Below are 140,987 nucleotides of genomic sequence, written 5' to 3'. Positions count from 1 at the left end.
CCCCACCGCCCCAGCAGGGGCCTTTCCCACACGCGGCCGCCAGCTGGGGAAGATGGATGGGCCGTCCCCGGCCAGGGCCTAGGAACAGAGGGCTCATGTCACAGGAGGCTTCACATCCTCGGCTGGAAAGGGCCATAAAACGTTCCGGAGCCAGACACGGGATTCAGGCCATTTTTCCAAGTCATGGGAGATTGGTTGTGTGTTGGAGATTTTTTTTTTTTTTTTTTTTTTTTTAGAAAGAAAAGAAGAAAGAGAGAGAAGGAGGGAAGACTTTCCGTAGCACTGTCCCCAACTCCAGCTGTCTGTCCCGGGCTTGGCCAGGAGACACCAGCCAGCTCCGGAGGTAGCTTCCTGCTCAGGCTTCGTCAGCGACCTGCCCTCTGCCCCCACCGGCCCGTGGAGCTGGGGCCGGGCTGCAGCTCTCCCCTTCCTCGCTCTGCCAAAGGATGGATGGGCCATAGAACTTTAAGACCAGGCCCTTCCAGTTCTCCTTCCTACCAGCCCAGGGTTATCGCAAGCAGAGGCGGGGTTCCCCTGGAGTTCCTGAACAGCCTAGTCAAGAGCAGAGAAATGGGACAGAGTGGGCTTCTGCCCTGACACCCCCCACCCCTGTGTGCAATGTAGTGGGGCACTCGATTCAATATTAAATAAATGCAGGACCTCTCTCTGGGACTCACTCTTCCCTGCTGAGACATGGGTATGAATGTTCTTTTGATCATGGAGACAGGACTGAAGTGTGCTGACTAGGTGCCAGACACAGGCCTGCTGAGTGTTTACCTAGGGATCTGCAGTGGCTCACACCCCCCCCCCCCGCCCCCCCGCCGCAGGACCACAGATGGGCTGTGAAAGGATTAACAGTTTGCCCTAGGGTCACCCAGCAAGACAGCCGGAGCTGGGATTTCAACCCGAGCATCTGGAGCTATATATGCTGAGCCTCATCCCAGGGCCTCAAGCAAATGCTAAGGGCTCTGAATGAAGGTTGGAACCTCTGACACAGCAGGAGGGACATCACCCCAGGTCCCGCTTCCAGGACAGAATGTCCAGGCTCCTGCCAAACCCTGGGCCAGAGGCAGAGATCACCTCCTGCCCTCCTCCTCCAGTTCCCCGCATCCCCTCGCCCCTGATCGCCCCCTGTGCCCCAGGCCCCCTCCCTCCTTCCCCCATTCCTGGACTTGTGCTCACTGCTCAGAAGTCAGGGGCTCTGGGACCACTCCCCCACCTGTGTCAGACCGTAGCTTTTCGGGGACAGAGGCTGATTATTGCTTTCTTGAGCCCCCCTAGCCCCAAGCAGAGGGCCTGCCACTGATTCAGTCGTTCGGCCACCATTTATTTGAGGACCTACTATGTGCCAGCCACTGGGTAGGCCCTGGAGATAGGACAGTGTCTCCTTACACACAGCCCCTGCCCCCCTGGAGCTGACCTTCCAGTGGGAGGGACCGGCACAGATAGAGTCGCGGGGGATCAGGGCACAGAGTGCCAGAAAAGCAGGCAGCTGGCCACAAAGAGGGAATCAGGGGACCTCGGGCGATGCGGTGGTTGGAGGGGAGGGTCGTCTCTCTCATGCTTAAACTGAGACCCGAAGCATCAGGAGGGGCCAGCCTGGGAAATGAGGGAAATGTAGCCCACCGTCCTCTACTTACAGATAGGGAAACTGAGGCCCAGAGAGCTCACACAGCCAGTTAGCCGCCGAGTTGGGACGAGGCGCCAGACGGCTCGACACTTGCCCAGGGCTTGGGCGCTCGTCCTGCCCAGGAGCCCAAGGAGGGGACAGGGGAGGCGTCTCCAAGGTGGAGGCACAGCCTGGGGAAGGGGGCAGGGGGAGGTGACGGGGCTCTGGAACTGCGGAGGCGTGGGGGCTGCGCTCCACCTGCCGGGCACAGAGCCCCTCCCCGTGCCGGCCCCAGCCTCCCCAAGGCCCGCCAGCCCACCGCACTGACTGGGCTTCAGAAAACTGATTTTCTAACAGCCATCCATCAGCCCGGCACATCCAGTGGTTGCTGTGACACCCGGGTCCCCAGGGCCTCGGCCACCTGAGGAAACCGCTCCTGGAGCTGCCCCCTCCTCAAAATGACCTCTGTCATTCCAGGAGCTAGTAACTGGAGACCAGAAAAGCACCTCCCTTGCCACACTCCCCCCACCCCCAGCACCCCTGAGAGGGCCTTTCAGGGTCGCCTGGCTCACCCCTCCCCCCAAGATGCTTCTCTGGCCTGACAACCACAGGTCTGCTTGAATGCCGCTCAACAACGGGGCGCTCAGCCCCTGCCGGCGCAGTGCTGGTGATGACAACAGGCTCCACTGAGACTATGAGGCAGATCGGTATCATCCTTCTTGTTCTGGAGACGACAACATTGGGCTCTAAGGTGACCTGGCCCAGTTTCCGCCCAAGGACTGGCTCACCCCAAAGCTGGGGGTGTCAGTCCTGCTGTGTGGTGTCAACAAACCCCTTCGCCCACCAGAGTTTCTCCCGCCAGCCATGGCTGTCCCGACGACACGTGGCAGCTTCCCATTGAACCCAAGTCTGTTCTCCTCGGTGCCGACAGCAATCCAGGCCCCAGGACAGAGAGGAGGAAGGGAGAGGGGAGGAGAGGTCATTCCTAGGGTCGGCAGCAGAGAACTAGAGCTCCAGCCTGATTCTACAGCCATTTGCTGAGTGACCGGGGTCATGGAAACACCTGTCTGGGCCTCAGTTTCCCTGTCTGTAAAATGAAAGTACCAATTCCTAGGAGAGGTAAGAGTCTCTTATTATGGGTAAACTATTTCCAGTGCGGAGGACCCAGTGATAAAGACAAAGGGAGCCAAGGCCAAGAATCACATTTCACCCATGTTGAAGGCAATAGGATGACCCTTAGGAAGGTAAGAGAGGAGTCGAGCCCAGAGAGGGGATGCAACCCGCCTTGAGGTCACACAGCCACAATAGGTAGACCTTGAGGCAGAGCCTACATTTCCCAAGTGTTGGGCCAGAACCCTACTCTGATCCACAGGCCTTCCTGAAGGTCCCTGTGAGCAGTCAAGACCCCAGAACATCTATCCTCCCCGCCATAAGTTCTTCCATCACCCCTGAGGGGCTCAGTTTGGCAGAGGCTTGTAGGACAGATGAGCTGGGCCCACAGCTGGTAGGAACAGGGTCACAAAGAGTTAAGGCTCTGCTGGGTCTGCCTTGATCCTCCTAAGCAGGCAGGAGGAATGGGGGCTTGGGTTTCATGCCACCCCCCACCCCTGGCCTGGCTATAAAATACGATCGTGTCTCACTGCTGATTGATGGTCTGGGGAGAAACTTGGGGAGGTGGGCTGGAGCAAGATCAGATTTTCAAGGGCTCAGCCACTGATATTCTATCCGAGGCCTTCTGGAACCCACCACGGGCCCATCTCCACGGACCCTGTGAGCCCCAGAGGAGGCTGGGTAGTGGAAAGGCCAGACAGATTACCACAAACCAGAGGGTTCCTGGGCCTGGCACCTGCCCTGAGAATTGCCCTCGGGCTCCCCTCCAGTACCCCTGGGAGCCTTGGCCTGGGCAGCTGCTTGTCCGTTCATTCATTCATTTCCCAACTACCTACTAGGTGCCGCAGAAGTGAACAGAACAAGACACAGTCCCGGGCCCCATGGAGCTTTCAATCCAGCAGGCCCATGAAAGAATGAGTCTAGAATTTCGTTCCCACCCATGGTGTCCAGGACTGAGGACCAGGTCAAGGGTTAAGTGCTGCCTGGGGCTTGGGCTCTCCCTCCAGGCTGACCTGGGCTTGAACCCCAGCTCTGCCACGTAGGACCGACCCTTCCATGCCTCATCTGCACAGTAGGCCTGAGAACGGTGTCTACCGTGTGGAGGTCCAGTGTGGAACAAAAGAGGTCATGAGCATAGAGCTCTCAACACGGGGCCTGGCATTGAGGAAGCAGGTAATTAATCTGAGTTATGATCTCAGATCCTGGAAGAGGGCCTGGCATTCTGTGTGAATGAATGAAGCGGGTGTGCTAGCCTTCCTTAGGTGTTTTCCACATGACAGTTCATCTGACTCCCATCTGTGATGGTGTGATGTGGGGAAACTGAGGCTCAGGCAGCAGCATTCCTGTCCTCCTGCGAGCCTCCACTGGAGACTTACCACTCTCATCATCACCCCTCCCGGCCTCATAAAGAGGGTCAGCGAGGGTCGGTAGCCCCAGGGCCTTTGCTGGAGGTGCAGCTCAAGGAGAAACAGTCTCCACAGACCAGTGCGGTCCCTCTTTTTGCCCCCAGTCAGCCATCGATATGCAGAATCCAGCCTGGGGACACCCTGGGAGCTGGCCCAGCTCAGCAGAGAGCCCTGGTCAGGTCAGCCTCCGAAGAACCAAGCCGGGAAAGAGCTCTTTAGACACAAACCAAACCCCACCAAAGACCCCTCAGGGCCCACCACTGCTCTCTGAAGCTCCCCAGGGCCGTGGTGGGTGCCAGCTCCCATGGGAGCCCCGCCCAGACCCCCACTGACCAGAGCCCAGGCTACGCCCCTTGGGCGTCCATCACTCTCAGGTTCTGCCCCCAGTGTTGGTCATGTGACTGCATGGGCCCTTAATGTGCCGGCTTGAGCGCCTGGCTACCCAGATTCAAATCCCACCATCATCTAACAGCCACGTGTCCCTTCTCCAAGCCTCAGTTTCCCCCTCTGTTAACTGGGGTAACAGTGGTAGGAGAGTGCAGACTGTTGATTTCCTGTCTATCCTTGGCACATGGTAGGTGCTCAGTTAGCATATGAGCGATGGTGATTTCCAGGGCCCAGGATGATCCCACAAACGGACTCTGAAGGGAGAAGAGCCCCCAGCTGGCAGCTGGCCCTCAGCCCTGCCCCAATCTCCCCGCTTCTCAGCACACCCAATCCCCTGGCCCCGGGGACCCTAATCCACCCCAGAGTGACATGTGGCAAGTGCCTCAACCCAGCGCCCGCCTGGCACAAGGGGCTGGAGATCCCACGGGCCAGGAGAAACCCAAGCCCTGAGGCCCAGAGGAATGTCAACAGCAGATTAGACCTCATGCTATTCCCAGGATCAGAGTTCTCTCCCACCTTCTGCTCCAGACCCCACCCCCAAAGCCAGGACTGGTGTTTTTTGGGTGTGTTTTTTTTTTTAAGATTTTATTTATTTATTTGACAGAGAGAGACACAGTGAGAGAGGGAACACAAGCAGGGGGAGTGGGAGAGGGAGAAGCAGGCTTCCTGCTGAGCAGGGAGCCCGATATGGGGCTCGATTCCAGGACCCTGGGATCATGACCTGAGCCGAAGGCAGGTGCTTAACAACTGACCCACCCAGGCGCTCAGAAAGCCAGGACTGTTGAGAGAACCCATTCCCTCCCATCATAGAGGCTCAGAGAGGGCGAGGGGCTGGCCCAGGGTCACACAGCAGCCTTGTCCTGAACCAAGGCCAGATCCCTGGCTGTCCACGCCCCGGCCTCGCTGTTTCCGGAGACTTGTGCTGCCTGTGAGCTTGACCAGGTCAACAAAGCTTTTCTCCTTCATTCACCTGTCGGTTAACACTCACTACCTCAAACACCCTGGACTGACCCATCCCCCCCTCCCCACTCCCTGCCCCCACGCTCCCACCCCAACCCCAGAAGGTCCTCCCAAATCTCTTCAGCCTGGGGCTCCACAGAGGGTTTGCAAACTGGCAGGCTTGGGGCCCACGGGCGTTTTATTTGGAGAGGAGGGAGATTCTCACACCATAGCTGCGGAAGATTTCACATTAAAATCCATATTTCTAGCCCCTCTTGAAAACAATGTTAAGGCTGCATCCTTTCCCACAGTCCCCTTACAGAATCAGCCTGGCCTCCTTGGGCAATTCAGTTTGCAAACCCTTAAGGTGGGGTTTCTCCTGGGGTAGGGAAGGGTTTGGGGGAACATGGAAATGAATCTTTACCGAGTGTTCATGCTGTGCTGGCCCTGTTCTGGGTGCATCACAGACATTAAGACTTCAGTCCTCTTCATGATGGGAATTCCTGTGACCCGACTGATGAAGAACCCACACTCAGCCGGACATCTGGCTTACGAAGGTCACAGTCCAGAATACAGAATTGGAGCTCAAACCCAGGTCCAGCAACCCCCAAAACCCAGAGCCCCTGACACGTTGCATTCAAAGCAGACGGGCCACTGCTTCCCGGCCCTGTAAACTCAAGTCTCAAAATGCAAAGCCCTCCAACTCACACCATTTTCTTGTGGGACCTCTTTTCCTCCCCACTCCCCCCAAGCCCCTCAGAGAGGCTCCCTCCCCACCGCAGCACATAGTCCTCCGGATCCACGGGCTAGAAATTTTCTGGAGTTCGACTTCAACCCCACACTTCCCTTTGTCGCCCCACACTGCCATCATGATGTTAAAACAAACAACGAGGGGCTGGCCCAGGCTACCCTCCTTCCTCGTCTCCCTCTCTCCTCCTTCACACTGCCCTGCATGCCCCAGGAAAACCAAGCCACTTTCTGATCCCATGACCAGCCCTCCTCCCTGCCTCTCTGTCTCCCTGCCTCACTGGACCCATGCCAGGAAGTCACCCTCCCTGGAGCCAAACCTTAACCTACTTCTAGACTCAGTTCAGTTATGTCCTCCCCCAGATGAGGCACACTTGACCTCCCACTCATAGGCATAGAGTTCAGAGTCAGGCAGACCTGGGTTTGAATCCAGCTCTGCCACTTACCGGCTGGGTGGGCATGTCTGGGCGGGTCACTCTCCTCTGCACACCCTACCTTCCCCATCTGTAGCCTGGAGGCCAAGATCCCCGCAGTGCTGGGACTGGGTGAAGATTTATCCCATCCTCCACCAAACAGCTCCGATCCCCTGAGGATTCAATGTACGAATGTCTGCAAAACACCTACCACACCGTAGGTGCTCAATCATGCTACCTTGCCTGCATTTTTCTACCTCTCTTATCAGGCTCTACATTTCCAGCCCCTGGGAGGCAGGATCTTACTTTTGTTCACTTTTTTTTTTTTAACTTCTGGGCCCAGAGGGTCACCTGGCACATCACAAGGAGTCCAAGATTTGAACATTAAATGAAGAAGCTTGAGTTCCAGTGTGCTAGGGTTTGGGCCCCGAGTGTCCTTCACCCTCTGGCAGGGGCAGTGACACAGCGAGGGGGGTCCCAGTCCGGGAGTCAGTGTCAGACAGCAGGTGGGCAGATCAGGAAGAAACCTACTCCATTTGAGCTCACAACAACCTTGGTCATGGAGTCAGTCGGTTAACACTTACATAGTGAGCACCTACTCTGTGCTGGCTTTGTCCTAGGAAGTGGGGTCACAGCAGTGAACAGAACAGATGAAGTCCCCGCTCTCGGAACATCTACACCTTAGCGGGGAGAGACAGATCACAAACTCAGGAACAAAAGAAATAAGCAAGATGATTTCGGACGCTGGAAAGTGCTAGGGAGAAAGTCAAGCCCAGTGATGCAGCTGCCGACCAGCGTTAGCCAGAGTGGTGAGCGAAAGTCAGTGGAACAGACAAGAAGACAGCCGTGTGTGGATGTGGGGCAAAGCACACCAAGCAGGAGCAGGAAGAGCATGTGCAAAGGCCCTGGGGTGGGGAACAAGGCCCGTGGGTGCGAGCAAGAGGAAGGAAGAGCTTTGTGTCTGGAGCAACAAGACAGTGCCGAGAGTGAGGGGAGAACCATGGGAGATGAGATCAGGGCCGGGCCGTGGCGGGGCCTTCGGGCTGTCTGGGAAACCTGGAGCCTCTTCTAGGAAGGAGAGCTTCAGCAGCATCACCGCTCTCGGCATGACTAAGTAAGTCGCTTCAGCTCTCTGAGCCTCAGTGTCCACGTCTGTGGAATGGGAGCCCGCACATCTACTCACGCGCAGTGTGGTGAGGACCAGATGACGTAAAGGATACAGACGGCTCGGGAAGCTGTAAAATACTGTAAACCATAAAATCAAAAGCTGCAACATACTAGCGGTGCCATTGTGACTGTACTTCGGGGGAAGCTCCCAGCTGTGGGTGGGCACAGGGCCCCGTGCGGGGGCACCCACTGCCCAGGGGAACTCCTGCCGTGAGACAGGACAGAGGGACGGACGGGGCACAGCTCGGGCCGCCCACTCCCGCTGGGCCACTGACTCCTGTGTGAGCACGAGCCGGTGACTGCCCCCTCCAGGCCTCAGTTTCCCCTTCTGTAAAGCAAGGGGACTGGGCTAGCTGACCCCCGATGGCCCTTCCAGCTGTGACCCTGTTAAAGACCTCGGGAGTCGAGTCTCCCGGCGCCTCCCTGGGCGGGCCAGCTGGCCACACCTGGGAAGGGCTCCCGGGGCGGGCCCCCCCGCACAGGCCTGTTTCACCCCCAGCCTCCCTCTCCCACCTCCTGGCTCTGGCCCTGCCAGGGTTAATCAGCCGGCAGCCTCCCCCCTCCCCCCGCCTTTCAGGAGAAACAGAGAAGGGGGGTCCATGTTCTCGGGGCCTCCTTCCACCCTGCCCCCCAGCACACCCAGCACAGCTGTCTCCCGCATCCCCGCCCCAGGATTCCCAGGCCCCCTGGGGGCCCAGGAGGAAGTGGATCGCATTCTTGAGGGCCTGTGTCAGGCTCTTGGCTTCCCACTCCCCTCCCAGACCCCCCACCCCGACCGGTTCCCCAGACCCCCTCCTGCGTGTCCCCCTGCCACGGCAGCTTAGTGGGCATGGGGCCAGCCAGGGCTGGGCACAATCCCTGAGCCTCAGTTTCCTCCCCTGCAAAATGGGGACAACCGCTCCCTCAAGGGGGACATTCAAGAGGCAAGTCCGTAGATAGGAAGTGCAGGGTCCATAATAATAACCACCCATACCACGGGCAGCCCTGTCCTCGGGGCGAGGTGCAAAACTACTTAATCCTCCCGAGAACCCTGAGGTAGCATTTTCTCCGTTGTAGAGACAAGGAAACCAAAGCACAGAGAGGTTGAGTGGATAGCCTGAGGTCACACAGCTAGCACAGGGGATTCAAAGCTGGGATTCAAACCCAGGCCTTTCTGGCCCCGAAGTCCACAGGCTTAATTACCCCTAAAGTGTCTGCTGGGTAAGGGTTAGTTCTGTTTGTCCGTAATTCTCTAGCCCTCAGCTGCTCTCCACCCATTTAGTTTATTCAGCGTGAGGAGCCCTGGGTAAGGCAGGAGTCACACCCCGGCTCTCCCTTGTGCTCCTGGAGCCGCTGTTCTGCCTCGCCTCGCTGTGTGGCGCTGGGCAAGGCACTGCCCTCTCTGGTCGCGACTCACATCTTGGACCCTAACATCAGAAGGGGAGGTGCTGGGGTGGAGGGCCAGGCAGATGTGCTTTTCTGGGCTCCTGTGCATGCAGACAGCTCGGCTCCCAGAGACATGGGCAGAGCAGGGAAAGAGGCTGGCAATCCAAGACACATCACAGACACATTTTAAACATGCAGATAGAACGAAGGGGAGGATGCTCAGACAGTCCGGAGCAATTATTCCTCACAAACTGACCCAACCCTGCCGTGACACGTGCCAGGCCGACACCCCCAAGGGTGCCTTCTGAAAGCTCACCCTCTGCTTTGTCACTCGAGGGTCCAAATGTACTCAGTGTGCCCATCTGTGCAATGGGAGCTGAGAGCCTTGGAGGCACGGGGAGCCCAGGGCCTATTTCGAGGGAAAGCATGTGCCCAGGGTCACCCAGGGGGCCGGGCCATGTGGCCGAGCCAGGACCAGAGCCAGGGCTCCAGATTGGAGGCCGGCATTCCTCATGTGGCACCGGGTACCTCATGGGGACACAGGGCACTGTCACGCTTCACACCTGGCCACGGCTCCAGTCTCTCTGATGCTCTCTCTCTTCCTCCCTCTCCAGCACCTCTGCTCCCTGCCTCTCACCCTCCCTGGGCCTTCGAGCACATATCTGTGCTCACACCTGTCCTGGAATGCCCAGCCCCGAACCACCTCCCCCTGGAGGGCCGCCCTGATCCTCCAACCCCTGCGTCCCCTCTGACGCAACACATCCACCTGACATCCGGTCACCTGCCACCTTGTTTTCTACCGTGTGTGTGTGTGCATGTGTGTGTATGTGTGAAATTGCTATTTTATCGATGATTCCTGAAGATGAAAAGTTATATCCCTTTTTGCACAAACATTTGCTGGCACAAAACATATGTTGGTTGTTTAACTGACAGATTGAATCGGTAGATTATACTTCCCACCCCCTCACCCGGGCCAAGGACTGTGCCAGGAGCTTTCCACACAGCCTCTCGTTTACTCCTCCCAGCGACCCGGCCCTGCCCTGCGGAGCGAGTACTCGTATCTGCTGTACCCATTTTACAGATAAGTAAACTGAGACACTGAAGGGTTTCTTTCTTTTTTTTTGCTTTTTGTTTGTTTATTCATTTGTTTTGTTTTGTAGAGTCCACATAGGAGTAAAATCATACTTGTCTTTCTCAGTCTGACTTACCTCACTTAGCACACTGCCCGCTAGGTCCGTCCATATTGTCAAGAATGGCACGATCTCACCCTTTTTATGGCTGCGTCATATTCCATCGTATATGTATATATAGCACATCTTCCTCACCCACTTGTCTGCTGATGGACACTGAGCTTGCTTCCCTGAAGGGTTTTTTGAATCCTTAAAGTGATGGAGTCAGGAGAGAACCCCAGGCTTGTCTGACTCAAGTCCATTTTCTGAAATGCTTTACCCCATCACCCCAAAACCACAGCAAAACTATCATCACTTTGCATCATTATTCTTCAGAGCCCGCTCAGAGATGCTAGCCCAAGACAGAGGAGTGAGCCTGGGTGCTGGCCTCGGCTGGCCTCAGGAGCCCGGCCCTGCCTGCCACCACGGCCACTCCTTCCTGTCCCCAGGTAGCCACCTTGAACAAAGGGTGCCCGGGAAGGAAATTTTCCTGGCCAAAAGGTCAGGCCTTTGTTTGAATGATGGCATTCAATAAGCATTCATTCAATTCAATCTGCATTTATTGAGCACCACTGGGTGAGCCAAAGGGACACAGAAGTAAACAAAAGAGGAACAGGGCCTACCCAAATGGAATGCGGGGGACAGACTTCAAATCAATCATTCCAGGAGGGACAGAGCAACAAAGAGAGGAGCTGGTTGTAAAATGGGAGTGGAATAGAATAACCTAACTTAGTCTGGGAAATCCAAGGGAACTTCCTGGAGGAAGTAACAGTTAAGCTGAGACCTGAATGGCAAGTGGGAGTGAGCTTAGGCAAAAAAGAGAGTATGTTGGGGCTACCGGGCAGGAGTTCCGGTGGAGGACACAGGATGTGCAAAGGCCCTGAGGTGGGAAAGCACCTCCTCTTCGAAGAACCAAAGGGAGCGTAAGGTGACGATGCAAGTGGACACAGGGGAAGGTGGGAGCTACCTGAAATTGCGGAAGTCCTACCAGCCTCGTGGAGAGTGGAGGACAGATGGTGGTGGGGACAGGGGGCGGTTATCTCTGGCACTGGGAAAGAGAGTGCCCAGTCCAAGAAGAGAGGGGCTGGGCAAGCCAGGGTGAGGCCCAGAGGAAGCAGCCAGAAGGGCTGATGGGGCAGAGGAACCGTTATGGATGGTGCTTGGCGGATTATGCAGGGAGAATCAATTGCACAGGCTGGTGCCCGCCTGGCACAGGGACACAAACACCGAAATGTCAGGCCCGTGATCTGAGAGCATCCCCCAGCAGCCGGCGAGGGAGTGCACGGCCCCACGGGTGCAGGCAAAGATGGGGAAATGAAAAGAAACCCCAACACCCCCTCATAGAAACGGGGCATCCCAGATGGTGCTGGCGTGGAAGGGCCAGGAGGATGTGCTTTCCTGAGCTCTTGTGCACGCAGATAGCTCAGCTCCCGGAGACTCGGGCAGGGAGAGAAGGAGCCTGGGCCAGAGATGCAACATGCATCTGCAGATACATTTTCAACACGCAAATCAGGAGCAGGGAAGAAAGAGGAGAAACTGCCAGTCGCCAACTCCCTGGGGCACGCTGGAGGGTGAGGGAGGCAGATGGAGGGAAAGCCCGAGGGGCCTGGCCGCACCCCTGCCCCCCGGAAGCCACCTCTCTGCTGAGCTGGCATGGTGCCTGCCTCCCAGAGACAGAAGCCTGAAAGCACATTTTCTGAGCACCTACTCTGCGCTGTGAACTTGCCCAGGTCCCATTTGAATTTCTGGCTATCCCTTCCCAAAGCGGGTGTGATCTGCAGGGGGAGACGCTGCGGCTGGGAGAGAGGAGCGGCCCACGCAGGCCATCTGGGTGATGAAGGAATCACCACCACAGCAACAGCGAATGCTTCCGAGCCCCGATGCCGGGCCTGGCACCATCAGGAGCTCTCTCCAGGAGCCAGCACATTGAATCCTCACACTGATGCTCCGGGAGGCATCACCGTCCCCACTGCACAGACAGGGAAACTGAGGCTGGCGGGGCAGTAACTTGGCCAAAGCCGCCCTGCCAACAAGAGACGAGCCGAGGGTGGAACTCCATGTGGGTAGAGGGTCTACACCTGCAGCCCTCAGCCTCTGGATCCACAGCGGCCAAGGAAACACGCCAGGCCTAGGAAAACTGGCTCTGGAAAAGAGCTGGAAGTCCCAGGACACACGGCCCCGCGCGGAAGGAAGAGACCAGGGGGAAGGCTCGCCCAGGATCCGGAGCTCTCAGCACAGCTGCCGCATCTCCTGCGTGCAAGGCCCGGCGGCTTTCGCGGGCCCCCCCCTTCTGGGGAGCTCTCCTCCTAGGCTTGGGTGTCAGAGTTCTGCCTGCTTAGACCTTCCCGTGGCTTCCCCCGAGACCTGCAGCTAAAATCCCCAGAGCTTGGTGCACCTGGGAGGCCCTGCCCCATCCGCGGCTGCCGCCTGCCCCCCAGCCCTCCCGGGGTACTTGCTGCTTCCTCTGCCCCGGCCTCAGCCCCTGGCCGCCCCCTGAGCCACCCGCCCTGACCCCGCCACTGCCACAGTCCCAGCATTCGGTCTCACGTGTCTCGTGCGTGCTCTCTCTTTTCTCTTCATCGTCTCTCCTGCGTACCGCCATGTGGGCTCAGGCATGCGGGGAGCGCCTGTGTCCGGCTCCCTGCTGTGGCTCCAGCATCTAGAACCGTGCCTGGCACGTAGCAGGTGCTCAATAAACGTCTGTTGAAGAACGGGGATGGGCAGTGCCCCACCAGTTTCCTGCGTGAGGTCAGGGCTCAGCACACAGGGAAACTGAGGCTCCCGGAGGCTGCCCCACGGTGGAGGGCAGAGGCTCGGAGGCAGTCTTGCCACAGAGCTGGGATCCTTCTGCTGCCCCGCATGCCCCCTTTCCACGCCAAGTGGCACGGGCTCCTCTCCCTCATCCCCCTGTGCCCTGACACCTGCCCTTCTCACCCACCCCTGCCTCAGGCCGGATGCTCAGCAGCCCCACAGACTGCCGGCTGGGCCAGCTTGAGGTGGAGGTGATTTTGTGACAAAGTTCAGTGCCGGACCTTTGTTCAAGACCCAGCTCCATCACTTCCTCGCCATCTGCTTCCTGGGAAGTACCTCTGCCCCCCTGACCCTCATTCTCCTCATCTGGAAGAGGCGGAGTTTAGGAGGCTGTCAGGTGAGAGCAGGAGTCCAGGGCCTGACACATCCCCTTAACTCATAAGCACGATGCCGCCTCTGCCACCACTTTCATCCCTCCCAGGTCTGGGCCGGGGTCTTGGGGCACCGGGTCCGCCTGCCTCAGCCCCACTCTCCTAACAAGAGGCTCATTTGTCTTCCCAGCCTGTCTGTCCGCACCCTCTCCATTGCTCAGACGCCGTGTTATTCCTTCTGGGCTGCTCGTCCCTCAGCCCAGCCTGGGGCTCGTGATCCGCACACTAGCACACGTGCACACAGGTGCGTGCATGGACAGCCGTGGACGCACACGTCCACACACACAGCTGCAGAGCTGTGCCCGGGGGACGCAGCGCTGGAGTGCTCCCACACACACAACACCCACTCACACGCGTGCACACGCAGACACACCTGTGCGCCCACGCCCGCCCGCCCCACCTCTCGCAGGTGCACGCACACACGGACCACAGACGTGAGCATCTGCACACGCGTGCTTATCCACAGGAACGCACATGACCACCGCCCTCCTTGGAGGCCTCCTCTCCCTCACACACCCCCAGCCTGGCAGACCCGCACACACGTCGGTTTCGGGGAAGCGCACGCGTGATCTGTGAACACAGTCCGAGGGGCATTCGGCACCACGCAGATAGTGGTGAACAGCCGTGTGCGCTCCATGTGTCCCTGAAGGCGCGTGTCTGCACGTGTCTGCACAGCCATGCTCCCCGCTCAGCAGTGTCCCACCAGGGCCTTTCCCCAGCGCAGGTGATGGGCCACAGAGGGTGTGCCCAGAGTCTGGGCTCGGGCTCTGAGGAGAGGGGACCCCAAGCCCTGCCAAGCCGGACGACCAGTCCACCTGGAGCCAGGAGCCCCAGAGACCAGCCGCTGCAAGCCCTCCCCTTGCCCAGGACTGGGGTCAACAGCACCATCTGCTGTCGGCTTCTGGAACTGTCCTTCAAAGGGCCTCTGCCTGGCCCTCAGCTGACCTGCGCCAGGGTCACAATCCTGAGAACAAGCTGGGTTTGAGGGAACACCCTGGTACCAAGGTCTAGAATAAGGCTCGTCATCAGAACCTTCTGGAAGGTTCGTACCCAAGCTGGGCACCACTCCCCTTTTATGAATGGAGAAACTGAGGCCCCAAGTCAGGGAGTGATGAGATCACTGGTTGTCCCGGGAAGAAGGGCATGGCAATTTCACAAAGGCAATGCTTTCTCAAATTCTCAGACTCCTCTGGGGGAGCCACGTGGTGGCGCTGGCAGGCTGGGGTGAGGCAGCGGGGGACACGCTGGGCTCTGCCCTCACCGGGAAGGCCCACAGTGGCCTCACCCAAATGGGTGCACACACAGTTAATCCCCATGAAAGGAAGAGCAGAGGTGGGGGGGCCCAGCAGGAAACCGCGCAAGGATGAGGGATGTGCGGAGGGCCTGGCCACAGTCCCATGGCACGGGACCCTGGCCCAATGCAGGAGGTAACTTGGTCCCCCGCTCTGCAGATGGGGAGCCTGAGGTCCAGGGGGTGGAGTGGTTCCCAAGGTCACAGGAGCCGATGGCTGGCTGGGAATTGGTCCAGGTCCTCTGACTCCCAGCCCAGAGCTCTTGCCTTCTACATGGCTGGCCCCTTCCTTCCCTGGGGCTCAGAATCACCCATTCCGGGGGCGGGGGGCTCTTTCCGCATCCCTGGTGGCCATGGCTGAGTGAGGCCCTGGAAGGGTCTGGCCGGCCTCCCTCCTAGACCAGAGGGCTCTGATGAGCTTCACGGTGCAGGGGCCCAGAGACTCGGCGGCCTCGAGCAGGTTCCTAAGCCCAGCCCTAGGCCAACCCACATCCCTGTCCCTGGTGGCCTCCTATGAAGGGGTCGATGTCACAGGCTCTCAGGGGCTGAGGGATTCCGGATATCAGTGGTCAGATCACGGTAGCTGTTTGTTGGGGGTGTGGGGCCGTGTCCCTGCACGTGTACCCTTCTATCCCACTTAGGGACCAGGAAAGCAAGCCGTGGGGAGCTGCAGTAGTCTCCCGCCCGTCCAGCACCCCTAGTGGCTGCACCAGGACTCAGAGCTGGGACTCTCGCCCCGAGCCCAAGCCCCCCTCTCCCCGGCCCCCTGTGCCAGACACAGGCCAGGACAGCGCTTGCGTCTTTGAATCCATTCAGCAGGACCGGCACCCCACTGCGACACGGGTACGCAAACACACAGAAGTTCATTAACAAGTATTTATTAAGCACCTGCTGAGGATACAGCAGAGAATTAAACCAACAAAACGACCTTCTACTGGGAGACAGACAAACAAGATGAATCAGCGAAAGACACACCCCGCCAGATGGTGATACAGGTCATGGAGCCAAGCACAGCATGGAGGCAGGATCGGGAGCGTGTGTATGGGCTGCAGGTGTGACCCTACATAGGAGGAGGCTCAGGGGGGTGTAACTGAGGAGGGATTGTTGGAGCAGGGACCCAAAGGAGGTGAAGGAACCAGCCAGGTGGACACGCCTTCCAGGCTGAGGAACTAGCATGTGCAAAGGCCCTGAGGTGGGGAACCATGTGAGGTTAACGTGCTCGAGAAACAGCAAGGAGACCCGTGTGGCTGGAGCAGAGCGAGCAGAGGGGAGAGCAGAAGGGAATGAGTGCAGAGGGTAACAGGGGGATCAGGTAGAGCCTTGTGAGCCCCCATCAGGACTCTGGCTTCCACTCTGATGGAATGGGGAACCATTCTGAGCAGGGCAAGTGGCAAGCCCTAACTTAAGTCTCAAAGGGCACTTTGCTGTTTTGTGCTTAACAGACTATAGAGGGAGCACAGACAGAAGCTGGGAGACCAGTGAGGGGCTGCCCAGAAATCCGGGGGAGAGATGAGGGTGGGTCAGGCTGGAAGAGGTCATATTTGTGATCTCTTCTGAAGGTAGGCACGCACATGCACGCACACACACACTCATAAGGGAAGCCACGAGTGGACCCACCCACAGCTGTAAAGGGACCAGCTACACCAAACCACTCGCTTTGTCTCACGTGGTCCTCAGGTGATCAAACTGCACCAGGGCAGAGGCCCAGCCAAGCAAGCTGACGGCAAGCCCCAGCAGGGTTACCAAGGGAGCCCAGTGCAGACTCCCTGCGTAACTGTTGCCCCAGAGGCAGTCCTGTGCCATTTAAACCTTCAGCTCTTGCCCCATCCCCTCATTACCTAAGTGGGGAAACTGAGGCACAGAACAGCAAAGGGATTTGCCAGTCATTCAGGGAGTCAGATCCAAGACACGGTCTCCTGGCTCCCCACCCAGTGCTCTCTCTCTCTTGTGCTGCAAGCCCAAGGCCTGCCCCGAGGACTGTGGTGACAGAGGTCAGGGGTTTGGTCAGGCCTGCCCACCCTTTTCCACAGAAGGAGGTTGAAGTGGTGGCTGGGAAGGAACAGCTTTGTCCACCAGACTTCATCCCCACTCTACTCCATCCACTGTCTGCTCCGCCCCAGCCAGAATCTGGATGGATCTTCTAATGACCCAGATCTGACAAAGAGCAAAGTCTACACCCTGCTGGTATAAGCAAAGACAAAAGAAGTGACCTTGGCCTTTGGCCCCTAAATCAGAGGCTTAATGAAGGCATTCAGCCAGAAAGAAAAGGATCAGCATTAACACGCTCTTCACCATCACCACCACCACCACTACCACTGCCACCATCACCAACATCACCAGGACAATCACTGACATCGCCAATACAGCTAACCCATCACCATCACCCACCACCATCATCAACACGACCAGCCCATCACCATCACCACCAACACCAATACAACCACCACCACCACCACCAACATCACCAACACAACCAGTCCATCACCATCACCACCACCAACACCAATACAATCACCACCAACATCACCAACACAACCAGCCCATCACCATCACCACCACCAACACCAATACAATCACCACCAACATCACCAACACAACCAGCCCATCACCATCACCACCACCAACACAACCAACCCATCACCATCACCATCACCAACACCAATACAATCACCACCACCAGCAACATCACCAACACAACCAGCCCATCACCATCACCGACACCAACACCAACACCAATATAATCACCACCACCAGCAACATCACCAACACAACCAACCCATCACCATCACCATCACCAACACCAATACAATCACCACCACCAACAACATCACCAACACAACCAGCCCATCACCATCACCAACACCAATACAATCATCACCACCATCACCAATATCACCAGGACAATCACTGACATCACCAATACAGCTAACCCATCACCATCACCACCACTGTTACTACCAATAGCACGACCATAACATAAACACTGCCACCACTGTCATTACTGCCACCATCACCGCCACCCCCAGCATAAACACCATCATGATAGTCATCTTCATCATCATCACCATCCACACCTTGTCACCCTTTCCACCATCCTGAGTGGACCTGAGTTGGGTTGCACCATGGAGCTGAGGGAGCGCCCTGCAGCTGACACCGAACCCAGAAATCTAGCTGGAGAGAACAAGGGGGCTGAGTCCCAGGCCCTCCCCGCCATGGAAGGCCAGGTGGCCTGGTTCGTGCAGAGGGAAGTGGAGCTGGGAGGATCGGACAGCCTAGTGCAGGAACTAGAGAGTAGAAGCAGCAGAGAGGACCTCTCCAGTGCAGGGGTTAGGATGACCACAAGGAGGAGGGACTAAGAGTCTGAACAGCTAGAACACAGGTGACAGTGTTTCAAATGGAGAGAGGAGAGCAGCCCCCCAGGAGCCCGCTCATAAGGCAAGAGCTCAGAGTGAGGGGCTCCTCAGTTGGGGTTCAGCAGGCAGGTAAGCCTACCCCAGGGGAGCGAATACCAACCTTGAACCATCATGGCTTCCCACTCCTGTCACAGCCATGGCCAGCACCATCACAACAAACAGCCTCGTGACAGCACGACACATCCCATTATCTGGCCATGAAGCCAGCCTCCCGAAGCTGGTTGCTGCTGCCCGTCTGTGGCCCCTCTCCCTTCTTCCCTTGATGGCACACTCCCTCATGCACTTGATGGATGCCCTTGCGGGTTCTTCTCCCGGGAAGCAGAGCCCGAGATGGACATTAGTGGGCAGGTTTATTGGGGAAAGGAGTGGGGTTGAGCCCAGAGAGAGACCCGGCTGCAATGCTGGCTCAACGAAGGTCTCGGCAGACCCCACGAGGACCTCTTCACAGCTGTCTTGCACTGTACCTAAGAGCCTTGGCCTCGACGTTCCTTGGTATTCCAGCAGCACCCAGTCCCTTTCACTTAGACCTGGATCCATCACCAAACAGGGACCCAGGACGCCCTCGAGCCTCAGTTCTCTCATCCGTAAGGTGGGGATAAGAACCCCCCAGTGGGTGGCTATAAGATTAAACGGGATGATGTGTGTGAGATGCTAGACACAGCCCTGGCTCACAGGAAACACTCATAAATGGCACCCACCATCACTGTCGTGGTTCTTCTTTCTCTTCCTAAAACACCTGTGTCGACCAACATGGGAAAGCTGTGCCTCAGCGCCTCCCTGGGCCTTGGAAATGTGCCTGGTGAGGTGGGGGGCCCGAAGTCCCACAGCTAGAGCCTGCGCCTTCATGTCGAGTGACCCCCAGCAGGTCCCACAGGGAGCAAGGACCAAGGTCCCCCACACACACACACCCAGCATCTCTTTGACTCCTGGATGTCCCAGCCATGGCCACCACCATCAGGAAGCCGCCCACCCGAAAGCTCCTCCCTCCTCCTCAACGTCGGAGCTCGTGTAGGGAACGCCGGGCCCCCCTCGTCCGTGCGGGGGGCAGAGGCAAAGCCGCATCTGCCCGGTGCTTCAAAGCTCTTTGACACTTGTTAATGTCTTCCCGCTTCCGTGCAAGAGGGTCTGGTTCGCATTAGCACCCCAGGCCCCGAGGTGGTCGGACGCAGGGCTTGGGCTCCGTCCAGAAAGTGTCAGACTCCGCTGGGGCTCCTCGGACTACTTATCTAACATGGAACATCGAATGGTTTGATCTGCCAATTAGGCTCCCCCGGAGCTGCTAACTGGAAGCAGATGAGCCTATACGTTATTGTATGGAAACCCTGCATGGCCCTCTCCAGAAGCCCTCCTCCGCCCGCCCACCCTGCACACACCCCCGGATGGCAGCAGGTCTGGGGGCCTCTTCGGGGGGCCTGGGGTGGGACACCTGACAGGGAGGGTCGGCCCCACTTCCGATTCCCAGAGTTGGAGGACACTGCTGTTGCCGGGATGAGAATCCACCCACGTGGCCCCCAATTCCCAGAACGTCTACAAGCTGCCGCCGCCGGTTCCCTCCATCCCAGGGCAGGTCAGCACTAGCCACGGGGAGGTGTGAACGAAGGGGTCCCTCGGCTGGCCCAAGCCCACCCACAGACCACTTCTCCAGCCGCTCCCACCCGCCCCAGGATCCCTCCCGGGCCCACCTGTCACCAAGGATGGTGCCCCAACTCCGTGGCACCACGGGTCCAGGCCACCATCCTCGCTCAGCGGGACCTGGTAGCTGACACCCAGGGGGCCTCCCGCCTCCTCTCGCAGACCCACGTTGCCTGTCTCCTCCCTTCAAAAGCTCTTCAAGCGTCTCTCTTAGGACAAAGTCCAAGTTGCTGACAATGCTGGTAGCTAACACCTGACACTTGCTCTGTACCAGGCATCCTGTAAGCATTCTCGTGGGGCAGCTCATGTGCGCCCCTGGGCGGTGGGCGCTGTGGCCATCACCCCAGTCTATAGAGGCGGGGAGGGGTGTCCGTGAACCCCAGAGTCACGCAGCCAGAAGTCACTCCCTCCGTCCTCTGTCTCTTCTCTCTCTGCCCCATCTGTCTTCCTCCCTCCCTCCCTCTCTCTGTCTCTCTTTCCCTCTATATCCCTCTGCCCCTTCCCCTGTCTCCCTTCATCTCCCTCCTTGTGGTGTCCTGAGTCCTCCGCTAGGACACGAGCTGCCTGGGCACAGGGGCCGTGCTCTGTATCCTCCATGTGCTGCGAGGGCCTGACCCTAGCAGTGCTCACGAACCACTGGTTGAGTAAATGAATTAATGAGTGAGAGAGAATGAATGCACCAGTGAATGCCCCTTCCAACAGCCTTCCCTTGCTCGCGGACCTGAACCACTCACCCTGACCATTACCTCCCTCCCCTCCCGACCTGCGCCTGGTTCTCCTGGCTTCCGTCCCCGTGATCTGTTATAGTTCTGGCCCGTTCATTGACTCATTCACTCAACCAGCATTTGCAGAGAGACTTCTCTGTGCCAGGCACTTTTCTAGGTGCTCGGGATGCATCGGTGAACAAAACAGACGAAACTCCCTGCCCTCAAGGAGCTTACAGTCTACTGGGGGAGAAAAACAACACATAAGCCAAGGAAGTAAAACGTATAGTGTGTTAGTGGTAAGCGTTAAGGGAAAAGGCTAAGCAGGAGGAGAAAATAAATGAAGGAACCAGCCACGTGACAATCTGAGGAGGAACATTTCATGAAGAAGGAGCAGCCAGTGCAAAGGCCCTGGGGCATACACATGGCACGTCTGGGGATGGTGAGGAGGCCAACGTGGCTGCAGAGGTGTAGAGGGAGGGGTGTCCACAGCAAGGTGGGAGAGGTGGCGGGGAGCCCCGTGGGTCTGATGCCAGCACAAGGACCATGGCTCTTCATCTAAGAGAGATAGGGAGCCCCGCTGGGCAGAGGAGGTATAGGAAGTGACCTAGGTTGTACAAGGAACAGCCTGAACATTGTGGGGACCAGGGCAGAAGCAGGGAGAGCAGCTAGGAGGCTGTTGCTGGAACTGAGGCTTACCCCAGGGCTGGGATCTCTTCTGAAGGTAGACCCAACCGTGTTGCTGACAGATAGGATGCAGGATGAGCGAGAGGAGTCAGGCGAGACTGAAGTTTTTGGTCTGAGTGGTGGAGGGGCTATCATGTCCGCTACAGACCTGTCCTTGCCTGGGAGGCCCAGCTCCAGCTTTCTGCCTTCCCTGTCACCCTCTCCCTTCTCCCTGCAGCCCAGCCACCAGGGAAGAGCACACTTGGCCTGGCCCAGCCCCCAGGCCCCAGACCGCAGCCAGCTGCCACCAGCTCCCACCAGCTCCCACCAGCTCCCACCAGCTCGGTGCCCTGCAAAAGGCCCCGGCGTTTCCCTGCCCAACCAACAAGCCCCCAGCGCCTCAAGCAGCAAGTGCTTCGGTGGGGACATGACAGCTGAGACAAAGGCCACACAAAGAACAGCCTGTCCCTTGACTCAGGTGGTCCCAAACCAGAAAGGTACGTCAGCAGGACCAGCAGGAGTTGAACTCAAGCAGCTCAGGGAGTACCAAGGATTTCCTCTGCCCCAAGGCAGGGAAGCCTTCCTTGGGGAGGAAGCATTTAAACTGGGCCTTAAGGGATCAAGGTTAAGGCCAGCAGGGAGAAGAGAGAAGGGAGAGCTTGAGCATAAGTATGAAGCCAGGCAAGTGTTTGGGGAAGAGCCAGGAGCCCCCCGGAGCCACTGGGAGGTGAGGCTGGAGAGGCGAGTGGGAGCCAGATTTCAAAGCACCTGACTGGTACAGGAAGGAGGCCGGGCGGTGTCATGTAGGCACTGGGGAACCACGGAAGGGGTCCGAGCTGGGGAAGCTTGTGACCGGGACAGGGCTAAGGGGACATCACTCAGCTGGACTGGTGTGGGAAGGATGTCAGGGGCCCAGGAGAGGGAGGCTCGAGAGATGCTCTAAGAGAGATGTTTACAGGTCAGCGGGTGCCCAAAGGAGAGGACTAGGACGGCGCTCAAAATCGGGTCCGAAGAGCAACTGATGACCTTTAGACCAAAAAGAGATGATCTGAAAACACAATACCATACCCCCCAATTCTCCAAATCCCAGCTCCCTGACTTATAAGCTGGGTGACCCTGGGCAAATTAATCAGCCTCTCTGAGCTTCAGTTTCCTCTTCAGCAGGATAAAGATGTGTTGGGTTCCCAGGGGCAGAGCACACAACTCCAACTACCGTAAGCAGTAAAGCACATGAACGGACTCAAGAAGATTTCAGAGGGGGCGCTGCCTTCAAGCTGGATCCGTCAGCTCAAAAGGTTCCAAGGACCCCGTTTTTCCATCCTCCCACTTTATCTTCTGCAAAGTCCAGCTTCCCTCTACGGCTGACTTGCCCTGTGGTCCCACAGGAGTTGCCGAGTCTCAGCCTTACTAGTTCCTACAGAAAGAATCCCTGTCCCAGGAAACGTCCTGAGAGTCCCTCTGATTAGACCAACCCTCGGCCTGGGTCACCTGCTCCGCCCCCTGGAGCCAGGACAGAGTCAGCTTCCCCAGAACAACATAGATCTCTCCTGGGAGAACAGGGGCTGCCAGGTAGGGTGGGAGAGAAGAGGATGCTGGCAGGCATCAGCACGTGGCCACGGATGGTCACGGGTACCCATCGGGCAGGGGCGTCGTGGGGATTACAGCTCGCAGGTGTGAGGCACCTGTCAGAGGGTCAGCCCCCCTCGAGAGGCAATTATACTTGTTGCCACTACGTACAAAAGACCATCATGAGAAAGAGGAATGAGATTGAATCTGTGGTCCCCAAAAGATGAAACTAAGGTCCGTAAATAGAAATCCCAAAGAGTCAGGTTTGATTCAATCTAAGAAAAATTTCACTGGCGTCCTCCGTGAGTCTCCCGTCACTGGAGGGGAACAAGAAGGATGAGGCTCTCAGCTTGGGGCAGCTATAGAGGGAGGTGTGGAGTAGATGCCTCTGAGGTCGGTGGGATTCCAGGATTCTCTCTCTGATGGCGGTCCGGGAGGCAGAACCAGGAAAAGGAGGTCATTATCTTTTAAAAAAAAATTTAAGCCAAGGCGTCAGAAGCATGCAAGAAAAGAGAATTAAGAGCTTAAAACTCCCTGAGCCTGCCAATCTGGTCCCGAGGGCGAGGGGGACGGGGCACAGACACATTCAGGAACAGACGGCAGAGCTGCTCGCTGGAAGCTCAGGGCTGGGGTGAGGTCTCCCCCTGGGACCCAAGAGCAGAGGATGGAGGAGGGATGAGCACACACAGCAGTCCATCCTTGGGGTCTTCCCCCACGGTCTCCCGCCGTCGGGCCAGGCCAGGGCTCAGGACTGTGGGAAGAGGACAGAGGCGAGGGACAGCCAGGAACAGCCCCTCGGGGGACCCAGGACTGGACAAGCCAGCATGCGTACGGACGCTGGCGGTGGGCACCAGGAGGACAAGCTCAGACCCCCGGTCGGGGTCCCCCACATCTAGCCCCAGCTAGCCTTCCAAGCCCGGTTCTCACACCGGCCACCCTCAGCCCCGTGCTCCTACTCAGGCTGCCCGGGCCTCCTGGCACCCCACCTTGGCCCCTGCTGTCCCCACCCGCTATCCCCACACTCAGACTCCCTGCCTTCCAGGCACTTCTCTGCCCTTCATTGCTCTTTCCAGATGCCAGCTTCCCCCAGGGTCTTCCCCAGGCACCGCATCCTCCAGCCGTCTCCCTAAAATCTGAGGCCCCCCAGCACACCACAGCACCTGCTGGAGACACTGCGTCCCCCCCCTCACTGCGATCACGGTTCCCCCCACACCAGCTCCCCAGGCAGGATGTCTGGGTCCTACTCCACAGAGGGTCGTGGCTCCGGGGACGGGCTGGGAGGGGCTGGGGAAGGCTCATGACCTCTGGGAGGGCCCTTCTTTCCCCATCTGTAAAACAAGGACCCTAACAGTATGGGACTGATGGAGTTTGGTGAGGAAATAGTGAATGATGTAGCAAAGCCCACAGGGAGAGTAATTCATGTTCGCTGTTGTTCTCGTCGATGGTGAGCACAAGGGTTTGTTTTCTATTTCTCGATGCCGCTCAGGATCCGGCACCAAAGGCCACGAGACAAGCACAGAATTAACGATGCTGTGGCTCAAGGGAGCGGACGGGGGGGGGGGGGCAGAGTGACTTAGCTGCTCTGTCAATATTTGTGCAGCACCTGCTCTGGGTCAGCTCAGGCAAGAGAAACAGGGACTGTCCCCGCCGTGATGAAGAAGCAGCCCCCAAACGTGAAGGCAGTTCTCCCAAACTCCAGGTGATTCAAACCAAGATCCCACCACCCACCTCCTTGAAGCGTGAGAGGGGTAAGTTCAGGACAAGAAGGAGATAGTCCTGCCCTCCCTCCCTGCTGCAAACGAGCTTCGGGAAGTTGCTCCTGCCAGGGATGGTGTGGGGCCAATCTAGAAACCGTTCCCAGGGGGGTTCTGAGACAGTCACAAGGTCACCCCAGTAACTGGGTCTTCAGGGAGCCTGAGCCTCTGACACTCCTGCCCCCACCTTCCACTGGCCGCCCGGAGCCGGTCACTCAGCCTCTCTGGGCAGCAGTTCAGAGGCCTCAGCGCTGAAATTCTGGCTCTCCGTGGAGCTCTGAGAGGCCAGGTGTGACCCCCGGACAGAAGGGTGGGGGCCCCTCCTGCCATCGAGGGTGATGGGCATAGGCACAGCCTCACCCAGAACAGCCCCTTCTCTGAGCTTCCGCGGTGCCGAGATGGCCACACACGTGAGGCCCAAGCACCCCCAGACAACACCCAGAATTTCCTGGGGGCCAAGTTAGTTTCCAACAGAGGCAATACCCCATCGACTAGAATGTATACCATGGACATTGGGGCGTAAAAAGGAAACACAGCCTTCTTTTGACCCTGATGGTTCAAGGGACATGTGGATTTGCAATGGTGGGCATTTATTGAGTACCCACTGTATGCACCCCACACCCATTCTCTCTGATCCTTCAATGTCCCAGCAAAGCAGCTATTGTTCCTATTGTAGAGACAAGGAAGCGGAGGCTCAGAAAGAGTAAATAATTGGCCCCAAGTACACAGCTCAGAAGCGGCAGTGCTGGGAGAGAAACTGAGGTCACCGATTGAAATTTTCTTTCTCCGAGGACCTCTGAAAACAAGAAGGAAACTCATTCACTTCACCCAAGTGAGGTTTATTCCCACGCATTTATGAAGCAGCCCCAATGCCCAGCCGTTACTCAGAGACGCTGGGTCGCAAGCTCTGGGGGAGTCTGGGAGGTGAGGCACGGACCCGCGGGCAGCTAGTGACTGACCCCGGGCAGACATCCACGCACACCAGCGCGGCCTCCCCTCACCCAGTGAACAGGACTGAAGGGAAGGAGCCCGAACCTGCAGACAAACCAACTGTGGCCACCAGATGGCGACTGCCGGCTGCTTAAATCCATCTCTGCCTTGGAGACCAACAGGTCACCCTGGATGGTTTTCCTAGAATGGGTGGCAGGGCCTGGCAAGCCAAACAGCTATAGGGAAAGTGTGAATATTTTTAGGCATCCGCCACCAGGGGGGTAAACATGGCCAGGATGCAAAGAAACCTGGGGGGAGACCAAATCAGAGCAGGGTGAGGCAATAACAGTCAGGGATAGCATCCCTTTGCCCAGCTGGGGCTGAATAAGCAAGCCCCCCGCCCCGTCTCCATCCCCCAGGGCGGAGCCTTCCAGCCCCCTGGGCAGCCGGTGGACGGTGCTAGTCCTTCCCCATGGTGTAGCCCTGAATCATGCTGCTGAAGTAGACCTGCGTGCTGCGCTCCGGATAGAAGAGGACCATGTAGCATTTGGGACCAAAGTAGCCCAGGCTGATGCCCAGAAGGTTGAGCACAGTGACCAAGAGGTCCATGATGGTGACCAGGACCCCCTCGTAGACAGACATGAAGGTGCAGAGGGAGATGGAGGAGGTGAAGTAGAAGGTCATGCGGAAAGTGATGAACTTGGCCTCGTTGTAGGTGGTGGGCAGCTCCTTGCCCATGTAGGTGAAGCTGAAGCCCGCCACGGACAGAAGCAGGTCCAGGCTGGTGTGGAACAGCAGTGCCTTGCGGTAGTTGCAGGACAGAACCATGATCTTGGGGTCATCGGGGTCAGCGCGGGCGGTAGGGTTGGCGCTCATGGCCAGCACATTGCCCACCACGATGACCACCTTGCGCACGGTGAAGGACGCCACGGAGACATAGGGCCCATGGTAGCGCACCCAGTAGCCGCAGGCGCGTGGGAGGCGCCTGGCCATCTTGAAGATGCAGACGATCTGGAAAGAGCGCACGGTGATGCCGGAGACGCGGATGGGGAAGCAGAGGGTGAAGAAGGTCTGGCGGCAGAAGCACGTGAAGAACGTGGGCTGCCCTACGTACACGGGGACCATGGTATATGCCAGCAGCAGCGGCGTCAGCACCAGGAAGCACACGGGGCCCCCGGCCGAGCAAACCGGGCGTGTGCAGGTGCCTCCAGAAGATCCCCATGATGGCCAGGGTGCTGAGGAAGCCCAGGACGGACAGCATGGCCACGATGATGGGGGATGCCTCGTGCCATTCAAGGAAAGCCAGCCGCCGCTTGAAGCGGGAGGTGTCGTTCCTATGGGACCACTCTTAACTTGGGCAGGACTGACAGTCGAATTCGTCTGCAAGAGCCCACGGCAGCTCCCGTCAGCCACACCTGCCTTGCTGGCACCCACATCCTCTGCACCTGCCCCGGGCCAGGCCCCGGGGGTGGGGCGCGGAGCTGAAGGTAACGCCTACAGTCCTAGCCGCCCCTCGCTGCGTCCCTTGTATCCACCGGCCCATCAGCTCCTCACTGCAACCCCATGCTCAGGCTGGCTGCTCGCAGCCCCAGAGTCACATCCTATCTGCCAGGTAACCTCAGGAAGTCAAAAGTTGGGTGCTGTTACCTGAAGAAGTCAGATTAGGTGTCAGGCTGGCCAAACTAAGAGGGTCCCTACAAAGGTCTGAGGCTCAGCCAGGCAGTCACAAAACCAGTAAGTTACAGAGGCAAGATTTGAACCGAGGTTTCCTTGACCCAGATCCTAACAATGGTAATCCCTTCCTTCCAAGACCTTACCCTCTGGTGGGATAGACATTCAAGCATTTAATCAAAGAATTCATTCAACAAATGCTTTTTCGAGCATCCTCCACGGTGGTGGGCATCTGAGGTGGGAGACCACAGACATGGATAAAACCTAGCCCCTGCCTTCAGGCTACTGACCAACCAGGAGAGGAAAAGCCTGTGAAATCATTCAACAAACTTTTGTTGAGCACCTACTCTGTGCCCTGGGCTCTGCTTGGCACATAGTAAGTACTATGTAAGTACCAATCTACTGATTGGTAGATGTCTATGTCCACTTAATTTACTAATCAGGGAAGTCATAAACAAACTAATTTGAGCCCCAACTGTGAACCGTGCTCAACACTAATATGGACAGAGAGAGGACATTGTCCCCACCTTCCTGGAGTTTATAATCTATAGGGGGAGATATTGATTCGTCTAACCAAGGATGTCATTCAATAAATATTCACTGAGCAAACATTATATGCTCTGAACTACACTAGGCACTGGGAGGTCAGAGAGATAAATCAGATCCTGTCCCCACCTGCCAGAAACATCTCTTCTATGGACAGAGACATTCATTCATTCATTCATCCATCCAGTGGACATTTTCTGGTCTGACCCCCCTGGGCCCCCAGCTACATGTGTATGGGGTGAGGATCAGTGACAGCCTTGCCTGGTTGAGAGCTGTTCCTTCTCCCACCCTCCCTAATAGTGTGCACTGAAGATTTTTCTCTACACCAGCTCCCAGGGATATACACTGGAATCAGACACTGTCCCTGGGGGAGACTCCAGAAACCCTGCCAAAGATGAAGGGCCCTGAAAGCCCAGGGCAGGGCAGGGCGGGGCAGGGGAGTGGCTCTGCAAGTCCTACCTGCAGTTCGGTTGAGGAAGGTGCCCGGAAGGCAGTCAAGACACTCGAAGCAGCAGGGATGGATGCCTATGGGCTTCTTCCTTTGCCCAGGCTGGCAGTCCTTGGAACACATGGACACAGGGATCTGGAGGGAGGAGGACAAGAGACCCTGAGCCCAACTAGCAGGATGCTCAGGGGAGGGAAGCCTGGCCCCTGTCTGGGATAAGGAAGGAGCAGGAACTGCCATTAGAACTGGACCTTTGTAGGGACCCTCTTAGTTTGGCCTGCCTGACACCTAATCCAACTTCTTCAGGTAACAGCACTCAACTGCTGAGACAGAGACTTCCTGAGGTTGCTGGGGAGATAGGATGTGACTCTGGGGCTGCGAGCAGCCACCTTGTCTCCATGGAGGGGGAACACTCCCAAGGAAGGAACTGAGATCTGGAGAGAGACCCTGGATCCATCCATGCCTGAAGTCCACATGGTCTACCCCTGGAGTTTTCAATGATAGGAAGCAACAACTTCACTCTGTGCTTACATCACCTTCTGCCATGTGCATATAAGAGTCTAATTAACACAACCTTTGTGGAGGGGCAGGGGTCTTCAGATGAACAAGAGCAGATAGGCAGTGGCCATGTCTGTTGTTCTTACTGCTCTATTTCTAGAGAACAGAGGACCCCCTCCCCGATGGTTTATTGAGCACAGGAATGAATTACAAGCAGAGGGAACAGTAAGGGCAGGGAATAGAAGGGAGTCAGCATGCCCCAGGAGAAGGGTGGAGAGTGGGAGAGCCACATCCTGAAGGCTCGTGTGGGGCACACTAAGAATGAAGGGGCAGTGGGAAACAACGAGGGTCCCTGAGTGGTGGGCAGCCTGATTAGATCCAGGTGGTACAAAAATCATTCTGATGCACAAATAGGAGGTGTTGTTACAAAAGCACACATATGAAGGGCCAGGGGCCAGACAAGGGGAGCCACAGTAGGACCACTTGACCCCGGAGCCCCTCCCTTCTTGCCTCTGACAGGTCACCTGCCTTCCTGCTCCACCCCTGTTGTCCCTCCTGCTCATGGCCATCAGATGACACCTCCAGACGTCTTGTCTCCTGCCTGAAGCTCCTTCCTGGAAGAACCTCAGGGGCTCTCCATCAGCCAAAATGAAACATCTGATCCCTCACCCGCCTCTCCAGGCTGTCGGCAGTCTTCTCTGCCTCCCGTGGGACCACACACATGTGCACACCAACACACATGCGAGCCTTATCCAGACCTACACCTTACCACCCCCTTGTCATGTATGGTCCCCACCACCACCTTCCAAACTCATCTCTTCACTATTCCCTCAGTAGCTAACTTAATCCTCCTCTTAATCATGGACTCTCAATCTGCTATTCACTCATTCATTCATTCATTCATTCAAAAAGGTATTGAGCTCATACCGATGCCAGGCACTGAGAATTCAACAGTGAACACAAGGAGGCTAAGTCTCTGTTCTTAAGGAATGAATTCTCTCATGGGGAAGAGGCACAATACACATATAAATATGTAACTTGACTGGTGGTGATAAATACCATGAGGGAAAGTAGAGCCATGCAGTGGGGATGGAAAGTGATGGAGGGGCTGATTGCAAATTTGAATGGGGTGGGCAAGGGTGGCCTTGTTGAGCAGCTGACACTGAAGCAAAAACCTAGAGGCTGTGAGGGACCAAGTGACGAAAAGATCTGTACAGGCCGAGGGAACGGCATATGCAAAGGCCCCGTGGCAGAGGGCACGCGGCATGGTCGCTGAGCAGCAAGCCCCACATAGCTTGAGCACAGTGAACACAAAGGACAGCAGCAGATCAGTTCGAAGAGGTGGCATCAAAATACTTGGGCTTTTACTCTGAGTGAAACGAGAAACTACGAGAGGCTTCCACACAGAGGAATGACAGGATCTGACTTCCTTTTAACAGGTTTGTCCTGGGTTCCATGTTGAGTTTAAACTGTGAGGGACAAGAGCAGAAGTGAGAGAGCAGGTAGGATACTGTCACAAGAGCCCGGGTGAGAAATGGTGGTGGTTCTAGCTAAACAGGCAGCAGCAGAACAGAGAAGGGGTCAAAACACTTCTGAAAGGAACTAAGACCTAAGTAAATGGAGAGACATTCCATGTTTATGCCTTGGAAGACTTAACATGGTGAAAATGTCAATACCGCCCAAAGTAATCTGCAGATTTAATGCAATCCTTATCAAAAGGGATTATCAAACTGGGATTATCAAAATCCCAATGACTTTTATTTTTTTTGCAAAAATAGAAAAAACCATCCTAAAATTCAGATGGAATCTCAAGGGACACTGAATACCCAAGGTACTCTTGAAAAAGAACAAAACCAGAGGACTCACATTTCCTGATTTCAACACTTACTACAAAGCTACAGGAATCAAAGCAATGTGGTGCGGGCATAAAGACAGACATACAGACCGATAGAATAGAGTCCTGACACAAACCCTCACACATAGGGTGAAATGATTTTTGACAGAAGTTCCAAGACCATTCAGTGGGGGAAAGATCATTTTTCCAATGAATGGTGCTGGGAAACCTGGATATCCACATACAAAAGAATAAAGTTGGACCTAACACCATATACAATTACCTCAAAATGGATCCATGACTTCAATAGGAGACTTAAAACCATAAAAACAGCTAGGAGAAAGCATAGGGCATAAGTTTCATGACGCTGGATCTGGCAATGATGTCCTGGATAAGACTTCATGAAAATTTAAAACTTCTGTCCATCAAGTGACACTCCAAGAGACAAACCACAGAATGGGAGACAATATTTGTAAATCAGATATCTGACAAGGGATTAATATCCAGAATATAGAGAAAACTCCTAGAACACAAAAACTCAATTCAAAAATGGACAAAGGACTTGAATAGAGATTTCTCCAAAGAAGAGATACAAATGACAAATAAGCACTTGAAAAGATGCTCAATCGTTAATCAGTAGAGAAATGCAAATCAAAACCACAGCGAGGGACCACCTCACACCCATTAGGATGGCTACTATGAAAAACAAAAACAAACAAACAAAAAAACAGAACATAAGGGGTGTTGGCGAAGACGTGGAGGTGCTGGAACCTCTTGTCCACGGCTGGGTATGTGAAATGGTGCGGCCGCTGTGAAGGAACACGGTTCCTCAAAAAATTAAAAAGAATATTAACACATGATCCAGTTTCCACTTCTGGGTGGATACTCAAAAGAGTTGAAAGCAGGGTCTCAACGAGCTATTTGCACACCCATGTTGGTAGCGGCATTATTCACAATAGCTTAAAGGTAGAAGAAACCCGAGTGTGCCCATTGATGGATGAATGGATAAGCGAAAGTGATATTTTTTATTGGATTATGATTATTCATAATCACAATCCATTGATTGAATGGATTATTCAGTCTTGAAAAGGAAGGCAATTCTGACACACGCTACAAAATGGTTGAACCTTGAGGACATGATGCTGAGTAAAATAAGCAGGTCACAAAAAGACAAATACTGTGTGATTCCATTTATAGGCGGTTCTTAGTCAAATTCACAGAAACAGAAAGTAGAACAGTGGTTTCCAGGGCTGGGGAGAGGCGGGAATGGGGAGTTAGCATTTAACAGGCATAAAGCTTCCATTCTGAAGATGAAGAGTTCTGGAGGGGGAGGCTGGTGGTGGTAGCACGGGAATGTGAATGCACCTAATACCACTGAACCGTGCACTTTAAGATGGTTAAGATGGTAAACTATTTATGTATATCTTGCCACAATAGAAAATTTTGGGGAAAAAATGGCTGAAGCGGTAACTGTTAAGTTATAGGGGTTTTTTTTTACCATAATTTAATTTTTTTTAATTAATATATACCAAAGCTTATAGAATGCAGTGAACACAGTACTTAGAGGGATATATACAGCTCTAAATGCCTACTGAAAAAAGAAAAAGCTCTCAAATCACTAGCGTTTACTCTCACGGCAGAGCTAAGCTTATGCTTCTCTCCATCAGGGTTTGGTCTATATGGAACTAGAGCACTCTGGAATTCTGCAGAACGGCATGCTGGTCCACTGTATCTATGGCATCGTACTCATTGGATCTGGTGAGTAGGAAGTAGCAAGTACTCTTTATGCCCCACTAGGACGTGAATCCTTAGGGATAAGGGTATATGATAAACCTTCCAAAGATTCAAAGGGGGCCTGCCACACCGGTGATGCTTTTAGCGGTCCCGTGATCTGGGAAATGCCAGGACATCCTCTCTATGCTAAAGGACGAGTCATTACATCTTACATCTCCTACCATTAAAGAAGTATGGCACTTGATGAACCTTCAGAGGTGGGAGACAGCATAAATTGCTCTTGGAAATACTGCTCCAACCCACATTTAGCAGGCGACTCAGATGGCTTCTGGTTTCAAGGTACAGAATGACAAGCCTAGAAAAAGACTCTGAAGAAGGACCTGGCTGCAGGGCAAGCTCTCCTTATATGGCCAGGCAGATGTGCTGAGGCCAAGGTCACCTGCAGAGGACAAGATGGGCAAGCCCCAGTATGAGAATTGCACGATGCAGCTACAACACGCCTTCCACAAGGTATGACGCACCGTTTGCAAATCAGCTCTTGTGTCCTGTCGGGCCTTCGTGGAAAAAGAGCACGTGGCCTCAGGACCTCAAGTGACCCTCAGACACACGGAGTCGTGGGGCCAGGCAGGAAGAGTGGCAAGTCTCCATGCAACCGAAATGATGTGTTCAGGATCACGCCAAAACAGGCCCAGGGGGAGCAAGTATATTCCTCAAACCAGTGATGATGACTTTTGTGTCTCATGTGAATGCCAATCCAAGTACGCAGGGAGTGAGAAAAAACCAGACGGAAAGGATGAAGCCTCCAGCACAGGTCAGCTGGCCTCTGCCCTCGCCCCCACCTCCTCCCCGGGGCTCGCACAATGGGCCACGAGCAGAGTGCCCACGGTGTCAGGGATGGAGGCTGTGGGCGTGAGTGCAGCAGCGTGGGCCCCTGTCTCCGTGGTCGACAGAGCTGTGGCCACGGCTGAGCACCCAGCCTTCCAGCCCAGAGACCATGTTGAACCCTGGATTTGCTTCCACTCTACGTAGACACTAGCACGTCTACCACTTCGGGTGTCTTCTTCCCTGGAGGGAGCACTGATGCATCCATGTAAGAACTCGCCTCCCCCATCCGCAGTGCAATGCCACCTTCCAAGGCTGGACAGACTCAATGAGTCACCATCATGGGTCCCCCCAGAACATCCCCTCAGGCAAGAGACCCTTTGTATGGCAAGGGGGTGTGATTGGGCACGTGACCCCCGGATCCACTGATTCCAACATACACCACGTCTCCTGGAAGTACCCAGCCTAACGAGATAATGGTATGGCATACTAAGGGTTCAGGTAAGGTACCAGCTTGCAGAAAACACCTTGAGGGTGGGGCCCCTGCCCTTTAGGATGAGGTATAAGCACTGAATGGGAGGCTGATGTATAGCACTGTGGCCCCAACAGCTAGAATACAGGGGTCCAGCAACCATGGGGCGGAAGGATTGGCCACGGTCACCATGGTTCTCGGGGGCTCACGGTGGAGCTGGGGTGTCTCATCCCCACAAGCCTGGACTCTGCTAGAACACAGGTTCTGGTCTCCAAAGAGGGACTACTTCCACCAGCAGACAAAAGAGGCTGTCTGGTCCCCCCTTGATCATTTCAGGGGCCTGATGCCAGTGAACAAGACGGCCAAGGAAGGAGGAGGTAACCGATTTGGATTAGTGTAAGCAGCTAGGTGGCTGGCACTCAAGGGGGTACGAAGGACTAGGTCTGGAATCCGGGAGGTTGGCCGCGGCGGCCCAGTCCTCACTGCTCGCTGGACACCTGCCACAGCCACAGGCCGGCAAGGACAAGGCAACCACGGCCTCAGACTCCTGGGGACGAGTGTCTGGATCACCCCAGCAGCCAAGTGGCTGAGGGTTAAGGACACTCCGGGATGGGTGGCAGAGGGAGACATGAGGAGTAGGGGCTCCACCTGGGACCCCCTGCAGCAGCAGGGGCTGTGGGGGGTCCGCTCAGCTCCCGGTGGAGGGACTGGGCTGGCTTCTGCCCTCAAAACTCCACCCCACAGGCCGGGGGAAGGACAGCATCCCATCGCTTTGGCCTCCCTCATGTCTTCTCCAACCTCCTTTTATTCCTGCCACAGCCACAGCAACTGCATCCTGTGGGCGCTACCTGTCAGCACCTCACCTGAGTGACACTCTGTTTCTTTCGCTCTCTGCCCTGGGGCCGGGGTGTGAGATGCTGGTGGGAAATTGCTGGGCACTCACACATGTGTGACCCGGAAGCACAAGAGAGTTAATGCCCCATGGGGCGACCCTTGACCACAGCAGATGGGGGTGGTACAGATCCCATGGACCCATCCCATCCTTTTCCCTCCCTTGGGGACAACTCTAAAGTGGCCCCTCAGAAGGTCCTGGTCAGACTGAGCTCACAGCAGCTTGAGAACGTTCCCTTCTACTGTGTCCCTAACGAGCTCTCCCCCATCACCTACTCCTATTCCCGTGGAGCAGATCCTGGAATAAACTATCTGCGCATAAACCCTTGCCTCAGGCTCTGCTTTAGGAGAAACCCAGGCAAAGACACTGTTATTTGTTGAATTGCCTGCCCTCAAAATTCATAGATTAAAGTCTGGACCCCCAGGACCTACAAATGTGACCTTATTTGGAAATAGGATCATTGCAGATGTAGTCAAGATGAGGTCCTATCGGAGAGGGGTGGGCCCTACTCCAATAGGACCAAAGTCTTTACAAAAGGGGAGATTTGGAGACAGACACACCCACAAGGAGAAGGCCATATGGAGGCGATGGCAGAGGTCAGGGGAGACCACCCCAGCCAAGGAAAGCCAGAAATGGCCAGCAAACTACCAGAAGCTGGGAGAGAGGCCCGGAACATTCTCCCTCACAGACCTCAGAAGGAACCAACTCTGCTGACACCTTGAGTTGGACTGCCAGCCCCCAGAATCAGGAGACAGTACATCTGTGTTGTTTCAGCCCCCAGACTGTGGTCCCCTGGGAGAGCGGCCCTCGCAAATTAATCAAGACACCCACCCAACTGACTCCATGAAAATCCCCACAAAGCACAGGAACTAGCAGCACCAAGCCCCCCAGAAACAAGGATGAATAGTGTGTGGGGGTGGGGAGGATGCCGATGAAGTCTCCTCGAGCTTTTCTATCCCCTCCCCCTCCACACAAGCCTGGGTCTCTGCCCGTCCCCAGACCACCGCCCTCCCGACAGCTTGTTATCTAAGAGGGTAAAACAAAGGAGCTTTCGAATGACAGGTGGCAGGCACGGTGGAGGGGACAGCAAACGTAGCAAAAGCGTGAGCATTGGTTGACATGAGAACTGAAGTCCTTAGCAACCACGGGGCCAGCAAACGTTCACTTGGCACAGCTCCTGAGCCCCTGGGTCCTGAGCAGCCAGAAAGCCCTAGACGTCCCCAGTGCTTAGTCACTGGGAGGGACAGGGCCCAGACACTCCCCCCACAAATAGAGCCTCCACCGGCCGTCGATGACGGATCTCGGGCCCGAAGCGCCCGGGGCCACCCCAGCCCGAGCGGGCCGCCCAGCTCCAGGCCCCGGCCCCCCGGCAGCCGTGCGGGAGCCGACCGTGTTGTTGGCGGTGTGCCAGGAGACGTTGTGGGTGGCCTTCCGCCGCCGCAGCGCGGGGTAGTAGGAGGTGATGCTCTGGAACGGGTTCTGGCTCAGGTCCCATCGCCACTGGATGACCTCCAGGCTCATGAGCAGGTCCCCTTGCTTGTCAAAAAAGATTTCGTGGCCCAGGAGGGTGAAGTTGACCTTCCAGATTTCCTGAAGTAGCTGGAGGGGCCAAAGGGAAAGGAAGGGAGGCTGGCACCAGAGGCCGGGCCAGACCTGGGGGACATTCTCCCGTCCTACTAGCCTTGATTTCCACAGCTGCCCAAGGGGCCGTAGCACTGTGCAGGCGGCCATCCGGGAGGCAGTGGCTGAGAGCGCGGCTCTGGGGTCAGATACCTCTGGGCTTAGACGCCAGCTCTGCCACCTGCTATGGGGCCTCGGACCTGTCGCTTGATCTCTGCGAGCCCCAGTTTCCTCTTCGGCAAAGTAGGACAACAAAAACCTTGTCTCCGGGGCTCTGAAGCCATCAGTGAGTTTACCTATTTGGGGAACTTAGCACAGTCCCTGAAAACGAGTAAGTACTCACCTCCCGCCGCGGTGTTGGTGGTATTCTTTCTCCCTGGAAGTCACCTCCGCCATCCCTCGGGGATCCAATACCTGGGCTCTCACCTGCAAGGGTCAGCTGCACCTGCCCCCGCCCTCTGGGTGCTTCTTGCCTCCCCACCGGTAGAGGCCACTCTCCAGTCTCTCCCCATGCCGTCCCCCACCACTCTGAGTACGCAGAAGTTGGTACAAGCTGGAACATGCTTTGGACTGGGCATCCTGTGGCCTGAATTCCAATCTGAGCTCTTTCCTTAGTTTGCTGTGTGACTTTGGGCAAGTCACTGAACCTCTCTGGGCTGACCCCCAAAAGAACTTCCAGCGTAGATACTCCATCTATCTGGCTCCTAGATTTTCCCTCCATAATTGGGAGAGTCTATTGGGCTATATCTCGGAAGCCCGGAGCTCACCTCCCCTCTGGGACTGACAGACAGATAGCCAAGGAATTTGGGGCCCTAGCCTTCTTCCCACTCTGCCCAGGGAGTGAGGTCCTGGCTCTGGAAGCTTCTCTGGAATTTCCACGTGTTGCTAAGACTGAGGGCAATGGTCTTGGGAGCTGAGAGGAGGGAAGCTCCTCCCAGGTGGTAGGCCTATGGACGGGGGTCAGGATGGTGGAGTCCCACGGGGAGCCAGGTCCTGGTGTCCAGGTCATATCCCCACACTGACCTGGTCAGGCCAGGCTGAGCAACCTGGGATTCCAGGGTTCCAAGGTAGGGGGTCAGAAAGGATCCTCCCTGGGACGCCTGGGTGGCTCAGTTTGTTAAACACCTGCTTTCAGCTCAGGTCATGATCCCAGGGTCCTGGGATGGAGCCCCACATCATGCTCCCTGCTCAGCGGGAAGCCTGCTTCTCCCTCTGCCTGCCGCCCGCCCTGCTTGTGCTCTCTCTCCCTCTCTCTCTCTTTCTCTCTCTCCGACAAATAAATAAATAAAATCTTTTTAAAAGGAAGGAAGGAAGGAAGGAAGGAAGGAAGGAAGGAAGGAAGGAAGGAAGGAAGGAGGGAGGGAAGGAAGGATTGTCCCTGCAACTCTCCTGAGTGGGAGGAGGCCTGGACTATCATAATCCAGACACTGGTGTCAGAAATGGATGCGGACAAAGAAGAAGACATTCAGCTTCTCTTTGCACCAGGTCCCAGACAAACAGCATGGTCAGTCCTCCCCAGAACTCAGCACGGTGCCTGTTATTCCTTCTATTTCACACATGAGAAATCCGAGGCTCAGAGATATTCAATAACTTGCCCAAGGTCTCACAGCTAGTGGTGGCAAAGCTGGGATTCAAACCCAGGTCAGCCTGAGTACAAAGTTCTGCCTCCCAACAGATGGACAGAGGGGCTGTAGCTGAGATGTTGGGGGTGGACAGAGGCAGAGAGAAGGACGCAGCGGAGAGCAAGTGGTGAGCAAATGACCCAGCGTGCGGTCCTGGCTGGCTGGTCACTGTGAGAGCTCAGAGATGCTGGATAACAAGGTATAAAGTATACATCTCTGATGTAAATCCCTCCGCTCCTCCAGATCCTCAGGAAAATCTTACACTCCTGTGAAGATTTCATGGTTTGGGGTGTGTGTGTGTGTGTGTGTGTGCGCATGCAAATCAGAAAAACATAGATTTAAACTCCAAGTCTGAATCCAGACGACACAAACCCGGGACAAGAGAAGATGTATAAACCCCAAGCAGGGCCTCAGAGAGCGGACAGAATACATAAGCCCGCCCCCAAGGCCTCCAGCCCAGAGAGAAACGGCAGGGGACCTGGGGCGCCCACTGCCTGCCAGGCTTCTTTCCAGGGAATGTCACCCAAATCTCCTCCTAGGACAAGCCATCTTGGATGGCAATGATTACATTAATACAAAAAGGAGTTTTGTCACCATGAAGGACTTCTGTCTGGTTCTATGTGTCTGGAGGCAGGGTATGGTCCCATGGCCTCTCCACCAGTTTGCCCCGAAGCCAGCAAGCAAGGGGAAGGCTAGCGCAGAGCAGGTGCACCCAGCGGTCTCCATGGCAACCACTCCATGCCTGCCCTGTGGGGCCCTGACTTTCCATGGGTGGGGCCTCACCTGCCAGGGGTAGACCACCCTCTTGGAGCAGGTGGTCTGGGTGCAGCGCAGGAGGCTGGGTAATGCATGGGCCACGGCGTAGACAGCTGAGTACACGCTGTAGACCATGCGCTCACCAGAGAGCGTGAGGATGGTGTTGAAGGACGTGGTGGTGTCCTGGCAGGTGTCGCACTCCTGGTTGCAGGTGGCCCCCAGGCTGCTCCTGTTGGGCGCAGGTTGCCCGGCCTGGGCGGGGCATACGCAGAACTCGCTGAAGCCCGGGATGGGCACGCTCTGGGTGGTGATGCCCAGGAAGGTGCCCGTGTTGCGCAGCTCGGTGAGGTTGTGCAGGACCGGGTCGATGGCCCAGGACTCAGAGGCGATCCACACGGTGCCCGTGAATTTCTGGTGGAGCATCTCGTGGAAGAAGTTGTGCAGGACCAGGTCGGGCGAGAACAGGACCACAATGCGCGCCGAGCTCTGCTGTAGCTTGTCCACGATGGCCTCCAGGCGCTGGCGCTCCCACTGGGTCACCTCCTGGCTGGGCTGTGGCGTGGGCAGCGTCTCCTGGAAGGCGATGCAGATGTCGCGGGTGGTCAGGCGCTCGTTGAGCAGTTGGCTGTTGTAGCGTCCATAGTCGTCGCCGCTCACCAGCACGATGATCCAGTTCCAGCGGAAGTGGAGCATGACCTGCACCATGGCCTCGATCTGGTGATCCGCGCCCGGTACCGTGTGCAGCAGGGCGGGGAAGCACTGCTTGTCCCGCAGCTCATCACTGATGGTGCTGTCGGTCATCTGCCAGAGGGGACCGCCGCCAGCGTGAGCGAGGGCCTCCCCAGGCCACCGTCGCCCCGCCTGGGTCCCCACAGCATCCCCCCCATCCTTCCCCCTGTGGTCTCTGCTGAACGTGGCAGCCAGGGGACCCAGCACGCATGTGTCAGTCACCTTACTTACTCCTCTGCTCAAAACCCTCCAACAGCTCCAAAAGTCACTCAGGGGCAGCCAGAGTCCTTAGTGGCCCCCAAGAGGCTCCATCACTGACCCCAGCCCTCACCTCTCTGACCTCATCTCCTCCTACTCTCCCGGGGTCCCAGTTCTGCTCACGGGTTCTGTGAATGCACCAGGCACCTGCTGGCCTCTGCGTTCGCTGCCCCCTCGTCCCGGGGGGCTCTTCTACACACCTGCATGCCTCCCTCACCCCTTCACCTCCCTCGGGTCTTCATCCAATTGTCAGCGAGACCCGCCTGACCACCCTGCTGGGAACTGCAGTCCCTCTCTACCTGTTCCACCTGTCCACAGACCTGTCCAGCCTCCCTCACCCTGCTTGCCTTTTACTTCTTGCTTACTTTACTTGCTTTACTTGCACTGCACTTCTCACTTTCCAGCAGCCTTATCACGTGGCTCCTGACATGGCCTGTCTCTCCCGCTAGGAGGTGGGCTCTTATGTTTTGTCCCTTCCTATATCCCCAGCCCTACAACAGCACCTAGCACCGGAGGAGCTCTATAAATACTGGTTAAGTGAATGAAAGAATGAGTTCAGTCCCAGACTGGATGCCTCACATAAGTATTCTAACATTTACTAAGCACCTACTATGTGTCAGACCCTTGGTGCTTTACATAATAAAAACGACGGCAGAAATTATAGTATTTGTAACTCCCGACTGTGGGCTATCTTCTTGTGCTAGCTGCTCGTTAATGCATGAAAATTTCAGGCCAATTCTGGTCAAGGCATTTTCAATCATGATGATGATGACACTTATAATAATAGTACTAATACTAATGGCCCTTTTTGAGGACCTACTGTGTGGCAGACCCTGTGCTAGGCAACCGTACGGGATAATAGTGAGCACTTTCTGAGTCTTCGTTTTTGTGCAAAGTGCTTTACATAATGGCCATTGCATCATTGAAGAGATACCGTACCCCACAAACTCCTACAGAGGTTAAATCCTTTAACCTTCAGACAGTCCTGGGATGGAACTCTTATCATCCTGTTTTACAGGTGGGGAAGTTGAGGCTCAGAAGGGTTAAGAGATTTGCGCAAGGCCTCATGATGGCCAAGACTCAGAGCCAAGATGCACGCCCAGGTCTGTCTGCCTCCAAAGTCTGAGCTCTTAACCCATCAGCCAGGCTGCCTTCCCAGAGCTGGGGTTGACATCCCTACCCTGCTTCCTGCCTCCTCCTACCCCCATGACTAGTGGGGGGAAGTGAGCCCTCTGGACAACCACTCCTCTGCGCCCTCCCCAGCTACTTCTCCCAGGAGCCTGGGGCCTCACCTGTGGAAGGAGGAAGAGGGAGAGGAAGTGGGCCACAGTTGTGGTGGACTCGGAGTTGTCAGGGCCAATGACAGCCACTACCCGGGGCACATAGTGGCTGTAGTCCTCCTGGGTGGGCAGGGAATAGTTCTCCTGAGCCAAGAAGTAGAGCACGGGCTGGACATTGTTGGAGATGTAGCAGACATCCACCATCTCATAGCCCAGCAGCACGCCGGGCAGCAGGCTGCTATGGTTGTTGATCTCCTCCACTGCAAAGCGCATGGCCTGCAGGAGGTTGTAGCCCAGCACCTTCACTTCGTACCTGGGGGGCCACGTGGGGTGGGGTGGGAAGCAGGTCCAGAGTGAGAAGGGGAAGGGATGGGAGAGCCAACTTGTCCCCTCTGCCTCCCATAGGAAAACCCAGGAGTTGTCCAAGGAGGTGCTCCAGAAGATTCTGGCATTTTTATCACACCACAGTCCCCATACCATACCACATCTCTAGAATCACCATCATCCCTATGACCACCTCTGACGTTATGATCTCTGTGGCTACCCTCAATCACTACCATTGTTACCACTACCGCCTTCCCTATGATCTCTACCACCACTCTACCGATGTCCACCCGTGTGATCACCATTACCCACTACAATCTCTGTCGTCACTGTTACACCGCCACACCCTCTATTCCTATGAACAATATCATCACCTCTGCCATCACTAAAACTACATGTCTGTCACCACCACCACCATCACCACCATCACCACCACCACCATCATCACCATCACATACTCTTTGCCATTTGCATTATTACCAGTATTACTGGATCAACATTATCAATATCACCACCCTCACCACCATCACTTCACTGGACTCCCCACCATCATCACAGGCATCAGAACATTCAACAATGAGCCCAGTACCATCACGGGCACCATCACCCTCACCATTCTCAAAACAGCCTATAACTTTCCCCAACATCACATAAAGGGTGCATTTCTTAGAGTCAGCCCTTTATCATCTTTTGCGCACTCCTTCCTTTATCCCTCTCTCTCAGAATGCCTTCACCCTCTCTGTACCAGGTCACTAATTCATAATCCCATGCTTGCATGAAGATGGTCCACCTAATCTCGAGTGCTGCCGCCACCCCATGGGGCTCACAGGGGAAGGGTGAGCAAAGGAAATCCCTTCCAGTCCTGGAAGCACCTCCCCACCACCACCTAACCACAGCCCTAGGGAAATGCAAACCTTCCCCTCTAGTCTGAGAACCTGCTGCAAAAATACCACATTTATGCCTTCCAAAGGCATAACCCTTGGTTTCTAGACTGGGCCTTGGCATGGACTCCCTTGCCAAAGTGGGTGGGGCTGGTTTTGATAGTCTCTGCAACCCCTCCAGGCTCAAATATCCTATAACTCTTTATTAAGAGATGTGACATTGGGACAACCAGGTCTCCATGTTTCAGAACACAATTGCCGAAGATCTTGGTAACATGAACTATGTGGGTTCTCCCTCCGAGCCAGTGGGGATAATCCAGGATGAGGGGTTGGCAATGAATGAGGAGGAGCATTTTGAGCCCTGGGTCCTGGCCTGGTCCCCTGAGGACCGCGGGACCAGCACAGGCTTCCCACCCCACCCCCATTGCCGCTTCCAGCCTCACACTGGAGACTCACTCCTTGCACTGGGGCACCTGCAGGAAGTTGAGGTGGACGATGCCCTTCACGTTGGCATGGAGGGTGAAGAGGCCACCCAGGAGGTAATCCCCAGCCAGGTAGAAGTCTGAGTTCTCAGCCGGCGCAGCCAGGACCTGCAGCAGGATGAACATGGAGCAGACCGCCCTGGCCCGGGGTCCCATGGCTGGGAAGTGGGGGTCCCCGGAGGTGGCCCTGCCTCATCAGAGAGCTGGCAGCTTGACACCAGGGGATTTGCACAGACATTTACATGTGCATGACCCATGGGGTGGGGAAAGCACCTGGGACAGGTGGAGAGGTTTGAGAACTCTGGGGGAAAGGAGGAGGCTAGAACCAAGATGATCCCTTCCTCGGGCACGGTGGGACCTGGGTGGTCTGGGAGAACCCCATGTGGAAGTAGAGAAAGCATGTCCTGCTAACTTGGACACTCCCTAGCCTTCTGCCACTTGATTGAGAACAGGTTCCATGCCCCTAATGCTTCCAACATTTGGGAGTCCAGGACACAGATACTCACCCAGGAGACAGAGTAGGCTGGCAAATGGATCCCAAGCTTTAGAGCCTGATCAAGTGGAGCCTGGCATATAGTAATTCATATACGGCATCTGATAGCAGGAGTTCCAGAAGTAGCAGCCGTTGTCAATAAGAACCAGGCATCATGCTACGTGCTTGCCATTCACCATCTCGTTTAATGCTCATGATGACCAGGACTATTACCAGCCCCATTTCACAGATGAAGAAACTGAGGCACAGAGAAGTTAAGAAACCCGCCCCTGGTTGCACAGCCAGCAAAGCTGGGATTCAAATCCCACAGTCAGATTTTAAGGCCTGGCTCTTAATCTCCATGATATATTACATCATGAAGTGATTTCTTTTGAGAAAAAAAACAGGAAAGCAGCCGCAAAGAGAATGGGGGTCAGGGGATGGGGAGGCAACGGCCATCTGTCAGCCCAACAATCCATCAATCAGCTCTGCTGAGTGAGCCCCTCGGGGCACCCCCTTTGCACCCAGCACCAAGGGGCGGGGTACTGTCAAAAAGGAAAGCTGAAAATTTCCAAAGTCAAAGGCGACTACCCCCAAGGAGTGGGATGGAGAGGGGATGGTTCCCGCAAACCAGGCACCCATCTGAATCAGAGACCCAGTCCACGTCATGTCGTGTCGGTCCTTGCCAGCCCTAATGATTCATGGCCTAGTGAGAGCCTCAGGGCCCCTGCTGTGGAACGCCCAAAGCAGACAGCTCCCATCAGGGCCCCTGGGGTCCAGGGCTATGGCGAGAGGAGGCTTCAAGGCACAAAAAGTTGACCCAAGATCCTACGGTCTCACCCTGTCCCGCTCCAGCCAAGCCCGGCTCCTCCTTCAAGGGCTCGTCGGAGCCTTGCCTCCTCCAGGAGACCGTCTCTGGCCCCAGTGCACAGGAACCACCCTGGCTCTGAGCTGCAACGACCCTCCAGTCCAAGTGGTCATGGGGCACGGCCCAGCCTTACGTGGTTGACTGGCTCCCGCCCAAGACTCTGTCCGCACTCGAGGCAGCTTGAGGCAACGTGACTCTGGCCAACCTGGAGTGAACAGCAGCGATTTGCTGTGTGATCACAGGCAGGTACTAACCTCTCTGAGCCTCCGTTCTCTCCCCTCCTGAAATGGGGACAATAACTCCAGCCTCGCCGGATGGGGGTGGGGAATTACATAAAATGGCACGTGGGAACCGGGGCATGCAGAGCAGACCCCGGAGAAAGGTAAACTGGCCGAAGTGCAACATTGTCCCTTCCCGTAAGGAAATGAACTGCCACGGGGGGGGCACTACGGACGCTGGACCTTGCGGAAAGAGCCCAAAGCTTCATGAAGCTCCCCTGAAAGGTGCTGGATATTTTTAGCAGTTCCAGAGGGAGCACCTCTCCCTCACCTGGACCCCTCCTGGGGTGAAGTCATCCCACAGACATTTAGAACGACACAAAAAGCCTCCTGGTGATGTGGAAACATGCAGGATTTGCTGTGTGATCTTGGGCCTGTCGCTGCCCCTCTCTGTACCGATGTCAACCAGCGCTTGGGAGGGGAGACCCAACCCATAACACAAAAGGAAGAGCTGTGCCCAGTTGTCTGGAGAGATGGGCTCTGGGCTTGGCTCTCAATTCTACGGGCCTCAGTTTCCTCATCTGTACAAGGGGAGGCCCTCTTCGGATTGCCCTTATCCTCCCCCCTCAGCAACGTGAGTTCACCCTCTGCCCCCGGGGTTCTCTCCAGACCCCTCTCCCTCTTGCTACACCCAAGTTCAGACCCTCCTCCTTTCTAGACCTCTCTGTCAGTTCAGAGCACAGCTCTATCCCTCCTTGCTCTACCACCTCCTAGGACTCCCCATTGCCTGCAGGGTCACGGCTAGGCTCCTGGCCTTGGGGTCTGAGGCCTCCCCAGCCTGGCCCCAGCTCATCTGTCCTCCCTGACCCTGCCTTTGCAGCCTGCTCTCTCTGGCATCACGTGCCCCAAACCACAGCCATGCTGGCCTCCTTGGAATGGGGTCCCTGGAGGCTGTCCCCAGGATGGCCTGCTGGAGCCTCGGAGACCAGTCACCTGCCATGCCGGACACTTGGGCAGTTGGGAGGGTAAAAAAAGAGCACATTTCTAGGGTGTGGTATAGGCCAGGCATTGTGTCAAGCACTTTGTATATGTTATATTATTTCATTCTCTCACTCTGCAAAGCAGCCATTTTTACTCCCATTTTAAGAACAAGGAAACTGAGGGGCATCTGGGTGGCTCAGTCGGTTAAGCATCTGCCTTCAGCTCAGGTCATGATCCCAGGGTTCTGGGATCGAACCCCACATCGGGCTACCTGCTCAGCAGGGAGTCTGCTTCTCCCTCTGCCCCTCCCCCTGCTCATGCTCTCTTTCTCTCTCAAGTAAATAAAGTCTTAAAAAAAAAAAACAAGGAAAGTGAGTCTGAAAGGTTAAGCAACTTGCCAAGAGTCACACAGCTAATAGGATTTAGACCCAGGCTGTCCCAGCTCTTAACCCCCGAGCTGTCTGACGTTGGCGTGGTCTTCCCACAGCAGTTGTCACCATGATGCCCACCATGGGGGGGTGTGCGCTGCCCTCCCCTCTGCAGGTGCCACCTGGAAGCCAAAGTGCTAGAGAAGGACCAATCATTCCAGGGCATGATGACCACACACTGCAGTTCTGAAGAGGGAGAACCAAGATGCCGGTTGCGGAGAGGCTCTGGGACATCCTGGAGACTCCCAGCAAAATCAGCCAAGCTGGGGGGTAAGCAGATGGTAGAGAAAGAAAGCATCGAAATTAACTGGAGGCCCTGGGTGCAGACCCAACCCCAGGGTGCGGGGGTGGGGGTGGAAGACAGGGATGGCCGGGAAAGCCATTCACCCAGTGGGCACTGGTGAGCCCCCCATGTGGCAGGGCCAGGTGGGGTCCAAGGGCCACAGCCAGGACACAGGGATATGGCCTCCGTGGAGGAGGTGGGTCTGTGCCACGCAGCCTGGGAGGACGATGGTGGCGATGCACACGGTCACTTCCATTGCTAACGTGTTCTGAGGGCTCACGATATGCCAGGCACAGAGTAGAGTCCTCTCCATCTCCGTCATCCTTCCAATGTGCTACTGTTATGTCTCCATTTGGTAGATAAGGAGGATGAGGTTCAGAGAGGGACAGTAACTTATCCAAAGCCACACAGTGAATATGTGGATTAGAGAAATCTGGGACCCTAAAAGGGGCTGCAGGGAATGGTGGTGCCTGAGGGGCTCCAATGAGAAAGGAATAAGGGGCCCCCTTGACAGGGATGATCTCTCTGAAGACCAAAATCTTTTGAAGAAGGAGCACTGGACAGAGAGTCAGGAGTCCTGGCTTCCGGGCCTGCTCTGCCCCAACTACCCTTGGGCAAGTCACTGCCATTCTCTGGGCTACAGTCTCCTTACCTGTAAAACCGACTCAGTGCTTCTTAACATTTCAGGGCCGAGGATCCCTTTGAGAGTCTGACGAAAGCCCCGGACACGGATGCACACAGAGGGGCAAGTGGGTGAGGCTGGGGCGCTGGCCGCGCTGAGGACAGGCACCCGGGAACCCGCGGCGCTGTGACTCTCGTTCAGGGCTGCACGCACAGCACGTGCTCCAAGGTGGCCGGGACCCGGCACAACTGTCACCCTCACGGCCCAGTCCAAGCCCGAGTCCCCATGTTCACACCTGTGTGACCATCGGCGGCCAAGGTGGCAGAGAGCCATGACAGGCTTATGCAAAGTACACGGGGGAGAGGGGACAAGGACACGGGGGTCAGGAAAAGCTGCCCATTTGCCTTGCATCTGCTTCCCCCCCCCCGTGCTCACGGAAAGAAACTGGCCACATTTGCTTTGGGCCGGAAGGAGCTGCCCTGAACCTTCCTCCTCCCCCTGCCGTGGTGGTTGGAGGGGGGATGGAACCCAGGGGGCGCCCCGAAGAGAGGCCTGACCCAGGGACTAGGGACTGCGTCAGCTCCTCTCCTCCACCCGACCCTCCAGTCTCTCTACCGACTTGCACATCGTTCCCTTTCCTGCTCTGCACCCCCCAAACCCCCCTCCCACCCACCCCAGCATTTTCCTTCTCTTTCTTCCCTGCCTGTGCCGCCTCCTCCAGAACGAAATTGGGCACCTGGAAACCTAGCTCCAATCTGGCCCCAGGGCGGCGGGGGGTGGGGGGGTGGTGGGGTGGGGGGATGGGGGGGTGGGGCCCAAGGGCAGCAGGACCTCCGCCCCCGGGAAGGTCTGGCAGACAAACAGCCCCCTGGTTCAGAGACACCCCGGAGGAGAGGGTCCCTGGGGAGCCCTCAGAGCCAGTTCTCAGGGACCCCAGCCTCATCAGTCACTCCTCTGAGAGAAGTTTCAAAGTCAAAAGTGGAGCGGATGGTGTGGGCCCTGGGGGAGGCCACAGGGTGGAGCAAGAAGCAGAAACCATGCCCTGCAGGGAGCAGAGGAAGGAATGAGGGACGTTCAGCCCAGGGAGGAAGACTCAGCGAGCTCTTGCCAGGAGCGGAAAGGGCCGGGACGGGGAAGGGGGTGGTCCTGTTCCCTGCGGCTCTAAGGGTCCAGCCCAGCCCGGGGGCCGGGGGCCAGGCAGCAGGCCCTGACTCCTCTCCGCTTCCTCGCCTCTAAAATGGCCACAGGCACCCTTGATGAGGGTGAGTCAATGAGATGAATGCGTCAGGAATCTGCTCGGTGAATGATCGCAAACGTCATACACCACAGTGTCGAGGGCTTTGTTCCTGGCCTGGCGCTCTCGATTTTAACCCTGATAAAACGCTGGGCTCTAGAACTCTGTACGGCCCTTCTGAGGCTCCGATCTGCCCAGCCTGGTTTCCGATCCTGGCTCTGCCACTTACAGGCTGTGTGAGCTCCCCCAGGCCTGTCCCTCTCTGAGCCCCGCTCTGCTCCTGAGGCCTGCTGGATGCACGTCAAGGAGCAGGTGCCCGACGGCACCTCGGCTCCCTCGCTCTGCCCCGGCCCCCCCGTGCCAAGCGCTCCAGGGGCTGAGGGCGACTGCCTGGCCACAGGGGGCCTGGAGGGAGGATATGGCAGAGCCCTTGGGCAGAATCCAATGTACGTCGGGCACCTGGGGGTGTATGGCACCCGTTCCACCATCCAGGGAGGCTGCCAACAACCTGAGTGAGAGTGAAGACGGGCTGCTTGTGTTTGGAGCCACAGTGACAGCCATGCCTCATGCCGCCCACTCGCTGGGTGGCTCCCACCCAGAAGCTGCTGGGTTCCTGCAAGGGACCAGGGCGAAGGGACCAGGGGCTGCTGGTATGGTCCCCAGGAAAAGTTCTGTCCCTGCCCCTTACTGAGCGGGTCTTCCTTCCCTGGGCCTGTTTCCTCATCTGGGAAATGGGGCAAAAAGAATACCGCCTCCTGTATGGCCCCAGATAACTGGTGGGAGCCACTGGCCCAGTGACAGGTGCTTGGTGACGCCTGGGCACAGGTATCCAGGATGAAGGTGTGGGGGAGGGTGGAACATAACAGGTTCTTATTCACCGAGCACCTCGGTCTGCAGGGTACGTGTCATGTGATCCTCAGCTCACCAAGAAATGCCAAGTCTGAGGGTGGGAGTGGGGGCCAAGGCTCAGGGAAGGGGGTGGTGGTTAAGACGGGCCTGGAGCCCAAGCCTGCCTGACACCAGGCCTGGCAGGCGGAGATGGGGACCATCTGCTGGTGTACGAGTTACTTCAGCCCCCATGCCTCAGTCTCCCCATCTGTAAGAAGGGAGTAGCAGCGGGGCCTCCAGGGGCTGCGGTGAGGCTCTGAAGACGTGGCACAAGGCCTGGCCCACGGCTGCAGCCACGGAATGTGGCTCCTGACAGACCACACGCAGGGACCGCGCCCGCCGTGGCTTCAGGAAAACGAAGTCACAAGCTTGTGAAGAGGGTGGGTCTCCACCCTGCGTCTTCCTCGAGGCCCCCCCCCAACCACCCCCCACGGAGGCTCTGGGTCAGCCTGGAGGCCAGGAGCCGGCACAGGTGGCCCCTCATTTCCCTGGAGCGCACGCCCGACTGGTGGCCCGCGGGACACTGGTGGCAGGGACATCCGGCCCCAGTCAAATGGTTCACGCTCCGAGCCCGGACTGGTGGCCGGGCCCCCGACCACTGCAGGGGAATGAGGAGGCTCCTAGGCCCCTGCGGACACATGCACTGACAGGGGCGGCCATGCAAAGGGGGCGGGCACCGGGCCCTCAGGAGCCACCAGCCACAAGTCAGGGCGCCAGAGCGGAGGAAGGGAAGGAAGGGCTTGGGGCCCCCTCCCCGCCTCCCCCTCCTCCCCCAGCCCTATAGTTAAAAGGAGGCAAAGGCACCAGGTGGGGGTGGTGCAGTGGAAAAGAAACAGCTAGAAATCATGGACCTGACAGAGCGGCTGGCAAGGAGCATGGGCTGTGGGCACCCAGCCCCGGGTTCAAACCCCGGCTCCCCTACGAACCAGCCGCGTGACGTCTACTAGTCCTTCCACAGAAGGCAGGTAACAGTAAGGTCAATGTCGGCTAGATGAGACCAGATAAAGCCAATTCTGCTGTGTCAATGTGAGCCTGAGCAAGCCACACCATTTGCTCAAAGACACTAACCAGCCCCACGCACCCTCTACAAATGCAGCCACCACCTTTCCCGCCCAGGAGCTCCAGCCGGGGCCCTCTGGGGGCGGCCCTTTGTCCCCGAGTGAAGAAGTCCCCTCTGGCACAAATCCCTGGTAGCCCCTGGGGAAGCCAGTTGGGGGCGCTCCAAACGGCAGAGTCTCCATCCGCTCCCCACAGCTCTGGGATCCTGCCCACCAACAGCCCCGATCAATGAACCCTGGGACAGGGAGGTGTCACGCGGCTAGGATCCCTTTTTACGTCCTTTGAAGGCAGGCCAGGCCAGTTTCCCCTCCACGTTGGCCGGCCCACGTGGACTTCAACCCACAGACTGTGGGCTCAGGCTAACTGGCCGGGGTTGCTCGCCAGCCCCCACCCCCGTCGTTTGGCCAGTTGAGGTCTTTCCAAGGCAGGTCAGTGCTGTGTATGGACATCTGGGGGGGAGGACAGCAAATGGGTTTGGGAACCACAGGCGTGGCTTTATGTCCCAGTGATAGACCATACCCTTGGCAAGCCCCTTCATCCCCTGCACCCATTTCCTCTTCTGTGAAATGGGAGCACGGCAGCGTGTGACTATGAGAGAAAACACAGTCCTCCAGAGAAACAGAACCAACAGCATACACAGATTTATTGTAAGGACACTGCTTGCGCCATCTTCTAGGCTTGGTTGAGTGCAGAATCAGCAGAGTAGACCAGCGGGCTGAAGACCCAGGGAAGAGTCACAGCTGAGTCCAAAGGCTGTCCATCGGCAGAATCCCTTTTTGCTTGAAGGAGGTCAGTCTTTGTTCTATTGAGGCCTTCAACTGATTGGATGAGGCCCACCCACAGTATGGAGGACAATGGGTTTTACTCGGAGTCCACTGATTTAAATGTCAATCTCATCCAAAAACCACCTTCATAAAAACATCCAGAATGTTTAACTAAATACCTAGGCACCAGCTAAGTTAGCCCAGCTAAGTTTTCACATCAACTTTCACATCACAACATAGTAACAGTGGCTGTTGCAATGTATACGTGGTTAACAAGGTTGAATCATTAATTCTGTACCTGGCATTGTTCTAAACAATTGTATGAACTCATTCAGTCATCACGACAATCAGCGTGCATGTGCATGTGTTTGTGTATTAGTCCCCATCTCACAGATAAAGAGAGAGAAGATCAGGGAGGCTGCACAACTTTCTGAAGGCAGAGAGCCAGGATCTGAACCCATCTGACTCCCGAATTCCCATACCTCCAGCCCATATTCCCCAACATCAGCGTCCACCCTTCCTTCCATCACACTGCGGGCTGTGCACTCTTGACGTGAAGGACGTATGAGCAACATATGTCCCACACATCAGCCTTTGTTTGAAGAAGCTGGCCAGCCCCCACCACCCCCACCAGAAAGACCAGCGATTTGATTAAGTAACAAGTATTTATTAGGACGGCAGCAGAGCGAATCACACCACCACCTCACAGTGTCGCACCAGTAGAACAAGGCCCACCTCCAGCGCCTCTCCCCAGCCGACTGCCCTGGCCTCTCCAGGCAGAACTAACGCTCTGCCCCAGCGGCCTGACCCCGGGTCGCGGGCCACAGTGTGCAACCATGGTGCTCGGCGGCCAGCCCCACGGGGACCCCTGCCAGTTGTCCTTGACAAAGGGCCAGGACTCTTGGGGCCCCATAAAAACTGTCCTCCAACGTCACCCCTTATCGATCCTCAGCCCCCTGCAGTCCAATTCGCAGGGGTTTCTGAGTGTCCACCAGCTGGCTGCGTCGAAGAACGGGCCGCCTGGGGGCCAGTCCACACAGAGCCACCTCTGTGCAAAGGAGGGAAGGTTCTACGGGCCATCCTCAGCCCAGGCCAGACGGGAACCCAAGGCCAGCTCTCGGGGCTGGGAGAAGGTGGGAGCAGTCTCCCCGGGCCTGTTCTACCACAGCCTGTGAGGGCCGAGCCCCTGCAGGAAAGCCTGGGCCAACACAGGCGGGGAGGTGCGAGCTGATGGCAAGCTGAGATAGATGGCACGAAGGCCCACCCAGGGTTTTCCAAAACCACAGCCCAAACGGGAAGGCCCACCAAATCCTGCACCTCGGCAGGTAGCTTCTGCCGGCCCCCCAAGCCCACCACACGAAGACTGCCAGGAATCACGTGGGCCTCAGGCGAACACAGATGCCCTGGGGAAAGGCGCACAGGTGTCTAAGGCATATGGTCAGGCCCAGGTACCTGCTGGCCCAGGTGGGCGTGGGCCAACCGTTGGTGAGGAAGGTGGGCAGCCCAGACCAAAGAAGGCCAGGCCAGCTGGTGCCCCGGTGCCCCGTAGCCACCCCAGGTCACACCTCATCCTGGAGCCCTGGAGGAGCCAAGGCCAAGGCCAGGAGACTCTGTGGATGCTCAGGTTCGCCAAGGGGCCCAGAGCTGCTTCCCTGTCCTGTAAGGATCCTGGGAGGCACTCTATTGCCATTCCCCAGGTCCCTAAGCCAGGCACTCTATTGCCATTCCCCAGGTCCCTAAGCCACTGGGCCACAGCGCAGAAGAAGACAGGCGGAGAACCTGCCAGATAGAAATCTCTAGGACAGCCGCAATAAAGGGGTGGCAGCCCTGTTCCTCCCCAGCATGGTCTCAAATCAGAGCCCGTACCTGCCCCCGAGGGGTGGGACAGGCCAGGATGTAGCCCAGTCAGGGAAAGGGGGCAGTCTCGGCCCTGGAGACGGGGCCGTCCCACGGGGAGCAGGTCAAAGGGGCTGGAGTGGGACCAGGGCACTGAGGTCAGCCGTCCAGACAGATAGCAGAGGCGCCGAGCGGGGCTCACTGCATGTAGGCGTAGCGCCAATCCCCCAGAGGCTCATGGGTCTCCTTGATGACCTGGGGCGACGTCCACCGCAGGATGTAGTGGGGCCCCCCTGGCTTGTCATTGGTTCCTGTGGAAAAGACAGCTCTGTTTTTCTCTAAAGACAGGGCAGCTCCAGGCAGAAGGGAAAGGGGTGGGAAGAGCTGACAGACTAACCGGGGCACCAGCACAGGCAATAAGCAGCTCAACAAAAACTGAGTGTGTCCACGAGGCAGGGTTTCCTGAGCGCGCTCAGGCGGAGGTCAGGTGAGGCAGGACCCACGCTCCCCGGGTCCATGCGCCCCACCTGCCAAGGGGTGTCTGGGAGCACTGTGGAGAGAGCACTGCACTGGGAGCCAGGAGCCCTGGGTTCTGGCCCTGGCTTTGCACCAAGGCAGCTGGGATCTAGGGTGAGTCACTGCCCCACTCTGAGCCTGTTTCCCCATTTGTAAATAGGAGGAGTTGCACTGAGGTGACCCGGAGCACGGTGGTAAATGGCATGGGTGCTGGAACCAAAATGCCAGCTCTACTACTTCCTAGCCATGTGCCTTTGAGCAAGTCACTCCAGCTCCCTGTGCCTCAGTTTACCCCTCTGTAAAATGGGAAGAAGAACTCTACCTTCCTTAACTCCGGCCCACAGTGTTTGCTATTACTCTTAACACCCTTGACGTGAGGGGTTGAGAGTCTCCTGACAGAACCTGCCTCCCCTCTGGAAAGGAGGACCCACTCACCAGAGGCTCGGGCCCCCCCAAAGGGCTGCTGGCCCACCACGGAGCCAGTGGACTTGTCGTTGACGTAGAAGTTGCCGGCCGTGTTCCTCAGCATCCTTGTGGCCTCCTGGACAACATCCCTACACGGCAGGGCAGCGGTAAGAGGGCAGCCGGCTCACCTGCCCCCAGCCCAGCCCACACCGGCTGCCCGGCTGACGGGGTCCGGGCCACAGGGGTGCTAGACCCCTCGGGCGGGGTCTGAGAGCCTCTGAGCCCCTCCTCCTCTGGGAAGTGGCTAGCATGCCTCCCTCGCAGGGCTGCTACAAGAGCGGAACTGGAGGGTGAGGGTCAGGCTGCGTGCACTCAGTGGCCCATCCTGTCCAGTATTCCTGGCCCCCCAGGAGCTGGGGGAACCCCCAGACCCCCACCCTGCCCCCAGGTTCCAATCTCATCTCCACCCTCTTGGAGGCAGACGGGGCAGCAGCTAGTCCACCGAGGAAGGAAAAGAAAAGGGTTTAGCATCATGGCGTCCTGGCTCAAATGTGGCCTCTCCAAGATGAGCAGTGAGCCCCTGGCCCCTGAGCCCACTTTTTCTGCTCTGCAGCATGAGGCAATGACCTTGCTGAGCGGGGTTCCATCGGACGCAGGGGAGCTGGTCAAAAGCTCGTATGCTGCGGCCCTGCCCCTAGAGATCTAGTTCCGCTGCCTCTGTGTCCCCGTGCTTGGGATGCCTGCCTGCCAGTCAGGGCTGAAGAGGGGCAGGGGCGGCATTAGTACTAGGATCCTCGTCCAGGGGGTGGTTGCGGGACAGGGTGGGGCAGGACACCGGGCCAAGAGCGCATGGGCAGCGGCCACTCACTTATCCTGGGCGAACACTGCCCCCGTGAGGCCGTAGCTGGTGGTGCTGTCGACCAGCCGCAGCGTCTCCTTGTACTTGTCATCCGGGTAGACATAGACGGTCAGCACGGGGCCGAAGATCTCCTGAGACAGAAGCCCCAGGGTCAGACCCCACCTGGATCGGAGCCCCAAGGCCTCCCAGTCCCCCTGCTCCGGCCTCTGACTCTCGCCTGTCCCCCCGCCTCAGTCCGCAGCTCAGCACCTGCGAGAAGGCCAGGCACCGCCCGCCGGGCGCCCTCAGGAGAGAGCCACACCTGGTTCCTGCCCCGCCGACCCCATCCCAACCTGGCAGAAGATCCCAGGAGCCTTTCTGGCCCTCGGTGCCAGCCAAACCCACACCCGAGAGCAAGACTCCTGGCAGCAACTGGCACAGGAACTGCCCGGCAATATCACGGTCCCCTTGGCCACCCCTGCACTGCCATCCTGGGCAAGAGCTTTGACCCCTCGGAGCCTCAGTTTCTCATCTGTAAGATGGGAATGCTAACACCCTCTCCTCTCAGTCAAGGGCCCAGCTGTTGCCACAGGCCGTGGAAGTGCTAGGACACCGCCAGGCCCAGCAGTGTCAAGGACAGAGCCCTGGATTTGGGGTCAGGAGGCCTGAGTCCAAGGCCTGGCTCCGCTCTCACTGGGAACGAGACACTCCCTTTCTAGAACCTCACACTCCCATCTGTGAAACGGGGTAGCACCACAAGAAGGAAGCCACACGCAAGGGTCCCGTGTGCACTGTGCTCGGGGGACAGACTGACGTCTATGTCCCAGGCTGCCCGCCCCACTCACCTCCTTCATGATAGGCTCCTGAGGGTCCTCGCTCTTGACGATGCAGGGCTCCACGAAGTAGCCCACAGAGTCGTCACACTTGCCCCCGGCCAGGATGGTGAGGCTGGGTGAGGAGCGGGCGTGCTCCAGCCACTTCTTGATGCGACTGAACGACTGGGATGGGTGGGAAGGAGGGGGTGTCACAGACCGGCTAGGACGCCATTCCCAGCAGCAGTGCCCCCAACACACTTGTCCCTGAAGGGCTCAAATTCTGGAACAGGGAATGGGGAGAGGGCAAAGCCAGGGTCTGGCTAAGCCATGGCAGAAACAAGGGCAGACACGCACACCCATTTGAGAGACAGAGAGAAAGAGAGAGAGTGTGTGTGTGTGTGTGTGCGTGTGTGTGTGGCAGAACCACAAATTATACTTACAGAAACAACACACACGAATGTACACACAGGCATGTGCACGGCCACGAGCCTTCATGCGTAACATGTTTATATGCACGTCTGTTACACATACATGTGTGAATGCAGACGGCCATCTATACACATACGAACATACACATGAACACGTGTGCACACAAGGTGTATCTGTTCATGGCAAGAAGGCACGGAGGCGTGTACGTGGGCGTGTCTGCTTCCACGGGTGACCCACACACCTGCCTACTCACCCAATCATGTGTTCGTGGGCACACGCACGCACACGTGTTTGGGAGCATGCTGCCGCCCTGCAGGCCTGTCTGCGTGCGTGTGTGGACCTACACTTAGTGGGGGCTTGTCCAGCCTGGGTGCGGGATGCGCGGGAAGCAAGTTGTCTGGTTACAGATGATTCTGCTGGTTTCAAAGCGCGGGGTGGGGGCGTCCGTGTGGCCATCTGGCTGCCTTGCCGGAAGCAGTGGGGCCGCGTCGGCCCCAGTCAAGGCCCCCACATCTCCTCCTCCCTCGCCCAACCGGGGCAGGGCCCGGCCCCCCAGGAACGCCTGCTTCTTGCCCGTACCTTGGCATCAATCACGGCGGAGAAGAAGGTCCCAAAATCCTCTGCTGGCTGGAGGTGAGGGAGGCACCAGAACTGGAGTCACCGCAGGCCGGAGACAAAGGGAGCCCCGCCCCGCACAGCTCCCCCCCCACCCCCGCCGCCCCGGCCCCGCACACTGCCCAGGAGCCTCCAATCCCATCAACCACCCGCTGGGCCGCGGCGGGGAGGCCGCGCCACTCACGTCGCCCACTTTGATCCTGCCGTGCTCCTGCAGCAGCCGCCCTTTGATCTGCGGCCACAGCGACCGCGGCACGTACAGGCGGGAGCAGGCTGAGCACTTCTGGCCGCCGTACTCGAAGGCCGAGCGCAGGGTCCCGCTCACCACGCTGTCCACGTCGGCCGAGCGGTGCACGAAGTGGAAGTTCTTCCCCCCACACTCTGCAGGGGAGGGGGGCGTGAGGGGAGCCGGCTTCCCGGCCCGCCCACCGCCCCACCTGCACCTGTGCGCAGGTGTGCGCAGCCCCAACCCCGGAAGCCGGCGAGCCAGGCCCATCTCCCACCCCACAGCTGGGGAAACTGAGGCTGGGGCAGGGGTGCTCCCATCAAGACAGAAGGACTAGAACCCAAGGCTCCCAGGAGCCAATCCATTCCCAGAAGCAGGCATAGCTTTCTTGGCGCCTTCCTGACCCCCCAACCCGGTGAGAGGAGAGGGAGGGGCTCCACTCCGTGTTGGCTACCAGGGCTGGTCCCTCTTCCTACTCATGGCAGTGAACCACCCCCCTCATTTTCTCAGCCCCTGGGCCCTGGTTTCCTCCCTCTGTGAAACACGAGTGACCAGCAGCTCCACAAAGCACTAACCACCTGCCAAGCTCTACTCAAAGCACTTCCTGCTTTGTCTCATGAAGGCCCCAAAGCAACCCTGTTATCATCCCCATTTTTAAAGACAAGAAAACAGCGCATGGCTGGCTCAGTCAGAAGAGCGTGCGACTCTTGATCTCTGGATTCTGAGTTCGAGCCCCAGTTGGGCATAGAAATTACTTAAATAAATAAAGACTTAAAAAAAGAAAAGAAAAGAAAACACAGAGAGATTAATTCTGGAGGCTGGGAGGTGGTAGGGAAGTGGTGGTCTCCCTCCCTCAGAGCACAGCAGGAAGGGGGCAGAGAACAGAAACCCAGAGACAGCTCGCTGCTCCCACCTTGTAAAGGGTGGACTGGGGTAGAGATGCCACAGTGGCTGAGGGCGCACCTTCCCTGACCCCAAATCAGAGCGCCCACCAGCTCAGGAGTGGGTCCGGTCTCCCCGCGGGCCCCACATCATCCACAGGAGCAAGAACGCTGAGCCACCGGCCCCCGCTCTGCGGTTGCTGTGTGACCCTGGACGGCCCTCTCTCTTATGCACTCAGCCCTCTCCCAAAAAATCTTGGTCCATGGGGGCCTCCGCAAAAATGGGGTACTATGAGCCAAAGAGTTTGGGAAACACTCATCAGTCCTTGCTCCTGAAGATACCTCATGCCTTTAAAAGCATTAAAGGCTCTGGGAAGTCCTGCAGACACGGAATCTGTTTTGCTTCAACACAGCAAATCTCCTTGACCTTGCAGGTGTTTCTTTGTGGGAAACTTAGTAATATTTCAGTAAGCTCCAGGCTTGCTGAGCTCTCAGGCCCCCGTCCTGCTGGCCCCCGCCCCCTACACCACCTACACTGGCCTCATTCCCACCTCGTGGCCTCCGCACCTGCAGGTCCCTCTGCCTCGATCTCGGTAAATAGCCGCCGCCAGACACACGTGGCTATTTACATTCACACTGATTTAAACGAAGCAAAACAAGCCATTCACTTCCTCGGTCACACCAGCTGCCTGTCAAGTGCTCAAGAGGCACCCGTGGCCACAGACCACCGGCCACCGGCCCGGACAGCGCAGACACGGAGCATCTCCATCACCGCGCAAAGCTCTACCGCACAGCGCCGGGGCCCGCATGGTTCTGCCTCCCAGGTCTTTGCGAGGCTGACTGGCTTCCTCCCTGCATCCAGGTCTCAGCTCAAAGGCTCCTTCCTTGAGGAGAGAGCCACTCGACCAGCCACCCTAGATCACCCACTGCGCCCAGTCCCGGGGCCTCTGCACGCCTCCTTTCTCTTGTGGGTTCTGCACATCATCCGTGTGCCCACTGTCTGCCTCCTTCTACTGAACACAAGTTCCTGAGGGTTGGGTCTGTGTCTCTCACCATCAAGGCATCCCTGGTGCCCAGAAAGTGCCTACGTAGCTGTTTAATATTTTATTTGCTGAATGAAGAATGAATGAATGAATGAATGAATGAACGAACAACTGCACATTCTAGGGCACAAGCCCCAGGATCTAGCAGAGCTGAGACTCCGCCCCTAAGGCCTCTCACTGCTCAGCTCCTGCAGGGCTACCCCCCTCTATGGGGGCATCACCTCTGCCTCTTCCTCTTCCATGACAGTCAGGAAGGGGTCCCCGGGGGCCACAGGGAGGGCGCCGGGAGAGGGACCCTTACCTCCGGCCAGGCGTGGGAAGGTGCGGAACCGGTCCAGGTTCTGGGCCACCTGCTTCCACAGGTGTTTGAAGGTGCTGAAAGCAGAGGATAGGGCAAGGATTAGGAAGTGAGGCTCAGGCCCCTGGGACAGTGAGGGTCCTGGGGGGTGGGGAGGAGGCCCTACTAGAGGAAGGGGCCCCAAAGCCCAGCAGGTGGGGGCAGAGGTCAGAGCGAGGGCTGGAGGGCGGGAATGGAGGAGGCGGGGGCAGCTGGAGACAGGCTACATTCGGGACCCGTGGGGAGGGAGCAAAGGTAGGCTTGGTGGCAAGATGATGCACACAAGGCCAGGGGTCCCGACTCCGACACTCACGGCCATGTGACCTTGCACTCATCACTCAACCTCAAATTGTGCACCTCATCTGGGAACTGCAGAGAACATTCCCACCTGGCAGAGCTGTTCTGTGATCACTCTAATGGGAGTCAAGTGCTTAGGTCGGTGCCAGACACGCTGCAGGTGCCTGGTAGGGGACAGACGCGGCCATGTCTGGGAGGGGCGCCCCCAGCCCAGCGCCCCGGCTCCGGCGGCCAAACCAAGGAGGGTCCTGGGAGAGGGAGTGCAGGCCCCCACCTCCTTCCCAAGCTCCGAGTGTGACCAACCTCAGCACCACAAAACAATAAAAATGCTAATCACCAGGGAGCCTGCAACACAGTAGCTAATACTAATTTATGACTTTCCTACCTTTAAGCCCGCTGCTCATCAGAGCATGGCAAATGGGGGCCAGGCCCGCTCCGCCCGCTAATAGGCAGGGACCCGTGGGGCCTGCGCTGGCAGAGTGGGCCTTTCTGGAAAATGGTCCTCCTCAGCAATTCTAATGCCTCCATCACACCTGGCAAAACCTGGGAGGGGGGTAGGAGAGCCTGAGGCCGGGCAAGGGAGACTGGAAGCCACTGCAGGTGTCCCCAGGGACACCAGGAAGGACCCCCTAGTGCAGACCCCGACATTTCCACTCAGATGACCGTGAGGCACCTCACAAAGTGACCAGCAGGTGACTTGTCATGTCCACCCACGCCTTCCAGGTGCCCCTCTGCCCAGAGCCTAGACTTTCCCACGGACCCCCGCCCCATCCACTGATCCAATCCCACGGACACGTGATCGCGCCTCCCTGCCACCTGCTCACTTGAATCCACTCCCACCGTCGACCCTGGTTCAGGCCTCTGCTGTCCCCTCCTGGACGTGGACAGCCTCCTCACCGCTCTCCTGCTTCTGGCCACTGGTGACTTGTCCACAAAGCAGCCAGAGTGGCCATCCGGGACAGAGGCTGCGAATGCAGGGGCCCCCGCGGCGCCAGACCAGGAAAGAAGGATCAGGTACGCAGAGGCCCAGCGCCTGTGAGGCTGCCAAGGATCGAAGAGCACTCCATCCCCACCTCTAGCCAGGGGTGCCCCGTGGACACGCAAGCCCAGAGGGGCAGGTTCTCAAAAGCAGCCTGAGATCTCAAAAAGATTATTGCATGAAACCGTCCCAATTGTACAAGGAGCCAAAGTAGAGCCACTTGCCAGGTTCAACTAGAGAGCGACCATCTGCAGCCTCTGTTTGAAATAAAGCTGCTTCATGCACACCCTGGGTATAAAACCTTCTGTGGCTCCCAGTCACCTTCCGGATAAAGTCTAGACACCTCTGTGGGCTCATAGGGTCTTACAGTCACGGGACTAAACTCCCCAAGAACCAGGACTTGTCCACACGTTCACTGGACACATACACCTGCTCATTACTGAATAAACGAGCAGTCACGTTCGAACCGTTTCCTGCCCACATGCTTACCTCGGTCCCAGCACCCCACACTCCAGCCCCACAGAACCACCCCCAGCTCCCCGAGCACAGAGCTTTAGCCTCGAGGCCCTGCACGTGTTGCTCCCTCTCCCACAACACTCTCCCTACCCCCTCTTTGCTTGGCTATCTCCTCTGCCTAGATACCACCTCTTGCAAGAAGCCTTCCTGACTCTCCTCCAATTCATTCCAGGCTCCCTTGTGCCCTTCCCAGTGACAGAGGTGGCATGAACATCGACATCACCGAATGTCTGTAGGCTGCTTCCAGCCTGTGAAGTTCTTCCTCTTTGTTAACTCACTGGAGCCTCACAATTACTCTGCGAGGCAGGGACCATATTCCTGTTGAGCAGGTCAAGAAATGAAGGCTCAGAGAGGTGAAGTGGGCCACCCACGGCCACACTGAGTCAGTGGGTATGGTCAGTGCCTGACCTCCGGCTCCTACAGAGGTCATGAGGCGGTCGCCTGGGGAATGTCCCCATGCCGCCTGGCCCACCCCACCCCACCCCACCCCAGGGGCTTACGGCACGCTGCCTGTGAAGTTGATACCGCAGAGGTGTTCCGAGCTGGTGACAGTGTCGCCAAATGTGGGCCCATCGGCTGGCACAAACTGGATGATGTTGGGGGGCAGGCCCGCCTCCCGGAGGATGCGGTAGACGGCATAGCTGGCCAGCATGGCCGTGTCGCTGGGCTTCCACAGGACCACGTTGCCCTGCCCAGGAGGCACGGTGATGACTCACAAGGCCAGGGGTCACCACCCGACTGCCCCCCTCCCTCATCCTGAAGCACAGCCATCCCTCACGTGGAGCCACCAGGCTTTCCAGGAGGCCGGGATGTCCCCACTACTCCAGGTGTCTGGCACTGTGCTCTAAAAACCCTCGCCAGTGGGACCACACCCTGCCCCCACTGCTCCCACACTCTGGCCACGGCCCCCTTCTTCTGGAAGCCTGTACCAACTGGTCCTGCCAGCGCCCCTCGGGCAGGTCTGTTCTGGATGTTTCCACGTCGCTGAGCACTCACTGAGCGTGGCCGGCAAGGGCTCACGGGCCTGTCTCTGCACATGTTCTGGCTGAGGACACATGGGCACCTGGGTATGTGCGTGTCTATCTGTGCACAGATGCATAACGACAGCCCTGGGCAGGAGCATCCTTGAGATCAGCCAGCCGCCCCGTGTGGGGCCCAGGCCCCCACCACCTGCCAGCCTTCCTCCTGGTGCCCCACGAGCCACCCAGGCCCTCTAAGGGCAGGGCTGCATCACCCCCTTCGGTGGGAGCTCATGAGGGCGGCAGCCACCCTCTCCCTGACAAGGGCAGAGGAGCCAGGGACTTGGAAGCTAAGCCCAAACCCTTACTGTGTGGTCGTTTCCTAGACCTGACAGATCTCTGGCAGGGCACAGTAGGCGCTGGAAAGTGATCTGCCATCACCATCAACATTCCCTGCACACAAAGCCCGCACCAGGCCAGACGTGTCCCACGCACGTGTCCCACACACAGCTTCACTTGCTCCCCACAACCCTGTACCCTGGGCTTTCCTAGATTTCCACTTCGAGGAGGAGGAAGAAACCGCCTCAGAAGTTTGGCGGCTTGCCTGGGGATCCCCCAGCATGGGGCAGAGCTGGGATCCAAACCAGTCTCGGATCCCAAAGCCTTTCTGGGGGGGGGGGGGGGGAGAGTGCCCACACTGCCTCTGCCTTCGGGGCGGCTGTCGTCTGCGGAGGCAGGAATGAGAGGCCCCGCCCGCCCCCGCCCGATCTCACCACCAAGGTCATCCTCTTACCATCAAGGTCATCATCTTACCATCAAGGCCGGCGCCCCCGCCAGGTTGCCGCCGATCGCCGTGAAGTTAAAGGGGGAGATGGCCGCCACGAAGCCCTGGGGAAGGGGGAGGGGGAGGTGGTGAGGCCAAGCTCGAGGCTTCCTCCTGCAGGCTCCTGGCCACCCCGCTGCCAGTGGGTACCTCCAGTCCCCGGTACACGACGCTGTTGGTGCTCGGCGGCACGCTGAGGGGCTGCTGCCCCTCTAGCTCCACGGCAAACTTGGCATTGAACCGGAAGAAGTCGATGAGCTCAGCCGCTGCGTCAATCTCCGCCTGGATCACCGTCTTACCCTGCGCCGACAGCCAGAGGGTCAGCGGCGACAAACGCGCCTCCCGCCGGCACTTTTCCAACACCGACCGTGTGCCCATGGTGACATGGTGCCCACGGTGCTGGTGGCTCCGTCCCCCCAGGTGAGCAGGTGCCCCCACTAGGGGTGTTTGGAGCAAGAAGCAGGAGGCCTGACAACAGCAAACCCGTTCCTCCCGACAGACTTAAGGGTCGGGGAGGGCCTCTGGGCTGCAAGAATGGGGCTTCTCCGGATCAGGGCAGCCCCTCCTTGGCACACAGGGTCACTGGTGGTGGTCACCCTGCTTGGGACCTGGAGCCACAGCAGCTAAGATGCTCTGGCCCCGGCTCTGTGAGGCCACCACGCCTCCTACAAGCTCCTGACTCTTTAGTCCAATAAGGCACCTTAATCTGGCCGTCGAGTGTGTGTGGCTCCCCCAGGACGCTGCGGAGCCCACAACCACCCCAGGGGCCGCTGAGAATCAGGAGACCCTTGGCCAGTAAGGAGGTGTCATACCACCTCCGTGCAGCAGAGGGGGCCCTCACTACAGGACGGGGAGCTGGCCTGGCCGCGCAACCGGAGGGCCTAAGGCTCCCTCCCCAGGGAGGGCGAAATTAACCCTTTCTCCCTGGGCTCCCTTCCCCACTTGGGGGCTGGTGCCACTCCCTGACTCCTCATGCACTCAGTCAAAAAAGCTTCTCTGACTCCAGGGAGATGTGCTGCAAGGCCCAGGAAGACGGACAACAGCTAACTCGATTATTTTCTCCATAAAGCTTGTAGAGAGGTGACAAACACACAGGAACTCATTATACCCAATACGATCTGAGCTGTAACTGGCAAACGAACAGCATGCTACAGGAGCATGGGGTGGGACGAATCCTCTTGGACAGAGAAGATCCTGGAAGCCTCACAGAGGAGGTGATATCTGGGCTGGAGCTCGAAGGGAAGAGTTCACAGGACAGAGAAGAGAGAGTGAGCATTCCAGGCAGGGCCACCGGGCAGAAGCCAGGCAGGGAGATGGGACGCCTGCACTGTCCAGGGATCCTGCTAAATCCAGACTGGTGACCTCATGGGCAGAGCAGCCGGTGAGCTGGACACGGGCCAGAAACAGAGGGCCCTGAGTGCCGGGCACAGGACTTGGGACATGACTGTCGGTGAGAGAGAGACCCTGGTGGTTTGTAAGCCTGGAGTGACGGGCTGGAGGTGTCAGAGAGCCCACCCTGAGGGCTGCGGAGGTCTGACTGAGCCTGGAGGACGGCACGGGGCCTAAGTCTCCAGCACACAGAGCACGTCCTGGCACCCAGAAGCAGCCCAGCTGATGGCTGCCATATTGGATGGAGTGGGACGGCCTCCCTCCCCCCACTCCCACCCCACTGTGCCCACGGGTACCTCACCTGTCCCACCATGGTCTTGGCAAGGACCTCTGCCCTGCGTGGCCCACTCAGCATGTCCGCCGCCTTCAGGAAGATCTGGGCCCGGTCTGCAACAGGCTTCAGGTCCCACTCTTTCCTGGCGGCCAACGCGGCCTCGATGGCTTTGTTGAGTAGGGCCTAATGAAGAGGAAAAGGTTCAGGGCTGTCTCCCACAGCGGGAAGGGCCCCAGGGGAATGGGCAAGGGAAACTGGAGGCCACCCTCCATCCAGGGACCCGTGGCTCCCTTAGCTCCAGTGCTCTCCCCCACACACAGTGGCAAATACAGTGTCCCATCACCTGCCGGCCCAACCCAGGCCCCGAGCCTGTCTGAGGGACCTGCCAGGTAGGTCTGCATGCCAGGGACTTGGCACCAAGTCCCTCAGCTGTTAAACCAGCTCTGCTTTCTCTTGTGGTCTCATCAGGGCCTCACCTTCCTCCTGGGGCCCCCAAACCCACTCACTAGAGCCGCCGGCCCTCAAGGTCAAGTGCCTGGCCAGAACCACAGCCTGAGTCATTCACCTGCCGCCAGCATGCTCTCACTGCCCCATGAGCCAGCTCCTAGACCCCCTGCCACAGGGCACCCCAACCCCTCTCGCTGCCCCTCCATGAAGCCGATCCTCTGTTTGCCTTCTTATCCATGGTGTTTCCAATGTCCCTGACTCAGCCTTGCAGAATCTACTCCCCCTAGAAACCTGGCTGCCTCGCGGCCATAGGCATGTCGGGGGATGTCAGCCTTGGCCCACACAGCTCTCATCTGGCTCAAATGAAGCCCTGGCGGGCCCAGCCTCGTGAAAGACTCCACCCCCCACGGCCAGGGAGGGAAGCAGCAACTGACATCCGCCTCCATGCCAGCAGCCAGTGGGGAACAGAGGGCCAGCGCCCCTACCCGAAGTCGCCAGGGCCTCACCTTGTCTGCATAGCAGAACTTGGCCACCTTGTGTCCATGGTTGAAGGGCTGCAAGATGAGAGAAGAGCGAGGTCACTGCCAGCAGGGAGGTGCCAGGACAGGTGGGGACGTGGCCAGGCTCAGAGCTCGCCTTCCGGGCAAGAGTCCTCAGCACACTCACCCTCTCCCCTCCAATCCCCACATCCATCTGTCTGACCAAGGGTTACAGAGCACCTGCTGTTCGGTGAGTAAAACCACTCCTGCTCTGGAAGGTTCACGGTCCCGGAGAAAAGCATGGATTGCAGTCTTTGAGGGAAAGTGTGGACTTTGTGGTCAGACACGGCTTCACATCCCAGCCCCGCCACCTACTAGCTGGGGGCCGGAGGGAAGTAAGCTCCCCTTTCCAAGTTCCCCCCTGTGGGAAATGGGGACCCCCTGCCTCACAGCACGCGGAGAAGGCCCAAGTGGGCTCACAGGGGAACATGCTGCCAGAGCCCGTGTGGCACGTGGCTGTGGCTCAGGCCTGGGCGCTGTCCCCCCGCGAGGCCCCCAACGATGCACTGCAGTTGAGACCCACTCAGGATTTCTGCTGTCCCGAGTGCCTGGGGGACAGACCAACCGCTTCTCCAGCCCCCGGCTCGGGACCCACACAGACTCATGGGAAAGGGAAGACCCTCCACAAACATTTGCAAAAAGAACCCGGCAGCGCCAGATGCTAGCGTGAGCTTTAATAAAGCAGGGAGAAACTTCACTTCTTTCCAGCACACTTGTCAGTACTCTTGCCACCTAGCAGTCTGCCAATGGGCTGTGTGGGGCTTTCCTGTGGAACGTGGCAGCCACTAGCCACACGTGCCCGCTGACATGTCAACCCCGTTCCTCGGCTGCACCTGCACATTCCATGTGCTGGACGACCACGCGTGGCCCGTGGCTGCCATAGTGGGACAGCGTGTGGATACTGATCAGCATAACTGCAGAAAGTTCTACTGGGCAGTGCTGGTCTAGGGTTCAGGAGAAAGTGGCCCTCTCCCCCCTCATTTCAACCCCCAGCAGAGTCACCCGTATCCTGTCCACACCTGAGACTGGCCTGTGATGCTCAGGGACTGAGGAGGCACCCCGGGGCCAGGCCCTTCGACTCAGCCCCCGTGGACCGCAGCTCCCCCACGCCAGCAGCCACGTGCCGGCCACTGCTTCCCACGCCTGGGCTCCCCCAGTTACCACGTGGCCAAGTCAGAGAGGCACCACGGGCCATGACAATGCGAAGTGTCTGCCCAGAGGGTGACCAGAACCCAAGCTGGCAGCTGGGACAGCGCTGAGGGGCTGGGTGAACTGAGTGATTGTAGGCTGTGCTCCCAGGACTGCGGGTGTCAGGCCCTCTGGTCGCTGATCCAGTAGTGGGGGCTCCAGGATACCCCCTGTGGGCAACTCCTTCCCAGGGCATCCTCAGAACCCTTGGAGCTGGGGGTTGAGGGTCCTCACCCTTACCCTGCATGCACCTGCTCAGGGTTCCATCTGGACAGAGCCTGAATGTGCTTCCCCCATCTGCAAAAGGGCCAACCCTTTACTCTCCCCCAAATTACAGATCTAGGAGTTTGATAGTCCAGCCAAAGTGTACGTCAGTTCCTGGCTCAATGACCCTGAGCACGTGGCTTCTTAGGCTAATGTCATCACGGGGCTTAGCCCACTGTTAGCCCCTAAACCCCCTTCTGGAGAAATCCAGCAGGAATCACGGAAGATGCTGTGTGAACTCCTCAGGACCTTCCTTGCCTGTGGGCAGGACTCAGTTATGGGCTGGGCAGTGTGGCCATCTGGCGAGTGAGGGACACCACAGAAAACCCACCCTACACCTGCAGGAGAAAGCCTCCCGCCATCACGGTCAATGGCTTCCAGAGGTTTGAAACACAGATGGGTCTGCCCCTCGTGCTTTTTTGGATGAACCAGCTGCAGGCTCTGAGGGAAACAGGACTGTTTCTGTCACAGCTGACGTCTGCTCAGCGGCCTGCATGCGGGCACCGAGTACTGGGCATGGATCAATCCGTTCACCCCGACAACAACCCTATGCACCACGACTGCTACTCCCATTTTACAAATGAGAAGACTGAGGCACAGGGAGGTCAGCCAGCGGGCAAGAAGGGGAACCTTTTACACACAGGGGCCTCCGTAATGGAGACTCAGGTGGCCTGCAGCTGGGCTTCAGGAAGACTCAAGGAGCCCGGCCTAAAAACTGAGGCTTCTCTCGTCCTCTCTCCTCCTCTGTGAGGCGGCGCCCCGCACCTTTCAAGAGACCCACTGTGGTCGTGTGTCTCAGAGGTGGAAGGTGTCCTCCCCGTAGCTTCCAGCCCCTCAAAGCGAGATGTCTGTTGCCAGTTCTAAGTTCTAGGGCCGTAAATCCAACCGGCCCAGCTGCGGTCAGGTGCCCACTTCTGGGCCAAGGAGTGGAGGCCCACGGTTTCGAAGGCGGCCACCACCCACCACCCACCACCATGGGGGCAGGTGGGGAGCTCACAGATGTGGGCAGACCCTCCAGAGAGGTGCACTGCGCTTCCCCACCTGGGGCTGCCATTCCCCGGGCTTTGTTCCGGCTCTTTCACGGCCCCCTGCATCCCGGCTCCTCGCCTGGCTCTCTCCCCACCTTCCCGCCCAACTCCCCAGCCACCCAGGAGTCCCGGACCCCCACGGGTCTAAGTCTGGACTCACAGGTGCTGCCAAGCCCTCACCTCTTCACTCTGCTGTCCTGAAATTAGAAAGCATTCTCTTGTAACGAGCAACAGGGCTCTTCTGCAAAGTCTGGCCCTCCTTAACCCCCTCCAGTGACTCCCCAGAACTCATGGAATAGGTTCCCTAAGCACAGGTGGTAAGAACCTCAGGAAGTCACGTCCGCCCACCCCTCTGCCCTGAATCCTCCACCCCGCTGGCTTCCTCTCTGCTGTGCAGCTCACTGAGCCTCTTCCTAGCTCGAGACTCAGCCCGAGGACCGAGCAGCCCTCTGCCTGGCAGCGAACCCCCACCCACCCTCATCCTCGGGCTTTGACTCAGAGGTCACCGCTCCATGGAGCCCTCCGACCGCCCTGCCTGATGTGGCCCCCGCGTCCCCAGCACAGTGCCCGTGCCTTCCCCTGTCCCTCACCCGCTGGAACTCCCGTTTCTTTCTTTGTTGACCCAGGACCACCTGCTCTCCAGCAGGGCAGCTCCAAGAGGGCAGAGCCCGCCGTCTGCCCTGGGCCTGGGCCCGAGAGGCGTGGCTGGCTGGCTGCGTTTTATTATCCTGACTTACACATGCCCTGCTAGAAAGAAGAGCTGGGGTCTCTTCGAGCTTCAAACAGGTTTCTGGGTGACACTACCACAGAGGAAAGCACCTGGCTCACACACCATGGCTTTCATTTTGCAACTGGTTGCTGGATACAAAGCTAGAAGCTGCACGTAAATGCATCTGCACGGGGTCTCAAAACGTGTGTGTGTGCGCACACACACGCACACACTTTTCTTTTTCCATAGCTGAGGTGGGTATTTGCTTTAAGCCTTTCTGGGCTACAAGTGTCGTGGCCACGCCAGGGACAAGAAGGGGTGGGGTGAGTCCTCTGCCTGGGGCTCAGGCTCCCTGATGGGCCAGCTGCAAACATCCACTCAGCCACGAGTCCTGGTCAAGATCCCCAACTCTCACAAAAGCAGGTCCCTCCCACCCTCGAACTGACGGGGGCGGGGGGGGGGCACAGAAGCAGGTGACAACCTCTTAACCGTCACAGACCACCGGCCTCTGGCTCACTGTCCCAGGTCTAGCAAAAGCCCGGCCGAGGGAAACGCGCGGGCAGGGTGCCTGAGGGACACGCAGGCCGGCCACTGCCCAGCTGGGGCCAGAGAGGCAAGAGCCGTGAGTGCACAGAGCTGGCATCATGCACTAGGGGTGGTGGGGACCACTGCCCCCCCCCCCGAGCTGCCCACAGACGTGTTCCAGCCACGCAGTGCCTTGTGGCCATGCCGGCCTTGTGCGGCCACATCATCCCACCTCCCAGACGAGCCAGACATTTGAATGTGTAGGGGAAATCTCCCCCTCATTAGGTTTGGAAACAAAGATGCCGGTATCCGATCGTACCCTGAACTCCAGACGGAAAAGCTCCCCCAGCAGCAGACACGGACCTGCAGGGTGACCTCCAGCATCCCCAGGCTTTGGGGATGTCCTCGGCCTGCACGCAGTGACAGTGCGCAAAAGGTGCCCTCTGTGCATGAGCTGAGACTCCTGTGTGGACGCTGCTCATCACATCACTGCGTCCTTCTGACACCCTCGGGAGACGTTTCTCTCTGGGGCCACTATGGGGAAGGGCTGTGCTTCTCCCATCATGCAGCTGGAATTTATTTCAAGAACACTCTGACTAGTGTAAGTGATGTGTTCGCTTCCCTGCGGTCACCGGGAGGCGTGAAGGCAAGTCTGGGCTGTCTCCAGCACGTAGGGCTCCATGGTTCTCATCCCGGGACCAGGAGGCCACAGCAAGACGATCCTACTGCACTGTATGAGTTAATATGCTGTTTCCAAATCCTTCCTAGAAAATCCACTGAATCAAAATCAATGGGATGTGGTTCTGAAGAACCAGGATTAATCATCCCTAGTCCAGATCTAACTGTGCCACCCTGGGCGGGCCATTTAATATCTCTGAGCCTGTCCCTTGATCTGTAAAATGGGCAGCGAACTCCCCGCTCTTCCTCCCTCAAAGAGGAGTGGCAAGGACCGAAAGAGGAGCCCGTGCAGATGGCACAGGGCCTCTCAGATGTATCTGCGGATGGAGCATGGCTCCAGCTGGAGGGCTTCTAGGAGGAGGCCCGGCCACGTCCTAGGTGCTCACCTCAGATGAGCTTATCTTCCACTAGAGCAGCCGTTCCAAAATAGAGGCCAGGGCTTTGGAGACTGTCCTCTCTTTGGAAGGATTATCTTTAATTCTGACATTCTGTCCTTTCTTCCTACCCTCTAGGTGGCCAATGGGTCCATTTTCTAAAGAAAAGGCAAAGCTGTGGCAGTCCCTATTTTAACTCCCTCCTGGCAGGCATGAAGTCGGCATCTTTTATGATGATACCCCCAAGACTACTTCTGGAAGTTTTATATTGGCGCACAGAATTCAAAAGCAGGGAACAGACTATAAACCCCTTTGGAGGCAGAGACCCGTGTGACAAGCTGATCTGTTGCCTGAGAGATGGACCCCAGGTTCGGGGAGAAACCGAGCCCCGCCGACACACTGGACTCACCGACACCTGATACTGCACGTCTGACGTCCACACCTCTTCGTCCCCCACCACACATGGAACGGCTTCCGTCCGGCCCTTCAGGTCCTTCAAGGCCTACGGAGGGGAACAACAGGGTGGATGGGTACTTCCTCCCGCCTCTCTGCTCCCCCTAAAACCCCAGTGCGGGGCCTGCAAACACAGATGCCCAGGCGGGAACAGAAATACGAAGGGGCCGGGCTCTGAGGTCAGAGAGCATCTGCTCTGCTCAGGGGGCAGCAGGACTCAGCCCCTGTCCGCTGTCACTTCCTGTCCTGCCGGAAGGGGAGGCCAGGGTTGCCAGGTCCTTCCATCGTAGACAGAAAACTGTATCTGAAATGTACGTGACATCTCACAATTTTAAAAATACTGGCAATTAACAGGACAATGTTTTTAAGCAGAAAACGTCTGTGGGTTTACAACCCCCGACCTGGACGGAGCCCCAGAGTGGCCCGGCTTGCCCCCCTGCTGCCCCCAGCCTCTCCGTCCTCCAGACACACGCCTGTCCCAGACCCGGTGTCCTTCCAAGGTTGGGGGCAGGCGCAACAGGGGGTGATGGCTGTAGGCACGGAGAGGCATCCTGGGGGGGCGGGCTGCTGAAGGCTGTCCTCGCTCCGTGCCCTACCCCCACTGGGTGCCCCCACCGGCCCATTACCTTCTGCAGCGCATCTCGCTCGGGGCTGCCCTGCGTGAATGCTAAGACCGGCTCATTGGCCACCTTCAGGGAGGCCGTGTGCTTCCACCACAGCCTGGGGTACAAGGGCAGGGAAGAGAGGCAGACAAGTCAGTGGTGGCCGCAACCAAATCCGGGCCCTCTATCTCCACCAGGGTGGGGAGGGGGTGTGTGTGTGGGGGGGGTTCTGTGTTGGCCCAGAATCCTGAAATCCAGAGCAAGTATAGAACTGGGAGGCAAGAACTGGCCCTGGGGTCCAAAATCCAAGTTCCAGGCCCAGACCTGACACTGTGCATCCTCGGGCATGTGACCTGCCTCCGCTGGGCCAGTTTCTACATCTACTAAGTGAGAACCACCATACAAACCCAAGGGCCATTTTAAGTTTAAATTCAATCAATGCAAAACCACTTCTAAGCGTTTTGTACATGGAGAGGGTGACTCTCCCTTTCCTTCCCCACAATGCAGCCCTTATCCCAAAGGGCCCCGAGTTACTGCTTTCTCTGGGCTGAAAGGGCAGCCTGTTCCAGAACTCGGTCTCATCAGAATGGGACCCAGCTGGGATTCCCTTGGCACCAAGAGCTGAGCTCCGGGTGGGCAAGAACATCCAGGATATGGGCTGGGACCTTGGAGGAGTGCCCTGAGCTCAGCTCGCAGCCACGGGGAGGGCGGCTTTTGGGGTTCAGGGTCCGATTCCAGAGTCCTGAGTTTCAAGAACTCCTTGTCCCAGAGACCTTGCTCGGTCTTGAACCTATGACCTCACTGACTGGTGACCACTGGTGACCACCGACCCTAACATGTCTGAGGATGGCGAGGTGGGGGGACAGGTGGGTAAGAGCCAAGACTTGAGATCATTCATTCCTGAACTGGGGCCCCAGCTGGGGGGGGTCCTCCAGGCCTCAGTGTCACTTGGGCTGTGAGTGTTGGGGGGGCCTTTTTATTCTTTCTCCCTGGAAACGGGTCTGGAGGCTCACGGACCAAAGGCCTGGAGGAAGGACACGAAACCAGGGGCCATGAGGACTGGTCCTTCATTCATCCTACGAGGTTCCTGGGCACCCTTTATGCCTGACACTGCTCTAAACACTGGAGACAGCAGTGACCGTGACAGCAAGGCCTCAGCTGCACGGGGGCTGCAGGATTTCCTTTTCCTTCCGGTGCCCGCGGTTCCGGGTCAGGCCGCTTGGAAGAATGAAGAGGTAGACCAGCGTGGTAGGCAGCAAAGCAAAGTTAATTGAGTGATAGCAAAGTGATAGTACAAAGCTCCCGAGGCGGGAGGGGACTGAGAGGGTTGCCACCAGTTTCTAAGTCTAGGGGTTTTTATGGGCTTGTGCATGGGCTGTTTTACTGTGATCAATCCTCCCTGAGCCTATCATCCAATCGGTTTTTGGTCATCTACCTATCACAGTGGGAAAGGATGGAGGACTCCCTCTAGGGTGGTGCAAAATCCTTTTAAGGGTGGGGCGCCTTGTCCCTACCTGCCTTTCTTCCAACTGTACTTCATCACAAGCAGCTCACCTCCAATGGGAACCGTGGGCAAGAAACAGGTGAGGACAGAGGGGATGCGAGAACGAGTTAGGGGAAGGGTAGGGCTGCTCCAGCCTAGGTGATCAGGGAGGGCCTCTCAGGGGAGGCGTCCTCTGAGCGCCATCTGGGATCTCAGAAGGACTGGAAAGAACATTCCGGGCACAGAGGAGAGCAAGTACAAAGGCCCAGAGCAGGAAGCGTGACAGGAAGCGCTGAAAGGGGCCCGGGCAGTCCAGGAGGGAGGAGGGCAGGGCCCGGTTGCCCAAGATTTTGCCTAACGGCTCTAAGTGAGCTGGGCCTTCTCCCTCCTCCCCCACCCCACCCCCCAGGCAGCACCCACCCGACGCTAGGAGGCAGGTCACATTCCTCAGGCCCCGCCCTTCCCCTAACCAAGGGCAGAAATGTCGGGCGAGGGCAGCCTCCCACCAGCCCTTCCCTTGGGTTACTCTGAAGAGCCCAGGAGACAGTCACACAAAGCTACAGGTACATCCCATAAATGCAAGTCTACACTGACGTCCCCCACCTATAGTGGGGGAGGAACAGAGAGGCTGGAAAACTCCAGCCGCCACAAGCCTCCACACGTCAGGAAAACGGGGATGGCGTGTGCCCCCAGGGCCCTCTGGAAGGTTCCAGCAGCAGCACCCCACCACCAATCAATCAGCTATAGCCAGGAGGGTGCCGCTGAGGAGGAGTGTGGGCTGGGAGCCTGGAGGTGCGTGCCCCAACCCCAGCCTGGACCCTGGCTCGAAGGGCGTGCAGAAAGCCCAGCTCCAGAAGCAGACATCTGTGGGACCGAAAGCCCCACGCGCTCCGAGAGACATCAGCCCGTTATTAGAAACTCGGCAGGTCTCAGATTCCCCACCTGAAAAATGGGGGCGGTACTGTGTGCCCTGCAGGGGCACTGTGAGGTTAAAAGTGCTTGCCCTTCCTCACCCCTCCTGCTCTGTACTTCTAAGAAAATTGTCTTCGTAGATTGTCTCATATATGTGTATATATATGTACACGTATGTATGCAAACACACATGCAGAATGTTACCGCACCAGGCCAGGTGTTCAATGGCAAAATGGTTCTCAGACACCCCCAAGGTCACAGCAATCAGGGGCTAGCCTGGACACTCAACAGATACTGCTGGAATAAACTTAGCACCACATTCCACCCCGCTTAAAATGCAGTAGCTACCAGCCCTCCTGAACCTGTTCCCTCCCAGGGGGTGTCAGAAGCAGAAATCCTGCAGGCCTCTCTCTACCCTCCCCAGGGCAGAGGCCCACTGTGACCACAGGATCACATTCTCCCCTGGCTTCCCCCCTGCCTGGAAAGTCTCCAAGCCCCGGCCCAGCTGCCCATCAGTCCAAATGTGGGGAACAGAATTTAAAGATCAGCCTCAGTCAAAACTGGAGCCAAAAATAATCCAAGGACACTTGACAAAACCAATCCCCGCCCCCGCCTTTTATTTTGGCTCATGGGCCATTCGGGATTAACATGAGCACCCTTCCCTTGGCTCTGGGGAAGGCAGAGAAGAATCACTCACAGAACCTGGAGCCTCTGTGAGGATCTGCGAGGCCCTTCCAGGCAGGACTGCATTCCTCACTCATCAGCAGCAATCTCAAGGGCACAGAGACAACTCAGATATGGGCAATGAAACCTGCCTACTCAGGGGCTTCTCCTCTCTTCTACAACAAAAAGTCAGAATCCTTACTGAGGCCTCCAGGCTCATTTCCCATCATCCCTCCACACTGCCCACTTCGTCTGCCGCCATCCAGCCACCTGGGTCTTTCTGGAGCCCTCTGTGCTGGGGACGCTACCCTCCAGCGCCTGGACGGGCCATATCGGGTCATCTCAGAGCCCACGCTCTGGTCACAGCACCAGCAACAGTGCTCTGGCTGTCCGTGGCTCCAGCCAGGCCATCAGCCACCACCCTCGCCCCCCATCCCGCCACTCCCCATGGACACCCGCCTGGCGCACGGGAGCGTTGGAGAAATACCTTTTAAAACAAAGAATATACTGATAAGCCTTTTATCAGACTCATCAAGAAAAAAAGGGGGGGGGCAGGAGAGAAAAACAATGAACACCCAAAGTGTTGTGGAAGCAGCACCAGGCCCCCTAGTGCCTGGGCTCAGGGGTGACCAAGGCCAAGGAGAGGAGGAGAAAGGAAACTACCCTTGCTTCACTGAGCTTCCACACTTTCCCAGCTGTTATCTGGGACCTGATAAGGCCAATCCTCCTTATCCCTGAGATAAGGGGCGGTGAGCAGTGAGCAGAGAGAAAGTGCAGGGGGGGCCAGGGCAGGTCCAAAAGGGTGGGGCATCAGGCCCAGGCTGAGCTGTTTCCACTTTATTGCCCTCGAAACATCAAGGAATATTTATTAAGCACTTACAACATGCCTGGCACTGCGCAAAGTGATTATCTCCCGAATCCAGCTACGAATGCATGAGGAAGGGGCCAGGATTACTACTATTATGATTATTATTACAGATGAGAAAACTACTTCTGAGACCCGGTGCTCACGCATGGCTCCGGGGCACCACTCCCCACAGAGCAGCACACGAACCCAGGGCTTCCTCACTCAGGAGCCTCCCACGACGGCAGAAGCACCTGTCACCTGTCAGAGACCCCTGAGCAACAGGGCTGAGGGGACAGGCTCGTCCTCCTCTCGGCCCAGCTAGGGCCTCCTCCTTCCCAGCATTTCCCAGCTCATGAAGGAGGTGGGCAGCGGCTTGCTGTCCATGGGCACTGACAGCTCGTGCCAGGAAAGGAAAGGTGGGGGAGGGGTAAGAAACTGCAAAGATGGGGCGCCTGGGGGGCTCGGTTGGTTAAGCGACTGCCTTCGGCTCAGATCATGATCCTGGAGTCCCTGAATCGAGTCCTGCATCGGGCTCCCTGCTCGGCAGGGAGTCTGTTTCTCCCTCTGACCCTCCCCCCTCTCTCTCATTCTCTCTCTCTCAAATAAATGGATAAAGTCTTAAAAAAAAAAAGAAAAGAAACTGCCAAGATGGGCGGGTGTCTGCCCCCTCCCCTGGGGTGAGCAGGCTCAACCCCAACACCGAGGGTTTTGCCTCGGCGTCACTAATGAGGATAACGGGAAAGCACCAAGGGCATCCGAGCTCCACACCTGCCTCCATCCTTGAACTGCTGGGACCCTCTTGTCTGAATACTCCTGATCCAGGGCGATCGCTCGGGACAGCCCATGGCTGGGGGAAGGGATCAAAATAATACTTAAAGCAACATCGTCCGGGCGCCTGGGTGGTTCAGTCGGTCAAGCGTCTGCCCTTGGCTCGGGTCATGACCTCAGGGTCCTGGGATCGAGCCCTGAGTCGGGCTCTCTGCTCAGCTCTGCTTCTCCCTCTCCCTCTGCCGCTCCCCCTGCTTGTGCTCTCCCTCTCTCTCTGTCAAGTAAATGAGTAAAATTAAAAAAAAAAAAAAAAAAGCAACACTGTCCAGGTGCAGATACTCTTCAAAGTGGTTTTGTGTATGAACGCATTTCCTCTCCAAGGCGATCCTATGAGGCGGCTACTACTGTCCCTGCCACGTGGGAACACAGGCCGCACAGGGAGGTGGAATACCCTGCCCAGGGCCACAGAGCTGCTAAGAGGCGGAGCCAGAATCCACCCCAGGCTGTCCTCTGGGCCATTCCAACAGCAAGCGTGCGGCACCTACTATGCGCCGGGCCAGGGGCTGGGTACCAGAAGCAGGCGCTCGGGGTACGCCAGTGACACCTGCAGCCCAAGCGGGGGTTCTAACGACCTCTGAAGCCAGTATTAGGATCACCGTAGAGTCTAGTTATTCCGTCACTCAGTTACATAATGGGTACCTGTCACATCATCTCTAATCGTTCCGCTACGCGGCTGATGGGATTCTCCCCATTATACAGACAGGACACTAAAGGGCCAGAGGAGAGCCACCTTGCCAAGGCCACAAAGGGCTGGGTGAGTGTGGGTTCACCAAGGTGGCAGGGGAGACTATTCCAGGAAAGAGGCACTGCATGAGTATGTCCAGGGAGCAATGGGATGTGCCAGCCCCCTGCCCAGCCCATTGCAGGGGCAGGCAGGCTGGGACAAGCGTTGGGGAGTTCTGAAATGCTGAAAATTAAGCAGGCAGGTGGGGTGCGAGGAGTCCAAAGTGACCCTGGATTCTTGCAGGGAACAGGACAGTAGCCAATTCCAGCCTGCCCACCCCGTGATGGTGGGGGGACCCCTGGCACCCAGCAGGGTCTGGTACAAAAGCAAGTAATAGAGAAAAATTCACATTCAGTATAAGCCTACTATGTGCCTGGGCTAGTTCTTTTACTTATTAAATTTATATATAAATATAAATATGTATCTTGCCTCTTTCCAACAAGAATTTGCAGAGACGTAACTGAAGACAGCCCTGATAAAGTCAATGAAATAGAGAAAAAAGCTGGAAGTCAGGGCCAAAGGAGACAGGAGGCAGTCAACTGGGGCCTGGTGTTTATTGGCTTAAAGCCTTAGACATGTCTTCCTTAATTTCCAAGGGCCTTAGTTGTTTAATCCGTGAAATGGGAATAGTAACGCCCATAAAACTCTCACAGGCTGCTGAGGAGCTCAGTAAAATAATCCACTTAATTAACTGAAGTGAGGACAGTGGTTACCTCTGTGTGGTGAGATTCCAGGCCATTTTTAGATTCTTTTTTGCTTTATCTATACTTTTTTTACAATTAAAGAAATTGCATTAAAGAAAATGCACGGGGGTGCCTGGGCCTGCATGACTCAGTCCCTTAAGCGTCCAACTCTTGATCTCAGCTCTGGTCATGATCTCAGGGTTGTGAGATGAGCCCCGTGTTGGGCATGGAGCCTGCTTGGGATTCTCTCTCTCCCTCTGCCCCTCCCCCTACTCATGCACGTGCTTGCTTGTGTGTGCTCGCACGCGTGCGCGCTCTCTCTCTCTCAAATAAATAAATAAATCTTTAAAAAAAAAAGAAAATGCACAATCAAAAGTATTTTTAGGGGCACCTGGGTGGCTCAGGTTTAAGTATCCAACTCTTGATTTCAGCTCAGGTCATGATCTGAGGGTTGTAAGGTGGAGCCTGCTTAAGATTCTCCCTGGGACGCCTGGGTGGCTCAGTCGGTTAAGCCCTTCTCGGCTCAGGTCTTGACCCCAGGGTCCCGGGATCGAGCCCCGCATCAGGCTCCTTGCTCAGCAGGAAGCCTGCTTCTCCCTCTGCCTGCCACTCCCCCTGCTTGTGCATTCACTCTCGCACGCATGGACTCTCTATTTCTAGCAAATAAATAAATAAAATCTTAAAAAAAAAAAAAGATTCTCCCTCTCCCTCTGCACCTCCCCCCACCCCTTTAAATAAATAAATAAATAAATAAATAAAAGTAAATTTGGGGAGAAAAAAAGGTATTTTTAAAAATTGGTTGAGATTCCTGGCACTCCACGCAAAAAGGGAAACACTATGAACATTACCCACGCCAGGTCCTCAAAAGAGGTGGTTTTCCTCAGCACTAGTTTTACCAACAGGACACTGAGAGATACTATTAAACATGTTCTAAAACTGTTTCTCCACAAATGGCCCCAGGTGCATCCTAAATATTAGCTGAATAAATTAAAAAGTGGCCAAACATCAGACCTGTTTTTCTAGAGCAGGGGCTATCAGCTAGGAGCAATTCTGGCCCCGGGGACATTCAGCGGTGCCTGACATTTTTATTTTGTCCCAACTGCGGGGTGCTCACGGCGTCTCATGGGCAGAAGCCAGGAAAGCTGTGAAACATTCTCCAAGGCACAGGGCAGCCCCCACAACGCAGGATTACCCAGCTCAAAATGTTCATAGTGCCAAGGTTGAGAAACCCTGTCTAGGGCGCTGGGCCAGCTGCTCCATCGAAAGAGGTAACCTGAGCCTTCAGATCGGGTTGCAAAACGCTTCAGCTCCACTCCGGAGGCTCTGTAATTAAGAGCGTGAAGCTGGAGTCTGACTGCTATGTTCACTCTCCATTGGCCTTAACTGGCAGATAAGTTTCCCATCTGTAAAAATGGGAATAATACAGTGCTTATCAGCACAGTGCCAGGTCCGCGGTTCTTGATCGCTTGATGTTATTGCTATCATAAGTTTTTTTTTTTTTTAAGAATATGGATTGCTTTCTACCAGGTATTAGAGGTTTTTATGGCTAAGGCCTCCCCCCCGCAACATTAAACAGAAAACTCTCTGGAAGGCCCATCCACGTGGGAAGTCCCCTGGGTACCCTCTCTTCTAGGGTTTAGCACAACATAGCACACAATAGGCGCTCACTAAATACATGAATCTGTGGGCTTCCTCCCCCCATGGTGGTGGGGGGGTGTGCCGAGTGCAGGGAGAAGTTTGCAAAAGAGACTACGCTGAAGGTGTGGCAAGTGTGGCCCCCAACCTTGGTTTGGGAGAGAAGTCCTTCTCCCCCATGTGTTCTTCCTGTCCTTCCTTGCCCTTACCTATCAAGCCCCCACCCACAAAGGACACCCAGCAGTGTTGAAAGTGACCCATGCCCAGGGCACCCTCCCCCCCCACCCCCACCATCCCTTGGGAAACTGATTAACTTAGAAAAGGCATAGCTCAGCATGGGAGACAGAGCTGGTCACAGTCCTAGTGGTCAGGCAAACAAAACTCAAAACTGGGGGCGGGGGCTGCCCTGCCCTGAAAGGCCCACAGAAACACCCGTGCATCAGACTGAGCCCTCTGGGACAGGATCTGTGTCCCACCTACCCCCCCCCCCCCCCCCCCCCCCCCCCGCATCTAGCCCAGAGGAGTTCTAATAACATGTGTCACTGAGTGGGCAAGGGTGAAGGAACCCAACTCCACCACACAGGTGTTTGCAGGGCAGATCCACCCGGAAACTACACCTTGGTTTCTTCACCTGTAATTTGGAAAATCTGCAGAGTTTAAATGAGAGCGATAAACGATGATCTGACTAATAATAACTGGGCACCAAGTGCCAGGCACTGTTCAATGCACTTCGCATGCAGTGTCTCTCCCTTAGCCATCACAGTGAGGCATGCACCAAGTGCCTAGCCCAGCGTCTGGCACACTATAAGCACTCCCTAAGTATTACTCTCCCACCTACCAAAAGGAAGGGTCTCTTTTCTGCCCAGTACTTAATTTGGAAAAGGGAGAAGAGGAAAGAGGAGTCCCGGTAGAAAGGAGACAGGAGACTCAGGGAATCCCAGAGGCGAGTCCTGAACGTGAGACCCAGGGTGGGGAGCTGAGAAGCGCTGTGCGAAAAATCGAGATGCATTCTGTCGGTGGGTTCCCATTAGGAGGAAGACGAGCGCGAAGGAGGTGACTTTCCGAGCGATCCCCCCTCGCGGAAGGAAAGAGACGGGGGGGGGGGTGTCGCAGCGGGAGGACGGCCTGGGTGAGGGGCAGACGGCTAGAGGAAGGGACCCCCGGCGGGGGGAACCCTCGGGATCGCGGCGGGGATCTGGCAGGGAGAGGCCCCCGGGCACCCCCCTCCCGCCCGCCGCGGGCCCGGGGCGCACTCACCCGGGTTCCCTCCAGGGGCGGGCCAGCAGGGCACCGCGGAGCGCTGGCCGGACTAGCAGCATCCCCAGCTCGCGGCGGAACTGTTCGCAGACGGTGACCCCCGGGGTTGTTCACAGACCTTGAGCCTGGGGCGCGACCAGAAGGCGGAGCCCCGCCCGGAGCGCACCACCTCGGCGGGCGGGGGGAATGGGTCACACGCCGTCTTCCGCGTCGGGCTCACCCGAAATGACCCCGTATTTCCTCCTGTTAATACGATAACTCTGATTTCGAGGGCACTTCAGAGGCAAGTATGCGACACAGGACAAGGCAGCCCCAAAGAGAAGCTTTGACATTTACACGTTTCCCCCTCGCCTGTTATGGTATGCCCAGCCGCCCTCCGGGGGGCGGGGAGAGGGGCGTGAGCCTCCTCGACCAATCAGAATGACACACCGAAGATTGTGGGCCAATCGGATGGGCGGTCTTGGGGCAGCCTTCTCGGGCCGGCGAGGGGCGGAAAGAGCCAATGAGAGAGCCGGAATGGGACACGTGGGAGGAGCCGCGGGAGGACAGAGGGTCGGTGCGCCAGGCGTCGCGAGCATCCCGGCCTGATCAGTCGGTCTGCCCTTGGCCGGGTTGCCAGCCCCGCAGCCAGCCCCGTGTCTCCACCCGGGGGGCTGCAGCCCCTGGGATGAGCCTACCGACCCTGCCTCCATCCTCCCCCTGGTCGGCACCCAGCCACCCCGCACCTTGGGTATATATAAGCACTGTATTATTCCCTGTATATATGGGTATATATACCGCACCTTGGGTATATATAGATAAGCACTGTATTATTCCCATTTTTACAGATGGGAAACTTATCTGCCAGTTAAGGCCAATGGAGAGTGAACATAGCAGTCAGACTCCAGCTTCGCGCTCTTAATTACAGAGCCTCCGGAGTGGAGCTGAAGCGTTTTGCAACCCGATCTGATGCATCTAGTCGGCCGGCATCCTGGCGGACTAGAATCAGTGAGAGAGAAAACCCAGCCAGTCCACGATTAGCTTTCCCTTCAAAGCCCCTGACCTCGTGATGAAGGATAGTTGGAAGAAAGGCAGGTAGGGTCAAGGGGCCCCACCCTAAGAGGAAACCACCCTTAAAAGGATTTTACACCACCTTGGAAGGAGCCCTCCATCCTTTCCCATTATGACAAATAGATGACAAAAAAACTGATTGGATGACAGGCACATGGAGGGTTGATCAGATTAAAATAGCCCACCAACAAAGTCCATAAAACCCCTAGATCTAAATGCCAAATCGGCAACCCTCTCAGGTCCCCTCCCTCTTTGGGAGCTTTGTACTCTATCATTCAATAAACTTTACTGTGGCTCAATAAACCTTGCTTTGCTGCCCACCACTCTGTCTGGTCTACGTCTTCATTCTTCCAAGCAGCCTGACCTAGAACCAGGGGCACCGAAGGAAAAGAAATCCTGTAACACTCAGAATCGGTTGTCTGGCGCTCCATCTCACCCACTCCCCGCCCTGTTAAAATTTTGGTTTTCTCTTGGAGAAGTTGTTTGCTTGAACACTTTATTTAAAATTCAGATTCTGGGGGTGGCCTGGGTGATTCAGTGGGTTAAGCAACCTACTCGTGATCTCAGCTCAGGTCATGATCTCAGGGTGGTGAAATGGAGCCCCCAGATCAGGGTCCACACTCAGCCGGGAGTCTGCTTGAGACTCTTTCCCTCTTCCCCTCCCCACCCAACCCCACCCAACCCCACCCCACCCGCCTGCTGGTGCTCGCTCTCGGTCTCGCAAATAAATAAATCTTTTTTTTTTTTTAAGATTTTATTTATTTATTTGACAGAGAGAGACACAGCGAGAGAGGGAACACAAGCAGGGGGAGTGGGAGAGGGAGAAGCAGGCTTCCTGCAGAGCAGGGAGCCCAATGGGGGGCTCGATCCCAGGACCCCGGGATCATGACCTGAGCCAAAGGCAGACGCTTAACGACTGAGCCACCCAGGCGCCCCATAAATAAATCTTTTAAAATATCGGATTCTGAAGCCTTCCTGATGGCGGGCTCTTCGGGATTCACTCCATTCCTAAATTAGTTGAAGCTTTTAGAACACTCTTCAGATTTACCCGTTAATACTTTCTCCAAGGGCAACGGAGAACGTGTTGAGGAGTGAGAGTGCAGATGCTGATCGTGGTTCCTCCTTAGGACGTTGGCAAAATACCTCGTTTCCCTGGGCCTCAGTTTCCATTTCTATAGAAGGGGGGTATCGCCCGCATTATTTCATGCTACTCCTCTTTCTCCAAGTCACACCCTTTAAGACACTTTGGGGAATTTAAAGAGTGGGGAGAAAAGGAAGTTCCATCAAGTACAGGTCTTAAAGATGGTAAAAAATAGACTGGAATTGGCGGCTGTCTCTCTGAATCCTTCGAGAAGACCCTAGTGGGGAGCGGGGCCGCTCACAGGAGGCAGTTCTCCCCGAATCTGGCCATTAACGAGAAGAAACTAGAACACTGGACAGTGTCAAATCCAGAGTCCCAGAAGGTGGCCCCTCGAGGGCACCATAAAAGGAGGTTAAACAAATGGGGGCCTTTATGATTAGTACGACCTCAATTGCAAACCAGGGGATGCCAGTTACTCAGCCTGTGATCTCTCTGGCTCACTCTTCCCCTTCTGTAAAGTGAATATGATAATAAATCCTGCTCTGTCGCCTTCCGAAGATTTCATCGTCAGGTGCCCATATAACAGGGGATGTGAAATTTCCCTATTCTATCACCAACTGGCTAATGACTTTGTTTTGGTGTTTATGCGGCCCTCAGTCTCCTGCCCCTCCCCCATCACCACTTTATCCTCAATTAAAAAAAAAAAAGCAGCACCCTTAATTCTAAGACATTTCACTTTATTTAAAAGAAGCCAATATACAGGATATAAAGGGCATGATATTTACAACAGTACAGTAAACAGGTTGGTTTCCGGTGGGATCAGTAGTCTTTCAGTGAGTATAAACCCCCCTTCCCCCTTGACAATAGACCCAACTGGCAGACAAACAGCAACAGTGGGGTGGGATGGAACTGCAGGATATAAAGTCTCCCTGGATGGGGCTAAAAATCAGGTAGATGCTAAAATGTCCACGAAGGGGTCTTGCCGGGGTTGGGGATGGTGCCTTACCTCATTTCTTTGAGGGCCCGGCAGTGGGAATGGTGAGGGATTTGCCCAAGACCAACACACAGTCCACCCTGAACCTGGAAATCCTCCAGCCAAGGAAAATTCCCTTTCAGAGAGAATTTGCCCTTACCCATACCCACCCAGCTGCCTCCGGACTCCCCACGTCAGGAGAATGCCCTTCTAGAACGAGAGCGCGGTGTCTCAAGATGGTGAACCCAGGTCTGAGGAAGTCCCAGCACCCCGGTTCCTGCCCCAGGCCCTGGAGGAGCACATCAAGGACTGTAGCCCAGGCCGAGGCCTGGAGTAGGCACAGCTGGGGCTGGGTGGTGGGCATCTCCTGGCCCTTCCATTCCTGCTCCAACTGCCTGACCACCTGGGACCCACCAGGGCCCAGGCCCCAAGGAAGCTAAGTGCTCCCTGAACCAACAGTCCCATGGCCACCCACCGTCCGCCGCTTCTCAACTTCTCCCAAACACAGCTGACTTGGAAATGGACCTTGGCAGACCAGAGCGTGAGTCACCGATCAGAGCCCACCCTCAGAAGCCGAGCTTGTCCCCTACCTGGTGCCCCCTTTCCCCTCCTCCCCACCCACCTCAATTCTGAATTCTCCACTGCCCACCCACTTCCACAAGTGCCCCCCGCCAGAGACTTTCAAGGACCAAGGAGCTGGGGGGTCAAGGAACAGGGAAATGGGGTGAAGTGGGACCTAGGCTCTGCTGAAGCCGCTCACGGGTACAGGTGAGCGGGTGGTGAGACCAGGGAGGTGGAGGGGCACTGATTATATTCAGTCCAGCAGCAACATGCATTTCTTGTTCACAGGATAACGCTGGGCTACCATAACTGCCTACCCTAAATTTAAAAACCCTTTCCTTTCATAAAAATAGATGAGAATCTCTTACTTTATAAATACATTACATTTAGCTTAAGTTACACCTTATATTACCCCCTACCCCACACCCTCTCCCCCATTCCAAGCCAAAGTGGTTTGCTTCTCTGTAGGTCAGAGCTAAGTCCGCCCTTCAAAGACCTCAAGATATATTGCTACAAGGAAACAAAGTGTGTTCACTTGCCAATGATTTTTCTTCCCTGTTTGGAGTCTCAGAGGAGTGTGTGTGTGTGTATGTGCGTGCGTGCGTGCGCTGTGTCTTCCACAACCAGGGAGCCAAAAGGAAGCTACTCTCCCTGCCCCTCCCCAATCCTCTCTTTTTATAAAACCCCCAAAAATAGGAGAGTGAGAGAGGGCAGCACAGGAGAGCCCGTCTGAGAACAACCTTAAAATACCAATGTCAATATGACACTGGGCTTAGAAATAGAAATTTTAGTATTTACAGCTTTACAAAGGACGGACCAGTTCATCCCAACTGGACCCGGTGCTGCCCCAGCAAGCGTTGGGGTCTTTCTTGGCAAGCTGTGGGCTCATGGCGGGGGCACAAGCAAGGGCCCACTGGCAACAAACTCAAAAAAGAACTTGGCGGGGAGAGCGAGAGGCAGCCGGGCTCAGACCCAGGAGACCGGTCTGCCACACCCTTGCCGCCCCCCACCCCCATCCACCTGCCCCAATCCTTGCTCCCCAGGGGAGAGCAGCTATGGAAAACCAGCAGGAAGGAGCCGCTCGGCCAGCGTCTATCTCGGGCTCCTGCCATTTCCATACTCCCTGGACAAACTTCGAGCACCCCAGTCCCAGAGGCAAACGTCCTATGTACATGAGGGGGAAAGCATACATAATACCACCGAACGCTGACTGCCGAGGTCCCCTTAATCCCAAATACTTACACTGCTGCCTTATGTCTTAACACTAAAGATAGGTCTGCCACCCTCCCCACCACCTTGAGAAACAACCCAGGGCTGACCTCTGCTCTGCCTCCCAAACCACGCCATTCCCTTACCCCCCTCAGCCCTGGACATAGGAGGCCGGGGTTGGGGGCGGGTGTCCTCCCGGAAACGGAAAATCTTTCCAGCAGCTGAGGTCCAAGCCTGACTGGCTCTGATGAACTTTGGTTACAATAAGACTAAAACTAAGACAACAATAACACTAATGACAATAATAATCAGGTATGTTTGAACCCTGTAACCTTTAGGACAAGGGTCAGTGAGGAGGAGGGGAAGGGGCTGTCTCTCCTCTGAACCCATGGTCCCTCCGCGTACCTACCCAGGGACTGTTTGACTGGGAATGGAAGCCTCTCGGCCAGACTGCCACAGGGAACCAGCAGGTTCCTGCGACAACCACAACAGAAAAAAAAAAAAGGGGGGGGAAATTCACAATAAAGGCCACCAAGTTCTGATAAATAAAAATTACATACAGTCACTAACATACACTCTCTCTCTCCATATATATATATATGTGTGTGTGTGTGTATATATATATATATATATATCATATGAGTATTATGTACAATTGTTTTAAGACTGCAAAACAGGTGGGGAAACGGAAGACAGAGAAGGCCCTTACAGGTCGCTGGTACCCTGAGGAAGAAAGACAGGGGGCTGCAATCCTATTTAAAGCCAGAGTCCCTCCTCTGCCTCCACAGGAGAGCAGGAGGTGGGAAGTTCTGGGCCTCGGGCACATTTTGCCCCTTGGACCTCCCGGGAGAGCTCCTGGGCCAAGAAAAAAACAAAAATCGGCAATCACACCCACAGGAGTGGGTACAAAAAGAAATTTTTTTAAAAAAAAGCAAAACCTGCTCGGCTGGCTCCAAGCTGAGATCTGGCAGGTGGCCTCAACACAGGCCCACCCAAGTCTTGGGGAGATACTGGCTCAGATTAACTCCCCACTGGTCGGTCAATCGCGTGAAGTATGGAACAGGCTTGCATATGTCCGTGAGCAGAACAAAGGATGGTTCTCACGCCAGCTCCACTCCTGCCTCCTGATTAGCCAGCAGCCCTCACTGCCTCCCTCCCCCTCCCCTTCCAGTGCCTGCCGGTGGCCAAACAGCGGCGACTGGGGGCAGTGGAGAACCAACCAAGATGGTGGCAGGCGGTACGAACCCAGCTCCACCGTGGAGGGGGTGGATACCAGGCCTGGCCCCCTTCAGGCTTTCTCACAGAGAAATTACAGATCTATAGTCCCTTATCACTGGCTGGGAAGGGAGAGAAAAACATCAAGTCATCAGGGCAATAAAAGACCCCTCCCACCCCACAAAGGTCCCAAGAAAGCAAGCAGTCAGGTGGGCCCACGGCCTTGCAGGCCCCTGGCCTCACTACCGACCTGGACAGAACCGCCCCCTCCGAGTCAGTGCTCACCCTCAGAGGCTGCGAGAGAGATCGCCCTAGCATCGGCCTCCCTCCCAGCTCCAGGGGAAAACCGGGAGTCTGGGCGAGGGCCTACCTTCCACAATGATATAAGGCAAGCTGCTTTTTTTTTGTTTTGTTTTGTTTTGTTTTGTTTGCATAGTAGTTTAAACACAGTGAGACTCCACTTTCCCCCACAGTGCCTTGTCCCTCCGCTTCGCCACTCGATTCAGAAAGAAAATAAAATTTTGTCTTCCCTCCCTCCTTCCATCTTTTCTCTCTTGTCAGTAAGTAAAAACACTTGGGAGGCCCCCACCCAGGCCTGGAAAGATTGCAAAGGCAAACAGCTCCTTCCTGGCGGGTGGGAAGGTGGACCACCCCAAGGCCAACTGGCACTGGCCAGGCAGAGGAGGGGAGGGCAGAGCTCATGGCCAATCAGAGGAGCAGGTGGGAGGATAGAAATCCACATTATACCACGCCAGGGGCCCTGCCCTCACCTTAGAGTTTTGTATAAAAACACCTGCTAGGAAGAATTCTTTGGAGCTCAAAGTGGCTCAGCTTAAGGGAAAAGGCACAGTTAACACTGCATCGTCCGGACAGAAGTCTGCATTTGTAATGTGGAGAACAATAGAAATTGACAGCACCATTCCTTGGGTGGGTGGATGGAGAAGGGGCACTGGTTGGTGGTGGGGTAGAAGGAAGGAAGCAGCGGTCCCTCGGGGCCTCCAGAGAAGAGAGGGCAGAGGGAGTCTGTGTGGTGAGGACTGGAGCCCCACTCCGAGGAGCCTTCCTGGACGCACGGGGAGTGGGGGCAGAGGCCCCATCACCAAGACCAGCAGGCACAGGGGGCCTCCATCATCAGCTGACCATGGGTTCCACATCCGCCTCCCGCTCAAACTCATCCTGGATCTCGTCCGTACTTCCTGAGTCACTGCTGGCCACGGAGCTGGGGGACGGTGAATTCCTGGAAGGCGTGAGAAAACGGGGGTCATGCAGAGGGCAGCCTGGGGACTCCTGAAGGGATGCAAGGGCCGGGAAAGACTGAGCAGCCCCTTGTATAAAATCTAATCATCCATGATCCTGCCCTGAGACCCCGCCCTCGCTCTGCTTTCCTTAGAACCTTCTAAGCTCATGAGTTGAATGTGGCCCTCAAGACCTCTCGGGACCCCCTGCGCCGCCTCTGATTGCTCAGGTGCCGAGAGCTCCCCAGGGGCAGGAGCCAGGGATCAGGCTCCAGTCCTACTCTCCAACCACCTAACGCAGGTCTGCGCACATGGTAGGTGCTCAGTAAACCCCAATTAACTCAGAGCTCAACGAGAGGCCATACAGGAGAATGGCTAGTAGTGCTGGGTTCGGATTCTGGCCCTCCCCCTGATGAGCCGGGGGGCCGTGGGCAAGCTGTTTAACCTGCTCCTCCATCTGAACGTGGACGTGATGACAATGGGTTCCGGGGGCAACAGTGAGCTAAAGGGACGACATGCTAAGCCCAGGGCCCCCCACGCAGCTTCCCACTGAGCTGCCCCTCCCTCTTTTATAGCCTGAACCACAGTCATAAAAGAGGAACGATTACAATGAACATATTTGTGCTTTATGCCCAGCATTTTTCATGTATCATCTCATTTTATTACTGGCATATCTTTCTCCCCCCAAAAGGCTGCGCATTCCTAGAAGGCAGGGGCTCTGTCTTTGTTTTGGCGTTCCCCGGCAAATACAAGGGGCCTGAGGCATGTCAGTCTCCTGGGGACAGACCCAGTGGCCCTTGGTCGGAGGACGGGAAAGGAAGGGAAATTGCTTCCCACGGACCCTAGGAGCCCCACCAGCAGCTGCATTCCTCCTCCGCCCAACAACTGGGCAGAAAGTGGGGCACGAGCCCCAACAGGGCAGGGGCTTAACTGTTCTGTGCATCACTGTCCCCGCGGCCTGGCACAGAGCAGGCCTTGGACATGACAAGTAGCTGCCGAGAGATCTACGTGAGATCAGACACGTAAGTCACCCAGCGCACAGCAGGTGGCCAATACTAGATGTACATGAGGGAGGGGTGGACAGGTGCACAGGTGGGCTGGGCAGATGCGATGGTCCAGGCTGTAAGTTGCAGCCCCACAAATACCCCGCAAGGACGCAATCGCTGAACCCGCAGGGAGGACGGGACTGGGTACCTGTCTGCAGAGCCTTTGATGAGCCGGCGGCAGGTCTCCATCTGGACGTCCAGCCCGCGCTTCATGCTGCACATCTCCATGTACTCATGCAAGTGTCGGTTCATGTCGCTCTTGGCCGTGGCCAGCTCCAGCTGAAAGGCCCCAGGTGGGAGAGACGTGAGGCCAAGTCACTCTCATTCCAGAACCCTCGGCCACTTCCTCCACACGTCCTCGGCGGTCACTGTGCCGAGCCCCCCCCCACCCCGAGGATACCATGCCCTCCGCTCCCTGCATGCCAGCCCCCAGCCCCCAGAACTGCTTCCAGTGAAAGGGGAATGGCTGCTTAGCGACCCTAGGGGCTGCCTTCGCCAGGTCTACCAACTCCACCCCGCTCAGCATCCCGCACTGCTTTCTATGGACTTGCGGAGGAAAGTTCTCAGGTCTCCGTTATGTTTCTGACCCTTGTCCTCTACAAATGACACAGCCCCCAGGGAAGGAGCCAGCCTTCTCTTTCTCCAGCAGTCACTCTCACTGAAACATGGCCACATGTGCAGACAGCAGGCTTGAAGGCTGCTTCCCAGCTGGAGGCCTTGGGCCAGCCACTTGGGTCTCTGTCAATCTCATCTCCTCCTCTGCATAATGGGGTGCATGGTACCCACTGCACAGGCTAGAGGCGCCTAGCTACCTCTAGGCATGTACAGAGGGCATGTGGGTACCGGGGGGCTTACTGAGTGCCTAGCGTCACTCGATGTCACTCAAATGTCTTCTCTCATTGTTTGGGATCACTATCTCCATTGAGTAACTTAAAAAACTCTCTGGGACAGACAGGGATCACCACCCCCATGTGATCTATTTTACACCCGAGAAAACCAAGGCCCTAGGAGGGACAGGACCCGCCTGGTGCCAGGCAGGCCTCCAACTCACGACCTTGTGCCCGCTGCACCCCTCCAGCACCCCATCCCCCTTGACTAACAATCGAGACCCCACATCGCAGGAGCCTCACCAGAGGGCTCCAGAGCCCAAGCCCTCACCTCGATCTGGCCAATCGTTTCCTGGTACTCCTTGTCTCTCGTCTTGAAGAAGGATTCTGTCTCGTGGATCAAGTTGCCCAAGTTTTCCTCTTGCTGGGGACACAGAGCACAGGGGACAATGAGCCGGGTGGCGCGGGTTGCCGGAATGAGCGGGGACAGGGGAGGGCAGCCGGGCCGGGGTCTCACCTCGCCCTGCAGGTCGATGGTTGGGTTGCAGTTGGTGAAGTCCTCCCAGAGCAGCAGTGTGTCTTCGTTCTCTTCCCACGTCAGGCTGTCACAGTCATCGTCAAAATCAAAGGTCTCCCGCCTGTGGGATGACAGCGGAGGATAGGGCTGACCCAAAGCCTGGCTCCAGAGGCTGGGCTGGGGGGGGGGGGGGGGGGGCACCGCCCCGAGGGGGACCCCCCTGCCCGGGGGCCGTCCCCCACAGGCAGGGGGGGGGCCAAGGGGGGCCCCCGCGTGTTGGGGGGGGGGGGGGGCGGTCAGCTCTTTTAAAATGCAGAAAGTGGGGCGCCTGGGTGGCTCAGTCGTTAAGCGTCTGCCTTCGGCTCGGGCAATGATCCCAGGGTCCTGGGATCGAGCCCCCCATCGGGCTCCCTGCTCAGCAGGAAGCCTGCTTCTCCCTCTCCCACTCCCCCTGCTTGTGTTCCCTCTCTTGCTGCATCTCTCTCTGTCAAATAAATAAAATCTAAAAAAAAAAAAAAAAAAAACGCAGAAAGTATTGATATATTACTTATACCGTTTAAAATGTCTCTTTGTAAAGATGCCACTCTTTAATCAGTGGAGACTAAAGATATTTTCCTCCCAACTCCAATCTGGTGACTGTTTTCATTCACGTAATAGCTCATTTCTGGAGCCCCTACTTTGCAAGAGGCGATTTCTATAGTCTTCTCCACAACTCGGAAAGGTTGCTATCATGCCCATTTTACAGATGGGGTAACTGCAGCTCAGAAAGAATAACTCACTTGTCCAAAGTCACACTGCTAGCCTGTCACAGAAACTGGGGCAGAAAACCAGATGTCTCCGACGGCATTTTCCTCCCCCAGTAAAATACACCAAGCACCCATTACGTGCTGGGTGCGGGACTGGCCGCTAAGCATACAGATGAGAAAACTGAAGGGCGCAGGGATTAGGTAGACTTCTGAACCAATACATGCTTGAAATCGGGCTTGGATTCAAAGCCTGAGCAAATTCAGGGCTTCCCTATTCATTGGAACTGGAAGTAGGATAACGGACCATAGGGACTTGCCTGGGACTGAGGGGTTTCTGGAGATGCCTTGGCTCCCCCAGCTGAAGGGGAACTTGATCAGATGGGATGGCTGATATCGACAGGGCTTAAGTCAATTGATGGATCGAATGAGCCGCAGAGGAGAATGTGGGTCCCAGGGCTCTCTGTCAACACCCCCGATCCTCCAGGGCACTGCTCCCTACCATCCCATGACGGATCAGGCTGGGGGACCACCGGGCAGGGCCCAAGAAGAATTTCTGGTTAAAAGCTGCCTAGAGCACCCCCTGGAGCCAGGTCCCCCACCAAAAAGCAGTTTCTGCCAGAGCCTATAGGTGGCTCCATGAGCCCAAGGACCAGAGTTGTGGGGGGGCGCGCAGAGCAGCATAGGAAGGCGCTGCTGGCCTGGACTAGCTCCAGATTAGCCCCTGGGGTCCACCGTCACCGCAACACATACTCGACCGCTGACTTCACTTCCTTTCTAGCGTCTGGGATCTGAAGGAAACCCAGCTGAGGAATGGGGAGCCAGAAAGGACAGGAAGATGGGCAAGAGAAAAGGGTCGGGAGATCGGGAGGGCAGGGCTGAGGAGCTGGCCATGGTGCAGGGAAAGTAGCAAATTCCTCCCCTTCTCCTTGGTCTGAAGCCCAATCAACAGATTTTGATCAAAACAAAACAGCCCTGACATGGGGCACATTATTCAAAGACTTCAGTGGAACTGGCGGGGGGTAGCCTCTGGCTTGGGTCTCGGCCCAGCCCATAGCCGGTGGAGATATGGGGGGGGGGGGCGGTCAGGGCCCTGCCCAGGGTGGGGTCAGCATGGCCTTGGCTAGAACTGCAAGGGTGGAGAGGATGATCAAAGAATATATATATATACATATATATATATATATATATAAAACAACAACAAAAAATACATATATATATTTTTGTTTTGTTTGGTCTTTTTTAACCAGACAACTTTACAACCCAATAAATCTACTTGGATACTGAGCCTAGTTCAGACCTGTCGACCCCAGGCACCCGATTTAGCATCGGACCTCCTTTGTACCATAGTAGTGCTGCCAGGGAGTCCCCAGACCCAGCTCTTGGAACTGTTCCTTTCAGCCCACCCCATTCCCAGGCAGCCTAACTATCCCTTGGGGGCTTTCTGCAAACGGGGACAATTTCTTCAGAGAAGCCCTTTAATTCACCCAAATGAACCCAGCTTGGGTGTGTGGGGTGGACAATCCCGCCTCAGGCTCAGGAACGCCCAGCGCCACGTTCAGAAAACCTGGATCCAGTCAAGGGTCCCTTCCACAGCCCCTGTCATCACCAAAAGATGAGAATACGACATTTGGAGGGGATGTCGGAAGACGGAATCAGGAGTCCAGGAGTCTCCTTGTCCCGCTCCAACAGCAAGCCCCCAAAACACAGCACCACCTCAGTTCTGTTCCCAGGGAATGACAAGTACAAGGAAGTGTCACACAAACCCATCCCCGCCCGGGTCTGACTCCTGCCTCCCTAAGAGTCACCTGGCTCAGCAGCAAAGGGACCAGGCCAGAGATGGTGTTGCAGAGAGGGCAGAGGGGGACTCTCTTCTGAGTGCAAAGACAGCTAGCTGGGGACAAAGGACTCAACCGCGTGCCAGGGGCCCAGCTCTGTTCCAACTCCTGGCACGCTCCTCTGAACCTCAGTTTCCCCATCTGAATGTGAAAGGGCTGGGCTGAGTGGCCTCTGGACTCTGTAATGCTAAGCCAGACCCAGGGCTCTGCAGGAAGCAGCCGGGGAGACCTGTGCCCCGGCTTCTGAACCGAGTACGATGTCAGAGGCCACTGCCTAAAAGACACGAGCCCCTGGGGAGGGGTTCTGTGGGGTTTTGTGACGGCTCCTTAGAGCCAAGAGCTCAAACGTAGGCCTGCTGTTGGAAACCCAGAGTCCTGGGGGAAAGCGGAGTTCTCAGGGCTCGGGCGCCCAACTGCAGGGGGCTCCAGAGACAGAACAGGCAAGAGCCACCAGAGGGGCAGGAGGAAATAAATGTGGGCCCCAGACACCCTGTCGCAGCCCAACCCTCCGACTCCAGGCCCTCAGGCAAGTCACCTAATGCCCGCAGGGGCACCCTCCTCTCCCCTCCCCCACCCCACCACAGGGCCCCGTGTGGACTAGAGTCAAAGACGGACTCGGATGGAGAATATGGCCCTGGACAGACCAAGGCCACAGTGTCTCCCTGCCCCAGGCGACTCCACCCAATGAGGTTCGAGTAAACCAGCTTTTGGCAGCAGAGGGGAGGGTAGCCCCGAGGGCAAGTATCTGCCAGTGTCCCACTGGGGCGAATTCAGCTACCTCTGTGCCATGGCTGAAGCTGGAGTGGGTGGCCGCGTGCACGATCGGCTTTCGTGAGCCGCTGCGGGCCGGCCCCAGCCCACCACCGACCAGAGCCAGCCCCGGACTCCGCCGCTAACCCCCAGCATCTCCGGGACGGAACTCAGGCGGCAGACGGGCCTGGCTCTGAACCCCAGCTCCGCCCCACACAAGTGGAGCAGTCGTGGCCAAGGGCCTCCGGTCTGTGCGTCTCCGCATCCTCGCGTACCAAGGGGTGTGGCAATCCAACCTCCTCGGCTCACTGTCTGGAGTCACCGAAGCCTCATTTGTAAAGCCGCCCGCCCACGGAGGACACTCAGTGGCTGTCAGGAGCCCGCCCTCGGCCAGCATGGTGGGCCCCGGTGCGGCGAGCGGCCCAGCGATCCCACTCCGGGGAAAACCGGTGGGAGTGTAAGGCTCGAGCCCATAGGACCCACCGCTACCATTTAGCCTCTTCTGAACATGTGGAACTCCCCAAATTATGAACGCTGAGACTAAATCCAGATTCTTTCGGAAGCCCACGCCGGCCGGACAAGGCGCTGTCAGAGCAGGCCACCGCTTTGCAGCCCTGCCCCCGGCAGCCTGGAAAAGTGGACGGAGCCCCGGGGGCCGGGTCAGCGGAGATACTCACAGCTGGTTGAACATGCGTTTCATCTCGTCTGTAATGTTCATGGAGCCGACCTCGTCGTCCGAGAACCGGTTCACCTCCCCATCCTGCTCGGAGATGTCATCGTCCGAAGCCACCTTACGCTCTTTCTTTTTGGGGACCACCTGGCCCGGGAGGGAAGAGATGGAGGTAAGTGGGACGCTCTGCCAGGAGGGAGGGTGGGCCGGGAAGGGAGTCGGCACCCCGTGGGATGGATGGAGCGTGGCTGGGGCGGCCACTGCTGGGAAAGATGTGGAACTCCTCTGAGAAGCAGGCGGCATTAGCAGGAAGCGTGAGGTGGGACGCATGCAGGAGGGAGGACAGACGGCCCGGACCCTTCCCTCCCGCAGTGGGTGGGCCGGCTCAGCTGGGCCCTTCACCAGAGCAGCACCTGCAGGATCTGGGGAGAGCAGCGGGCCAGACCGGGGTGCAGAGTCCCCCGGGATGTCTCAGAGCCAGCCAGAGAAAGAGAGAGAACCCCTCACAGAGGCCCAGAGGGCTCCATGCCTCAGAGCCCTCCTGCTCACATGCAAAGGCAATGGGCAGGCAGCCCGAGGGTCACCAAGCTTCCTCCACTCCAAGCAGACAAGACACGAGCAAACCGAACAAAGCCTGGAACGGTCACCCCGCTTCCCAGCAGAGGGGCAGCAAAAAGGCACGGAGGCGGACGAGCCCAGATCTCTCCTGCTACACCCAAAGTCACACACTTAAAAGCGACAACACGCTGTATTGCCCTGGGCTCAAGCAAAAGCCAAACCATGACCCAGAATTCAAGAAGCGGCCTTTGGAGAATGACATGTGCCCTCCCTGGAGGACAGCCCACCAGTGCAAACTGCCCCATCGCCTTCTCTCGGGACACACACTTGTTCCTTGAGGGCTGGGGATGGGCCCTGAGAGACTCTTCAGTGGGAACGAAAAACAGAGGCCACCAGCTCCTCTCGGGAATTCTGAGGCTCATCTACCAGGGCTGAGCCAGCTCACCGGGTGCTCCCACAGCCTGGCCAGGGCTCTCAACCTTGGCGACGGCGCCCAGCAGGCCTGTGGACCAAGCCCCCGAGGGTCAGGAGACCTGAGTGCCAGTCCCAGCTGGGCCTGTCCCTCCCTGAGCCCATCACGTCCCCCAGCTGGGCGAGTGGCCTCCTCAGCCACAGGATGAAGCATTCAGCCCGAAGAGCCTACGAGTCGCCGAGTCCCTGACTCTATGTCGTCCTGGGGAGGCCAGAGTGGGGGCCGAAGCTAGCTCTGGGGGAAGGGGAGTGGGCGGGACTGGAGGGGAAGAGGGCCTGGCCATGCAGGGTAGAGGCCGGGCACTCTGGGACGGGGCAGTGGTAGGGGGGGAGTGGCGGCTGGTGAGCAGGGTGACCCTATTCACCTGGAAGATCTTGGACACGTCTTCCGAGTTCCGTTGCTGTGCGACATCGCACAGCTTGGCCGTGATATCGATCCGGCGACAGATGTCCATGTCCACCTTCATGGCCTTTTCTTGGATCTTTGTGTCCAGGTCTGTCATGGGCTGCAGGGAGGACAGCAGGGGGGTTACGTGAGCGAGCATGGGGGGGCAGGGCGGGGCCGTCGCTCCCAGGCTCCTGCTGGGCAGAGGGGTGCGCAACCCCGAGTCCGAGTCCAAGGTGGGGGCCTGGAGCTTCTGGGGGGGAGGGTGGGGCCAGCGCTGCTCAGGTTGGGGGAGGGGGTGGAGAGGTCGTGGGAGCTAAAGGCTTTGGCGCCAAGTGGACAATGTGAGGCCATGTTTGCCGGCCTCCCTAAGGGCTGAAAGGCGTCCTCTCAACAGACACAGTGCCAGTGTTTATTTTGTCAGAGCAAAGAAGAAAGACACCTCCCACTCTTGAAAGACTTCCCTTCTCTCCCACCCCTTGTGCCCCACCTGTCCCCCCCCCCACAGAGGGGCCTGCCAAGGTGGCGCGCTCTCCCCAGGCTTCTTCCCATGGCCGCGGGGTCTCACCAAAGATGAGGGGGGTCCCCTAGGACCCCAGTGAGGGGAAGCCAGGTGGGCTCCCCCAGCAGCCCCCTCCCCCGGAGGCTTCTGCCAGCCACACCCAGGTCCACAACCCTCAGGACCAGAAGCCACACCAGGCTGAGTCACCCGCCATCGGGCTCCTTCTCCTTTCTGGCGGCCCTCCCTACATGCTGCCCGCTGCCTGAAGGGGGCAGGAAACCTGGGTCCCCAGCAGGAAGGAGGCTTTGGTTGCCAACAGCTCCCGGCACCCACAGTCACTCAGAGAGGTTCCAGTCTTCAAAAGGATGCAGACGCTGGCCTTCCCCCACTTTACAAAGCAACCCTGCTGCAGGCTGCTGGCCTGGGGAGCCTCCTCGGCTGACAGAGACAGGACCCAGGGGCCTTCCTGCAACCTGCCACTGGGCCCTCCACTGTGCCCAGACATCGAGGCCCACGGCCACCACCCGCCCTCAATGTGGCGACCTGGGAAGAGTCGGAGCAAACACAAACAGACCGTCAGAGGAGCCCAGGGGAGGGCGGGATGGGTTAAGCAGCAGATTAATGCATCTCTACTCAGACCAAGGGAAGCGGAAGTGGGGTGAGGGGGGCTGGTCTCCGATGCATCCGTCATCCTCACGGGGCAAACGCAGCCAGCCAGGACTCTAACTAGAAGCCGAGCTCTGGAGCCTCGGAGTGAATGAAGCATTTTGCATGATGGGTGTTGGGGGGGGGGGGTGTCATGACGCTTGGGGCGGCAGCCAGTGGCACTTACGTCACTCATGAGCCCCTTAAACACCACCAGCTCGGCCTTGAGCCGCTCGATCTTCTCGTTCATCTCCTCCTGGATAGCTTCAGCCTCCTGCGCCGCCTACACAGGACAGAGTTGGGGGCGGGTTTAGGGGACCAGGCACCCAGAGGGGTGCGAGGGGCTGGACACCGGAGTCCACAGCCCTGGACACCTGATGTCCAACAGGCCAGGCACCTGCATGCCAGGAAAGGGGTGCCGAGCACCTCCCCCCTGCCCGGCTTCCCGCCAAGCCCAGTTCACTGCAGGGCACCACTCAGCTTAAAACACCTCTCCAAGGAATATCTATCATGTGGAAAAATCCCCAGCAGACATTAAGAAGAAAAAGAGCCAGGTTGGTGGAACAAGTGATTCTAATAGGTCAAAATGTGAGCTCGGTCCATGTGAAATTGCCAATAGCTGACCATCTCCCACCTCAAAAATGGCAACGCCACGTGTGTCCATGTAACCAAACACATGTACACATGTAGAGTACATGTGTGTTTGCACAGAAAAGACAGAAGGTCTCCCGGTAATTTATCAAGTGTGCAGGGAGGAGGGCAGGTAAAACTGGAGGAGAGTTTTATTTTCTTCTCTCTCTGTTTCTGAATGTTCCAAATATTTGACCGTGAACATGTCATGTTTGTAAATAAAAAGACTTCTGTTATAAAACAAAGGGGAGGAACAGGCATTCATCCTTTTCCTTCTACGTATTGACATTACTTTCTTCTATCTCTTAGAAGATCAGTGCTTTAAATATCGGAAAGCAATTTTTAAAAATGTTTGAAAGAACTTTTCCTTGCCTTCTCATGGGGTCGTTATTCAGAGGCCGAGAAAGTGAAGTTTGCCATCCAGGGTACACGGCAGGTGGGTGAGAAGCAGAGCCCAGACCCAGAGCTACCGAGTCAGAACCGCAAAAGAATATTCTCACCGGGAGCCCACCCAGTGACACGCCACCCACCCTCTCTAAGGCATTCAGCCCCAAGTCAGTTCCTGCAATTTGGGGTAGGACAGCTCAAGAGACCATCCAGTCCTGAACTCAGGTGGGGAGCAGAGGGTCGGAAAGAGTCACTGGACCAACATCACCCAGCAAGCTGGGGTCAGCGCTGGGACTTGGACCCAGGCTTCCCTACTCCCGTCCCCAAGCTTTTCTGCAACACTGTGCCGGTCCCCTCCTAGGTCCAAAGCAGAGGACAAGGAAGAGGGCTTTTGGCTCCCTCAAGGAGGGACTGAGGCAGCAGGAGTGCCGGGGCTGAGCTGGGAACGGCCTCCGACTTTGTCCCATGGAGACTGCATCCCTGGGCCACACAGCTCCCGCAAGCCTCTCGTGGCCGGGCCCTCCGGGGCTGCTCACCTCCTGCAGCGTGTCCACCATGGTCTGCAGATTCATGCGCTTGGCCAGTTCCTCCTCCCACCTGCAAGAGCCAAGAAGGACAGGTGGTCAGACGGTGGCCTCCCCGTGCCAGTCCAGCCCTCAGACACCAAGCCAGCACCACCCTGGGCCTGTCCCCAGGCTGGGCAAGCAAGGTGCAGCCGTGAATCCCTCCCTGCCTGCCCTCCGGGAGCTCTCACTGTAGGGGAAGGGGACAGCCAGGTCGACACATACCCATAACATCAGGCGGGGGTGACAAGTGCCAGGTTCCCAGCATGAGCACTGCACCCCGGGGAGACAAAGGCAGGAGGGACCACCATGTCCCCTTCACACAAACTGTAAAGTGCCGTGCAAATACCACTGCTCCTGCCATTGGTGCATCACACCGTATGGAGGCTGGCACTCAGGAGCCTGGCTGAAGTCAGCACCGCAAGAAACTTTTATTGTGCTGATCATCATGCTCCGCGGGAGTCTTTCTGTCCAGGGGCAACCCTCATCAGCAAAAAAATCTCCTACACAGCTGTTATCCCTGTCTCACGGATAAGGAAACTGAGGCTCAGAGAGGTTACGTGTCTTCCCCAAAGACACTCAGCTAGCTAGTGGATGGGGCTGGAATCCAAACTCAGGCCTGTTTTATTACATTAAAACAAAAACAATAAATATAGCTCTCACTTAGTCAGCGCTTATGATGTGCCAGGCCCCATTCCAGGGCTTTCTCTGTATTGTCTCATTCGAGTACACGTTGGTTAAAGCCCCACAGGAAAGAATAAAGGGCAGGAGGCACACAGGGGCTCACGGTGTAACCCCAACATTAACTGGAGGTGGAATGGGATGTTAATAATCATAATCACTGGGGGCGGCTGGGTGGCTCAGTCAGTTAAGTGTCCGAGTCTTGATTTTGGCTCAGGTCATGCTCTCAGGGTCATGAGATCGAGCCCCACATAGGGCTCTGTGCACAGCAGGGAGTCTGCTTGAGATTCTCTCTCCCTCTGCCCCTTCCCCCTCCCCCACGGCCTCACTCTCTCTCTCAAATAAATAAGTCTTAAAAAAATAATAATCCTAATCACCATTCCAATACCAGCTCACCTTAACTGAGTGCTTACTTTACACCAGGCACCGTTCCACGTGACATAATTCAATCCTCCTAACAACCCCCCAGCACAGCTGTACTGTTAGCCCGTGTTACAGATGAAGAAAGGAAAGCCAGGCAGACAGTCAGGGGCCCAAGGTCAGGGTGAGGACAGGTGGAGGCAGGACTCAAAACCCAGGCTGGAGGCTCCAAACTGAGCACTGGTAACCAGGATCCATCAGAGCCCTCACCGGGCTCCCCACCCAGCTCCCTTCCTTCTCCAGAGGAAGCCTGGGGCAGGTTCTTTCCCTCCCTGCATCCTGGGACAGACAGATGAGCTCCTCTCTCTCCTCACCCTATGGCCGTCTCCCTACATGGCCTCAGAGCAGGCAAGTCTGGAAGCCTTTTAGGATGCTGTCGGGGCCAGCTAAAAATAGGCCAGAAGGGAGGAATGGATGAAGGGTGCGTTACGTCACTGGCTTTTGGAAACAAGAGAAGACGGATACTGTTTGCACACACAGAGGAAAATTCCTCCTCTCCCCCACACGCTCCCCTTCTCCCTCATTCCCTCTGGTCTTTACCAGCCCCCTGGCATTGGCAGCCAGGCCTAGATCTGCCACAGGCTTCGGGGTCCAGCACCTGGGGGGCAGGGGGGCTGGGGCTCCTACCAGGGATGAAGGATACAGAGGAAGCTGAGGAGGGGCAGTGAGAGAACCTAAGGGTCGAACCCAGGTGAGACCATCTCACGGAGTACCCCCACTGTACAAAAAGGAAGCTGAGATCCAGAGTGTATAGGCAATTTGCCCGAGGTCACCCGGTATGTCAGGGGCAAGGCCAGGAGTCCAGTGGGAGACAGGGATCCCTGAGGTGTGTGGGGAGACACCGCACCTTGGGAGACAGGGATCCCAGGTGGGGAGAAGTTCACAGGCCACCCTCCACCTGCCCGGCAGCACGGGGCTTCTGGGGCTTCTGTCGAGGGAGGCCAAGGCCCAGAACATGGGTCTGAGTTGAATCATCTCTCCTGGCCCTGCTGCTCTGGGGTGGGGGGTGGGGGGCAGGCAGGGGACTCAGCTCCAAGCCGCTGAGCTGAGCAGGTGCAGGGAAGGGTTGTGGCCTGCCTTCAGCAACAGCAGGAGCCGCAGAGAAGCGGGCAGCGAGGGGCGGAGGTGTGGGCACCCAGGGGCCTCTCATCCCCACATACCCGCTTCCCAGACAGGAGCATCGAGATGAGACCCGGCCACTCTCACTTTTCCTTCGAGCAAACTTTTGATGAGGTGCCGCAGGGCTCCACAGACCCATGGTACAGACAGGGAAAAGGAGGCCCAGAGAAGGAAAGCGACTTGCCCCGAGTCCAGCCCGGAGCGAAAACACGAGCCAGGCCTTTGGATCTCCAGACAGTAGCAAGAGCAAGAACCCCTGACGGGCCAGTTCAGTCTGCGTCCCACGCTCCGAGCTCAGGGCCTCACACACATCTTACTGGCTTTCATGTGAAGTATTATTAACCTGCTCGGGTGGAGAATTCTTCCCCAAATCCATCCTGCGGGTGCAAGAGCTGAAGTTCAGAGAGGTGAGGTAACTTGTCTAAGGTCACACAGCTAGTAAGCCGGGACGGGACTCAAGCGCTGCCCGCGCCCTAACGCAGCAGCAAGGCCCAAGCTGTGATGGGCACAGCAATCCCCTGGGGATCTTGTCCGGGTTGGGCAGGTCTGGGGTGGGGCGGACACACTGCATTCCTAATGAGCACCCCCCCGCCCACCCGCCACCACACACCGCACTTGGAGCGGCCCCACATCTCACTGGTGTTTCTAAGCCGCATCCCAACAGATGAGCTTCGTACCAATGATTGCACGGGCCTTTGTGACTTCCAAAGCCGGGGTGGGTAGGCAGCCGGCAGGCCTGCTCCCGGACGACCTAGGACAGACCCGGCGTGCCCGCGGCAGCCGGCCTGACAGACCCAATCCGCGGCCCACACCACAGTGAGAAGGGCTGGCTCTGCTCGCGCCAGCATTGACGGTGCAGAAAAGCTGTGCCCTTCAGCTGCTCTGGCTGACTGGGGTGGAAGGACAGCAGTGATGGGCTTCTTAAGGGGCCCCAGACGTCCCCGCATTCGCTGCAGCCCAGCCCCGGAGGGAGCAGGCAGCTTAACCGAAAACTGGTCAACCAAGTTGCGGCCGCTTCAATTGCAACACCTGTGTCCCAGGGACAGTCCCCTCCCCTGCCCTGGATCTGCCCACAGGAATAAGGTTTCAGTAAGGATGGGTGTTTCGGGCAGAGGCGCCCACAGAAGCAAAGATGGGCAGCACGGAGGCCAGGGAGGAGCCACTCAGAAGGAGACACACCTACTAGGGGCCAGGGCTTGGTCGACAGCGTGTCCCATGAGCCGGCTCTCCCACCTGGCCCCCGCGGAGCAAAGGCGCGCACACTGTAGGCCGTGACGCTACAGAGAACCCCACCCCCCCGCCCCATTTTACAGGTGGGGAGATGAAGGCCCAGAGCACAGAGATAACTCCAGCCAGGGCCGAGGTGGCCTGAATCACTTGGAGCCACCCCTGCCCACCCTGACCTACTGGCTCATGAAACTTCCAACTTTTCTTCCTTAAAGTGCTGGATACGAGAAGGGAGAAGAGGCACACTGCTTGGTCACCTTCTGGGGGGCGTTCACCATGTCGGGCATTCACATACACGTAAAATAGAAAGCACCACTTAACCTTCCCCCAAGGATTGTCCCCATCGTGCAGATGAGGACGCAGAGGCTCGGACGGAACCCAGTCGCCCTCCCCCACTCCTCCTCAGCCTCCTGAATCCTATTCATTCTCTCACTGTCTCCAATGCCATCTCTTCCCCAGATGTCACTTGCGTTCCCTCCTTGAGCTCTGGTTCCAGGCAGCCGGGCCTCGGGATCCCCGCCTCCTGGGCCGCTTGGCCATGGGACCTCATCCCGCAAGGCTCTCACCCAAAGAGCCAGCTGCGATGTGGGGGACAGGGATGGACTCCATCTTTCATTTTCTCCACCTCCAGAAAGTGCTCAAGGCCCCGCCCCAGCACCAGCTGTGCCCCCACCACACCACGGGGACCTGCTCTCGCCCCCCGCAGCCTCTCCCTCCCCACCCTGCAGACGCCCCCGGATGGCAGTCTCCGAGGGCTCTCTGTCCACGGCCACGCAGCAGCAGGGCAGACAATGATGGAGGAAGAGGAGGGTAAGAACACTAAGAGAACAGTTAATACGGACCGAGTGTGCACCATGTGCCAGGCACCCTTCCTAGGAGCATCACGTGCACAACCTCACTTAAACAAGCCTCACGGTCACCTCCAGGTACAATTATTATCTCCATGTTACTGATGAAGAAGCTGAAGGCCAAGACCATTACCCAAGATCACACAGCTAGGAAGGTTGGGTCATGTCTACGTCACACCTTTACTCAGAGAATCTCCAAAACTGAAGGCTGGAAGGGGCCAGAGTTCACCCAGTCCACACCTCTGAGGGTATAGATAGGGAAACTGAGGCCCGGGGTCCCACAGGGAGTGGATGGCAGAGTGCCCTCCACTCCCTTAGCCCAGGCCACAGCTCACGAGGAGGGAGGCGGAGGAATGTGAGTCTGAACCCAGGCTCAGCCTCCCCGAGCACCTGCCTCCATCTTTCGGAGCCTGGGTCTCTCCACCTACACAGCCCCAGCACACACCAGGGACACTTAAGAAGAACCCATCCTGTTCCCACACTCTCTGAAGGTCATGCGACCAGCCCTCAGCTCTGGCTGGACTGGACCTCAGGGCGCATCTCCCGGCCCCAGCCCAGCCTCCTGCCCTCTGTGACTCATCGCCCCAATCCCTCCAGTGGTCTGTGCTCAAACCTTCCCACTGCCTGGAGCCTTGAACTGAACAGGAAATCAAGATCCCAGTGAGGAAGGGGCTGATGCATGGCACCCCCAGAGCTCCCGGAGTGCAGCCCAGCATGACCCACAGCTCAGCGGCCAGACGGAGTAGCGGGCAAGGGCAAGGGCTGTCCTGGAGAGCCTCTGCACCAGTTTAGAGGGCGAGCAGGGGCTCAGACTTGGAGTCCACAAATCGGGAACTTGGACTTGTGTGCGGGCAGCATGGAGAAGCCCTCCAGCACCCATCTCATAAATCTTAGGCCCCCTGTGCCCTGGCCTGACGGGGCATGAAGGAAACATGAGAGAGAGGCCTGTTCTAGTGGGAGAAGAGGCGCAGAGAAGGGCTCCTCATACAAGTCCTCAGAGGAGTCGGGTCTAAGGCCGGAGGTCCGGCCCTTCCAGCAGGGCTGAGAAGTGGTTATAATTACCATTCCTGCACTCACTGCCGTACTCCTGCACCTAAAACCCACCTGCACCTGGTGAGGAGCCTAACAGTTGTATGGATTTGTTGAATGAATGAATGAATGAATGAATGAATCCGAACCACAATCACTCCTCAGCCCTCCTGCTCACCCCTTCTGCCTGGAACATTCTCCGCCTACACCACCCCGGGCCAGGGGCTCCCAGGAGCCAAGTTCCGAGCACTAGCCTTCCGCTCAGCTCTGTCCACTCCAGGGCAGGAAGGGGGCAGGGAGAAGGAGAAAGCTTCCCTCCCCCACTTCCCACTGCCCTAGGGGCTGAAGAGGGGAGGCAGAGACGTCAGGACAAAGAGGACCGGGAGAGGAAATGACCCTACAAAGTGACTCGGCAGCTGAGGTCTGGGGCCTCGGCCACTACCTTAGCAGAAGGAGAACACATGTGAGGCCAGGGGCCGGGACAGGGGGTGGCAGCACAGCCCCAGCCAGATGTGGCCTCCCCGCATACCAGAAGAACCACCGCCACAACCACAGGATGGACGAGAAGTCTGGCAGGCCACTGCGGGGGAGGGGGGAGGCAGCTTCACTGCCAGCCTCCCCTCTACCCCCAACCCCCACCCCCCAGCCAGGGTCTCCTCCCCCCGACCCCTATCAGCTCCCGATGACACACAGAGCCTCAGGAAAGGGACTGACAAAGCCTGGCCTGCTGGGGGGCGGAAAGCCAGGCTGAAGTCACTGGCAGAGGGGCTGACTCACAGAGTTTTCACTTCCTGTGCCGTCAGAGAAATGAGGTCTGGGGCTCCAGCTCCAGAGGAAAGTGGGTACAGCCCCAGAAAAACAATTAAGGCTTCAGGGACAGCCATGGGGCTGCTGGGGAGAAAGTCCTAAAGATGCCTAGGCAGCAAAGGACTAGGTTTGAATCCTGCCCGCGCCACTTCCCAGCTGTGTGACCTTGGGCAAAACAATCACCCTCCCTGGGCCTCAGTTTCCTTATCTCTGAGATGAGAAGCACTCCACCCCTTTGGAGAGTGGTTGTGAGGATGACATAAGGTGGGCAGTATGGACGAAGACACCCAGTCCCGCCCCCGGCGCAGAGCAGACAATAGATGCTTGGCAGCTCCGTGTGAGCCGTGGCTCCAGAGCCCAGACCTCAGAGAGCTGGGAGCGTGGCCCAGGAACGGTCCACACCTTTCCAGGGAAGGTAAGTCGCTGGCACACCCTGGCTGACTCACTCAGGTGATGGGAAGCGAGCTCAGGTGAGGGTAGGCCAGAGCCCGCAGTGGAAAACTTCGTTCTGGGGCAAGCATGGGCCTGGCCTCCGGTGGAGGGCAGGTGGCAGACAATAATTTCCACCCAGAAGGACGGGGAGTTCACCCCCTTGCAGCACAGCTGGGTGCAGGCTGCCGCCAAGGCCAGGAGCATGCCAGGGCCAACCTGCCCACCCCCCTGGGCTCCCCCTGGCTTCTGTGTATGCCCCGCCCACAGATGCACAAGGCACTGCTCCCCTTCCCACGCGGATGGACCGTGTCCTGCCCCTGGCCTCACTGCAGAGCCAGGGTCCAGACTAACATCCGAGCTGGGGGACAAGGCGGCCCGGCCCATACGCAGACCAGGGGGCCTTTTCTTCAAATGCAGTCTCACCGAAGTCCACGGGCAGGAGATCAGAGTGGGCGCGTCAAAGGAGCCCCAGTTACAGATGAAGATCCAGAGCCGCCCACTCTCTTAGTTTCCGCTGAGCCCCCCTAGAGAGCTTCAATGTCACAACTGAGTCAACTTCCCATGCCCCAGCACCCCCTTGGCCCGTATCACAAACAATTCCCACTTGTGGCAGAAAAGAAACACAGATGAGCGGAAAAGGCAGTGGGGGTGGTGGGGCTGGGAAGACAGCCCTCCTGCCAGGCAGCTAACTGCTCAAACTCCCCTCTCCATCCTGACTTCCTCCTCACACGTGGTTTACCGTGAGCACCTTCTCCCTCTAGCAGAAGGAGGGCTGGGTGCTCCTGCCTGCGAGCAGAGAGGCCCCCCGCGCCCCCGAGCCCGGCCCTCACAGGTGCCTCCTGAAACTGCCCTGCTGAGGCTCACCGCCCTCCTCCCGTCTGCGCTCAGCCCCTGATCCCAGGGAAGGGACCCCGCGCAGACGTGCCCATCAGCAGCCTGGCTGCCCAGCTGTACTCCGCTGCTCGGAAGGAAACACAAATTAAATGCCAACTGATTGTCTCCACGGAGGAGGTATTAAATTAATGTGCACACTTAACCAGGGCGGCCGATTCCATTACAGGCGGGCAGTAATGGCCCGCGGAAGGCCGCCGCACAGGCTGTGAGCAGCCACCACTCCGCGTGTGCACCCCTACCCGCCATGCTGCCCCACACACACACGCACGCACACACGCACACACAGGTGCATGCGAGCACAGGCCTGCCTTCAACCTGAAAGGGCAGCCTGGTCCAGGGAGCCCAGCGGACAAGGCTTGCCATGAGCGACCCGGGCCTTCCAGAATCAAAGATAAGAGGAGTCTCCACGGACTCCACTAAGAAGGGCAGGCAAACTGCGAAAGCCATCTGCTACTCTGTGATTCCTGGGGGCCCACTTACCACTACTTAGGAGCCTCAGTTTCCTCCTCTGTGAAATGGGGGTGGCGGTCCCACCTTGTGTGGTACATGGGCAGACTCGGTAAGCTCAAAAGAAGGAACACAGGCACGCCTGATAGACGATGGCCATTCTTACAACTGTTGTCACCCTGCCTGTTGCCTGGGGGAGGGAGACCCAGGGTGGCACAGCCCGGACCGCTGGAGCAGGGCTACTTCTCCATCCCGCCCCGACTCTGGGGACCTGGAAGCCCTGCAATTCAGCTGCCCATAGTTTTCCCAGCACGGAGGTGAGAGTTTGCCCTGCCCATGGACTGTCACAGCCCCTGATCCCGGGGAACGGACCCCGTGCAGACGTTCCCATCAGCGGCGAGGTGGGAGGCGAGCTGCATGGAGTTGTCCATGCTCTCCCTCCCTGTTTCCAGTGGCCAGGGGCACCCTGTGAAGGCAGCTGGTTGGCCTCTGGGGCTTTCCACGGGAGCCACCAGGCCTTGAGACAGCTGGGAGGGGCTGGCAAGCCCTTGACTGGACCTTATGCCCCAGGCCCACACGTCCTCAGGTGAGCATTGTGCAGGAAGCCCTGAATCTGGTCCTGTCTCTGTCCCTAACTTGCTGTGTGACCTTGGGCAAGTTCCTTCCCTCCTCAAGCATCACTTTCCCATTCTTAACACAATGATGTCCAGCTGAATAAATTCTAAGAGCCCAACCAGCCAGGCCAGAGAACAATTTCCGTGGTCCCTGGGCAAAAACACCACGCTGACCACAAAGCGATCTGATAAACCACAAAGTCTCAAGCCAGCTGGGCTATCAGTCTTTGAGTTCAAACCAATGTGTGTAGTAAAGAGAAGGGCAGGGGCTCTGGAGTGTCCTGGGATCAAACCCCAGCCATACATCCTAGAGCAAGCTACCAACCCTCCCTGAGCCTTGGTAAGACTGCCCACCTCGTGGGGCTTTCCCAACTATTCAGTGGACTCGTGTATGACAGGTACCTAGAACAGTGCCTGGCACCCCATGAGCACACACTCGGTGTCCTCGTCCTCATCCTCCTGACCTCCCAATGACAGACGGGCAGAGAGGTCCAGAGACTGACAGAGTGGTCCTGGACCGCAGTGCAGGTGCCACACCTGAACCCAGGACTGGCTGACTCCAGAGCCACTATGCCGCCATATTAATCATGATAATGATGATGGTTGGTGGTGATGATGAGCTAGATGCCACCATCAGCTGGCTGGGTGACGGGGGCACCTGGGGGTAGGGGTGGCAGAAGAAAAGGAGCCAGATGCTGGTACTACCAAGTCCACTGCCAGCAAGCAAGACCCAGCCGGTGTCCTGCCTCTGCCCTCCATGCCCCCAGACGCTCCCCAAGAATGAACGGGCATGTGCCAGCCCTTTGTCTGTCCCGACAAGGGTCCCCTGACGGCAAGAGAGACCAAGGTAGGAGAGGTCCCACCCACCAGAGCCAGCTAGTCTCACAACACCACCCCAGCAGGCACAAGGCATTCTCGTGGGCTCAGAGAAGCCCCCATCACCTGTCCCAGGGCCAATCTGAGGTTTCAGCCATTTCTATGAGTCACCTGTTCTAGTTACCCAGTGTCCATCTTCGCTCAGATTCCTAGCACCACTCCCACTTCGGTGCCATGTATGGAAACACCTACAGAGAGACCTGACAGCTCTGCATGCCTATAATCCAGAGCTGTGCACTGGGCAGCACCCTCCTTCCAGTGCCGCTATCTAGAAACCACACCTGAGGGGGCTCTACCCCCCACACACAAGCCAGACGACTTCCAAGAAGGAAAGTGACTCAAAGGGTCTCATGGCAAGGAGGAATCTGCACCCCAAATTGTAGGCCACCGTGAGGTTTCTGGGGCACCATTTCCAACCTCTTCCAGGCTTGCTACGCCTTCATCACCTCCTCCGGGAGCCCTTCATGACTTCCCCAGGGTGAGTCACTATGTCCATCAGGGGTTTCCAGTCCTGGCACATGCCTTCCTCATGGCATCCAGGGAGCTGTAAACAGTCACTTCTCTGCCTCTCCCATCCCACTCGCTCTCCTAGGAGAAGGGGAAGACTTACATTGACTGGAAAATGCTTATTACGTGCTGGTCTAGTCACTGTTTTCCCACCTTAGCTCTGTGAGCCTAGTGTTCACATGCCCACTTCACCGATGAGCAAATAGAGGTCCAGATGCAGTGCCTGGCTCCAGGTCAAGCCCAGTCCGTCTGACTTTCCAGGCTGAACAGCCTCTCAGGGATAAAACTGTCTTACCAGCTCCATAAACCCCTCTCCCCATCATGCCCACAAGCACAGCCCAGATTACCACCCCAGGGTCAGATGCACAGATGTGGACTCATGGGGGTCTCGATCACTGACTTGGAAAAGAGCTGCTTAGCCAGGGTATCTGCTTTGCCCATTTACTCACTTCTGAGACCCTAGAACCCAGGTGGAGAAAGGCCTTAGCATTCCGCCTCCAGTGGCCAAGTCTGATCTGCAGGCAGCCCCGCCAACCCCCCCACCCCCACCCCGACCACCAGCACGTGACCAGCAAAAGAGGCACCGGCTTTGGAGTCAGATGGAAATGGGCTCAAATCCCAACACGACCGGCCACAGGCTTCTGGGCAAATGATTTCCTGCCCTGAGCCTCCCTACTTGGACACTGTGACATGGAGATCATGAAGGACCCTCCTCAGGGCTGCTCTAGTCTGTGAAAGAGGTGATATACGCAGGCTCTGAATAAATGGAGGCTCTGCTTCCCTGCCCTGTCCTGCTGCCACGAGCTAGCTCTGAGCTCTCCCTGGGTCTCAGTCTCTTCATCTGTAAAATGGTCTGTTTCCTCTGGCTCTGCTGCTCTATGGAAACCATAGTCGGGGGGAGGCTGCAGTTTGTCATCAGACCCCCAGGCACTTTCCTTCATGAGCGTGGGATGCTGGGAAGGGCAGATACGCGCCTCTGGGCAAAGCACCTAACCTGCGCTCCAGGTTCCCCACCTCTAAGGTGGGTGCTAATGGAAGCCCCTACCTCGCAGGGCTGGTGTATCGAGTCTGTATGCATTAAGCGCTTAGTACAGAGCCCAGCTCCTAAGTAAACGCTCAACTGATGGAGGCTATGATTAGTCATGGGATGGGGTCTTCCCGCCACTGAGAAGGGGTGGCTCACCTTGGGGTGGCAGTCCACTACGTGAACTGGCCAGGGCCCCAGGGCACCAGACAGGATACCTGGATGCCCAACCGAACCCCTGCTATCAATGCCTGGTAATACACGGATGTTATCAATGACAAAAACACAGGAGGACTTGCCATCACTCTGGCGTCCAACCCAGCGCCGCCCGCATCCCAGCACCGACAGAAGACCCAGCACAAGGACGCCCCAGGGAATGAATGTTGGGGGTCACAGAGCCATACAGCCTCACAGCATCCACTGCAGCCCAGCTCCGCCTGGCTGTTGGCTTGGATACCATCTTCTTCCCCCCCATGACAGTTTCAACAAACATTTCCCAAGTACCCGCTCAGGGAGCCAAGGGCTGGGGGGTGGGGGCAAAGAAGTGGATTCAGAGTATCCCCCTCCCACCGGGACAGGGAGGCCAATTCCAGAGCTCTCTCCAGCTGGCACCTCTGGCTCCCTTAGCCTCAGGTCCTCAATCCCTCAGCCCACAGGCAGGACGGTCTGGGCACCAGCTGCCTCATGCCCTGGAAGCGGGGACAGAAGGGCCTGCTGCTCCTGCTGTCGGGGCCAGGCGGCATCTTTGCTCTGCCCACGAGCGGAGGGGAGTCGCCCCTGCCCCGTCGAACCCAGGGGCAGGAGGGAGGAAAGCAGGAATCTACCACCACACTGGAAACAGAGGGAACCACGTGGCTGGGGGACAGGGCTGGGAGGGAGACTGGTCACGCTGTCCCCTGCTGTATCCTTTTTCTAAGTCATGGTAAAATGCAAATTATAAAATTTCCCACCATAACCATTTTTAAGTGTCCAACCCACTGGCATTCAGTACACCCACCGTCTTCACCTTGCAAAAGGGAAACTCTGCACCCATTAAACAATAACTCCCCACGCCCTCTGGCGCCCAGCTTTCTACTTTCTGTCTCTATGAAATGGACTACTCCTAGGGACCTCGCAGAAGTGGAACCATACAGTATTTGTCCTTTTGTGACTTAGTGTAAGGTCCTCGGGGTTTACCCATGTTGTAGCGTATATGAGAATTTCCTCTCCTGGATCTTTTCAATTTTGAATGATATGTGTCCGTTAGTCAAAAAATCAAAACCATTTAAACCTTAAAAAGACAAAAACACCTGCTCGCTCTCCCTCTGGTTTAGGTTGCATGCGTATTTCACAACGATTACACCAGAAATTGAACATGTAAGTGAAACAAAACAAGAGACCCCACCCAGTCCCCCCTCCCTGAGAGAATCACCTTCACACTGGCTGCACGTCCTTCCCAGTGCCTTCTTAGGAAAGCTTATCTTTTACAAGTGAATCCAGGATCAGACAGGACATGGCGCTTAAGTGTGCTTTTTACACTTAATATACAGCAAACATCCTTCTGGGCTTCTGGGCGGGTCACACGGCAGGTGGCTGTGGCCCCACTGATCTAACGGGTCCTGTGCTGTCATTTCCAAGTCCTAACAATCTAAACAACGCCTCAAAGAGCTTCGTGGTATACACACATCTGTGTATCTGTCCAGTTATCTGGGTGGAGTGAGTGCTGGGTCAAGGGGGCGGATGTGTGCCCCCTAAAGCACCGTGTGTGACAAGGCTGAATTCTTGTGGGGCTTGGCCACTGCTGGAGCCTGGACAGCTGCTCCGGGAACCAAGGAAGAGCAGGGTCCTGGGTCCCCCATCCTAGTTCCTGCAGCAACACTGGTTTGTGCCTCAGTTTCCCCATTAATCAAAAGACTGGTGGGAGAAGACCCTCCTATAAATACTGCCCTTCCTCACCCTCATTGGGGCGGCATTCTGCCCCCTGCCCCCAAGGAGCAACGTGTTGGGAGATCAGGTCCATCTGAGAAATGGGCCCGACACCTCTCTTCCCAAAGGGTAGAGGTTTTCCCACCTAGTGTGTGATGAGCGCTGGAGCAAGCAGCCTCATGCTAGCCTGGGACAAGATAAAACAGCATCCCCACGGCACCTCCAGCTCCCGGGGTGCCAAGCCACCTCACACCTGCAATGCTTTCGCATGTGTTATACACTCTGCCCAGAAGGCTCTGTTCTACATGCCTCCTTTGTCGTCTCTCTCCTCTTCATCCTATACCAACGTCAGGACCTAGTTCATATACCCCCTCCTCCAGGAAGTCTTCCCTGACTCTTTGGTCAAGGTCAAGTGCCCTCCTTCTGTACTCCAAAAGTCCCAGTCACTTGCTACTCAGGTGGTCTCCCTATTTAACTCTCGCAGTCTCCCTATTTAACTCTCGCAAGATCAGGCCAGTCTCTGGCTCCCAACTGCAACTCCAGAGCCCAGCCAGGGCCCTGAACAGTAGGCACCAAAAAATGTTTCCTGGATAAAGGGTGCATTGAGTGTCACCTCCAGGGCCGTTCCTGGGACACCCAATCTGGAGTCAGTGCAGCACTGATTCACTGTGTGGCCTTGGGCATGACCTCCCTGCCTGCCCCTCCCCACCAGCCTCAGTTTCCCAACCTCCACAGTCCCTGCCACCTCTCCTCCCCCAATGCTCTTCTCTCACCTGGTCACCTGGGCCTACCTCCCGCAGGACAAACGACAGGACGGTGAGCTCACAGCTCTCTACCCCCAGGACTTTGCCTTTCTGCTCAGGCCCAGCCAAGCCCCCAAAGATGCTCCACCCCACTCCCCTCCCCAGCATCAGGCACTCTTAGCAGCTCTCAGATGCTGGGGTTCCAGCTGTTGCTCAAGCCCAGAAGCCAGCAGGGGTTCTGAGCACCCAGGCCAAAAAGCAGGAGGCCTGGGGCGGGGGGGGGTCTGAGCCCAGGAGGCTGGGGAGGCCCCACCCAGAGTTATGTTTACAGCTTGGAGGAAAAAACAGCAACTCCCAAGGCTATTTTAGAAACCTAATGTGCACTTTGGGTCTCCAGTTGTTTATTCCAAGTGACTGTGCCGCCCCCCAGGTAAGTGCAAAGCACTGTGGGTCTGCAGCTCCGTGTAACCCCCCCACAAAGCCACATCACTCACTGGGAGCGCTGTGCACCCCGAGCAGCCCTGGGCCCGCGGCCTCAGAGTCCAAGTTATCCTTAACATCTGCAGCCTGCACAAGTAAGGGGTTGAAGCCAAGGAGAGCCCACCGGACAGGAGTTGGCACACACCCCACCCTGGATTTATACCAAGGCTCTGCAGCCTTGAGCAAGTCCCCTCTCCAGGCCTTGGTCTCCTCATCCATGAAATGGGGGACAATGACCCCCACCTGGGTTATATGAGGACAAGCAAGCACAGCAGATTCCATGTGTGCAAAAAAAAAAAAAAGAAAGAAAGAAAGAAATCTCCAAACATGGGATCCCAGGATGTCAGAAAGGGATGCTCTGAAGTCCAGGCCATTCGTCAATGGGAAGTCTGAAGCTCAGAGGGTTAAATGACATGTCCAAGGTCACACAGCCAGACAGCAGCAGAGCAGGGACCGGAACCCAGAGCCTGGATGCTTCCTTGCCACGCTGCGGTAAGGGGAGGAAGACATTCCTAAGCAATCGCCAGGGAGGAAGGAGAGAAGAGTGACACGGACCCAGGAAGCCAATTACACGTGGGGCTTGTGCCACTGAGGCTGGGCTGGGGCAGACACTGCCTGTGTGTACAGCATCCTAATTGTCCCAACTGGCCGGACAGGTGATTAGTCTGCCACCGTCTGCGCCACGAGGGATTAGTGACTAAACGCAGCTCGAGGGGACAGACTCATTGCTTAATACCAGCCTCCTGTCGTCATGCGGGCCCAGCCAGTGAGGAGGGCACTGGGACACCGCGTACGCGCACACGCGCACACACACACACACAATGTCCCTCTTGCCCATCCGTGGGGCTGGGCAGCCCCTCTCAGAGGACAGAGAGGTCAGCTCCCCCAAGGACAGAGGGGAAAGAAATGGAGCAGACACCCGGAGAAGCTGCTATGACAGTAAAGCCTCTGGGGAGCTCCTTACTGGAGCCTCTAGTTTCTGCTGATAGGGAAACTGAGGCTCACAGAGAGGAGGTGACTTGTCCAAGGTCACATAATCAAAATAGCTCACATCATGAAGTGGTAGTTTGTGATGGGCACTATTAACTCATTCAGTCCTCACGACAGGCTTAGGAGGTGGGTGCTTATTACTCTGCCCATTTTACAGATGATGAAACTGAGGCCCAGGGAGGGGAAGTGACTTGTGCAAGGTCAAAGTTCGAAAGTGGTAGAGAGCCAGGACTCAAATCCAGGCAGTCTGACTCCAGCGCCCAAGCTCACGACGCCAGACTCCCCTACTGACCCTTATGGAGTGGCAAATGCTGGATTAGAACATAGTCTCTCCCATCCCAAAGCCTGGGCTCCTGTCTCTGTGCCAGCTGGCTTCATTAATAGGAGGGAGAAGGTCAGAAAGAATGTATCTCAGTCTCCCAGGGGTCAGAATGGACCCTGAGTTGCATCACCTCCAAACCGCAAGGGCAAAGTGCTGAGGCTTCCATGCCGACCTGCCGGGCTGGGCCCAGCTTGGCCCTGACCATGTGGCCCCTGAAGTAAGGCTCCCACAGCCCTGGCTTAGCCTCCAGAGCCAACCGATGGGCAGGGAATCCTTTAGAGACCAGAGATCCTCCAAAGGGGGTCCCCCAAGCATTGCTCAGATCCTGCCAGGTGCCCAGCCAAGGAGGAAGCAGAGGGTCACCATCCCCAGCCCTGCCAAGGAACCAGCAGGCTTCTCTTCTCAGCTCAAAGCCTCTCTGCTCCCTGAGACTTGCCCCCGCCCCCCCAGCCACACAACCCCTGGCCCAGACTGAGCAAGAAGCCGAAAAAGGAGACGGTCCAAGACAGAGGGACAAGAAGGAGCAGGATGGGAAGGGATGAGGCCTTTCACACAGCTCCCTTGCCCCTTACCTCAAAACACTTGGACATCAGACAGACAGACTCGGCCACTTCCAAGCTGGTGACCTAGTAGAAGTGGCTTTACCTCTCTGAGCCTTGGTTTCCTCGTCCGGGAAATGCGGGCAGCCACAGTTCCTACCTCCCAGGTTGCGGGAATGGCACAAGATGGTGAACACCAAGCGTCATCTTAGTGAGGGGGCCCCCCTTCTGGCTGCTGGGGGGTGGTTCGAGGTCCAGCGTCCGAGGCTTGGCTGGGACATGCCATTCTTCCCTGAAGACAGTTCATCCTCTGGGCTCCCCGCCCCTACCCTGGGAGGGGGGCACTGTCCGGTATCCAGACTCTCTTAAGTGCCTGGCAGATAGTAGGCCCTCAACTGGTATTTACTAGATGAATCACCTTGGGAGCTGGAGCCATGGGGTAGAGCAGCGAGAGGGCCTGAGTGCGAGTCCTGTCCCTCCACCTGCACTGACTCACTGTGTGACCCTGGGCCCGTCCCAGCACCTCTCCAGACCTCACTGCCCGAGGAAGCTCTGACCGCCCCCCCAGGAGCTCCGGCTCTCCCTCCTCTTGCCTCTGGGAAACCCGTAGGCCAGCCACCCCCGGGGCAGCCTGCCCAGAGGTGAGCCCTTTCCCAGCAGGCCTGGCTTCCTAGGGACAGACAGCCGAGTGCACGTCCACCCCTGTAAGCCAACAAAGGCAGCAGGCAGGCTTCCTCCTGGTGACTTTGCCTGGGGACAGATGGAGCATGGTGTGGCGTCTGTCAAGCCAGATGGCCTGGTCGGCCTGAGGGGCCCGGACATCAGCTGGGTGTCCAGCCCCAGCAGGCAGAGCTGCTTAACCCCTTCTTGTCCCAGGCGCAGGACTTAGCATCCCCTTGGTAACTCGGTCACTGTGGTACACTCGGGCTTCATGCCCTCCACCCCTGGAGGTGAGTGGCCTCCCTGGGGCCAAAAGGGAGTCAGGGAGGCAGTGGGGTGAGAGAGAGCCATGGGACAGGGGGAGTGGAGGAGGTGCCGCCACTGGGCCCAGAGGGTAGTCCCAGACCGCCAGGAATGTGCCAACCCAAAGGGCAAGCAGGGGAGGGCACTGATTCCTGGCCGGGGAGCTGAGGGGAGCTGAGGGGAGCTGCGCAGAGCCAGTCGCTTTGCTTCCAGGACACCCATATGGGGCAGGGACTGCCAGGCCAGAAGGCCACCAGCCGCTTTATCGGGCCGGAAAACCCACTCCCCGGCCCAAGCCCCAGAATCAGCACTGCCCTGGGAAAGAGGAGACCCAACTCCACCAGGCTGGCTCAATGGCCCTCGACGTGTTGCTCAACCTCTCTGGGCCTCAGTTTCCCCATCAGGAAAGGTGGAGCCAGAGTGATCCCTGGGCTCGAGGGCCACGTCCAGCTCCGAGGGTTCCATGACTCCGGGAGAAGGCATGTGCCACCCTCCCAGGAATTGCTGGGATCCCAAAGGGACCAGCCAGATCCTTCCTAAACCAAGAGCATGCCCTAACAAGTGTGCATTGAGTCAGGAGGGCCTTTAGGAGGGAAGAGGGTAAGCTTAGGGGCTCAGAGGGGAGTGGTGCTGTCTTCCCCAGGAGGTTGATGCCCACCCATTCCCCTACTCCATGGAAGGCTACACGGGAATGCAGCAAATGGGATTATGGCTAGAGACCAGGAAGCATTTTCCAATGGAAAAAGCTACAAGGCACTTCCAGGGGAAGACTCTGGAATGCCCTCCCTAAGCAGTAAGATCTCTAGTAGGAGCTGCAAAGGTCCCAACCTCAAGGCGAGGGAGGACCAGATGACTTCTGGAGACCCCTGGGGAGAGCAAGCTGGTGTCCACAAGAAGTAAAGCAGGGCCTCAGAGTCTCTGCACTCAGGTGCCCAGCCAATCTGGTGTTCCAGACGGGCTGTCATCTTGGGACAGAGCATGGCCAAGCTCAGCTCTAGCCCGGGACTGGCACACTGATCCAGCAGGCATCTTTCGGTGTCTTTCAGGACAGAGGCTGCAGAAAAATCCAGAAAAGCCCCAAGACCACATCAAAATAGGCGAGGAGGCAGGGCTGGGCGAGAGGACTGCCAGCCAGGAGTGGAGCCTCAGCACGGCAGAGGCGAGAACACAGGGCCGGGGGGCCACAGACCTGGCCATGAGACCTAGCTCTGCCACCAAGTTGCTGTGCAACCTTAGGCAAGTCACTGCCCGTCTCTGAAGTGTGTGTTGGGGGAGAAACAAAACATCTGTCAGGACTCTTGCAGCGCTGATTTAACAGTCATTTGGCAAGCTGGCTAGGAACACGAGTCTGCCTTTCTGGCCCATGCAGCATCATTGTCGGGGCCCAAGCACAGGGCCTGCAAACGGATGGATGGGTAGATGGATGGATGATCAAGTGGGGTAATTCCTAAAAAGGAAGAGCAGAAGGTCCTAGGCGTCCCCTGGGATGATTCCTTACACTTGCCCACAAGACCTCCTTGGATCTCTTTCCCACAACTACAGACCCTCCAGCAACCAATCCCCTTCTCTATTTTAAACATACATGTGCACATACCTACCCGTGCATACTTGAATTCGCAACACATGCTCCAAGCACAGTGGCCCAGCTCTGAGCCCTGAGGACAGAAGCTCTGGACCCCCAAAGCCATGAGACTCAACTGCTCCAGCCATCTCCCAGGCCATCGTGGCTTTCTGAAGTGCACGCCCGAAGCTGGGTTTGAAATGACATGCAACAGCAGTGGACCCCAGTGGTGATCTTTAAAGCCAGAGAGACCCACGTTCCCACACCAGCTCTGCCCACTTTCTAGCTGTTACAAACAGCAGGTCACTCCACCTGCCAAGACTCTGTGTCCTCATCTGTGCAATGGGCATGACCACAGCCACCCTTCAAGAGAACGCGTCCATGAAGTTTTGAACCTCACTGGGCGTAAGAGATGCTCTTGGGAAACCATGCGCTGAGCGTTCTGGGATGATGAGATCCCGGCTTCCTTCTTGGAGGAGCCGAGGGTGAGCCATGCCTCCCAGCGCTTCTCTGCCTGGGCCCTGCAATCCCTTCCATCTCCTTTCCCACCTTGGGGGGTGATGTGCCTGGGCTCAAACCAGGCAGAAGCTACAAAGCAGCCTTTGTCTCGGATGAAACTCTAAACCAGCTGCCCTGACGTCACCCCTGGAAAAACAATGCTAACATGGCCTTCGACTCACCTCTCTGCCAAGGTCTGGGAGCACGCGCTTCCCCGCAAGGCCCCACAGAGGCAATCTGTGGGCCGGACCAGAACCCAGAAACCATCCTCCCGTGGCATTACAGAGTTCCAGAAGGAAGAATAGCTGCCCCCCTCCCCCACTGCTGAGAGGCCGGTGGGGGGGCGGGGGGGGGGGACTCGAATCCCTGTCTACCAGCTCCTCCATCTCAGCCCAGGGGCTGGGGCCGGGAATGTGCGGCCCATTGCCCAGCCTGGAAGACTGAGCCCGTGAGTGTGGCGGGAAGTAGTCCGGAAGAATCTGCCAGACTCAGATTAAAATCCCAGCTCTGCCCTTGCTTCACGGTGAGACCTCAGGCCAGGGATGTGACCTCCTGAGGCTGCCTCCACATCCATACAAGGAGTCTGGGACTGAGACGGCCCTTCCTCCAGGCAGCAGGAACAGGGACACACTCCCCCATCCAACAAGGCCACTGAGAGCCAAAGGCTCTAGGCAACACACTGTGCTGGATGGCCTTGAATGCTAGGTCCTGCCCTACCAGTGACCCTGCATTGACAATCTGCTGGGGAGGAGAGGGGATGTGACCTCCTCCTTGCTGGTCAGGCAGGCGGCTTTGCTGGGGAAAGGAAGTGCCCTGAACACAAAAGGCCAGTCTGTAGCCAGAAGGGGGAGGGGGCAGGCAGTTCTTATTTATGGGGCCTGGGACAGAAGGGACAGAACCATAACAGCTAGGGGGTCAGCACCCCACTCAGGACCTGGCATGCCCTATTTTGCTGAACCTTCATTACAACCTTGTGAGTTCAGGGTGTCATCCCCATTTTACAGATGAGAGACCTGAGGCTCAGGGTGGTCTCAATTCAGAGTCAGAGCTCCCACCCAAGTGAAAGCCGGTGGACTTACTATGCCTTAAGGCACAGAAAGGAACAGCCTATGAATTGGGGGTCCCCTGAACTTACCAGTAGCCTGCTGAGCTAGGGCCTCAATTTTCCCAGCTTGGAAAAGCCCTGATGTTTTAAATGTCAGTATTTTCTTTGAAGACAAGTGTAGAGCCAAGCACAAACTATTAAGACTCTCCCCATAAACCTGTACAAATGCAAAAAGGACTATTTGTCAGCCACATCCCCAGAGCGGGGATCTCCACGGGGCTGGGGGACCCGGCTTTCCAGTTCACACAACTCCAGCACTGAAGGCAAAATTCCCCGACCTTCCCACTCCAGGGCCCACCCCAGAGAAAAGAGGGATGGGAACGGCCCTGCCTGGGCAAGGCTTTTCGATAGCACTGGGGGAATCTTGTCATCCTGTTTATACAAGAGGAAACTGAGGCACAGAGAAATGACACAGTAGAGCACACGGTGGCAGACAGGGACTGTCAGGCAGTCAGTCAGCACCCTAAGACCGCCAGGCTGAGGCCAGGGAAGTGCCTTTTGTTGTAAGCAGACAAGCCCGAGGCACCCTCCGGTGTGTCCTCCGCAGGCCGAGGGAGGCTCATCTGCACCGGGACCTGGAAACTGGCTCAGGGGCAGGGCTCGGTCTCTGTGGATGCCACCTCACAGGCTCTGAGGCTTCTTCACCCCAAGAGCCCCAGCCTCCGGGAGTTTTCAAAACCCCTCCTTAAATGACTGTCAGACCCGGGAAGGATCCCTTAGCTCAGGGTTTCAAAGGAAACCCAACTCTACTCTGTGACCTCAAGGGAGCTGCTCTCCTTCTCTGGGCCTCAGTTTTCTCATCTGAAAATGGTCATAGGTATGTGCATGGGGGTGGAGAGAAAAATATAAAACACTGAGGGATGAACTCTCAGAAGGTCTTTTTCAAAGACAAAGGCACATCTCCTCATCTGCCACGACAGGGGAATGATGGTGCCTGGAAGCAGGGGGATGGACCGGCTGACCTCGGAGAGCCACTCACTGGGGGGTAAGATGAAGTCACAGGTCTGAGGGAGCAGGGACAGGCAGGGCGGGCAGGCCCGGGAGGTAAGGCGAGCAGCCTAGCCTCCCGGGCCCCAAGCCCCTCCCCGTGTCTAATCCTAGGCTCATCTTTGATGGGGGCTGGGGGCTGGGGGCTGAGGTCTCCCTCGACCAGTGTTGACCTCCAAGACCCAACAGCTATCCCTTTCAGCAGGAAGCCTCTCCTGCCCCCCACAATGATATACAAGGGGTAGTACAAAGGGGTCTGGCGTGGCCGAAGGCAGGGTCCTGACCCCAAGGGCTCCATGTCTGCAGGGTGCAGACCAAGGCTCCCAGACACACGCGTGCACATACAGACTCACAAAGCCCCAGCAGCAGACAAAGAGCCCCCCACAGAGGCCTGGCATCAGGAGGGCAGAGGGACAGGAACAGGAACCCCCTCACAGCCCTCCCCTGCCTCACACAGGGGACAGGGAGGTGAGAACCAGCCATAGCAAGTGAAGACCAAAACAAGAAATAAGGGAAAGGGGGGAGAGGAGAGAGGATGAGAGGCAGCAAAACAGAACAAAGAGCGCCAAGAAGGGCAGAAGGAGGGAGGGAGGACGAGAAAGGGAAGGAGAATGGGCAGGCAGGCTAGGTCCCGCCTGAGCAGCAGGCTCTGGACTGCACGCTGGCACAACAACCTCACCTCCAGGCCTTTGCACAAGCTGTTCTCTCTACCTGGAGCACCCTTCCCTTCTCTTCCACTCTTACTAGACCTCCGAAACACAACGCAGGTGACACCTCCTCCAGGAAGCCTTCCCTGACTGGCCCTAAGCTGGCTCAGGCATCTTTCACAACTCCTGGGTTTCGAGCACTGCAGGGTCCCACCCAGAGCCCCAAGGCTCTCTGGTCCTGTGGTCTGACTTTGCAACGAGCTTTCCCCAAAGCTATTCCACTCAGTCTCCCCCCACTGCCCAGCATGGCCTTCTGCCCATTACCACAGCAGGCCAGGGGCAAAGAGGAGGAGCGGACAGGGGGCCTGGGAAGATGCACCAACCCTGCCCTGAGAGGAGTCTGTCTGCCGGGGAATTTCACAAGGTCCACTTAGACCAGTGGCTCTTCCCCTCCCCCAAGACGGCAAACAGGCGGCAGCGAGCCAAGTACCGTCTTAAATAACCCAAGTAATAAAAATGGCCAGTTAAGAGGGCAGAAGGCAGTGTCTCCACTGTGGGGGCGTCTCTCCATCGAGCAGCAGATGAGCGGGGGGCTGTGTGAATGGGAACATCCCGAAGTCAGAGCACGCAGGCTGGAGTGCGCTGAGCCAGCGTCTCAGAGAGAGCTCCGAGACAGCCCCCACCCAGTGCAGCCTTGGTGGGCGGGGGGGGGGCTCCTGTCCAAGCCAGGTTCCAAAGGCCATTCGACCCAACTCCCACCCCTGCTCCTCTCCCCAGAACCCCCAGCCTCACTTAATAACCGCGATGGCAGCTGCTAACCTCTGAGCACTGCCATCCCGTTCACGCTCCCTGCCACCCACGCACAGGACCATCCCCCTTTCTCAGAGAAGTAAATGACGCTCTCAAGTTCACGCAACGAGAAGCAGCAGACACACTCTTCAACTTCCTCCCTTCCCAGCTTCCAACTTGCACACGAACGCTCTGCTCCAAGCTGTCGAGTTTTGCAGGTTTCTGTCCAACATCCCAGCAGAGCTTGTCCCGGGACCCAGGGGCCGCATGAATGTAAAAGCAAGGGGAGGACGGGATATCTCCTGGGGCTTCGAGGAGCCCCAGGCCGCAAGGGAAGCCGGGGGAGGAAACAGCCTCGTGCGTAGGCAGGACCCAGGCTTCTAATCATTTTGACCCCAAGGGCAAACACTTGACAGTTTATAAAGTGCTTCCACAGACATCGCTTCATTTCATCTCACAAACAGCTCAATGAGGTCAGAGGTACTATCCCCATTTCACAGAAGCGAAAACTGAGGCTCAGAGCATAGAAGCTACGTGCAGTGGGCATGCCCCTTCCTGGGTACAGCAATAAAAGGCTCAATCTGGAGCCTGACTTTCTGGATGAAACCTTCGCTTCCCACCTGCTAGCGGCATCTGGGCTCAGTTCTGTCAATGTCTCTGTGGCTCCGTTTCATTCTCTAAAATGGGCTTAATGACAGTATCTAACGCACAGGGTTATTATGAAGTCACATGAATCAAACGTCCCTAAACTGCTTGGAATGCAGCCTGACAAAGAGTAAATGCTATATAAATATTTGTTTCATTAATTAGTTAATATTTATTGTGCCCTTACTGTGCACAGGTACTATCTGAGCAGGTACCTGCCACACGGCTTTGTCACATGTGCCTGTGTCCCCAGACTCTGCGCTCCTGAGGGCAGGGGCTATGTCTGCTCTACCCCAGTGCCCAGCACGGGACCTGGCTCACGGCCCAGGCCCAGCCACTGTCGGGAGAAGAGAACCTCAGCTTCTCAGACATCCACACCCAGCAGGCTCCGCTTCCCCAACAAGAGGCATGGAATGACTGTAACAAGTTCCCTGCACCCAGGCAAGGTTCACGGACCCAAACAAAAGCACCAGTTCAGGAGACCCAACCCCAGGGTGAAGGGCAGTTTCCCTCCAGGCACCAGATGCCCGTTGCTCTCTCCTGCTTGTTATCAGCTCCTGAGAAATCCCTGGCCGCTGCCCTGGGCACGCGTAGGTGCCAGGCATGATCAAAAGAGCCTTAACTGAGAATCTGAGACCCACATCCAGCCCCGGCTTTGCTGTGTGACTGGGAGCAAGTTACTTTTCTGCTCTGAGCCTGGGTTTCCATCTGCAGAGTTGGCACAAGATTTGAAGCCGATCATGTGGGAAGTGCCAGCCAGGTGATAACCCATGCTCCCTGCCCCGCCCCCATTCCTCCCCCTGCCAGGCCCACCAGCCTCGGTGTGCCACCCTCTGTGGCTGACCAGGAACTCCCCCCAACCCAGGGTCCGGTCCCCCACTAGGATCACCTCCAGAGAGCAGGGGGGCTGGACCACCCTCTATGGTGGCCCGGGAGGCTCATCTGCCTGCCGTTGCCAGGGACTCACTGGTTTCTCAAGAAATCATTACTGTCAAGTGACAGCAGGAAGTCTTCCCAGTGTAGCAGCCGCCTCCTGTCCTGCCACCTGTGGTGGTAATACTGTGACAGGCGCTGGGGAGACCCCATGCCTCAGCCTGCCTCCTCACCCTGGACCCGCCTTCGGCAGCCCTCCGGTGCCATGAAACCTGGCCAGCCTGTCCCCGCTAGGAAGAACACTGAACCTGGGGTCTAGAGACCCAGACCACGCTTGCCGCAAGATCTGGGGCAGAGGTCTTCCACCTCTCAGAACCTGTCACCTTGGCTCAGTGGGTTGAGCTTCCAATTTTTGGTTTCGGCTCAGGTCATGATCTCAGTGTCCTGAGATCGAGCCCCACATCAGGCTCTATACTGAGCATGGAGTCTGCTTGTCCCTCTCCCTCTGTTCCTCCCCTCTCTTTCTCTCTCTCTCAAATAAATAAAAAATCTTTTAAAGAGAAAACAAAGAACCTCTCACCTATAGGATGGGCATAATTGATTCCCACCTCTTGGGGTTGTATGATAATTAAATCTCACTTACTTAAAGAAGTCATCACAGAGCCCAGCACATAGTAGTTGCTTAGTCAATGGTGGCTATTAAGTCACTATGATTTATTTTTAAACCTTTTTCAAAATGCCTTCTCCATTACTTCAGGTGATTTTTACAGCAACCCTGGGAAGCAGAACTCATGAGGAAACGTATCCCCATTTTATAGAGTGACAAACCGAGGTACAAAAGATTATATGGTGTGCAGATTCCAGACCACTCCGACAAAGTTACAGAGAGAACAGGATTCACAGGGCACTGGGCAGGCCCGTCTTCCCACTACCCCCATTCCCAGGTGGGCAACCAGAAGCGAAGGTCACACCGCAGGCAAGCCAGGACCATGGCCTCACAGGGCTCTAGCTGCCCCGTGCCACCAGCCAGGGGCTCAGCCAGGCCATAGACCCTCAAGGGGACCAGAGGCATTCGCCAGGTTTACTGCTGGGTGACAACTACCGTCTCTTGTACCAGGAACTAGGGTAAGTAACCACATCCTGCCCAGGAAGCCGAACGCCCCGTGCCCACTGGAGGTAGGAAATCCTCACCAGCGTCCCCCCCGCCAATCTGGCCCAGAATCCTCTAAGCACCACACAACCAGCAATGCCCAGAGGCTACATGACACCCAGATGCTGCTGGCAAAGGCATGGACCACCCTCCCTCTAGCTTCCAGCCTGGTTCTTGACTTCTGCCCACTTCACAAAGCCAGCCCCACTCACCCCTGAGGGCACCCGCACATCTGCCCTGTGAAATCTTGCCATGTAACTCTTGTAGAACTTCCCCATTTATAAAGTGCCATAGCTGCGTGAGCCCATTTACCCTGTCCACAACTTTGGCACACAGATGAGGAAACGGAGACCCAGAGAGGCAAAGTGACTAACCCAACATGGCTCAGCTTTTAACTCCTAGGCCGGCAGCCCAGCATCTGGCACCAGGTGATGCGTGCTGTTCAAATTTGTTAAAACTGATGTGTGGGGGGACCGGAGGGTGGGTCTCCTGACTCCAAATCCAGACCCTTCCCTCCAGGAGCTGTGAGCGCCTGGATGGACGGCCTGTGTCGACCCTCTGTGTCGTGTGGGCCTTACATTCCCCCAGCCGCACTGGGGGCCTACCAGCACGCAGCAGCCCGGCACAGCGCCCTCCCTCACTGCAAGATGCTTGCTCAGCATGGACTCGGGCCAGGCCCGGGCTGGGCTCTGCCAGTACACAGACCGGGAGCCGGCCCCCACAAGCTTACAGTCGGCGGGGGAGCAGACCTCCCAGGCCACGGGGGATCAGGGTGTGGCCTGCTGTGATGGCGAAGGCAGTGGGCGCTCAGAACACCTGATGGAAGAAAGTCAAGGAAAACCAACGCATCCTGATGCTGAGCAGAGGGGACAGCAGCGCCTCCTTCCCTGCACCAGGCCTTCAGGCATCCATGACACGGGAAATCAACAGAACACCAGGCCGGCGTCGCCTCCCCGATGTGATCAAAAGCCAGGACTCCCAAGGCAAAGTCCACAGCCTGCGGTGTCCCTGACACACGGTACAGTTTAAATCGATTCCCCTAGAAGTCAATGCATCTCCTTGCGGCAAAGAGCGTGTTCACATTCTGGGTCTCCCCTTCTATGTCCTTCAAATACCGACACGTGTGCGGAGGCGGGCCACGGGCCGAGAGAGGCTGAGAGCGTGTGAGCCCGGGTGTGCGTGTGCGTGTGTGTGTGTGTGTGTGTGTGTGTGTCTGTGTGCTGCGCTGGGGGGGCCCAGGGGCCTCGCATCCGGTGGCCAAGGCAAAAGCCCCGCCTCACATTCCTCGGGGAAGGAATCTTCAGCGTCAGCTGTCTCCCGGCTTCCTGCTTCCCTTTCTTTTCTGGGACCTCATTCCCCTGCCTCTGGCTTGAGGCTCTGAAAATCCCTCCCAAATATGTCCCCAAAGAGAATGCCAGCACAGCCAAGAGACTCTGGGGCACTGAGGAGCTGGATGGAGGGGGTTTGTGTGTTTCTTTCAACGGAGGCTGGAAGAAAGGGCGGGGGGTGGGGGGGTTGGCCAGAGATTTCCGGAGGCACAAATCAACTGCTAAGAGTAGGAAGAACACCCTCCTTAGATGCTGGACAAAGAAGTAGCCCTTTTTCTCTCCACCCCCAACACTATGTCTGGCGCCTTCCACGGGACAGAGAGAGCTGCGACGTGTCCTGAAATGGATGTGCTGGGCAGTCCAGCACGGTGCCGGGAAATCCCTATAAAATGAAGGGAACAGACATTGCGGGGAGCCAGAGAGGGGACCTACCCGGAGCCTACCAAGCCCCAGGTGCCTTATCACAGGACCTCATTCGTTCCTCCCCGATTCCTAGGGGAGCAAAGTTCTTCCCCTTCTTTTACAGAAAGTGGTGGCTCCAGCGGCTCAGAGAGGTTAAGCAATTGCCCAAAGTCACACGGAGAGTGGCAGAGCCGAGATTTGAACCCTTCTCCCACCATCCCACGCTGCCTCCCAGGAAAATCAGAAATAAAGAATCTGTATCGGTGACAGCTTCAGGAATAACAGAAGTGGCAGGAAACGATGCCTTGCAACCAGCTTTCCGGGGCAGTCTTCTGGCTTTGGGGCACTCAGGGGCCAGCACGCACCTGCTGAAGGGCCTCCCAGGGCGTGATGGGGAAAGGCAGGGGACACTCCAGCTGGCTCACCCACCAGCCCTTTTTGGAGCTCTTCATTCAGGACGCCAGCCCAGCCCCTTCCGGCTCGTGATCAGAAATAGCTGTGACAAAAGTCCCTCCCATCCCTGAAAGTAGCTTTTTAAAAAATGCTTAAAGGCAGACACACAAAAAGGTGGAGCAAACTCTACCAAACCCCAACCGAGGGCAGATGATAGGAGCATCACCTCAGAGTAGTGGGGAAAGCTTTCAATGGCAGGCAAGGTCTTCCCAACTTGGCTTTGTGGGTCAGCTCCCTCTGGGCCTCAGTTTCCCCACCTCAAAAATGAAAGTAACTCAACTAAATCAGCAATTTCTCTCTCTCTCTCTCTTTCTTTTTCTAAGCTGTAGAACCCTGTTTTCCAATGGAACCTTCCTCAGAAGACCAGTCTGGCAGTTGGGGAAATAGAGCTGCTATGGTTGATGGGGGCCAAATCCCAAGTGCTCAGCACCACCCCTCACTGTCCCTAGAATTGCCCCGAGGCACCCAGCTCTGGATCCCAGGGTTCCAAAGGGCCCCTCTGGGAACCATCAGGCTAAATGATCACTGTGGTCCCTCCTGGCTCTCAAGCAAAGGTCCGATCACGCAACCACCAAGGAAAAACAAACCAAGCCCTTCATGCTGACTTGAGTCAGGGGTGCAGACACTTGGCAACCTGCAGGGGGAGGGAGGGAAACCCAGACAGTTCCAAACCATACTGGGCCTGGGGCAGGAGTGGGGGGAGGACTGCCAGTCCGTGAAGCAGGAAGAACAGCCCTGCCCCAGACCCCTTTGAGTCACAGACCAAAGTATAGGGCGAGTTGGGAGGGATCACCAAAAGGAACCCCCTCCTGTAAAGGTGGAGGACCTAAGGCTCAGAGAGGGCAGCAATTGGCCTGAGGTCACACAGCACCTAGTACCAGAGCGTGACCTGGAGTCTGGGTCTCTGAGAAGCGATGCAGAGAAATCCCCACTTGTTTAAAGTTCAGACAGACTCAGCAGGAATCTCCAGGGAAAAGCCCCCAGCTTGCAAACTCAGAATAGGACATTTTGGTGGCACTGGGTGGTGACAGGACAGAGATGTTTGTTTTGGTTTCCAAATCAACGCCTGACAACCTTGTCGACGGTACAGTTTGGGCAACCACATTTCCCTCATGATAAAGAGCTCAGAGCTGGTCGGCCCCAGGGAAAACCAGAGCCGTAGCGAACAGGGCCCAGGCCAGCGGCTCTGGTTTGGGTTGGTGTTGTTTCCAAAGCACGGCTCCCATACCACTAATGGCACCCGAGATGATGTGAGGGGGTACAGGAGTGACTCCTCACATTTAAATTCTCCTGACTGCAGAGGTGGGCCAATAAACAAACTATGGCCTGTCTGCAGAGCGGAAAATTATTCACCAGTCTAAAGGAATGTAGTATTGAAACACGCTACAACGTGGATGAACCTCCAAAACATGATCTAAGTGAAAGAAGCCAGACACAAAAGTGTAACTGCATTGATGTGAAGTGTCCAGAAAAGGCAAATCTAGAGAAACTTCTCTCATGGACAGGGGACCAGGAGTGGGCTGGGAGCTCAAACTCAAGACTGTATTTTGTCAAAGCTGGGAAGACCTTTTGAGATCATCTAGCCCAGCGGTTTTTAAATTTTTTCTTTTAAGTTGTTGAGATGCCTGCCCTCCTCCTGAAAGCAAATTCTCACAAGAAACCCAAATACAGAAACAAGTAAAAACAGAATGTTACTGGTATACATTTATACTGTAAGTTCACATACAGAACAGTGACCTATTCTGAATTCCATCAGTAAAGTTGATGAGGCTATTTTGATTCATTAACATTTAAAACTGGACCCACGGATGACAGTACCATATTGCGTTTAATTCTATCTCCAGTTTTGGCTGCAGGGTTTCACGAAAATCCTGACTCACACAGATAAGTGGCTACAAATGGGAATGGTTTTTAGCGGTTTGCTCTGCAATCTCAGAGTACTCTTCAGACAAATAGAGAAGGCAGGCAGGGCGGCTTTAACTTGAGGCCAACTACTAACAAGTTAACAATTAACAATGAGTTGACATTAAGAACTTAAAAGTGAGCACATTTTTATAACCCTATTAACACTGTAACATAATTTAAAAATTAAGTCTTAACATAATAGTCAAGGAACCCCAAGACCATCTCCAAGGAAGCCTGGGGCTTCAAGGAGCACAGTGCTAGCCCACTCACCCCTCACTTTACAGACAGGGAAACTGAGTCCCAAAGAAGGGAGTACACTTGCTTTGGAAAAATCCAACTTGAGCCCTGAACTGACTTCGGAAAAGATGCACCTCCCCAGTTCACCAAAAAATGGAGGAAGAGAAGGTGCTCACACAGCCCAGGGGACGGGAGGAGGGGCACCCACACTCCACCTGCCCCAGCAGTGCCCGTCTCATTCCAGGCCAGCGCCAGAAGCTGACATCACACCCCACACCCGGGGTGCAACTTGAACAGAGCGTTGCTCAACACCAACCTCTCTTCCTCTGAGACTGGGCATGGTTTTTCCATCTCCTGAGTAGCCAGGTCCAAAAAGAACACACAATAAAACAAACACAGCAGAAGCCTGAGGCCTGACGACACAATCAACAGTGGGAGACAGAAGGGCCCATCCCTCTGTGTTTCACCATTGAGAGCAAGTGCCTGCTCCCCTACCCCACCCCAGCGAAGCTGCCCACAGAGACAGGTAGCCTCCCCCTGGCCACGGCGGGGCACCAGGCCATTCTCAAGTCCTCACGAGAAGACGGGCCCAGGAGAGTGGCTCGTCCCCAGCGGGGTGTAAGACCTCCCCACAGAGAGCCAGGCCCTGCGTGAGAGAGACCCAAGACTCTCCCCTCGGGACCTCAGCTCCATGCTGGCCTGACAGAACCTATCATCTTTAATAACATCAACTGATTACTCTATCCCTTCCAAAAAGCACCACCGACCTACTCTCCCCTTCTGCAACTGGGGATAGATTTTATTATTCTTATCTGTCTAATGAGCAAATAGGTTTCCAGATGGTCCAACAATCTCCCTGGCAGGTGATGGAGGAGACCCATGCCCCGCTCCCTGAGCAGACCTCTGTGCTCATGTGAGCACCAGGACTCAAGGGCCTTCTCACAACACCCTCCAAGCCCTAGAGTTTGGAGCCGAGGCTCCCAATGCAGAGTTGCCCATGCCTGGAACAGCAGAGGGTCCTGCCCCCACCCAGGCCTGCAAGGCTACAGAGAGACCCCTCTCCTCTTATTGGAAGCTAGCCATCAGTCCTGTCAGCCAGGATGCGGGCAGGAAGCAGCGTCAGTTTCCCAGCTGGGGGATAGGGACCTGGCAAGAATGTTCAGGCCAGTCCTGCAGGCAGTCTGCCCTGCACACTAGCCAGAGATGGTGGTCTGGGTCCAATCAACATCCAGTCTTCAGCCCAAGGTTCTCTCCTCCTGTGCGCCTTTAGGGCTGCGTCTGCTGGCACTCAATAAGCCATGACAGTAGGGGGTGGGGGGAAGAGGGGTGAAAAGAGGGGTTTTTGAAAGCCTGTGGCCAGTCTGATGGTAGTCTGGTTATCCAGACCCACCAACGGGACCTTGCAGAGCTGGAGCAAGATGGCAGACTCCGGCCCTAGTGGGTAGGGACAGATTTACCCATTTTCAAACACATGATCTCATTTCATTCAAGGGACAAAAAAAAAAAAAAGCCAGTGGGTCGGTTAAGAGTTTCTTCTTTTCACCCATGGAGGGAGGGGAGCCCACCTCCTACATCCTTGGGGAAATACCTATAGTGGGAGACAAACTAGCCAAAAGTCGTTCAATTCACTAGTTTGAATCCTGGTTTCGCCACTATCGGTCAAGCCCCCTTTGGCAAGCCCCTTCCATCGCTGTGCCTCAGTTTTCTCATCTACAAAATGGGGATAAAAATGCCTTACACTCTGCGTTGGTGTGAGGATTAAATGAGATCACATAAAACACCAGTGGTCATTATGTCACCTAGAAAACAACCGGCCCCGACCAATGACAGCACCGACGTGTCCCCTATGGTAGTAAGCACCCGCCCCCATTCTTGGAACTAGTAAGTGAGTTTTCCAAGCGTGTGTAGGGCGCTGTGCAAACACAGCTTCCAGCCCACCTGCTAGGACCAGCTGGCCGCCCCCAGCCCCTCCCGAACGCACGCATTCCACGGCCTCCTGGACCTGGACGCCCCCTCCCCAGGAGCCGCTGGGTGGGGGGAAGGGCAGGTCCCCACTCACCTCCGCTTGTACTCGTCGCGCTCGCGCTTCACCTTGGCCAGCACGTTGTAGAGCGCGCGTATCTCAGGCGTGATGGTGTCGATCTGCACGCCCACGCCGTCGGGGTGCACCCACGACACGCCCGGGCCCTGCACAGTCTCCACGCCGCCGCCGCCCGTGCGCCGCACCTGCGTGTAGCTCCAGATGGTCCCGGGCAGGCGGCCGTAGTGCTGCGGGTGCGAGCCGCCGCCGGGGGGCAGGCCGCCCAGGGCCACGGTGTTGGCGTTGGCGCCCGCCGTCGCGCCGCTGCCGCTGCCGTGCCCCGCGCCGGGCGCTGGCGGCCGCAGCAGCTCGGGCCCGGTCTGCACGGCCTGCTCTCGGGAGAAGGTCTTGTAGCGCAGCCGCCGCTCGCGCTCGCTCTGCTGCTGCTCCAGCTGCTTCTCCAGCAGCCGGTTGCGCCGCTCCAGCTCGTGCACCTTGGCCAGGAAGCAGCGGAAGCGCACGTTGAGCCCCTTCAGGAGGTGGATGTTGGAGCCCAGGTCGTCCCGCAGCGCCGCCGTCACCGGCGACGGCCCCGGCCCGGCCCCGCCACCGCCACCGCCACCGCCGGGGCAGCTCCCGCCGCCGCCGCCCGGCGGGCAGCCGAAGGCCAAGGCCATCTCCCCGAACAGCAGCGAGTTCACCATGCGCCGGCTGCGCGGCTCAGGGCCCCGGGCCCGCGGCTCCAGGTGCGGCTCCAGCTCCGGGCAGGGCTCCCGGCGCGGCCGGGCCAGGGCGGGCGCGGGCTCCAGCGCGGCCGGCCGGGCGGTTCCAGATGCGCGCCAGATGCGACCTCCGCAGAGACGGCGGACCGGACCGCCCCCTGGATGTGGGCGCCGAGGCGAGGGACGGGACTCGGGCCGCGGTGGAGGCCGCGAAGGCTGCGTGAGGTGGCGCGGGCCGTGGGTCCCAGCGCCGCGGCTGTCAGAGACGCTGTGGAGGCGCCGCGGCAGCGGCGCGCAGAGGACTCTCGGCCGGCACTGCCCCTCTGCGGCGGGCCCCGCCCACTGCAGACATAGGCCCCGCCCTCGCCCTCGCCCCGCCCATCCCACCTCCCTCTGCGGCGCTCCCGGAGCCCGAGGCCCCGCCCCCGAGGCCCGCAGCGCCGGGCCCCGCCCACCAGCCCGTGGCTCCGCCCACTCCCGCTCTCCGCCGCTCTCTGGGCTGGGTAGACCCGCTGTCCGCAGCTCTGGCTCCGCCCAGCTCCCGGCTGGACCACGCCCTCTCCCGCGCCGGGTCCTGCCGCCCGGCGCGGCTCGGATGCTTTGCCTAGGGACGCGGACCGCAGAGCTGCACCAGGCCCGCGGTTAGCTGGAACCGCCGCAGAGTCAGCCCGGCCCCTTAAAGGGGCCGGCAGCCTGAGCAGCGCACGTTTTCCCGTTAGGGCGCCCCTTCCCCCCACGTCCTCTAACAAGGAGGCTCCGCTTCTCTCCTATCCCCACCCCGCTCCCCCGGCCCTAAATTCCCAAGGCGTGTCCTGGAAGGGCTGGGGGGCCATGGCGTCCGAAGATGCATCCGCACCCCACCCCCACTCCAACCTGGGGCGGCCTAGATCGACCTTCCCGGGATAAGGCAGCGTTTCCGCCGGCACGTTCCCCACGTGGTGGACCCGGGCAGGCTCCTCCACCGCTTGCCCCCACCTATAGGCGCGAGCTTGTAGTCCCGAGATCGGCTTGGGCACTGCCGAGCCCGCCGGTCTTCGGGCCCACAGAGGCGCCGCGCCGAGTGGCGGGTGGGGGAGGGGGGGAGACTGAATGAAGACCCTCCCAGAATATGACACCCAAAAGCTCAGCCTGGGCTGCTGCCCCTCCCAGCCCTGAAAGACCACCTCCCCACCACTGCACACTCACACGCTGAGATGCAGGGGACCCCACAGCTGGGGTACATTTCATCCAACCACTTAGGGGGCAGCATGCGGGCGGAACCAGTCGGGGGCTGAGCCAACCCGAGGATTCAATCATTCATTCGTTCGTTCATTCAATCTTTTCAGATCTACCACCCTAAAGACCAAGTTCTCCAGCCTCCTGGAGTCTCTTGAACCAAATCGCAAATATCTATCATTATTTTCTTAATGATAATAATAGCTCTCATTATTGAGCGCTTCCTATATGTCAGGTGCCATACATAGTTATTATCCCCATTTTACAGAGCAGGTCACTGAGACCAGAAGAGCAACAAGCCATCCCAAAGCACATGCTCTAACCCGCAATCCTACACTGCCGGCCTCTTGTGCATTTTCCCATTTGATCCTCTCCATAAACCTCAGAGGGGAGGTGACCCACAGCTTTGAATGCCTGTGGCTTTCGCTGTGTATACTTAATCAGACATGTGGCATGTTCCAGATTCTTCCAGCTGCATTTTTTGAATTGCAATTTAATTTTGTCTTATTAACTTTTGTGTTTTATCTCCTGTGTAAGCTTGAGGGCAGGTACAATCTTACAGGGACAATGGTTTGTTTGGTGTTCTCAGTGACAGAAGAGACACAAAGGAGACTTGGGTTTGCTCCGGGATGAGGCTGTGGTTGTTGTGTTCATCTGATGCTTTTGATTTGGTCACAAGAGCAAACCCTCCCCGTGTTTCCTTCCCTCAACCACAGCTCCTTGCTCCCTGCCAAAATGGGTTACCTTTACAACACTCAGCACCGAAACTCACCTGTCTTAAAACCTTCCTCCACTTTGCCCAACCCAGTGTGGTCACTGTTCTTCACTCTTTGTTCTCTCAGCTCTTGGGGATTTTGGTCCTCTAACCTAAAGAATCAAACCCCCTTGGCCTTAAAGCAGGAGTTCCGGACCCCCCCACCCAAGAATTCATGACACTGAGATGGACAAAAGTTATATCTTTATTTTCACTAATCTCTAAATGGTATTTAGCATCTTCTTTGATCATGAGTGCAGGCAACCAGTAGAAGTCCCTGAAATTTTGTCACTAATAGAAATCAAAGATATTTTCCTATCAATAACTACGGTTACTGTAGATATCTCAAAATTCCATTTAAGCCATCACAACTCTGAAATTAAGATCGTATTAGACTCACCGCTAAATCTTATTATTTAACGTGTTAGTAAAGAAGCACATATGTTACTATATCACAAAATTTTTTAAAAATATTTTAGTAAAAAAAATTTTTTATTGTAATCCTAACACTGTTTTTTTTTAATTATTCTGAAAAGAGGTCCACAGGCTTCACCAGTCACCCAAGGGGCCTGTGGGACAGAAAGGGTTAAGAAGCCACACCTGGGGAGTGGCTGCCCTACAGTCCTGTTCCAGGAAGGATATGTCCTACCCAGCAGCATTGCCCTAGAGTTGGGGTGGCGGGGGGGGGGGGGGCACCCAGCCCTGTCCTGGACATTGGAGAGATTCAGACATTCCATGATCATCCGCTGAGCACTTGCTTCAGCACAGACCCTGCGCTAATAGGAGGCAAGAGTTTAAGGAGTCCCGGGAGAGCTAACGAAAACAACCAAAAAGATCCTCCTGTGGCGAGGGGTTGGGGGGGGAGAGGGGTGCAAGAAGGGATACCTGGCCTGGAGGAGGTGGCTGAGCAGAGACCAGAAGATCTAAAGGAAATGGGGGAAGTGGTAACCAGGCTGAAAGGAACTTCCAACAGAGTGGTAGAAATATGATATGTACCAACAAAATGGCTAGAAAATAGTGCTGTGGCCACATAGGAGCCAAAATGAGAAGCCATATGTCTTGCTCTTTGTGGGTAAGATGAGAGGGGAGGCTAACCTAATGTCCTTCTAATCAGGACCAACTGTCTTCATTTGCTCAGGACCAAGGGTTCCCCTTGATGCAGGGTTTTCAATGCTAAAACCAGAAAGTTCCAGGCACACCAAGACAAGCCCGTGGAGCTCTGGAGACTTCTGAGGCCAGAAGTCCTGGTCATCCATGTCAGCCAGATGGAGCTCGGAGAGCAGCAAGCCTGGAGCTCCCAGTTTACAGACAAGAGAATCAACGTCCAGAGAAGGGTAGGGACGAGCCCCAGGTCACCCAGAAAATTAGTGGTAAAGCTTGGGCTAGAATTTTGGTCCTACTCCCTGGCCAGTGTTCGGTCCTACCCCAAGCTGCTCAGTGAGGTCAGCGTTTCCATCCCCTCAGCCCTGGACACCCTCACCTCCCCCACCCACCATCCAAAGGGAATGCAGGTGGGTCCTCACCGGGTGGGGGGATCACTCACACAGACAAAGGAATATCCCCAAGAGGGATGCCAGCCTCCTTCCACCTGCTTAACAAGGATGGGTTTTCTCATCAGTGAAAAGGGCATAACTTTACCCATGAGTCCCTTTTTATAACCTCTGCCTCTCGTCACGGCAATCCTGCCTGCTCTGGCAAAGTGCTGGGGGCACACGGTTGCTGAATGAATGGCTAAAAGAATTAATAAATGAATGGACAAACAACTTCATTTTCCCCACCCCACTCCCCTGCCATTTCACCTGGTAACTACCCCTCAGCCTGCAGGTGCCAAACTCATGCATAAAACCTCTGCCCTCCCAGAACCCTCCAGGTCTGGGGTGGAGTGCTTCCTTTAGGCTCCATTAGCACCCCGCCTATCCCATGACAGCCCCAGGTACACTCTCTTGTCATTGCTGGCTTTTTCATCCGCATCTCTACCCCATCCTGCCCCAACCTTCCAACATTTGCCAGACCAACTTATATAATTCACTCATTTCAATGGATTTCAGTAAATTTACCAAGTTGTGCAACCATCACTATAAATCCATTTTAGAATATTTCATCTCTCCCAGTAACATCCCTAGTGCCCATTTACTATTATTCCCTCTTTCCACCTCCTACCCCACGCAACCACTAATCTACTTTCTGTCTCTATGGATTGGTCGTTTCTGGTCATTTCATATAAATGGAGTCATACAATACGTGGTCTTTGTGTCTCGCTTCTTCCACTGAGCATCATGTTTTTGCCATGTTGTAGCCTTCCAGGATGATCATTCCTTGTTATTGACAACCTCTTTTTAGATTTTGATAGTTTGGATCCTTCGTTACCTTACTTTTCTGCACTTCAGTTCCTCAACTGGAAATAGGACCAAGTATGAATATTTCCCTCCCAGGGTGAGTGTCAGGGTTAAATGAGTTCATACATGTAAAATGGGCATGTAGTCAATGCTCAATAAATATTAGCTATTAGCACCATTAGTTTTTTTTTCCATTTTGCTTATGCGCCTACAAAAAGCCCACAAATATATAAAGAGGTAGGGGGAAAAAGCGTCTCTCACCATCCCACACCCAGGGACCCTCTCTGGCATCTCAGATCAGTGCTGCTGCAAGGAAGAATAAACTGCTCCCTCTCCCTGCATCCCCCACCCAACCCCCCAGGCTGCAGCTTCTAGAACATTCCCATCAGGTTTCTTCCTGATAAAACAAAACAGTGCAGTAAAACATGATGGCACAGAAGAAAGGGAGTGGCTGCAAGCCCCGTATGATGCTGCAGGTGAAAATTAATTCTTTCAGCAGCACAGGCAAATTCTTGAGATGTCCTGTCTCTCCTCCCAGAAAACAATAATGACAACAACAGCCAAAAAAAAAAAAAAAAGAAGAAGAAGAAGGCTTGGCAGAAGGGCGACTCTGGCTGGGCCCATAGCAGCAGCACGTTGCGAGGCCTCATCCCTCCTGGGCACCTCCGGGCTTATAAGCGGCTTAAGCTGCATGTTGTCTCGACAATTATTCTGGGTGGGTTTGCCTTCCTCGAAAAGGGCGTGGGTTTCACCACCGTCAGGCGCCAGAATGTCCCACTGGCTGTCCAGACAGCGCTGATCTTGGTCAGCAGCCTTGGGGGAGCCCGGTTGCTTCCAGCACCTTCTCCAGGCCTGTCTCATGAAGGCCAGCCTGGGCTGTATGACAGTGGGGTGATGAGGAGGGGATCCAGAGCCAGGCTCCATCGATTAACCTTGTGACCGTGGGCAAGTCACTCAACTGCTCTGTGCCTCGGTTTCCCCCTCTGTAAAATGGGAGGGTAGTAGTTCTCGAGGTTACTATGGGGATTAAGCAAGTCCACATGTGTGAAGAATTTAAAGCAGTGCCTGGCACGTATAAGCGCTAGCTATCGCAAGCCAACATTCCCTGAACCCCCGCCAGGCGCCATTCTAGGTGGTGATCCGAGCTCCTTGTGACAAGAAATCAAGGCAAGGGTTGCAGAGGCCTAATCGGCACCACAATGGATCACCCTAGGGGGAGCCATGACTTTGGGTGGCCCTCACTTCCAGGCTTTACTGACTGACTCCCATGTGACAGACATCTGTCGAGCATCTCCTTTATCCTATTACCAAAACTCCATGTGTTAAAAGACCCTTCTTACAGATGGGGAAACTGAGGCTTTGGGGGGGGTGGAGGGGCTACCCAAGAACACACAATTCACGGCAGAGTTACACTTTGAACCCAGCTTTGAACTCCAAGTCCTGTCCATGCCTCTCTGGCTATAGCTCCCTCCTCAACAACTCAAAGGAGGAACATGCCAACATAGACCAGAATGGTGAGCTGCTGAAGGGATTTCTGCCAACCTATTCCACACTGGAAACCTTCCAACGAGTGGAAAAAGGCATAGAGAATGGAGGTCCAGGGGCATCATCAAATGAGCCCAGAGCAAGGCGGAAAGCAACACCATGCACTCCTGCCTCTGGGCCTTTGCATATGCCGGTTGTTCCTCCGGGAGCACGGTTCCCCTTTCCTACTGGCCAGTTCTTACTTACCCTTCCAATTTTAGTTTGATGGCACCTCTCCTTCTTCGTTTGCTGTCTCATTTTGACTTTGCATGGAGGTTTACCTTACGTTCAATAACGTGCACAAATATGACATGTCCAGCCCAATGCATTTCTTCACGTGCACGCCCCAGTGAACTCGCCCCCCAGATCATTGCCCACACACCCGAAGGTTCCCAGGGGGAAATCAGATTCTCACTTTTCTCACCATGGATTCCCTGCCAGCCTTATGTAAGTGGAATCACACAGCACGTTTTGGGCTTCTTTTGCTCAGTCTCATCTGCATGAGATCCATCCGCATGGCTCTGTGTAGCAGCATGTTGTTCTGACCCTTTGCTGTGTAGCATAGTGTGGGGTATGAGCACATCCCTAGTTATTTATCCTTTCTACTGCGGATGGACATTTGGGTGGTTTGCAGCTGGGGGCCTTTCAGGGTAAAGCTGTATGAATGCTCTCATGTATGTCTTTTGGTGAACGTGGGGGATGAGGCAGGGGATGGGACCGCTGTACCACAGGGCATGTGCGTGTTTAGAATTCGTCCATACTGCCAAACAGCCTTCCAAGCTGCCTATGCAATTTATACCCCCGTCGGCAATGCTTGAGAGTTCTGACTGCTCCACATCCTAGTTCATATTTACTACGGTTGGTCCTTTTCATTTTAAACTTCCTGGTGAATGTGAAAGGTAGCACTGCCCCTGCAAGCCATTCTGCACCCCCCAAACCAGATTAGGGGGCTCCTGTTCTTCCCCCATGCGGGTTCATTTGTCTGTGGGCTTTCCACCAGTTCACTGTCACCCTCAACACCTGGAGGGAGGGCTCCTTGAGGGACGAGAGGACACCATGTATGTATGGGACCCATTGCTCCTTCAGGAAGGAGAAGCCAGACCCCGTCACCCCAGTCCCCAGCCATTCACTGTGTTTGAGGGCAGCCAGAAGCCCAGGCCCGGAGGACGCAGGGCCCCTCTCTTTCAGGGGCCCTAATTAATTTCAAGCCCAATGCGCCAGGAGATGGCTCCTTACCGGTGTGTGAGACCAGACCTCTCTGAGCCTCAGTTTCTCCAGCTATCAAATGGGAAGGCTACCTCTGCACCTTAAGTCTGTGGCAAGAGCGAACTGAAATGCCACCTATTGGTCTTTTGGTGAATGTGAGCTGGGGTCCCCGGCTGGGGGGTGGCTCTCCGAAGTCATTCTAAAGCCTGCAGCGTCTCAGAGGAGACGCCTCTCCTGGCTGTCTTCTCATTACCAGAAAGCTTCATCAAGTGCCCAAGTGCACAAAGCGACTCATCCATCTCTGCTCAAAGAGATGGGTCCCTGATGTCAAGGACCAACAGCTACCGAGAGCCTTCTCCCTGCTCCCCGTGCGGCCTCTCACTCATTCCTCATGCTCCCCTGCTCGGCTCAGTCCCAGCAGCCAAGTCTGCATGCAAGGCCTGGTACGATGGCTTCATGTGCATCGTCATATTCTACCCCAGCCTCGTCGATTTGGGGGAAGGACCACCATTCCCCTTTTACAGATGGGGAACCGAGACTTGGAGAGGAGCAGCTAGATTCGTGCCCCCTTTCCAGGGCCCGGAGATCATAGGTCTGAAACCTTAGGTGGGGTCCTTTGTGGATACTGCATTGCCCACACCCACATTAGGGAGTGGGGCCCTGCAGCCGCGTGGGGGACCAGGATGAGTGGATTGTTGCAGGGAGGCCCCTGGCAGTTCCAGAAACCACAAGGCAGGGCAAGGAAGTCCCTAGCCCCCTGGGGTCCGTCCTGTGTTCTCCTCCTCCACCAGCTGCTTTGCCCCCATAAGCAGGGGAGCAGGGTAAATCTGCACTCACCTCACCTCTGACTTCTGGTCTGCAATCAGCTACGTCACGTGTCAGGGAAAGCCCTCACAGTCAGGCAGGGCCGGTCCTCGGTGGCCTCGTGGACCTATTTCTGCTGAAACAGATGTCCCAGCAATGGGGACACCTCCTGGGAAGTGACTGCAAGAATGGGGTGAGTCAAACAAAGGCCTTCTTCCCGGAGGACTGCCCCTTCCAGTACCACAAAAGAAGGAATGTGTCTGAGCTCATCCCGGCCCGATGACAGGACCAGCTCCCTAATTGTCCTCAGCGCAACTTCCAAATGACTCTCTGCAAAAGTCACCATGTCAGCCTTGGTAACTTCCCGGATGGCTGTTTCGTAACTGTAGGGCCTCAGCCAGCCTTCCCCCGTCTGCACCTGCCCTGCACCTTCCAGCCCACGGCGCATCCATAAGAAGAAATACGCAAACAATCCAGAGGCCAATACACACTGGTATTTATCGGCATAGGAAGGGGCCCCCCATTTAGCACTGAAGTGAAGAGGCACATGATAAAACACTATAAAACAGACTTTAAAAAGTGTTTATTTTCTGTCTGTGGGGCTGTCTCTGTGTATACACAGAAAAAAAAAAGTCTGTAAGGACATCCCAAAGGTCAGCCGATGGTTCTTACCTCTTAAAAAAATACCATTGTGTATTTTCTGAATAATGGAACGGTCGTCACAAAGCTCTGTGCCACAGGGACAATGGTAAGCACTTCATCAGTATTCTCTCATCTAATCCTCACATTGAGACGACAAGGTCGGTAAAATTCTTTCCCCATTTTGCAATGAGCCCGTATTGCTCTTATAAGGAGAAAATGGAAAACCATTTTCACTCTGAGAAAGGAATTGATTGCATACAGCGAAATAAAAGGCACAGGGCCAAGTAGGAGATCTAGAGACGCGTGGGTGTGGCCCTTGGCTTCAGGAAGATTCCAGCCCCAGGTATCTAAATAACTAGAATCCTAGTTCGCATCTGGTAAGTGGGGCAAGAGAGGCAGGGGGCAAAGTGTTAAGAGACCATGGAACCAAAGACATAGCTTTGGGGGCAATGGAACAATTTATTGAGCACCTGCTACGTGCCTTCTGTTGTGAGCCTCTTATTTCATTTCAGGCTCACAGCGGCCCTCGAGATGGGCATAACTCCTTTCATTGCCCTCACAGGAGATCCAGGCTCAGTGAGGCTCCAGAATCTTCCCAGAGCCGTGAAGCTAGCAGCAGAGACTGGATCTGGACCCCTGCCCCCAAAGCCAACACCTTCTCTCCTACTCATACACCCCCACCAGCCAGCCCCGGGGCACGTTCAGGACAAAACAGCTTTTGGGTCCAGACTTGCTTCATAAGTAATATTTCCACAGCAGCAGAGTCAACAGAAGGCAATTTTCTCTGCGGCCTCTGTTTTCTCATCTTGAAATTGGGGGCAGTAATACCTACTTCACAGGGTTGGCGTGAGGAAAGGGAAATCCAGTGTATTACAAGGCAGAGGCAGCCGAGATAATTATGTGTGTAAAGCATCTTGAAAGCATGTCTGGTGTCAGGGGCTCTAGACTCAGGCTGCCTGGGCTTCGTCACCTCCCTGCCACTTACTGGGCCACATGGGGCAAGTTACTCAACCCTTCTGTGCCTGACTTCCTTCATTTATAAAGTGAGGGTGATAATGTAAGTCCCACCCTCATGCTTGTGTCGGGATAATTAAATAAGGGAACACACATAATAGGGATTCAAAGCAATGCCTGCCACGTAGTAGGCACTTTAGATAAATAGCTGTTATTATTATTGTTGCTGTTTTGTACTCCAAAGACTTCTGAAGTCATCAGACTCCGATCCTTGCTGTTGGGGCTTTTAAAGGACCCTTTTAAATGAGAGCACCCCTGGGAAGGTTAGCAACCACCACTTTCCATCCCAACCTCTTGGAGAGGGGCAGGAGATGGTGTCACAGGGAACAATGGGAGACAGAGGCTGGGGGGCCAGAGGGGCCTTGGAGGACAGAACCTCTCCGAGGAGAGCCTCATTTAGGAGGAAAGACCGCCATTTAGCACCTCACCCAGCCTAATCCAGCAGCTTGACCTTGGGCAGAAAATAGTAATGATGATAGCTGACCTTGCTGAGCAGTTGTTATGGGTCAAGCACATCGCTCTGCTTTACTCGTGCAGGAAACCATTTAATCCTCATACTGATGCCATGAGCACGTGCTCAGCTCCCCATTTTACAGACGAGGACCCTGAGGCCCAGGAAGCTCATACAACTTGTAAATGTCACACAGCTGATTTATGGTCCAGCTAGGACTGCACCTTGGGCTCTACAAAGTCCCCGTTCTCTCTCGAACCCCACACTCTGTCCCTTTGACTTTTCCCCCTGACGCAGTGGATGGACATACACCTCCCTTTATCCCCTTTATGCACGTGAGAGGTCCCCCACACATCTCTTCCATTTGGCTACTCCTGAGTTACGTCCTTTAGAACAACCCAGTACACATAAGGGAAGTATCTTCCTAGTTCTGTGAGTTGTTCTAGTGAGTTATCACACCTAAGGAAGGGGTCATGGGAACCCTCAATTTATAGCCAGTTGGTCAGAAGTACAGGTGCCCCCCAAGACTTGCGATTGGTGTCCGAAGTGGGGGACAGTCTTGCAGAACTAAACCCAGAACTCCCAAGTACTTTCATGTCAGAACTGAACTGAATTGTTGGAAGCTTAGCTTGTATCAGAGAATTGCAGAATTCCTGTGGAAAAACCCCACACCGCTCAGTGTCAGAAATGGTGTCAGAAAAAAGACACCACATCATGAAAAATTTAAAAAGTGACGGGAAGAGGCGCAAGGGGCTTCTGGGGGCCCTCCGTGCCGTGCGCTCTCTCTTGGCCCGGCTGGTGGTTACCCAGCTGCTCGCCATGTGACGGATCACTGAGCTAGTGGATCGCATGTTTCTGTCTATGTGTCAGCACTTCAGAACACATGGTAAGTCCCAAAAGCTGTTTTTTAACTTTTTTTTTTAAGATTTTATTTATTTATTTGACAGAGAGAGCACAAGCAGGGGGAGCAGCAGAGGGAGAGGGAGAGGCAGGCTTCCCGCTGAGCAGGGAGCCCGATGCAGGGCTCGATCCCAGGACCCGGGGATCACGACCTGAGCTGAAGGCAGATGCTTAATCGACTGAGCCACCCAGGCGCCCCTGTTTTTTGACGTTTAACTATCCCAGTCAAATAAAACACAGCTAAGGGCCAGATCCGGGCCCCGGGCTGCAAGCTGGCAGCCCCTGAGTTAGGTATGTTCTCCCAGATGGAGAGCTCCCGACCACCGAGATGACAGGGCACACCAGGGAAGAGCTAGCAGGACTGGGATGGGACCTCAAGAGCTTGTCTGCTCTAACCCTTTTCTCCTGCACACAAAGTATTATTATCCCCGTTTTCCAGATGAGGCCACAGAGGCCCAGAAACCTCCAACAAAAGGCCACATGTCAGAAGCCACCAGCTTACCTGGGGCCTTAAAATTCCCAACCACCTGACTGCTGTCTCATCTCCTGAGCCTCCAGAAGCCCTAAGTAGTCTCTGCCTGGAAGGGGCCGCTGGGGTCCCGAGGCTGTCCCACTTGGCTTTTTCACCAGGCCTAAGTTGCTCTTCTGAACTTGACTTACCCTTGTTGCAATTTTAATTCTTATTTTAGAGATGCTTTTAAAAAGATGCTCTGAGGTCTTTGGACACTGACATCTCATCACCCACCATTACTGTGATTCCTATTTTATTAACAATAATAATCCCCTGCTCTGGACATCATCTTGTCTTCTTGGATGATTCAAAACAGTTAGTAGGTGTTGACTCGCACCCGATGGGCTGGTCCAAGGCAGCATTGTTCTCCCCAGAAGGTCAATGACTCCTGATAAGTACTCAGGACCATGCTGCCCAGCAGTGCCCAGCACCACC

General features: G+C 56.5%; 4 protein-coding genes across 4 annotated transcripts; 1 reads left to right on the top strand and 3 right to left on the bottom strand.

Annotated features, from left to right (window-relative positions):
- Positions 1–25,909: 25,909 nt before the first annotated feature.
- On the bottom strand, positions 25,910–42,472 carry TAS1R2 (taste 1 receptor member 2). Its single transcript, XM_032418217.1, is given in 7 exon segments — positions 25,910–26,639; positions 26,641–26,830; positions 28,127–28,250; positions 35,754–35,963; positions 38,390–39,163; positions 40,642–40,942; positions 42,291–42,472. Coding segments are annotated over 7 exon segments (2,511 nt in total).
- A 7,523-nt stretch (positions 42,473–49,995) lies between these two features.
- Positions 49,996–79,314, bottom strand: ALDH4A1 (aldehyde dehydrogenase 4 family member A1). The gene is made up of 15 exons (XM_032392605.1): positions 79,151–79,314; positions 70,143–70,236; positions 69,473–69,565; positions 64,265–64,312; positions 63,339–63,494; positions 61,799–61,948; positions 61,639–61,713; positions 60,367–60,554; positions 58,039–58,112; positions 55,772–55,968; positions 55,552–55,599; positions 54,574–54,726; positions 53,759–53,880; positions 52,921–53,039; positions 49,996–52,280 (listed from the first exon to the last, which is right to left on the bottom strand). Exons 1-15 carry the CDS (start codon positions 79,210–79,212, stop codon positions 52,168–52,170), a joined length of 1,692 nt encoding a protein of 563 aa, XP_032248496.1. The 5' UTR covers positions 79,213–79,314; the 3' UTR covers positions 49,996–52,167.
- A 2,691-nt stretch (positions 79,315–82,005) lies between these two features.
- IFFO2 (intermediate filament family orphan 2) lies at positions 82,006–129,177 on the bottom strand. The gene is made up of 9 exons (XM_032392578.1): positions 128,513–129,177; positions 96,980–97,040; positions 95,614–95,709; positions 94,260–94,400; positions 92,873–93,012; positions 88,865–88,985; positions 88,679–88,771; positions 87,669–87,799; positions 82,006–86,476 (listed from the first exon to the last, which is right to left on the bottom strand). The coding sequence occupies exons 1-9, from the start codon at positions 129,175–129,177 to the stop codon at positions 86,371–86,373; spliced, it is 1,554 nt and encodes a 517-aa protein (XP_032248469.1). The 3' UTR covers positions 82,006–86,370.
- On the top strand, positions 84,612–86,060 carry LOC116624555. Its single transcript, XM_032392592.1, has one exon. It carries the CDS (start codon positions 84,624–84,626, stop codon positions 86,037–86,039), a length of 1,416 nt encoding a protein of 471 aa, XP_032248483.1. The 5' UTR covers positions 84,612–84,623; the 3' UTR covers positions 86,040–86,060.
- Positions 129,178–140,987: the final 11,810 nt, after the last annotated feature.

The sequence above is a fragment of the Phoca vitulina genome, unplaced genomic scaffold, assembly GCF_004348235.1.
Source record: "Phoca vitulina isolate PV1807 unplaced genomic scaffold, GSC_HSeal_1.0 scaffold2, whole genome shotgun sequence".
NCBI lineage: Eukaryota > Metazoa > Chordata > Mammalia > Carnivora > Phocidae > Phoca > Phoca vitulina.
Note: the sequence above shows the minus strand (reverse complement) of the source record. Positions and strands in the feature narration are given on the sequence as shown.

Coding starts and splice junctions, on each gene's coding strand:
- ALDH4A1 (XM_032392605.1), bottom strand. CDS start 79,212: ATGCTGCTAGTCCGGCCAGCGCTCCGCGGTGCCCTGCTGGCCCGCCCC. Junction 70,237..79,150: donor CGCCCCTGGAGGGAACCCGG/GTGAGTGCGCCC, acceptor CTTGTACCCCAG/GCTGTGGTGGAAGCACACGG. Junction 55,600..55,771: donor GCAGGATCAAAGTGGGCGAC/GTGAGTGGCGCG, acceptor CCTCACCTCCAG/CCAGCAGAGGATTTTGGGAC.
- LOC116624555 (XM_032392592.1), top strand. CDS start 84,624: ATGTGTGTGTGTGTGTATATATATATATATATATATCATATGAGTATT.
- IFFO2 (XM_032392578.1), bottom strand. CDS start 129,177: ATGGTGAACTCGCTGCTGTTCGGGGAGATGGCCTTGGCCTTCGGCTGC. Junction 94,401..95,613: donor TTAAGGGGCTCATGAGTGAC/GTAAGTGCCACT, acceptor TCCTCCCTGCAG/CCCATGACAGACCTGGACAC. Junction 87,800..88,678: donor AAACGATTGGCCAGATCGAG/GTGAGGGCTTGG, acceptor GGGGCCTTTCAG/CTGGAGCTGGCCACGGCCAA.